We start from the raw sequence: 144,179 nt of genomic DNA, 5'->3' as shown, positions 1-144,179 counted from the left end.
TATCTACGTTTGTGGGAATCCAAGCAGTAAGTGGAAGGACTTAAGCTTCAAATGGGAGAGGTTTTTCAGAAAGAGTTATTGGGGACTTCCTGAGCTCCCTGACCCCCTTCAGTGGTCAGTGCTCTGCTTAGGAGCCCAGGTACCAGCCCTGGTAATTGCAGAGTTTGGGGGAAAAACACCCCCACTCTGCTCCCCAATTCAATACATACGCCTTTAATTTGATGTTTTTGAATTCAGCTCCAAGACTGTCGTCAGCCATTTTTTCTCTTTCCTTTAACACTGTCCACCTTGTTCCCTTTTATACCATGAACAGAGCCAAGCAGTGTGCATTGAAATCCAATGTCCTTTGTGTTGCTTGAGAAATCTGAGGCCGATGTCTCCGGAGCCTTTTTGTTTCCCTCGCCTCCTTCTGCCCGCGACCTGCCAACTCCTTTTGGCTCTCCTGGGCTTTCGTCATGTCCTATATCGATTGCTGCCCCCTTTTCTTTATTCGTGGGATGCTAAGGCTGGACCCTGCAGCACAATGATGCTGGCTTTGGATGATGGTTAGGTCACCTCTGACCCTGGGCACACAGGTCCAGCGACACTTCACCAGACCAGGGTTGGTGTTGGATCCGCTGCTCATAAAGGAACCAACTGATTTTGTTTTGTTTTTCCTCAAACTGCTCTTCTCAACTCCCAAGGTCTTTTCTGGGATTTCAGACTGCTTCTTTAAATGCTCTTTTTCTGCTTCTTTTCCATCACAGTCCTTGTGATCCTCAGGTACCCAGTTTACTAATTACCCCCAACGCTGGCACCTGACAGCAGGTGGCCACAGTTCTGTTAATTATGTCCCCAGGCTTAGAAATTATCTTCTAATGACATCCTATCATCTACCTCTGACTCTTGGGCAGAAAGCAGGTTACAGACATGAATTTCATCCCCTGAGTTCTTAAAATCTATTCTTCTGGCCTCGCACCTTAAGATTCGTGTGCTCTGTATGCCTTCCAGGGATGTGACAAAATTGCCAAGTGTTCAAAGCCTTCTACTGAAACTGGTGGAGTCACAGCCACTGCAGGCTCAAATAAAGGCGATTCGAGAGCAGCCAGCACAGCACTGACTTACCCAAATATGCCAACTTGGGAGGGAGGTAGCATTAAGGCCCTTCTCTCGTCTCCCTCAGCCCCAGAGCTCCCAAGTGAAGTGATCCTTAATCTGAACAGAGATTGCAGCTTTCCCACAGAGTCAAATGAAGAGAGTAAAGGAGCCATGGTTACTGTCTTCATGTTGGGGTGAGTACAGAAGACTATGATATAGGATATGATACCTGGGTGTCCAGAGAAATAGGTGTTAACCAGCTATAATAGTTGAGCAAACAGACCTCTGTTTTTCATTCACAAAGTGAGGAAAATATCCACTTTTTTTTTTTTGGAAGTACATCCAAGAGAATTAATTGTGCAGTATTTCCAGAAGCCTTGCTATTCAGTGAAGAAGAGCAGGAGCTATGTGCATATATAAGTGCACCCACAAAGGTCTGTAGATATACAGATAAGCCCTCACTGACTGCTTCACAACACTGAAAGAGATAAATTATGGGTAAGGAAAATTGTCGAGCAGGGAGTTTGGGTCAATTTGTAGGTACTTTGAAGCAATTGTGATAGATGTGGAAGAGAAATCAATGGCGAAATATCAATAGGGATTTCACTATAAATACAATATGCTAATGGTCTAAGGAGTCATCAAAAATACTGTGTGTTTATGTGGGCAAATTAAAAGGGGAAATAAGATCTTAATACAAATAATAAAAATTAAATAAAAATGCACTTGGTTTCTCAATTGATGCAGTGAATATGGGAAAGGAAGAGAGAGAAAATCAGGTGTGGTCAAGGTCCAAGATCTCTTACCTGGTCTCTAATCACAATCACACTTTTTAATATGTGACTCATTGCAATTGATCCTCATAATGTCCCTGTATGATTGCTAGGGCAGGTTTCCTTTTTATATGAGAGGTGTCTCCAAGATCATACGACGTGCATACAGGAAAAGTTCAGATGTGTCCCATGCCATTCCTCTTGAGCTAGGTCGATTCTTACTCTTCCTATTATCTCCAGGAATTGTTTTCTTTGAGACATCCATTGTGTCTCTAACCTGTCCTCACTCTTCAGAAAATCCTCTTTCTTTTGGTCCTTCTTCAACGACTTGGTAGCTAGTGTAGGCCCACTGAATATCTGTTCTCTGTAAATAAGACCTTCCTCTGGAGTCAGCCAACTCCCCAGGGCCGCCCTGAATGATGATGTATGGCCTGGCCCTGGCATGTCTCCAAACCCTCTCTTCAACTGATTCTACCTGGGCAGCTCCCAGCCTGGAATTTCTTGTCATTGCTCAATCAAAGAGTAGCCTATGGTAGAAGGGTGATAAGAAGGAAGTAATTTGGAATCTGCCGAAACAATTGTACACTAAAATTCCTGGCAGCTGTGTAGTTTCCCCTTCTGAATGCGGCCAGCCCTGGTTAGAAATAATTCAGATTTTCTTGCTGAGCTTCACTGATTGTTTGTCCACCATTCACTCTAGTGCTGATAAAATAACTCTCAAGAGGGATTTTTAATTTGTACTCGGTTTTGCTGGGTCTTCTCTTTCATGCTTTCCCACTCTAATTATTGAACTCTGCACTTTGCTCTCTTTCTCAGGTTGTTTGAAATCTCCTCAATCAATTAATCCCCCTTCTCCTCCTTCTGATACATTTGGGGGCTCTGGCGTTCACACGGGTCAGGGTACCATGTGAAGGACGCCATGAGATTTGCAGGTGGGTAAACAGGCCTACTTCATGACTATGTGTCATTTCTCTATTCTAGTTTTACACCTGGGTTAAAATGATCACCATCTCCGGTCCCTTCCCTCCCCTCCCCCCCACCCTGGCCACAGGGAGACGGAGGGAGGATAGCAGTGGTAAGGATTCATTGCTCTTCCTCAATGTGTGTGAACACACTGCATCGTTCTAATGAGACCCCGGACACATACAGCAGACTCTCCCTGCCGGCTTGGCTGTGTTCTCCGCTCTGCAGACAACAAAAGATGACAGGTTGTAAGTTCCAGCCTCAGAAGAGAGCAACTGGCTTCCGTTGGCAACCTTACTTGTCAACTGGCAGCTCCAAGAAACAAGGCTCCCTGGGTCATCTGAGGACAGGCAGGGGCTGACAAGTTTGAAAGTAGAAGAAAAGAAAGGGTTGACTTCAATTCTGCAGCACTACAATGCCCCCGGGGGCCCCTTTCCCTCTATACTTGCCTCCTTTCCGGAACTCATCCCCGTTTCTCATCCCAGCCCGATACTAGAGTCAGACTTATAAAAAGTTATAACAAGAAGCTTTCCATTTCCTGAATATGCTTCATAGACAGGGCCCCAAACAGTCGCTGTGTCTCTGTCATCTACCTGCTCAGTGAATGTCTGTCTTTGCTCTGCAGACCTAGCCAGCCTGGCATCATCTGATATCAGTAAGGAATAAAGTGTCGCCCATTTGATTTCTTTTCTTCAATGGAAGACTCCCAAGTGTTGATTGGAAATTCAATATTCTAAATCCAATGAAGAGTTTGGTCCTATATTAGAGATCAATTATTTATAATGTATTTTAAATAAACATTTTTGGGGGGAATAATATTAGATTTACAGAAAAGTGGCAAAGATAGTACAGAGAGTTCTTGTATAATCAGTTCCCAGTTTCTAGGCCATGAGTTGTAATACTTGGCTGGTTTTAGACTAATAGGAGGAAATCAGACTTGCAGATTTATTTGACCTGTCTAATTTGCAGCACCGTTTCTTGTCACCAGGGTTCTTAACTCCAAAGCAGTGTCTCAGTTCTTTTTTGGGCTCTGGGTAAGCCTGACTGGTAGATCCAGTGCCATATTCTGCCTTTAGCCATAAGTTTCCCTCATGCATAACCCAGGCAGCTCTTGGGGTTCAAGACTTGAGCCACTGAACACCGAGCATTTATATTGGGAGAGGTTGCCCCCCTTAAGCCTCCGCAAGGACACCTGGCCCAAGAACCATGAGCTTACCTTCTGGGTGAGGGTACCACCCAGACCTTTGATCTTGACTGTGGTTGGTCCTTTCTGTGGGTTCCCAGGGGGCTCTGCTCTGCTCCTGTTGCTTCCCAGGATGCATCTCACATGTTGTCTGTGGATCCAGGTGCTCAGCATTTCTTCCTAGCCTCCATCTCTGGCAGTATCACATCAGACCTCACACAGTCCACACAGCCTACTTGAAATGAGGCCTGTTGGCATCACATTCTCCAGATTTAGTGTCTTGATCCCTTTTCTCCCAAATTAACTAATCTAAGCCCACATCCCGGCCCTTCCCCCACTTCTCCAATCTGCTCACACTGACCACGCTATGCTTGATTATATCAGGCATGATGATAACACTCAACTTCAGTTGGTCACTTTTAAATTTTTTTTTTTAAATTGAGCTATATATGACAGTAGAATGCACTTTGATACAACATATGTAATGTCATTCTTCTGGTTATACACGATATAGAATCCCACCAGTTGTGTAGTTATATATGTATATAAGGTAATAATGTCTGATTCATTCTATTATCTTTCTATCCCCCTAACCCCTCCTCTCTTTCACTCCCTTATACTTAATCTAAAGTAACTCTATTCTTCCCTAGCCCCACCCCCACCTTATTGTGAATTAACATTCACATATCAGAGAAATCATTCAGCTTTTAATTTGGGGGGAATGGCTTATTTCACTTAGCATGATATTCTCCAGCTACATCCACTTACTGGCAAATCATTTTATTCTTCTTTAAGGCTGAGTAATATTCAGCTGTATGTGTGTGTATATGTGTGTGTGTGTGTGTGTGTGTGTGTGTGTGTGTGTATGTTTGAGTGTATATATGAGATAGGAATTTAGAAGTAAATGAGCTGAATTTTTGGCCTTATGGAAATACAGAGGCAAATTGAATTTAAGACCACCCAGAGACCATGGGGAAAAAACAAGAGATCTGGAGGCATGTGGTGGACAACATTGAGTAATACCATCAAATATCCCTCCAACATGGAGCTTGGAAAGTATAGGGAAGAAGAAGATATCGTGTCCTCTCTTCCCACGTCTTCCTGTAGTTTCATCTTCCAGGAAGACAGCAGCTAGATGTTGCTCTTTGCTATTGCTAAAAAAAGAGAAAGAAAGCCAAGTGTGGTGGCCTCAGACTCTATACTTAAAACAAGTCTATGTGATCCATATCCAACAAGAAAAAACTCAAGACAAAAACATGTAATTATAATGATAGTGCCCAGAAATATAAAAAGCTCATTGATGCTTCCAAATTATTCATTGTTTTGAATTAACTGAGTGATGATTAAGATGTTGATTAATGATTAACATTGTTTTAAAGCTCCAAGACATGGAAGAAGTAAGTAGTTTGCACTGTGTATCTTTGTCAGCTCACCGATTTCAAGGCTAATCTACACTATATGGGTTTCCCTGGGAAACTAGAGCAAACAATATGGGCTGCCCTCGTATCCACAAACATTTACTGGAAAACCCTTGAGTCTCCAACAATGTGTCAGGTGTTCTGATAGAACCCTTGAGCCATTTGAACTGTAGAAGGCTCCCAAAGAAGTACTTTTAAGTCACACAAATGAGTAATGGCATCCAGGTATGTAAAGACTTCAGGCAAAGGCCAACCTTGTCCTGTTAATGGAGAAGCCCAGAGCCTTGGTAAGTCACGAGTATCTATATGATTAGATGTCCTAGAATGATTTACCTATAGAGAAAAGAGAGCAACAGAGCAGTCCCTGCTGACAATTGGGCCCACTGGTGCTGCAGATGGTGTGAAAAAGGTTGGAAAGTTGGAAGGAAGCTGGGAACTGTAGTGAGAGTAGCCTCTCTGGAGTACAAGATTTTTTTCCACCAGGCTGGATAGCTTTCACATTACTGGCCCTAGAACAGTTTCTGTAATCCTCTGCCTTAAGAATAAGGAAAGAAGATTATCTCATTTGATCTTTTTTTCCCTTTTTTATTGATGAATTATATTTATATATATTTACGGGGTGCAAATTGATGGAATGATTATTTCAGACAAATTCATATTTGCTTTATAAAGAATAGATTTCAACATTCCACCTTTCAAAATGAAAAGTACAACTTCATTTATTTATTTAACAAATATCTATTAAGTACTAAGTTACCTATAACAACTAATATATGGTACACAGTCTTTGCTCATATACTCATGTCCTATAGGACACCCCCTGATGCTCTTCCTGTGGGAACGAGTGTTTACCTCACTAAGACCAAACTTACATCTATGACTTTCTTTTACCATATCTATGTCACATCTAGGCAAAAGTTTGGAGAACTACTGTGTAGTTTTGTAATTGCTTTTTTTCTCCCTGCCTCAAATATGGAGAATCCCAGGTAGGTGCTGCTTTATCTATCTGCACCCTTCCTGCATGTAGGAGACCTCAGCCTCCCTACAGTTGGTGTAAGTGAGACAAGAATGAGAAATAAACCATTTGTTGCTATAAGCCACTAAGACTTGGGGACTGTTTGTTATTGCAGCATAACTTAGAGAGATCTGATTAGTACAATGGGCATGTTTATGTGATGAGGTAAGAGACCTCAGGTAGGGACCTTTCAGATAATCTTTGGGAGCTTGTCTCAGAAACTGACATTTTTACTGACCTACATGAAGTCATTGTGTGCCCAACATAATTTTCCCCAAACCTATTTGGACCATTTCCCCATAGTTGACTCTGCTCATGAAAGAACTAGATTTTAGAGAACTTCCTAGAGCACATAATGAAAAGATGCAAACTGGATTTCCGTGCAGATTCATGAAAATTCCAAACAGTTTCCTCAAACATTTACATTTGAATTAAGTCCAATGCATGATTTGCCCCAAGGTTTCTGTTTCTTAATTTTAAATCTGTATAGATCTTGGAGAAAATGGATTCCACATGGTTTCATTTATTTACACTTACCTCATCAAAACATAGTTTGAACAAATCACTTGGTGGCTCAAGCTCTTGAAATCACATTTTCATTCCCAAATAGGGAAGCCGCCTATCCTACAATCTGTACCTCGAGAGAAAGAAAATGTTTTTACCCTTTTGGGACATGGTGAGGTCCTCAGCTCAGACTTCTCTCTTGGCCTTAATTAAAAGTCCTCCAAATACGGCCTTCGTTTCCATCATTACATCACAATCTGCCAAATTAATGGCAATGTCCAGCCATCTGGGCAAGATGCTTCTTTCAAGAAAACAAGAGATTCAAAGCCAAAGAGTCTGCGATTTCCTCGAGCATCTACTCTTCTCACTGCCTCTTGGTCTTTCTTTGCCACCAGATCAACTTTAATGTTTCATATCTTATTTCTAGCCAACCAGAAAAGGAACATTTTAAATATTAGAAACACATTAAAAATTTTTTAGCCTATCATAACCAGCCTTTTTTCGCTCACCCTCTCTTATTATTTTAATCTCCCTCCTTCAATACCAAACCGCTGGTAATTCCCCAAGCACAACCTGTTTTTGCTCCTTTGCAAACGCTGTTTTTACTGGCTGCAGACCTTTATGCCCCTAGTCCACAAGGGTCTTTCTGCTGAGGTTTCTCTCCTCTGAGCCCTGTACAGTTATGTGCTTCATCTCCAGTGTCCCTTATGGCCCTACGCATACATCTGTTAACATTTATCTCATGGCATTTTTATTTATATGCCGAGCAATCTACTCTAGGAGATATGGTCCTTTTGCAGGTGAGGAACCGGCCTTCTTTTTTTAAAAAATAAATAAATTTATTTATTTGTTCTAATTTGTTATACATGACAGCAGAATGCATTACAATTCATGGTACACAAATGGAGCATAATTTTTCATTTCTCTGGTTGTGCACAAAGTAGAGTCACACCATTCATGTCTTCATACATGTACCTAGGGTAATGATGTCCATCTCATTCAATCATCTTTCCTAACCCCCTGCCCCCTCCCTTCCCCCTCCCTCCCCTTTGCCCTATCCAGAGTTCCTCCATTCCTCCCATGTGCTCCCCACCACCCCCATTATGCATCAGCTTCTACTTACCAGAGAAAACATTCAGCCTTTGAGGAACCGGCCTTATTTGTCCTTATTTCTGTCTTGTCCCGGGATAAGAGGTCTCCAATCATTGTTGACTGGTTGATTAAATTCGGATATGGCTAAGTGACATTTAGTAATCATTATCATGCCTTTTGTATGTAATATAAATAGAATATTACAAATATATACATATATATATTTCTATATATTTGTCTTTAATGCACACACACATATTCTGGGTTAGGGAAGTAGGGTCAAAATTTCATGAATATTATAAATGTCAGAATTGACACTTTTTTGAAATTAGTTTCAAAAGAAAACAACAGATGCTGCTGCAAAAGTGAAAGCAGGGTGGAGAGACAGCCAATTATCCAAAGAATTCAGACACTGCAGAGACAGGGTGGACAGGGGGGCAGTCAGTCCTCAGCTGCTCCCTAGGTCTTCCGTGTTCCCCATTAACTATGTTTTTATAACTTTTTCAGGGTTGAATATCCCCCCTTACTTCTCTAGGCCTTGTTGCTAACCCAGTTTAAGTCTCTGAAAGTGCTGAATTTTAGAGAGTTGAACTGAAGGTATAGTTCCTAGAGATAGTCAAGGCGGGAAAAGAGCAGTTTTTGAAAAATGTTTTTACATGATATATATCATATATGATGTCATATATGTGGGGATACATGTATGTAATATTATATGTGTGTTTTGTATATATGTGTAACTGTCCATGTTCATTTAACCTTGGATGTGAATCTAATTTCAGGTCAATTCAAATCTAACCTCCTAATTACCACAGTGCCTTAAAGGAAAATCCTAGATTCACATTGTATGGAAGTCAAAAAGAATTTCACAGGTTAAACATCCATTATTACCCTGATAAGAAGCACCATAAAAGCTGAGTGGATTCTGGCCTTTGAGTTTTGAGTAAGAGAAAGAGGAAACTGATGATTTAAAAAAAGGAATGAGAAACTAAGAAAACTCATGTGACTCCTCCTGAAACAAAGACTCAATTAAGAATTCTCTCCCTAACCTCTCCTTGCCTCGAAGCTTTGAAAGCCTCTTGCAGAATTTTGTTTTGTTAAAACTACAGGTTGAAGCACAAACCCAAGGTGGACCCTCTGGATGGGGAATAATAAACTTTTGGGCATTTCAGAGTCAGAAAATTTTGACTCACCTGGAAACTGTGAGCACTGAGCAGGATGAAGCCGTGATTCTTATCTCCTAAAGAGTTTCACAGTCATCAATGCCCAGAGTAAGCTGATGAACTGGGAGTAGGTGACCTTAATAGATATAACTGTGTATGCGCTCATTGTACCATGAAATTAAATTTTAAATCTGAATTGATGAACAAAAATGCTGGTTTGATATTTTTTAACAATAATTTGAATAGTTTTCTAACTCTTTCTCTTCCCTGAGAATTGATCTGAATTTGGGACTGTGCAAGGAAGCTCTCCTTTTCTATTCAGATTTTTTTCTTTTTCTTTCTTTTCTTTTTCTCTTTGGTACAGGGGATTGAACCCAGGAGTGCTCTATCACTGAGCTATATCCCCAGTCCTTTTTATTTTTTTATTTTGAGGTAGGGTCTTACTAAGTTGCTCAGGGCCTCACTAAGTTGCTGAATCTAGCCTTGAACTTGCCATCCTCCTGCCTCAGCTTCCCCAGTTCCTGGGATTACAGGTGTCCACAACTGTGTTTGGCAAAGCTCTCCTTTTCTCAAAGACTGAGCTCTACCACATTGTGTATTGTGCAATGCTTCTGGGGATGATGGGGCTAATTATCCATGGGTTTGAGGGAGTGGTCTCCATGTCTTAATCCCTTTGCTCCTCCTTCTTGCTCTTTCAAAGTGGTAGTGCCCTCTCCTGCCTCTTGGGCTGTGATCCCCTTCCAAGTCTGTAGGACTCTGCTGCATTCCCGCCTTCAGCTCTTTCTCATCCTGGACCCCTTCCCTCCACTCTTCCTCAGGTTAGGTCTCTCTTTCTGGTCCATGTAAATGCCCCATGCTCCTCTTTTCTTTCATAAGAAACATACTTTTTTTAAAGAGTGTCTGATTGGCTTCCTTCACTTTTCTATCACCCATGCACTCGTGTATTGACACCAAGTAACTTCGCTTCCTAGACAATCACTTAACTAGATAGCCCAGTCCAGTGATCTCTTTCCAGCTCTCATCTCCTATCTGCTTCCTCCTGGCATCAGACGTTGTCAATCATTTGTTTCTTCTCCCATCTCTGGCTTCTGGGACAAAGGCTCCTATTTTCTGTTGACCACTTTTCCTATTTGCTGTGCTTCTCCTGGGCTCCCCGAGGCTCCGTCCTTGGTCCTGATCTTACTTTCTTACCTGCTCCTTTTCCCCCTTAGAAGTCTCATGCTTTCTTGTGCTTTAGCCATCACAGCTTCAGATGCATTGCAGAACTGGACCCCTGATTTTGGCCTCTTGTCTGAGCACTAGTTCCATATTCCTATTGGCCTTCATGACATTTCCACATGGATGTCCTCCTACCATCCCGGAGTCAGTATGACTGAAACCCAAATCATAGCCTGTCCCCCCACACCAGCAGCTATTCTGACTTCCCAATAGGGAAAGAAAAAGACAAGTGGAAATAAAATGAAGAAACTTCCAAGTTCTGAGTGGAAGAGCTGGAATAGGCGTTGGGGAATGTGACGGGTTGAACAGTGCCAGTTGGTCCCTCTTCAGGGCTGCTCAGGACTATCTTTTCATTTGTGTCCTCACTCACCTTTCATTCATTCACTACCCGTTTACTCATTCAATCATCATCCATCTATTCATTTTTCTCTTCTACTCCTCACTGATTCACATTGTTATATGAATTTTTCTGTGTCAGAAATACAAACATGAGGAAGACAGCATCCTTGAATTCAAGGAACAAACTACCCAGGTAGGAGATGGTCAATCCTCCTGGGGACAGAGGAGTTCAAGAAATCTTCAGAATACGTGGCACACCACACTTCTATTGGTATTCACCGCATGTCCTAGCTCACAATGTGGCCATGAGAAAAGGCACTGAGGTCTGAAATAGCCTGTGTCCCCATTAAGCAGCAGGTGGAGGAGACTGAGGTAAAACTAGGGAAGAAGATGAAGCTCATTTTCAGAGCTCTTAGGATTGGGAGTTTTATCCTGTCATCCCTGGGTTGATCCTGAGAGCTGGGGATGAGAGATTCCCCACTGGAAAATACATTAATTTCCTAGGACTGCTATAACCAACTATCACAAACCAGATGGCAAATAAATAAATAAATAAGAAATGTAGAAATTTATCTGTCTCACAGTTTGGAGGTTAGGAATCCAAATCAGGGTCGAACACATCCTACAGCACTAGGCAAGGACCCTTCCTGACTCTTCCAGTCTCTGGTAGTGCCGGTGTTCCTTGGCTTGTGACAGCCTACAACTCCATCTCCATCCCCCTCATTCCATGGGATTTTCTTCCTCACTCTAAATTCTCTTCTTCTTTTCTCTCTCACTATCTCTGGGTCTCTTTACTCTCACTAATCATAAGGGATTAGGGCCAATGCTAACGCCTTATCTTAACTTGATTATGTTGGCAAAGGCATTGTTTAGAAATAAGGTCACATTTACAGGTATCAGGGATAAGACTTTAGCATAACTTTCTGGGGGACACAGTTGAACCCATAACAGGGAGATGCCATTTCATCTTCTCTTTGGGCCTCTGCTGCCTCCATATTAGCATTTTCTGTTCTGACTTTAGCTTTGGCTGGGGCAAAGCATAGCTTCCCCTTCTCATCTATTCTTGGAGCATCTGGAATAGTTTTCATTTATTAAACACTAAAGGGGGAAGAAAGGGAAATAATTAAGGGAATGTCATCTGTATAACAATAGTACTGTTTCCTATGTGTAGATATATTTGTCTACCATCCTATATGAAAGAGCAAAGAGCTTTACTTGGTTTCTGAATTCCCCTACTATTTACACCACTGTTAACACTAGTACTATTACGTCTGCCACCACCATGATTATTACTGCTGCTATGAACAGCAGAGATATCACTAATAGCTGACAATATTAAGTATCTTGTGCCAGTCACTACTGTAGTTGCTTTACTTGTCATGTTTCATTTAAATTTCAGCAAAATAAATAAATAAAACTGATGAGGTACTTGTCAACAGCTGCCATGCTCAGCAACCAGGAACCTACATACAAAGAGGCTTCCTGGCCTGACTCACTGTAACTCTAGTTAGACAGGCTCTTGTCTTTTCTGCTCCTGGGCATCTTCTCTACATCTATAATTTTTAGCTCCTTTGTCCAGCTATTAGAATGGGGGCATGGCCTCTCCTATCTGAAGGTGCTTCCCCAGGACCATGACTCTTGCAGTTCTCTTGAACAGAACTTCCTGTGGGAGGGGTGGGATGGAAGAAGTGTCGACATAACACATGTCCCTTGGAATATGATCCAAAGAAAAAATTAATAGATGAGTTTCAAATATATTTTATTCCTTGACAGTCTCCTAGATTAAGAGCTTTGTGGGGCAAGGGAAGGAGTAAAAGATAACTTCATCCTTTTCTCAAATCGTTTTGGAATTCTCCATGCATTATGGAGGTTTTTATTGTGATCATTTTCAATAACTGAACCAATCAAATCAACTTCAGATATAAAAATAATCAATCAATTTCAGATAACATTGCCAATGTAAGAGATCCTCAGAAGTCATATGCTTATTAACTTCACCTATCTCTGCAACTATTCATGCCTACCAACCCTGTTCTGCCACCCATTAGGGAAATTAGCTAGGGCAGAAGACAGTCTCTGTCCTCAGATGATAAATACTGGGATGAGAGCTCATTATAAACCACCATTTATGAAGCAGGATATGTTAGAACATGGACACATTTTCTAATATAACACATACACACACATATACACACACAGCACCCTATAATACAGAAATTATTATCTCCATTTTTCAGATGAATACATTGAAGTTTTTGTACTTGGGAACTTATCCATGTCACACAATGAGTTCAGGGGCAGACTTGAATTTCAAAACTAGCCTGAACTAACTCCCAGGTCTTCCTTAGCTCTGCAAGTTGGTATATGGGGGCTACGTGGCCTTCCTTTCTATTTAAGACCCATGGATGCTGGGTGCCATCAATAAATCTATATCATCTTCCTTTTCCCTCTGTGCTGAGTTCCCACTCTGGACACCATCCAGTGCTTATGGATTTAGACTCTGTTTGTTCCTTCAATGTGATCGAGAATCTCTAAACACAGAATTCAGCTTATTAACAGCACTGCCTTAATGAGGCTTTGATTTTTTCCCCCCATCTCTCTAGTTTAACCCGAAGTCAAAAATGTTGACTCCAGCCTCATGCCCTGCATTCATGGACTCACACAGCCTCTCTCTACATGAAGCCTTATGCTCCAGGAAAGCCTGTTCCATCCACTGGACCCACCATGGAATCATTTCTCATCCTCCTGCCTCATTTATCAGATGCCCCTTTCTGTCTCAGACAAAGAGGCTAATGTGGGGGGCTATGTGGCAATGTTATTGAGAATCAGAAAGCAGTCAGTGTGAGGAGAAGCCACAATGACCAAGAGTTGTCAGCAACTTTGTCCCAGAAGCGGTGACTTCACTTTCAAGGATCACAGCCACTCAAGTCTGAAAGCTTCAGAGTCAGTCTTTCCTGCTCTGTGTGTGCATGCATGTGCATGTGCACGCTAGCCTGTGTGTGCAATCATTTTTTTTTGAACATGGAAATGAAATCTGTAGAGAAACAATTATGGGCAGAACTGACAATTTTCCTCCATTATTCCAATGTCCCATTTCTTCATGGGTGCTCAAGTGCAAAGTTTCCCAAGGAAGACAAAGGATCTTCCCATCTCTTTGCCAAGGGCACAATTACTTACAATTACTCTAAGAGTTTCCCAAAGCACAGGCATAATAATATCTCATTATTATCACTATCATTGTATCATTTTACTTTGCACTTTACAGTATGAGCACAAAATGTTCCCACATCAAATTTACACTTTGATTCTTCTTTAATCCATCTTGTGAGTTTATATGTGAAGATCTGGAAACTCAAAGAGATCAAACCATGAAAGCATGGCGTCTGGGCTAACCCCCAGGCCTCCTGACTCCTAGGCCAGGCTTGTTCCATTACATTCCACTGTATGTGGTCAGAACTGGATGATGCCTTACACAGGCCAGTGATGTGGTTTATAGGTTAGGAAAAATGATTTTGGAAAATGATTCAAATATCTTGAGGTCCAAATCTTTTCTTCAGTGCATGTTAATTGTGTGCAATTAATGAAACAACTTTTTAATGAAGACTCTTTCCTCACCATAAATGGAGTTCAAAGGTCTACTTATGAAATTGAAGAGAAAATTAAATAAAATGATGATAACTATATAATACCTGTAGAGTCTCCAGGGTCAGAACAATGTTTGACATGGTGGGGAATCAATAAGTGGGAGTTTTGGGCTAGGGAGGGAGCTAGGTTGGCAGAGCGCTGGCCTCACATGCACAAAGTTCTGGGTTCAATCCTCATCATCACATATTAAATAAATGTGTTTAAAATGATAAAAAATAAAAGAAACTTCTCCCAAAAATAGTCTGTTGGGCTGGGGATGTGGCTCATGTGGTAGCACACTCTCCTAACTTGCGTGAGGCACTGGGTTCGATTCTCAGCACCACATAAAAATAAAATAAAGATATCGTGTCCACCTAAAACTAAAAAATAAATATTAAAAAAATAGTCTGTAAAAAAATAAGTGAGAGTTCTATGACAAGACAGAAGTGAACTTACTTCTTCAATTCAGACATACGAAAAATTCTAGAGATCAAAACCTTTAAAAGAACATAGGTTACTGCAAAACCCAATCTAAATGAGCCCAAAGAAAACCGTATATTTCTTAAGAGTGATATTGAATTCTATGTGTGCAACTTAGAATGAAAATTCATGCATTCTGATGGAGAACTATTACTGCTTTTGGTGTCATATCCCCCACTAGGTGTGTTACATAATATTCAATATGCATAATATATTACTTTTCCAAAATTCAAAACATTCTGAAACACAACTTTCTATAAAAGTATGGGTTAATGATGGTGGATTTTCACTTACACAGAGATAGTACCAGCATTAGGAAAGAGCCCCCATATCACTAGGAGCCAGGTTCCTTGGACATTTGTTTCCTTTAGCTGCTGAAGCTAGACTGTCCTGTCAGTCAATGCGGAGTTCTGGAGGCCTGGAGCTGGAAGAGGAAGACAGCCTGACACAGGGTGAGCTGTAGGATGGTTAAGCTGGGGGTGGAGGGCAGGGGGAGGGTTGGAGGGGGAAGGCTCACACATTTGAGAAAGCAGGTGTTCTGGTTTGGATAAATGTTTCCTAAAGGCCCATGTGTTAAAGGCTTGGTTTTCAGGGTAGCGTTACTGAGGGGAGGGTGGAACCTGTAAGCAGTAAGGACAAGTCTTTAGGTCACTGGGGACACATCCTCAAAGGGTGCTGTGGAACCACCAGCCTGCTCCCTACTCTCTTCTGTTTTCCTGGCCAGGAGGTGAGAAATTTGGCTTCCCCATGCATCCTGCCATGATGTGCTGCTTTGCCACAGACCCCAAAGCAAAAACAAACCTTATTATAAGCTGATTCTCTCAGATATTTGTTACAGTGAAAGAAAACCAACTAACACAATAGGGAAATGCCCTGAGAACAGGGGCCAGAGAAGTGACTTTGCCGATGTAGGCAAACTCTTCTCTAATAAATATTTAGTATCTAAACTCTTGGAACGGTCATGCTAGTCTGACACCTGTAAAAGGTAGGGGGGAGAAGAGGGCTGGTCAGACAGAAGCTCAGGTGTTAGTGCAGCTCTGAGAAAGTCAAAGCCAGGCTGATGCAGAACCTGGTACTTATTAGAAGATTCTTGCACCAGGCAGGAAGGACCCTGATCTAGTACCTTCCCAGGTCATTCACTGGCTGCAAGCACCATGTAGAGACTGTGACCTCAGCTTCAGATCCAGAGGGCAGCCCCTAAAGGTTGTCAGTCAACCACACGCTTCTTAGTGGTTCTCTTGAAGGAAGGTCTGACCACATATCTCTAAATCTTCCACAAGTTAAATTTTGTCAGAGGAGGTATTCTGAGTCTGGCAGAAATGCTTTAGAATGAGGGTAAATGCAAATCTAATTAAAGTGCATAATATGATCATTTTACAACTTACCTCTCTGGAGAATGACTTTGTGTGTGGGCCAGCTAGCTTCAGTATCAGGGAAGTTTTCTTGATACATTAGAAACTGGCTTCCAGGTCAGCCCATCACCCCCAAAAAAGACAAAAAAAAAATAGTGGGGCACCCATCCAATCCCTGTGGTCATCTAAGACCCTCAACCACACCATAGTGGCTCTTTTCAATCCTTTTCCAGAATGCTGTTCTTGGAGGTCAACACAATGCTCCCCTGCCCCTGAAGATTTCCTGCAGGCACAGGCCGTGGCCTAGCGCTAGGGCTGGAAGTTGTTACCGGAACACAAAGAAACACTGTGTTCACTTCTCTGTGTTGAAATTATTGCTCACTACTCTGTCTGGAAATTGCTTCCCAGGTCTGGTAGCTCCACTCAAAGCTGAAGACCTTCTCTATCCCAATCCCTTGTTTTGGGCTCTCCTGCCATTTCTGGTTTCAACAGAGTACTTATTTTAAGAAATACTTTGGGAATTTATTCCAAGCTGAGGGCTTTGGAACTGATCTTTATCTAGAACAAAGACATTCACTAGAGTTGGCAGACTACAGTACAGTTTAAGGGAATGGAAATGAAAAGTCAATAGGTATTTCCTTCAAAAATCAATACTAATATATTTAGTGCTATTGGAAGTCATTAAATATGTATTGGTTCTTTTTATTCTCAGCTTAAAATCATTCTGAGTGTATTCTGCATGCAAATGAGTATTTAGAGCTGATGAGCAAGTTTAGAGTCAGATTGCATTAATATCTTGTCCCCAAGTATAAAATGTTTGCCCAAGTTCAGACTTCATTCACAGAAGGAAGATGCATTGAGCTTAGCATGAGCCTTGACATACCTCTTGATACTGTCCTGCTAACTGGGTAGCCACCTGTCTAATACCAGTGGAAATTGAGAATGTGCATTGAACAAGACCTGTATTAGGTTTTAGGTAAGAGTAGTCTTTGGACCCTGCCATTTTGAGGCATGCGAGATTGTACAAACTGAAGCCCACCATGCACTTCCATAGGCAACCTTGTTTGGGTCTACTTATAGACCATGTCTGCCCCCTCAATTTGCCTTTCAGGAGAAAAGAGCAGCCCAGCTTGATGTGGATTAAGGAAGAGATGACTTTCTAATTGTATAGGCCAAGTGACCAATGTGCCGATAAACTACGAGCAATGTAGCTCATCATATTTGAAATCTCTTCTAAGGCAAAAATTCCAACGCACTCTTTAATAAAAATTTTCAGAAGATAAGATTGTTCAGGAATTTTTTAAAAACTACCAACTTCTAGTTGTTGAGTCCCACTAGTGTGTATACAGTAGTCTGTGCCACCTTACAGATGTGACCTTTTGAGTTTTGATTGGAAATTTTCTTTCTAGAGTATTTTTTTAGTAATCTTTTTTATACTATGACTACAAGACCTAATCAGAACAATTTTAGGGAAGGTAATATTTATTTGGGAGCTCATAGTTTCAGAGATCTCAGTCCATGGACAGCCGGCTTCATTCCTCAGGGCACGAGGTGAGGCAGGAACAACATGGCAGAAGAGTATGGCAGAGGGAAGCAGCTCACATGGTGATCAGGAAGCAGAGATAGAGAGATCTCCACTTGCCAAATACAAATATATAACCAAAGCCATGTCCCCAAGGCCTCACCTCTTGCATCCTCACTCCACCTGCCCTTAGTTACCACTCAATTAATCACATAAGGTGATTAATTCACTGATTGGGTTAAGCCCTTGAAACCCAATCATTTCTCCTCTGAACCTTCTTGCATTATCTTACATGTGAGATTTTGGGGGACAACTCACATCCAAGCCACAACAAGTATCTAATAGCTCTGTGCCCTAGGAGAAAGGGAACTTAACGCCCACCGGAGCCTAGAAGACTTCATGATAGAACTTGAGATTTGGAATCATCAACCTGGGATCAAATTCTGCCTATCCCACTTCAAAGCTCTCTATCTTTACACATCCATAAAAAAGGCACAATGAATATGGACTTTGCATGAGCAGTTTATGACCTAAATGTGCTAAATTATATGAGTTGCTTGCAAATAAGATGTGATGGAAAGCCAGGCGTGGTGGTGCATGCTGTAATTCCAGCAGCTCGGGAGGCTGAGGCTGAGGATCATGAGTTCAAAACCAGCCTCAACAACTTAGCGAAGCCCCAAACAACTTAGTGAGACCCTGTCTCTAAATAAAATATTAAAAATATAAAAAGTCCTGGGGATATGGCTCAGGGTTAAGCACCGCTGGCTTCAATCCCTGATACCAAAAAAAAAAAAAAAAAAAAGATGTACTAGAATACTCCATTACAAAGACCAGAGTCAGGATGGATTTTGTTGGCTCTATATAATTATTCTTAATTTAGAAGGATGAGTAAAATGGACTTTTGGGTAATAGAAGGAAAAGCATAACAAAGTAGAAAAGAATGCTGTTTTGTAAGTGTGCAATGAAATCCCTAAGGACACATATGCTCAAAGGTGAAAATCGACACCATTCTTCCTAAGAGGGTAGCCAGCTGTATACATAGAAGACAGAGGAACATTCTCCATGTGTATCTGGCAGCTGCACTAACACATGATTCCAGGGACAGATTACACAATCCAGGAGCCTACAGCCAATAGTGAACATCAGCTCTGAGAGATCTGCTGACAAATATTACAGGAAAGTTCAGAACCATTATGTTGTAGCTAGAAGAATGCCCAGAGACCCACATAACAGCACAGGAGTAAAAACACACTGTTTTTAAATTTCATTGTGTTTACAATTTATTTTCTCTGTATCAAATGATTCCAAACCCAGAGATTTAAAGCAATAAATATTTAGTATCTCACAGTTTTTGTAGATCAGAAATCAAGGAACAGTTCAGCTGACTCAGAGTCTGGCTCAGGGTCTCTCATGAGGTTGCAATCAAGCTCTTGGCTGAGGTTGTGATTATCTCCCAACTCTCCTGGGGAAGGGTCTACTGCCTGCTCAGTCACATGGTGAAGCCTTCACGTTGTTCTGTGTTGGCAGCCTGAGGGTGCTCACACCACGGCGACTGGCGGCTCAGGACTTGACAGCTGTTTTCTCTCAGAGCAGGTGATTCAAAAGAGTCAGGAAAAAGTGACCACAGTCTTTTTATAATCTAATATTGAAAGAGACATCCCATCATTTCTACTCTATTTTACCCACGAGAAGTAAGTCACTCAGTGTGGTCTGCATTTAAGAAGAGAGGAATTCAACTCCACACCTTCTGAGAAAAGACCAAAGAAGGTACAGATATATCTTTAAAACCACTGCATGCACCGAAAAGGAGAATCAGTTAAAGGAACAGTGGGCCTGTTGGTAATCATGCTATGAAAAGGAGACAATAAAATCTGAATGGACTCTGTCTTATGTCTTCTAAATAAGAAGTTAGTGAGATATCAAACTGGGTTCATAGAATTCATTTAGTTTCTCTTGTGGACATAGACTATCTTCCAAACTCCTTATAGAAATCTGGTACCATGTGACTGAGTTCTTAGCCAATTGAACATAGGCAGAAGAGATACCAAACCTGACTAGAAAGGCATCATAAAAACGTGTTCTACACCCTCCTTTTTCTCTACTGAATGAAGATACTAATTGGAGAACACTTAAGAATCTATAAAAGAATGGAGCCATAAAGAAAGGAGGCCAGGTATACATCCGAGCAACTGAAAGTTTGATTGAGCAACTCATCTGATTCAAATCAACAAAGCAAAAATGGTCTCTTATTGTTTAAATCATTGGAGGGAGCTTAAGGGATTGTTGTTATAGCAGCTACTGTAACTTAGTTTAACTATTTCACTGTTAAAGGAAGATGGTTAAAATATGTGCTAATCATATTTCCATTACTATAATGATATACTTGAGATAATGAGCTTGTAAGGAAAAAAAAGTTTATTTAGGTTACAGTCCATGGATTGATTGTCTCCATTGCTTTGAGCCTATAATAGGGTAGCAAATCACAGTAGGAGCATGTGGCAATGGTAAGCCTTCACCTAATGGTCAAGAAGCAAAGGCAGGAAGAGAATGGGGCTGGGATTCCACAATTCCTTCTAGGGCCCATTCTTATGATCTCTATAATTTACATGAGGCCCCTTCTCCTACAGATTCCAACACCTCCCATTGGTGCCATTCTGAGGACCAAATCTTTAACACATGGGCCTTTGGTAGAACTTTCAAGACCCAAATTATAACAAAAGATAACCGACTAAATAGTGTTAAGTCTATAGAATGTTCTAAATGTGAATTAATAAGATTATATTCTTCTAAAGACTTTTAAAGAAATTCAAGAATAACCTTATGAGATTGCTATTTAATAACTGTGCTCCGTGCCTGAAGAGTTGCTAGTGTTACACTGAGTCTTGAAAATACTCTGGTAAATAGACCAGCAATTTTTTTCGTACTAATTATGATATGGAATCCATTATAAAGCATAAAATTATTAGCCAATAAAACATATATAATTGGCTTGGCCTTAGAGAAAATTGGCCAGTAAGCTATATAGCATAATGGATAGGAGTTAGTTTGACCTGGGATCCTATCTCTTCTAACACTTGTAACTTTTATAACCTGTTTCCTACTCAATTCTTTGAGTATCAGTTTTCAAAACTATAAATCTATTATTATGATACTAGCAATTATATCATTAACCTGATACTATAATGAGATAATTAATATACATAAAAGAACACAGAAACTACACATAGTGTTTAAAAAATATTAGCCATTACTACTATCATTTTTGCAATACATTTTTTTTGGGGGGGATTCATGTTTTGCTAGTTTTCAATTGATTGTTTTTTTAGAAGAGAAAAATAAGGTTGTAGATTAGATACAGCTAAAGATTGTAATGAATGGAAAAGTAAAAATGACCTTGAAATGGAGTTCATGGCAACAATCATCCACAGGTCTTTAGGAAAGATCTTACCATGAGAGGCAAATTTGGGGGCAAATTCTAAGAAATAACAATCCAAAACATATTTTTCCAGATGAGACAATCTTTTTTTCAGAAAGGATAATCACTCAGAATCTCCAGCCATTTGAATAGACCTCAGGAGACAGCCATCCTGAAGTCTGAAGGTCACTAATGTGTACAGGGAAGGTTGACGGCGGCAATAGCTGGAACCTGGCGAATATTCAGAGGGAGTAGAGAGCTCAGCCCTGGGTTAGGCAGATACAGTCCTAACAGGGAGCAATGACACGGTAAGAAATCAAAGTGATTCTCAGAGCTTTACTGGAGATGTTACCAACATAAGACGCCATTTTGAGAGGCCAGGTCAAAGAGTTGGCTATTAAGACCTAGGGACCCTAACTAGTGTGGTTGGAGGCAGAGTCAGATTTTAAACTAAGGTTAGAAAGAAGAGTGAAGCAGAAATGTCGTCATACTGTCTGAGCCAATAGAGATGGTTGGAGTGGGGAAGCAGGAAGTGGATATCAAGCAATGCTGTACCATGCCAGGAGGCAGGTCAGTTTGGCAAATATTGGTCACAGCTGAGGACCTCATTCACTTCTTTCAGTAGATGAAATTTCCCAGAATTTATAGAAAGGACTTGTCAATCATAGATAGAGCTATCTTTATCTATGAGAAAGATAGGGTAGGGGAAATGGTCATAGAAGAAGTATCCAAAATGCTCTAAACACGTCCCAGTGAGCATGTCAAAATGACAAAACCTACGTTTCACAATGAACAATGCTCATGACTCTCTGTGAACCAGACACCATAGCTTCAAAATTCAAAACCCCCAGAAATACACGAAAATCATCTGTAGAAAGGAATTTACTAGGTCTCTAATAAACAAATAAAAGCAAAGCTCAGATGGAAATCCATGGTTTTGAATACTGCTTATATTAATTAACAGATTAAAAGTAATTGGTTAAGTATAAAGCTCAAGAGTCAAAAAAAAAAGTAACCTGAAAGAATAAAGATTAAGCAGAAAAAAATGAAGAAAATCATATGAATACACCACAGTGAATCTCAACATCATATATATCCATAAGACTGAGATCCTAATTAGAATAAGATACATAAATATAGCAAAACAGATTCTACTGTTATGTATAACTAAAAAGAACAAACAAAAACTTTTAAAAATAAAGAAAATCCAAAACAGTAAAATAAATGGATAGACTCAAAAATCTTCATTTTTAAAAAAAGGTACAAGAGATACATTAGCAAATTATAACATAAATACATTTTAAAACTAAATAATAATATAAAATAACCACAGAGAAGAACCTTTAATAACAATTTTGCTCAACTTTTTGCACATAAACATGAGCACCTAATTGAAATGTGTGGTTTTCTAAGGAATATAAATTTCTAAGAAATATAAATTACTAAAACTAACCGCAGAAGAGATCAGAAGTTTCAAGCAACCAATATCCGTAAAGGAATTCAGAAAAATTTAAAGGAAATTGGCCTAGATATTTTCATAAATAAATTCAATCGAACTTTAAAGACAATTTCAATATTATTAAAGCCTTTTTATTCACAGTGATTGAGGTCCAGCCAATGGTTATCACCTGAAATCTAGTTAGAAATACAGAGTCTAAGGCTTCACTTCAAACCTACTGAAGGGAAAGCTGGTTTTAGCAAGATTCCTAGGAGATTGTATGCCCATTAAAGTGAAAGTTGATTAACACCAGGGCTTAGCAAACTATGATCCGTGGGCCAAATTCAGCCCACTTATTTGTTTTTGTTGGTGGTGTTTTTTTTTTTTCTTAACATGTAGCTTTTAGTTATTTTCTTATTTATTCTTTTTAGTTATACAGGACAGTAGAATGTATGTATATGTCATACATACTTGGACTACACTTCCCATTTTTGTTGTTGTACATGATATGGAGTTACACTGGTCATATACTCATATATAAACATAGGAGTGTTATGAGTTATGTCTGATTAATTCTACTGTCTTTCCCATTCCCATCTTCCCTGCCTTTTCTCTGCCTGCCCCCTGTCCAATCCAGTGAACTTCCAGTCCTTTCTCACCCCCCACCTATTGTGAATCAACATCCCCATACCAGAGAGGACTTTTGGCCTTTGGTGTTTGGGGATTGACTTATTTCACTTAACATGATAGTCTCCAGTTCCATCCATTTACCAGCAAATGCCATAATTTCATTCTTCTTCATAGCTGAGTAATATTTCATTACTTACATGTAACACATTTTCTTTATCTATTCATCTATTGAAGGGCACCTAGATTGTATCTCTAGCTTAGCTATTGCAAATTGAGCTGCTATAAACATTAATGTGGCCATATCACTACAGTATACTGATTTTAAGTCCTTTAGGTATATGCCAAGGAGTGGCATGACTGAATCCAATAATGATTCCATTCCAACTTTTTTAAGGAATCTCCATACTGTTTTCCTGAATGGTTGCACTAATTTGCAGTCCCACCAACAATGTATGAGTGTTCCTTCTTTGCTCACATCCTCACCAACATTTATTGTTGCTTGTATTCTTGATAATTGCCATTCTGACTGGGGTGAGATGAAATCTTAGAGCAGTTTTGGTTTGTATTTCTCTAATTGCCAGAGATGTTGAACATTTTTTCATATATTTGTTGATCGATTGTATTTCTTCTTCTGTGAAGTGCCTGTTCAGTTCCTTAGCCCATTTATTGATTGGGTTATTTGTTTTCTTGATGTTGAGTTTTTATAGTTCTTTATATATCCTGAAGATTAATGCTCTATCTGAGGTGTAGTTGCACCTACTCATTATATAAATAAAATTTTATTAAAGCACAGCCATATTCTTTGCATATTATTTATAGCTGCTTTCTCTCTATGCAAGCAGGGTTAGGTCATTAGGATAGTGACCAAATGGCTCACATAATCTAAAATATATACTATCTGGTCAAAGAATAAGTTTACTTACCTTAATTTATACTGTTCCAGGAACAGAAAAAGTAATCAAAGCTTACATTTGTTTTTATGGCACATGCTTAACATTGATTATAAAAATGACCAAAATCTTCACTAAAAACTTGAGACTTAGCAAAGATTTCACAAGCAATAGCAAATTAAAATACTCTCACTTATGAATATCAATGAAGAAACAGAACTCAATATAATTCAAAAAATTTACAAGATAATATTCTTAAATACTGAAAAGGAATTTAACAAAGTTCAACATCATTATGTTTAAAGGCTGCTAATAAAGCAGGAATAAATGAACATACTGCATGAACATTTTTAAAAAATCAAGAATTTTGCCAGACATGGTGACATATGCCTGTTTATTCCATTGACTCAAGAGACTGAGGCAGGAGGATCACATGTTCAAGCAAGGCTAGTCTCAGACACTTAGTGAGGCCCTAAACAACTTAGCAAGACTGTCTCAAAATTTAAAAAAAAAAATTAAAGGCCTGGGAATGTAGTTCAAGGGTAGAAAACTTCTGGGTTCATTGCCTGGTACCCCACTCCCAAAATAAGAGGAAAAAGGAAAAGAAAAAAAAATCAAAAATTTTAACTCAAGTCTGGCATTGGGCTTGATAGTGAAATAATGAAATTATTTCTGTAAAAATCAGATCCATGGTTATATGTAGATAATATTGCAATCCTAAGAAATAAAAGAAAATCAATTACAAAAAAATATGACAAACAAAATCATTCATTAAGTTATGTATCAGTTATCTATTGCTGCTTAACAAAATATCCCAAAATTTGATATTAGCAGCTGCTACAGATTTTACTCAATAGCATCTACTGTCCCCAAATTTAGCAGTTGCTATAGATTGAATGTTTGTGTTTACCCAGAATTCATACATTGAAACCAAATGCCCAATGTGTTTGGAAGTGAGGCCTCTGGGAGATGAGCAGGTCATGATGGCAGTGGCTTTGTGAATTGGATTCGTGCCCTTGTCAAAGAGCCCTTCAAGAGCTGCCTTGCACCTTCTACCACGTGAGGAAACGGTGGGAAGGCACCATCTGTGCACGAGGAAGCAGGCCCTCCCCAGATGTTGCACCTGCTGGTGCCTTGATCTTGCAACTCGCAGCCTCTAGTCTGTGAGAAATAAACCACTAGTTGTGGTATTATGTCATAGAAAACAGAATGAACCAAGTAGCTTAGAACAACAAACATTTATTATCTTACACAGGAGCAGCTGGGCTGGGTGGTTCTGGCTCAGGGTCTCTTGTGCATTTGCAGCCCAGATGTTGGCCAGGGCCACAGCCATCTGAAGGTTGACAGGGGCACGAAGATTGTCTTCTAAGATGGCACACTCACATGGCTGTTGGCAGGAAGCCTCGGTTTCTCCCAGGCCATGGGCCTCAGTTTCTGTACACATCGGTCTCTCCACAGTGTTGTCTGAGTGTCCTTGCAGGATAGCAGCTGGCCTACCCAGAACAAGTGACTGAAAACGAAAGACAAGCAAGCAGGAAGCCACATGCCTTTTAAGACCTACATTATGAAGAGGTGAACCATCACTTTCACATCAGAAGTGAGGCACAAAGTCTGTCCTACACCAAAGAGAAGGAGAAGTCACCTCCACCTCTTGAAAGGAAAAACACTGAAGAATGTAATACCATCCTAGTACCACTTCCTGTGCCACCATGGTATATGATACATAATTCATATACAGAATCAATACAATAGGGGGCTGGGGTTGTGGCTCAGTGGTAGAGTGCTTGCCTAGCATCAGTGAGGCACTGGGTTCAATTCTCAGCACCGCATATAAATAGATAAAATAAAGGTCCATTGACAACTAAAAGCACATATTTTAAAAAATTAATACAATAGTATACCCATTCAAGGTGCTTTTAAAATATAATGGGATTTTTTAAAAAAAATTTAAAAATGTAAAAATTATTATAAACAAACAATTCATTTTTTTTAACTAAAAGGAAACCTAGAAGGTTAATTTAATGAGCACATGAAGATGCTTGGGCTGGGGGTATGACTCAGTGGCAGAGCACTTTGCCTGGCTCTGTGTTCCATTTTTAGAACTGGGGGGGTGATGGGGGACTCAGATTCTCAAATTCTCTAATAAACAGGGGAATTCAAACTAAACGGGATATTCTTTCACACCCTCTCAGATTGACAAAATGTTAAAGTTTCACAATACCAAGTGAAAGTCAGGATGAGAAGCATAGGAAACTCTTAAACATGGTGCATGGGAGCATGTCATCTTCAAAACAATTTGACTCTAGTTGCTAAATTGCATGGTGAGTTACCGCACAACCCTGCAATTCAATTCCCAGAGAAACTCTCCTATTCAAGGAGATCTGAACAAGAGTTTCCCTAGCACCATTATTTCTAACAGAAAAAAAGAAAAGAGGTGACACCCTAAATGTCCATTTCCAGAAGATATATAAATTAATTGTGAAATACTCATTCTGTATTATGAGTAGACTAGAACTAAATATATAGGTATGGATGGATTTGCACACACACAAAAGCAAGCTACAGAAGACTGAATACATTCTTGTAAAGATTAAAAACATGCAAAACAGTTCCAGGTGTTAAGAACACACATCTGTGTCATAAAAGTACTTTGAGAAATGCTCAGGAATGATGCACACCAAGTGCCGATGCTGGTTATTTCTGGGAGAGAATGAGAAGAATGTGATGAGTTGACAGAAGGGGGTTTTAACTTTATCAGTGAAATTTTATTTAAGGTAAATGACGGACACATATGTGTCTGTTTTATTATTCGGTATGCCTTTTAAAAGTCACTTCATAATGTATTTCATAATACAATTTTAAAAAGGAATATAATGAGAAAAGATATATCATTTAAAATTGCAACAAAGGAAGAAGCTAAAAGATACCTAAGAATTTAAAATAATCCCACAATGGAGAAGTGATGAATTTCACTACATTTTTGGCATGGTAAATTAAATATGAATAAAATTTTAAAGATTAATGAAAACTGGGAGAAATATTTTAATTTTCCAAAGGGCTGATGTCTTTAACACATATAGTGTTCTTTGTTATAAGTCATACGATCAAGAATCCAGAATAATAGCACACTCAAATCATGAACTCACAGCCCACAGAAATATAAATGCTATTTAATATATAAGAGAAATGAAAGGGGAAACCATGAAATTATATGTTTACCAATTAGATTCTCAAAGAAATGAAGGTTGGGGAGGGTACAAGGAAGAAACCACTCTTGTATGGCAGTGTCACCCAGGAGTGTGTGTTGTTGGATTGTCCACAGGGGAATCTGTAATGATCTATGGAAAAGTGAAGAGTGCATATCCTTTGACCTAGAAATTCTCTCTCTAGGAGTCTTCCCTGGTGGTACACTTGCACACGTGTGAAATGATTTATTACATTGTTTATAATTGCAAAAGTTAAAAACAAATTAAATATCCCTTGATAGGGGCTTAGTAAAATAAAATATGATACATCTATTGAATTGAATACTAGGCAGCGGTTTTATAATGAAGTCACCTCTCTGTGTATACTGAGGAATGATCTCCAAGATAAATTGTAGAACAAAAAATGATGTGAGCAATAGTGTGTATGCTGCCATTCGTGCCGGAAAAAAAGAATAGTATACACAGGGGCTTGTTTATATATAGAAATCCCTGAAAGGAGATAAATAAAATGAGTTAAGAGTGCTTTCCTCCAGGAGTATCATGTTGGCATGGGAGAACCATGAATTATGAAAAACAAACAAAAAATTAATAAAAAACCAACTCTAAACTAAGAAGCTAAGAAAACTGATCTAATTCAGCACCTAGGTACAAATTTTAAAATCCACAGTATTAGCCATCTGAAAATAGAGGAATTGCTGATGTGCAACTCTGCCTTTAATTACTTTCTTGCTAGCCTCTAAATATTTCTCATTGAAGGTTCTGCTATACATTTAGTTAGAGAGAGAGAGAGAAATGTGGCTTGTTATCAACACCCTCTTCCCCCCCACCACAAATCCAATCAGCATCCTCGAATTGCTTACCTTGTGCCTTTGAGTCATTTCTAATGAGAGATAATGATAGCAAGTGGCGAGGTCTCAGGTGTGTCTAGAAAGGGTACCAGTGTAGGCCAGGTCAATTTTGATTCATTGCACATTGAACTTTTCACTTTCCGTTCCTTGGCACATTTATAGCCATTAGTGAGGAATCTAGGAGCACTGCAAACCCAAGCCAGTCGGCACAACTGACTATAGATCCTCTGTGGATGTACCTGGGAAGCGGAAGTCTAGCTGAAGGGAAATAATGTCTATCCACAAGGAAATCCTATGAGATAAATGTCTCTGCTCTCAGCAACCTAGAGGACATGCTCCCTGGCTTGGGTGAGGGGAGAACAGAGCAATCCTTACCAACATACACACAAAAAGAATTTGCCCATATGCTGACCGCAGATTGAGAGGAATATGAAGTCAGTAAAACTGGGTGATGTTCATTAGCAAGTGTATCGTGGCTCTGGAAATAGAGGAAAACTAGGTGATTTATTATACAGTTAATAGAAATGTTCTTCATGTAACCATTTAGTCTGAGTGTTTTTTTTTTTTTTTTTTTTTTTTGAGTACCTACAATGGGCTTGGCACTGTTCTGGGTCTTGGGGATGGATCAAAAAAACAAAATGAAGTCCTTTTTTTTCAATTATTTTTAGTTGTCAATGGATCTTTCATTTTATTTATATGTGGTGCTGAGGAATGAACTCAGAGCCTCACACATGCCAGCCAAGTGCTCCACCACTGAGCCACTCCTCCAGCCCCAAAATGAAGTCTTAATCTTCATCTGCCCACATTCTTCAGGGAAGGGAGGGAATGGTAAGGAGATAGATGATTCATGACAAGTAATACGATATAATGCTAGGAAATGATGGATCTGAGTCCATTTTTATGGTTAGGGAAGAAAAAGACAAGGAACTGGGTGAAGACAGTTAGAAGGTCAGGAAATCCTTTCTAAAATCCTTTAACTTCACTTATCAGATACCACCTAATAGGTGAAGTTAAAAACCAAACCATGAAGCTATATGAGGGAAGTGATTGTACAAAAGCCCTGGGGCTGAAATAGCATTTCCCACACACAAACAGATTAAGGGAAAGTGTTCAGAAAATAGTTAAAACACAAAACTGTCTATTCCCTATGTACATGCATAGGGCTACATATCAGTGAGGGGAAAAAAAAAACCTTGAAAAATTACCATCCTTATAGTTCTTCAATTTGGAATGAAGACAGGTCATTCTCAAGAGTGGACAGTGTCTTCTAATTCCTTGTCTGATCCAGTCCTGCCTAGTGTCTGTACAATCTACCTAATATCTGATGACTAAGTGGATGAATCATTGCAATTCTTCTGAAAATGTTTTATTCATCATTTTAAAAAAATGAAGTTGCTACTTCCAAAAATTCAGTTTGTAATAGCACATTGAATACTCTTCAAAACAGTGGGATTTCTCTGAAGGGATCTGACTTTAGCTCAGGGGCTGCCCAAAACATAATTGAGTAGCAAGACAGAAGCAAGGGTTTATTGACTAGCTAACATCTGCTGTGGTCTGGTGCCTGCATCATCCTGGGCAACCCTCAGAGCTGCTCAAAGAGGAAAATGTTGTGCCCATAGGTTAGTTTAGGATAATGAAACTGAGAGAAAATTCAGTGTCTGTCCCACCAACACAAGACCAGCAGATAACAGAGCTGAACAACTGAGCTTCACATTCTAGGTTCACCCTCTGTTGAGCTCCAAGATCCTTAGACTCTTCCCATTGTGGCCAACAGCTTCTGAGTAGCACTTTTCTGTGCCCAGTACTCTCAAGGAGTTTCCCAGACCCTCCCAGCGTGGCAACTCACTGGGAGCTATTCCCTCTGCTTTTTCTTCTCTGCTCTTAGTGTCAAAAATACTGAATCCAAAGCTCACATTCACCCCTTACTGGTGGTGTGATCTGGCAGGATATTTAGTCTTATTGTGCCTCTTCTTTGATATTTTAAAACAGAGGTAACTGTGTGTTGGAGCTGTGGTGCACCGTTAATGAAAGTATGCAGGCAATGTCTCCGGACCAGCCTCTGATACATGTGGCAGGTACTCAACAAACAGGTGAATCTACATGTGGCCAACTTGCATCTGGGTCCTACTGATGATCAGCTGATCTGATAAATGAATCCTGGATTAATTACCAATGATGATAATAGCATAAAATATGGTGTCTCCCCAATAACATCTACAATTCAACATAACTGATGTTAATGGCTAGTGGTGGAAAGGCCTCCCAGGAGCACCCATCCCCATCCCTTGCCTTGCTGTTCACTGGGAAGGCAGTCCATTCATTCAAATTCCATTTGGCCATGACACAGGCTCTGAGTACATCTAACATGGGGGCTGACTCTCCTCAATTGAATAGAAACTGCTACTCAAAGGCAGCGGTCAACATATAGAGCCCCAAAGTTAAAGTGCAGGGGAAAGAAATGAAGTTCTTCAGAACACTCTGGAAATGAGTCAGTCTAGTGAGCCCTGCTTCCTGAAATATAGAATGTATCTTTTTATGTGACTGTTTTGTTTTCTGGATCATCTTGACTGAGGGCAAGAGAATGGGAAAGGTAGGCCGTCCCTGGGGGCTGCCAGGACAAAGTGCCACAAACTCAGTGGCTTCCAACAACAGATTTCTCATCAGCCAGTTCTGGGAGCAAGAAGTCCTAGGTGGAGGAGGCATCAACAGGACCATGCTCCCTCTGACACCTCTGGGGACGACCCTGCCCTGCGTCTCCCTGGCTCCAGTGGGAGGGACGATCTTGGGCATTCCTTACAAGCAGATGCCTCACTCTCATCTCCGTCTGTGTCCTCGAGTGGCTCTCTCCTCCCCGCTGTCCTTTTTAAGGCCATAGTTCAGCCTACTCCAGTACAACATTGTCTTCCCTAATGACATCTGCAATAGTCCTATTTCTAATTGAACTCATATTCTGAGATATTGGGGATTGACGCAGTCCATGAATCTTTGCTTCAGCCCCTAGCAGTGGGCAACTAGCCTTCCCTGGGGCTCAGGAATAGAGGTTTGAGAGTCAGGGCATGGTTTCAGTTGTAGAGGGCCTGTGCCTCATGTCCCAGAGCCTGTGGGGACATCAGAGGCCTAGAGGTCACCTTTCCCTTCCTCACCATGGATGGTATGTTTTTACAAATACCAAAAGTGTCCAAGGGGGCTGCCCCATTCAGGTGACTTAGAGTTATGGAATGTGTAAATTCTGGAGCCAAAGAGTTTCACCCTACTAGGTTTCCATTTTAATAGCAAGAGTCTATTTCTCGTGGCTCTGAGGACTGAATCCAGGGGCACTCCATCATCAGCCTCATCCTCATCCCTTTTTATTTTATTTATTTATTTTTTATTTTCAAACAGGATCTCACTAAGTTGCCCTGGTTGGTTTCAAACTTACTATCCTCTTGCCTCAGTCTTCTGAGTTGCTGGAATAACAGGCATGAGCCACTAAGCTCAGCTTTAAATTTCTATCTTCATCCCATGTGTGAGAAAAACATTTATTTCTTACCGCTGATTATCCTGCTTTCATCAAGTGGAAACATAAAATTTCCATTTTTATAGATAGAAAATGGTCAAATACTGGCAATTTCATGCAGTTTGACCTCTATATTCCATTAGATGCTGTCCTGATGATCTCTATTTGGCTTCAATCCTTCAAATTAGACCTAGGACTTCAAATTTTAGACTAGGTGTAATCCTTCCCCTTATATCCTTGGGGCACCACCAAGAACTTTAGCACTCTGCCATTACATGAATACTCATTCAAGAAAGAAGTGAGAGTTGGGAGATTCTGAAAGGTCTGGGTTCAAATTATCCCTCTATTATTTACTAGGTGCTTGACCTTTGGGAACTACATCCTGACTCTCCATCCTCTACCCCTCTGAGTCCCAGGGAAGGCCAGTTATCCACTGTTATGGATTAAGTTGTACAACAGTCCTCATTTATAAACCCCATAGAATTATTGTAAAGATTAAATTATATACTATATATGATTTAACATATATTACATATTTTACATATATACATTCATATATTTTACCATCTACATTATATACACACACACACACACACACACACACACACACACACACACACACACACCAAATGTGTGTGTATATATCTCTGGGTCAGAGCACCTAGAAGGAATAGAGATAGATAGAATAGAAGGACAAGGCAAATATGCTGGCATATATATATGTATATTTTACCATAATATATATATATATATATATTTTAACCATATACCATATATGGTATGCTTCTGGCATATAGTAGATGTTGAAAGAAGGATGTTTCCCTACATTCTTGACTCCATGACCTCTATTTTTTCCTAATAGTTTCAGTAACTGCTCAGAGATTAACTGAGGTGATGAAAAAAATCTATGAGCTTAATGCAGGTAACTAGAATTAAACAATAATGGCACAAATAAATAGGTTGCATGCAACCTATTCTTTTGGGTCTGAGAGAAAGACACCATCTCAAAAAACATACCCTGGAACTCAGATGCCAGGAGACTACATGCTTATGTAGTCTTTTCTCATCTCACAATAACTAAGCTGAATTTGCATTGCATAAATGATATGCCTGTGTTTACATCAAATGTCTTTTTCCAGCATAGTAGTTCTCAACCTTTTTTCCTTTGGGAATACACGTGACATTAACATAAATTAGCATATCTGACATTCTCTCTGGGGGGCGATTCAGCGACTTCCCTAATTCCTGATAGGCACTTCTTTCTCTCCCACTCTAGAAATCCTACTGGAAAAGAGATGGTGAAGGTGACATTATACAGATAACTTCTCTAATTCTTTTCCAAATAAATTATCTACAAATTTTAGCAAATCATCCACCAATGTTCTGCTCATAACATATCTGAAACTTGGGTGGTAAAATACTCAGTTTAAAAGTTGCTCTCCCAGGGGATGCTGTGGTCATGACAATTCAGAATGGTTACAACACTCTGAGTCCACCAGACCTGGAGATCCAAGTAGACTTTCGCAGTCTCCAACATCTAAGCTAGGTGCTTCTAGGTGCTCTGACCCAGAGTGGAGGCACAAAGTCAGGATGCATTTTCTCTGCGTACTTACACTGAACAAAAAAGTCTATGTTCACGTCAGTGTGTTGGAACTAATGGTTATCTGGCCTCAGTGTCACTGAGGCAAAGCACTGACATATGAACAAAACCACTCCAGGCTTCCTGTCTTCCAACATATTCTATCTATACAGTCTTGCCATCGACTGTCAATTCTGTCTAACCACCAGAAGCTTCCTCCCACATCTTTATGCACTTAAGCATTCTATTCAACAGATCAGATCGACTCTCCCCTCTGGTCAAAGCCATTTATTATCCGTCGTAAGTAATGTGACTATGGGGGATGCTACCTGGGGCCACTGGAAACCTGCCATGGTTTACAGCCTTGGAACAGACTCAGGAATTGTAAGTTAAACCTCTTTAAGCCAAACCCAAACCTTTTATAATTGAAATTACAATAAATCACACCTCCTAAATCTTCCTGGAGCAGACTCAAGAAAGGTCTCCTCTTGGTCTAACTGCCAAAGAGCTTCCTAATAAGGGAGCCAGATCAAGAAGGACAATTTGAACTTTAGCTGTGCCTCTGGCTAATGCAGGGAGTATTAGAGGGTCTGTTCTTATATTATGGAGGCAAGGAATAGAGATAGATAGAATAGAAGGACGAGGCAAAACTGTAGATGTCAATGGCTCCCTCTCTAAGATCAAGTTCACACACCCAAGTGTGATGTATATTGTCCCCAGGATCTGTCCTGCCCTAAAGGAATGTGTCCTTCCAGGATGGCACTTACCTTTGTGCATTGCAATGATTCAAATGCATTTCCCTTTGGGTTATGAGGGCCTCAAGGGCAGACATCATGACTTAGCAAACTGTAATCCTTAGTGACCATCAGAAGCCCAGAGGGTGTGTCATCAATTCTGAAAAATGAGCAAAGTCACTGCAGGAAAGCTGCATATAAGCCATCAGGGCAAATTTGAGAAGAGAACCTCAGATTGTGCATAATCGGAACAATTCGAGGGCATATCCTTTTCTTCTAGAAGGAGTGTAAGTACATTAGGGAAGGCTGTTATAAACTGAACACAAAACATCGAGCTTCAGTTTTCTCCTACAGATACATCAAGATCTGTGATCCCGTCTAAACTCTCACTTAGAATAGTAGTTACATTCCATTTATGTGCCATAAAAGAAAACAGATACAATTTCTTTACAGGTGCACTTGTTTCTAAAATAATGTTCCTCCAACTTGAATGCCCACCATATTTATCAGACATGGCTTCAGGGCAACTTTTAATATCTCCCCCAAACAAATTCACCCTCCAAGGATGAAGATGTGCCCATGTTTGAAGATATTTAAAGAACAATGTCCATACATAATTATAAAGAATGGTTCCCCAAACCATTCCCAATGCTTTGGGGCAACTTTTCAGTGTCTTGGAGATAAGCATATATCTATTAAGAAGATGGCTTTGAGGACAGTGGTGAAGCTTTAGAATTACACATTCTGATGGGCTACAGAAAAATAACCAACTTACTATGAACTGCTTACTATGAACCAAACATTCTGTTAGCCACAGGTACCTGAAAATAACCATACCCACAAGAGTTAGTATTTATAGAGTGCTCACTATCTTTCAGCCATGGTGCTAAGAGTTATTTTATTTTATTCTCCATTTTTTTACAGACAAGAAAACTGAGAAAAAAAAAAAGAAAACTGAGGATGAAAAAAAAACTACATATTTTGCTAAGGTTACAAATCCACAAGAATCAAGATTCACCGGAAAATTAACTGGCTTATTTGTAATTACTATGATTTATATGCTACCTCATGAGCTTCGCTCTTAACCACTGCAATACAGCTTCTAGATTTTTCCTAAAATATTATAGGAACACATGGATTCTAATTTATGCTTCTTTTCAATTAAAACATTGTCTAATTCAGTGCTCAATAACACTATCAGTGGCAGTGGTCCCATCAAGACAAGGAAGGAGGACAAATAAGAACAACAGGCCAAAGTGACAAGAGATGGTTCAGCTCATATACTCCCCCAACAAAAGCCATGCTCATTGGACCCAGCAGCAGAGACAGAGAGAAAGTCCCTAGGTGGCTTCCTGCCAGCGACAGAATGGTTCATTGAGACTTGCTTGCTACTTCATTCCAGGTGAGCCGCAGCAGGATCCTGAGCCTCAGTCGCTCCATCTTGGCATCAGGAATGGGTACATCCATCTCCCTTCTTCAGCCTTCCCCTATGAATATTTATGAAAGGCCTCTAGAATCCTAGTACCCCATAAAAATGCAAAGTACAATGATTATTAATGATACAGTTAGCAAGAAGGACATTTGTTATTTCTACTCAATTGGTTTCCCCCGGGAGCAGAAACAATTTTTTTTTTGACATAGTATTAATGTGCCATCATTGCAACTTTGATCATCTGTCATTTTCTTTTGGGGAAAGTTGGGCCACAATTCGGGTAGCACCCTTCCCTCTCCTCTGCAATATGGGCCCTAGCTGAGCTCTGGTTGCTTCACGGTGTAGATAAAACTATGGATCTTTATTTGATTTCTGGTATCAGGAAACAATTTATTAGGATCCAGGCAGTTAGGCTACTCGACTTCCTTTCTTGCCAAGGTAGTCACCAGTCGCACGGGCAGCCCTGGCTCATAAATCTAGTTTTATTTCCCCATCTATTCACCTGGAACTAAGTGATTTTTTTTTTCCAAAGGCAAAGGGGAGAACGCATTTCCTTATGTAAGCACTCTCCCTCCAGCTCCTAATCACCATTGTTTCTCCGACAAACCAGCGAGCAGCTGAAGCAGGGAGCCATCTCATTTCTCCTGCATTCCACTTGTGTTTTCAGAGTTTACAGAAAAACACTGCAACCAATTTGGGATTTCCCTGTAATGATCCACTTCCTCTAAACAAGCCAGAATTGATTCAAATGTGAATTTCAGAGACTGAAAGGGCTTTCTGAAAATATCCATTTTCATATGCCCTTCAGAACTACCTTGCCTTTCTTTCTCTCCCATCCCCCGCTCCCACCCTCCCTCCAGCCCCCCCACCCCGCCTTCCCCTCCTTCTTAAGACTTTCCCAGGTCCCTCTTGGCTGTGGTTGAACGACGTTGGCTCCTGTCCATGCTGCAACAAAGACCTGGCATTCCAGCTGTCTGCGTCTAATCTCCAGTGTCAGCTCTCGTTAATGTGTGAGCGTGAAATCAGAGGGGGCAGAGCTGCACGGAATATTAAAACCATGATCAGAATTCCGCTGAAACGCTGAGAGTCTGCAAGCACCATTAGAGGAGGCTGTCAAATCACGGCTTCGCATTAAATAAAAGAAAAGATTTCTATCAGAGGAAAGTACAATCAGTGAATCGCTGAGCTAAATTAGCATTTTTTCAATTGGAGATCGAAGTTGATTTATTGTTCTACACGACATTAATGTAACTATGTGCTTGACCTGCTAAGGCAGCTAATTTTTCATTTAAATGGTTTCTTTCCTTCCCGGTGCAAAGGCTGCAATCATATTTCAACTTTGCAGAGTGATCAGAAAAGTCGTGGAATGCTGCAGAGATGTCTTAGGGCGGCCTTCTCTTCCCCTCCCCTCTCCTTCCTTTCCTTTTTCCAGCTCCTGCGCCTTCCTCCTCCCCTCCCCTTCCCCCCTAACCTCATGGCTGGTGGTCAAGGTCACAGAGGAAGAGTAATCTCAAAGCCACCGACTTCAAAGCTTCCATCAAAGAAGCCCCTACGTAGCCATTGAATTAAAAGGGAGTGGGGGGAGGGTGGGGTCTGGGCACTGGCCGTTCGTATCAGCAAAAAAGGACCCTTTAACTGCCCTGCTGGTAGGGCCCAATCTGGGGCGTCCTGGGTCCAGACTCTCCTGCCAGCCTCCCAATGCGTCTCCTCTCATCTTCCCCAGCCCCCTCCCCTCGGCGCACACATCGCCTGAAGATAATATACATTTCCAATTAGCAGAGCACATTCTAGCCATGTTCTCTTTTACTGCCCTAACTATCTTCCTTTTGGTTAAAAGCTGGGCTGTCATTAACGAAATCCTGCCGTTCTGTTAATCCCAGATACAATGCTTCTTTTCTTTCTCAGGCTCTCCGGAACATAAAAACTACAGTTACTCAAGCGCCCCTTTTCTATTTAGATTCCTTGTCATTTGTCTTTCATTACATACCTGATGTAGCACAGTAGCAGTCGAAGTTCCTGGACGTAGAAGGAAAGGACACAATTATATTTGTTTCTCTATATATCCTTGCTTGCACAAGGCAGCGGGCATAATCGGTTTTATTTATTTATTTATTCAAGCACATTGATTTTAATCTCTGGAAATTGATGAGAATGTTTTAGGATGCTTTGAAGAGCACTATGGTGTAGGAAACTTGTTGGATCTAAAGCTAGCTGGGAGTCCTGGGTGAGCCCTGATAAATTAGACTTCAGTATTTATCTGAAATGCTTCTTATGAATTAAATCATTGTATTCCACAGTGAGAAGGCAGGGATTGGAAAGTGGGTGGTGGGCAGTGGGGCTGACATTTGCCACGCTACCAATATAAAAATGTGATTCCCCAAACAAAATAGGCATTGTGTCAATAGCTAGTATTTATAATTTAATGTTGTTTTTTTTTCTAAATCCAACATCTACCTACTTAGTGAAATTACAAATTAGGAAATTTTTCAAAATTTGGGGGAGACAGGAGGGCCTTGTCAATTCCCTTAGAACTGGAAAACAGGAGGAGGTGAGGCTAAGAACAGGTCCAATGGACCACTGCATAGGGGCTGCTTATGGACAGAGACAGCGGAGTTTTGTCCACCCTACCCCCTCTAAAAACACTGAAGTCTCCTCAAGGGTCAGTGAACTGGGGGGGAACTTCCCTCTCACCTCCATCACAATTGGACCTAATTGGCACCCCCTAGTCAGCCAGAAGGCCATGGAGTGATTGGGTCAGGGTGCTGACCTCTGCTCTGATTCAGTGACAGGGCCTCTCTTCAGGCCAAAGGGGAGGTTCTGGGAAAGAGACTGTTTTGTTGGATGCTGGAGCATGTGCCACTTGTCACTTTGTACCTGCTGCCATTTTGTCAAAATTGCTTATCCTTGCTTATCTTTTACTCCATTTATAAAGTAACACCATCTCTCCCCTATGTTGATTTTTGTTCAAATCAACCACTCTAAACAAAGAGGTGTGGATTTCATTCTCCCAAAGGCAAGGAGACTCTGGTCACTAAATACAAAACACGCCTCCCTGCATAACACACTAGCCCTCTGCTTCCTTCCTAGGTGATTTCCACTGTGAGTCGGTACCAACCAACAGTCAGTGTCTATTGACTGAGTTTCCTCTGTCCCCTGACAATCCATTCATTAGCCAAGAGGTGGCGTCACAGCATGTCACTCCCACATTTCCAATCTGCAGGGCAATCCCTACCAAAAGACCCAGACACAAAGCTCAAGAATTTCCTGCACTTACCATTTCCATGCACAATGGTTCCCCAAACATAATGCACCTCTCTTTTATGTCATAATCTATTTCTGAATATATTTTTATCCATGGAACTAAGGACTTTTATATGGTTTTGGTCACTTTTGATGCATAAAATTAAACCTTAACACCTGGGAGAAATGAGGCACACTTAGTCAAACAACCCACAGGGCCTCCATCATGCTAAGAACTCAGCAAGCAACCAGACTCAAAGGTCAGAGGGACCATTCTTTGGGACACAGCAGGTTCTTTGGGGTGGGGAAAAAAAAGGAGGGGGGACAAATCTGGAAGAAGAAGCAGACTTTACACAGTATAGCCAGGCACCATGGTCCAAAGGCATAGTTGAAGAAATTTTTAGCACCCAAAGACAGGTCAGTGGACAATCAGATGGACAATGACAGACCAAAGGATGGGGTCATGAGATCAGTCCACTTCAACACAAAAGCTCAATCCACATGGTTTAACACACAACACACACACACACACACATACACACACACACACAAAGAAACACTCTGATGAGTGAGACAAGCAGCAGAGCCATTACCACCTTGACTTTGGGGACAAGATCCAGTTCTCAAGGACAATGGAATCACTACCAGAATGGATGCATGGAAACACTGAGAGGAGTAGAAAGAAAGCAACAAGCCAGCCTTAGAAGTAGTCCTCATCTTAGAAGAGGATTGTAATAGTACTACCCCATAGGACCATTGCAAGGATTGGGTGGCTTGTACTATCTATAGTTAGATCTCAATGTAAATTTAAAACTATATTTAAATCTGTGTATGGGTGTGTTTATGTGTATGCGCATGTATGCATGTATGCAGTGCATTTATGCACACTTGAGGCACTAAGTTTCTACAGTTAGGCACCATCAAATGCTTGAGGTTCATCCCAGATTATCAAATTTCATATTCTGGCCGTAGTAGTCTTCTCTCATTTTTTAATTTTTTTATTTGTTTTAATTAGTTATACATGATAGTAGAATGCATTTATGCACTTTGATATACATAGATGGGATATAATTTCTCATTTTTTTGAGTGTACATGTTGGAGAATCACATTGGTCATGCAGCCACATATACAGATAAAGTAATAAAAGTCTGTTTCATTCTCCTATCCTTCATATCCCCTCTCTTCACTTTCCTCTACCTAATCTAAGGTAACTCTATTCTTCTCTAGTGCCCCTACCCCTTTATTGTGAATTAGCATCCACATATTAGAGAAAACATTTGGCCTTTGGTTTTTGGGGATTGGCTTATTTCACTTAGCATGATATTCTCCAACTCCATCCATTTACTGGAAAATGCCATAATTTCATTCTTTTTAAAGCTGAGTAATATTCCATTGAATATACTTACCACATTTCTTTATCCAATTCATCCATTGAAGGGCACCTAGATTGGTTCTATAGTTTAGCTATTATGAATTGAGCTGCTGTGAATATTTACATGGCTACATTACTGTAGTATGCTGATTTTAAGTCCTTTGGGTATAAATCGAGAAGTGGAATAGCTAGGTCAAATGGTGGTTTCACTCAAAGTTTTCTGAGGAATCTTCATACTGCTTTCCATAGTGATTGCACCAATTTGCAGTCTCACCAGCAATGTATGAGTGTACCTTTTTCCTCACATCCTCACCAACATTTATTCTTACCCGTATTCTTGATGATTGCCATTCTGACTGGAGTGAGATGAAATCTTTGTGTGGTTTTGATTTGTATTTCTCTAATTACCAGAGATGTTGAACACTTTTTATAAAAGAAGAAAACATTTATTGACATTCACAAGTGATGTTTGACACTTCTATGTTTTATTTACTTGACTCAATCCCACAACACTCATTTGATTGTTATATAGTAACCCTATAAGTAAGGTATCTATGGTTACCTCTTCTTTCTATGTTGAGGAAATGCAAGAGTAAGAAGACTGAGTAACTTCTCCCAGGTAAGGTACCCAATAATGGTAAAAGTATTGAAACTCATGTTTCTAAAGTCTTATGCCAAATGATTCATTCTTCAAAAATACTATGAGGATGTGAAGTATCTATTCCCAGAAGTGGCCTTTTGTAAAATTGAGATTCAAAGCATAATGAATATAAATCTGATCAGAAAGACCCATCAATAGCACAACATCACGTTAAATTGGGGATGAATTAGTTCATTTGGAGAATAATAAACTAATTACTAGCATCTCTTGAACAAATATCAAGTACTATAAAGTATTCCAAATATGTAATATATTAAGACATTTTATTCTCCTGCCACCCTGTTAGGTATCTATTATTATCCTCATTTTAAATATGGGGAAACCTAAGCACAAACAAGTGAAGTAACTTTTCTAAAGTAAAACATTCAGTAAATGGCAAAGCCAGGATTTGAACTCAACCAAATCTGGACTTCAAATTCCACATTCTTTGCCAACATGTTTTGTTATCTTGGATAAGAATGCAGCATGATTCTTCATTCTTATTATAGTTTAGTAAGGAGTTCTGAGGAAGGAAAATTAAAGTCCTGCAGCTATGAGTGAACCAAAGACTCTGAATGCAAAGTTATAACTTAATCACAAGCCCTCTTTTTATGAAGTTTAAGTCATTAATGTACTTCCTACTTCTATTAGAATTCCCCTCAAACCAGGGAAGATCTTGTCCTACACACGTTGGGGAAATGGAATAAATAAATAATATGGTAGTGGGCACTTCTATCAGTTACCAATTGTGCAACTTCGGAATGGAAGCATTGTGCTGTTGGAACACTGGAGAAAGAATGATTCATTCTCACTGTAGGTAAGGGGGAATATGAGAAAGAAATACTCCTGACTGGCCCTTAAGGTGTGGGAAGAATTCCCATAGGCAGAAAGCAGGTGATCTACAACCTAGGCTGAGGGAGATGCATGAGCACAAGCAGAGAAGCAATGAACCCCCAAAAGGTAGTTCACTGTACATTCATGTATCTTATCTCTGCATCCTTCATATTAACATCTTTAGTGCCTGCCTTTCCCTGGATCACAGTAGGGGCATAATAAAAATGTTGAATGAATTGAATAAATAATATGCAATATGTGTGCATGATTGACTGAAATCCAAATGTATGCTATGTCTAAATAATAGCAAGTAATCCAATATCACCTAAGGTGAGCTCCCGAAACACACATGCACATGCCACACTCACATATATGTATTGATCCTGGATACTGGTTTAAACAATGAGCAAGTCTGGTTCCTGGTGGTCTCTGTCTTCAGTCTCTCGCCATGCCACAGCATCATCATGATGTGTGAGAGATTTGTTTGGAGTGGGGGAAGCATATTTTTGTTTGCATTTGCTTAGCACATTGCTGTCGCACATTTTGCTATGAGATGTAAAGTCATCTGCATGCACCGGTTGTGCAGTTAGAGAAAAGTCAAAACAAGCGTCAGGCGGGTTGTCAGCCACATGGCCTAGGCAGATTGTCATACTCCTTTGCCCGTAAGTGGTGCCACCTTCTCTGTTTTCCTCCCCCACTCTCCTCCTTGTCCCTGAATCCCCACACCTACGTGAAGTATATTTCTACATTCCAAGGGTTTGATTTCTAATTGCCTTAATTATGTAGAAGACAACACCTATGCAAAACTCAAATGCAATCCACTGAGATGGCAATGCCTAATCTCATTCGTACCTGGGTCTCATGGAACCAGTTTTGCAAGGGCCTCCACTGCATTAGTTTTGTATCTAAACTCTCAGGAAGCTTTCCCACATGTATCATAACATCTCCCGAAAAATGAATTTAATTGTGTTCAAATGATAACACTTTCTTTCTTTTTATCATCTGTAAATTATGTAAACTGTAGACTCCTGATATTTCAAATTCATTTTCATCCCAAATTGCAAAGGAAATAATCAGACCCAGAGCATCAACATCAGGATTTGTAGTGTTGCAAACAACACTGACTCAAGCTAACAGTGGACACAACTGTGCCACAGAGGAAAATGAGCTGATGATTTAGAGCCAGGAGACTTCCTTTTGAGTGTCCAATCGGTAAACTTTTAGGTATTCCACCTATTTTTTCTGAACTTACCTATAAATCAGTAGTAGGATTGAGGTAGATAACATCTTTACTCTGATTTATTCAATATACCTTTAGGCAATGTCTAGTTTGTGTCAGAAACTATACCAGAATCCAAGATATAGCATACAACAGAGGAGGCTCACTTGACGCTCTCACGGAACTTAAGCTGACAGGGAGAACAAATACTCAACAAGTGTGATGGTTACTATTAAAGAGAAATATCAATGCTTGGAAGAGAGCATTAGCTAAGAGGGAAAAGAGCATGTCACACTTTCTTTTTCTGTATCACCAAAAGTATGGCATTGGGGAACACAGATACTGCACATGAGAGAACTTGGTAAACAAAAAAGAAGTGTGTGAATGCAAAGGTATACATTTTAATAGAGATAATATCTTTTGTGAAGTATCATCTTCAATGTATGCTTCTAGCTGATTGGCAAAGGAGATCTTTAGAAGCAAGAGGAACAATTTCCATTTCTTTTAAAAATCTCATTTTTTAGTCTATCATCTATTTTATCAACATTAGTGACCAGATCCACAGAAGAGTGTGGGACAGGAGCACTCAACCACTTACAGGACTGCTAAACATGCATTCAAATTCCCACAGCCTTCTGGATGCCCTCTGACAATTTTCAGCACACCAGCCCAAGTTCAAGGGTTAGAAAATTTTATTTCACATAGATTTGACTATTGCAACATCAAGGTCATACCATCTTGAACTCATATCTGTCCATCATTTTGCCATTGTTTTGAAACACTGGACCTAATGAGGATGGATTTGCTCACTTACTATGTACAAGAGTGGATCAAAAGCTATGTAACCTTAGTAAGTGGTTCAGAAGTGCCCCTAACCCCAGGATACCCACAATTTGTGAAAGATGAGCATTGTAGGGTTTTGTTCATCTATGGATACCATTAGGAGGGAATCATGCCTGGATAATTATTAAAGGTATTTAGAAAAGTCCCTTCCCACTTCCAGAGCATCAGAGAGCCATGGAAAAGAACTTCAGAGTCTTCGAGTACCCCTCCACAAAATTCAGAAATCTAATCTGCATCAACCCTGACAAATAGTCAGTCTCTTATTAAAGATTTCCAATAATGGGAAGTTTTTAAAGTTTGGGTCTGGAATGTTTCCCAAGAGCTCATGTGTTCCTGGAGTGGTGCTACTGGGAGGTTGTAGAATCTTTGCAAGGTGGAGCCCAGTGGGAAATCTTCGAGTCATTGGGAGATGTACCCTTGGAAGAGATGATGGTATCCCAACACTTTTCCCTTCCTTTCTTTTGCTTTCTGGACATGATGTGAGTGGTTTTATCAGATGCTGTGCTGCTTCATCACAGACCAAAACCAAAGGGGGCCAACTGACCATGGACTGAAGCCTCCAAAACCATGAGCCAAAGATAATCTCTAAGTTGACAGTCTCTGATATTAGGTATAGTGACAGAAAGCTAACACAGATGCTTCCTACCTTGTCAAGCCACCCACTCCACTGCTGAGCTGATCTGTTAGTTTCCCACTAGTGATCCCACTCATTGGTCTTACCTTCCTCTGATAACCCTGGGAATAAATCTACACTTTATTCAACAAGCATTTGTTGACCATCTTCTATGTTCTTGACAAGATTGCTTGCAGAGACTTGTAGGAAAGGGTATCTTCCTCAAAAATATCTGCCATCTAGAGGACTCGGTGTACTCCCAGGATCAGTGTACCAAGGAGTATCATAACAGAGTAACGCAAACTGGATAGTATCCCCTGAGCACTCAGTATTTTCACCTGAAAAACACTGTGTCAGGGACAATCAGACAGAACCAAAGGATCAGCAAAGGTGGTGGCATAAAGTCCCTTGCAAAACCAATACTTCTTGATCAGATGGCTCTGACTGTGTTTTGTCCAATTAACTGCCAGTTGTTGATACCTGACATCTGAACAGCCCTGTATAGTTTGCAAATTGCAATCACAACTATTATTCTTAAAAACCCTATAAGGTTCTTAAGATTTTTCCAGTTTATAGATGAGGAAATAGCAGCTCAACAAGACCAAGTAACACATCTGAAGTCCTATGGTTATGTGGAAGAAAAGGGAAGGTAACGCCCCCCCCCTTCTTCAAACAACACTTTTATTGTTCTTTGAAATGAAAAAAAAAACTGAGGAAGGTATCAGAGAAATATTGGAAGAAAAATCTGCCTAGTAATATTTCTAAAAACAGATAATCAGAAGGGAGATACGAAAGATACAGGATGTAGATAGTCCTTAAACTAAATAATGAAGAAAAAACTGCAAAAGTCTCTTTTATAAAGCTCCCAGTAATTGTAGAACAGACCTATCTCAGTAATAGTTTCAAAATTAAGGAATATCAGTTCCACTATTTTACAGGTAAGGAAACTAAAGCACAAGAAAGAGAGTATCTAGAGATATTTTCCTGATCAGAGGCAAAGCACCATCCTCTCCCTGACAGATATGAGAGCAACTCCATCACCCAGTGGCCAGCATGCCTGCTCATGGTAGACATCTTCTCCCACTCTGAGCTGAGCACTTAGGGAAAGAGAAGGCACTTGTTTAATAGACAGCAGTCATTCTTCATACCATGTCCATTTGACTAGCAAGCAGAAACCAGAGTGAGTATGCCTGCCTCTGGCATCTCAGTCTCAATTCTTTATACCTTATTGCTGAGACCAATGACAACACACAATAGGGGTGACAGTGTAACCTGCCACAGCCTCACCTACCTTATCTTCCTCTTTCTTTTCCACATTTTGTGTTTAGCTAGGATTCTTTCCCAAGAGTGCCCTTGAGCACTTTCTCATTTATCACTTTATTCCACATGCCTAGATAAATCTCCAGATGGTTCATGTTCTCCAAACCCTTCTACTCTGACATATCAAGAGATTTCTACCACAGAACAATTGAGCATTCGCCCAGGAAACTAGTGAACTGAATTGGTTCTACTCTAATAAGATGAAGGAAGAAGCTTAATATACACCAGACCCCTGGGAACTTCACTCACAGGCTATGTATCAGGGAACTTTCCAAAGACTGCCCTGGAGAATGTCTTCTATACTTCTGGACCATCCTTTAATCAATCAACCAATTGATAAGATCTATTCCATGTCTAATGGCTTCTTGTTGTTGATCTGAGTTCATTCTTTCACTCAATTTCTTAGACACCTTCTATGAGACAGATGATTACCAAAAGCCCTGGAACAGATACAGAACTCCTTCTCCTTATTAGAAGGCAGCAGGGAATGAATACCTGGGATGAGTCTGTGTAACTGTCATAGTTTTGTTAGCCCATAATATTTATGGAAAGTTGTTCAGAAATGTCCATAGGAGGTATTACTTTAGGAGTATGGACAGAACATTCTCCAAGGAAAAAAAAGCAAGTGAAAGAAATCCATATGTCCTTTACCTTATATATGGTCAAATCCACTCCAATCCTTTGGACTCACAAGCCCCTGGAATTAGGAAATGGAACTTTCTCAGACAGCCCTTAGAGAGATAAATGGATTGGAACAGTTGTCCCAGAAATATATAATGTTCTCTTACAAAGCCATGGCATTTCTTCAACTTGAATAATGCATAGATGTCTGTTTTAGAGAAAACCAACTCTTCTGGAGCACCATATTGACTTCAATTTTTTAAATGTAGCATTTCTTAAAGATATGTAACCATAAAGCTAAACATAAACTCCTTATGTATACATAGCCCTCATGCAATAGTAAAAATTAATTTGCAAATTAAAACTGAAAAAAAATTAATATTGAAATTGTCACTATTAATTTAATATAGCTCAGGAAAATTTGATAAAAATTGACAATTGATAAAAATGTGAGTATAGATCACAGGACTATTATGTGCACTTGTTTTCTGAATTTAGTCTGCCTCCACTATAATCTGTGTTGTAGTGACTCCATTCCCTCAGTACCTCTCTTTGTGAAAATTCTGAGAAATCATCATTTCTCCACCCTTTGATGTTCTTTGGTCTTCACTGGGGTGCAGATAAATTCTGCATCAGCCCTGTTTTTATTCGTGAGACAATATGGTGCCCAATGGCCCTTCCCTCTACCCCAAAAAGGTGTGCATACTCCTGTTTAACAAAATGACTCCAAAATGATCTTAGTTGCTATCAGAGCCCCAAATAACAAGGATCCTGTACCAACTTCCCAGAAGAGTGGGATATACTTGATATCGTAGAAATGAGAACAGTGATGGAAAAGTCATGGTCAGTCAGACTGAGTGATGACTAGAGTCTTCTAGATGGGAATCAGGCAGAAACCCAGTTCATTTGGAATATTTTTCTCTTGCCACAAATGGCCAAGAGATTATTATGATCTAAACCCGAATAGGAAGCTTTTATGGGATGTTATGAAAGAGAAAATACACACACACTAGCTAGCAAGAGAGCCCGATGACATAATGGCCTATTTCATCTGTAATTTCAGTGATTATATAAATGATGAATAAAATCCAACTGCAAGTGCTTTTTTATTATCTTCTCGCTGGAGCAAGATCTGAAAGGTTGACCCCTGGAACATAAGAGCCTCCTTTAGATGTACCCAAGAGCTAGAATAAAGCTTGGAATCTGTACTTTGACCTGGAGCTCTTAAAGAAAATGCTGCTTATTACTCCTCTGGGGACAGAGACATTTTTACAATGATATCCTCTTACACTAGAGGAATCATGCAGATCACTCTTAAAATCAAAAGAACCCTACCCCAGTGTGGCTTCTGCTGGGGGAAGTTGGGATAGCTGATCGACAGTACCGAGCTATTCACCCAAGGCCTAGGATAGAGAAGGAATGTAGACAAGGAACAGGTGATCCCGTTTCTATATTGAGGTCACTGGATAGGACCAGACATGAGTCATTCTCCCCTAAAGTGTCTGAACTCCAATCAAGTATCTAAAAGCTGGCAAAGCAACTGTTGGGAAAACCACCTAACCAACCACATATCAGATTAGATATCCTCTAGTCAAGGTGAGCAGAATTGGGTGGGGCTGTCTCCAATAGAATGACATTTTGGGGTAATACCCTCAATGGCCTAGCATCTTGGAGAAGTACTTGTTATTCTTAGCTGTAGTTATGTCTGTCGCCTGTCAGAAAATTGGACTTGAAACATGGCTTCTAATGGTAGCTAATTGAAAAAAGCTTCTTCCAGTGACTACTGGCTGCTTCAAAGTATGATCTCGGTATTTCACCAGCCCTCCCAATACTATGTCCTATCTTTAAATTCATTCATCGTACACGAAAGGGAGCAGGCAGATCTACCCAGCACTTCTCAGTAGAAGTGGGCAGCTGAAAGGAAGGGTTTGCAGATCTTTCACACCTCTCATGGTAATGCACAGTATCCATTAGAGAGACACCTAATCATCTGCAGCTGTCAAATCCAAACTGCCCTCCTTTAAGAGCCCATTTGTTTTCTTGCCAGATCAATGCTCTTATCTGTGGTTGTGTGGACCACCAGTGACAGCCCATAACCAGTTAACATGCAATTCAATTTCCAAAGAAAAGAAATGTCTTAATTTAAACATTTATTGTACAACTGTGAAAATGCCCTAAGTGAAATTAATTGAGGCTCAGAGACTATACCTTATAAATCACTTTGCCCAACTGGAGCAAAATGATAGAAGCAAATAATATAGGTTTTGGAACAGAAAAAGGTAACTTTGCTCAGGCTTTCGATTATTAACCCTAGGGCTGCTGTCATTACTATACTGTAGTGATGGTGGTTGTCAGCATGGCTAGATCTTAGCTCATAGCAGGAACAACACTTCAAGTGCTCTAGCAAGTCTTCCCAACAAATAATGCTCCTTTAATTACTCTCTACAGCCTCCTGTTCTCTTCACATGGGTGGTTCCCCCCCCCCCAATGTTTTAGTCAGCTTCAGAACAATTGTAGAGGAGAAAGGTTTATTTTATGGGGGCTCATGATTTCAGAGGTCTCAATCCACAGAAGGGCCAGCTCCATTCCTGGAGCTCCACGTGAAGCAGAACATCATGGCGTCAGAGTATGGCAGGGGGAACCAGCTCCCATGATGATGGAGGTCTCCACTTGACAGGTACAAATATATACCACAAAGCCACGCTCCCAATTCCCACCTTCTCCAGCCCCACCCTACCACTTCAGCTACCACTCAGTTAATCTCTGTCAGGGGATTAATTCACTGATTGGGTTAAGACTCTCACAACCCAATCATTTCTCCTCTGAAACTTCCTGCATTGTCTCACTAGTGAGCTTTTGGGAGACACCTCACATCTAAACTTTAACACCCAAACAGGTGCATCTAGATGTCTATCATTAGAGAATCTGTCATTGAATTATATCCTTAACTTTTCTGAGTGAAAGAAAAATTTCTAGTTATTGAGACACTTTTGTTGTATAAAGATTTTTATAATTAGATGAATCTTATTCTAATGTTCCAATGTATTTGAACATAAAACAAAACACCACTGAAATACTTTAAACAAGTGAAATTTTGCAGTTGAGAAAATGCAGAAGCAGGTGGCAGATCACACTTTCTATCACATTCCTACTCTTGAATGTGTGTGTCCACAGAATGGTTAACTGTTCACCAAGACTGAATACTCTTTTTCCTTGTTACATAGTTAGATGATACTCCCACCTTCTCTTTTGGTTGGAGGTGAGCAGGTGACAGAGCTTTGACCATGGTGTTTGATCATAAAAGATGGGCTTCTCTGTAAAGTCTGGACCAAGAACATATCTCACCTAGCATTCTTCATGTTCCGTCCTCTTCTATAAGCTTGATGCAGATGAATGATGACTATTTTGAAAGCCTAGTGTTGAAGATAGAAAAAATCTGGGCCCTTGAATCACCATTTGGAAGAGAAATTCTTGTAAATCAGGGACATCAATGTTACACTTTACCCAAGATAAAAGAAAACTCCTTTGACGTTTGAATCATGAATGTAACTCTGAGTTCATTTGTTATGGCAGCAAACATTAATGGAAATATGTGTTCAATGAACATAAAGATAACAAAAGTCTAGATCTCAAGATTCCTAACAGTTTTAGAATATTTTTCTGCAAAAATTAGGGTTAAATATATATATATATATATCTCATTTTTATTTTCTATGAGATTCAGGTTCCTTACCTTAAAAAAAAGCAAGAATTATGGACTTAATCTCACGAACCTATACAATGCTACTATATTTTTTAGCTGATATAATTCAAATTTATTTTTTTCAAGAATGAAAATAGAAGTAGTAGGGCTACAGAATGAAAAATCTAAGTAGAATGAAAAAAAAATCATGAGACCAAGTCAATGGAGAAAGTGAAATCAATACAAAATCTATTAGTATCAAATCAATATGCTACTTTACACACATGGCTTTGAAGTTAGCTTTGGATTTGTAGTTCAGAACATATATATCATTTATAATATATATCCTGATTTTTAATACATATCAGACATATATATTATAAATAAATCCAAGAATACACACACATATATACTATATAACAAATCTGTATATTATGAAGGGTGGGAAGAAGGGATGGAGGAAGGCTGTTATAAGCTGTAATTGGATTAGGAAACAAAGCAAATTTTTAGCCTTCATTCCAGGATTCTCCAACTAGTCATCTCTGATAGAACATGACCCATTAATAAGAAGAACTACTCCTTGGTTCATGCATGCTCCAATGTTACTCCTCCAACAAATGTCTCCCGTGTACACAGGCACATAGACCCTCACGCTCGGCACACTCGGGCAACAGCTCCTAATTCTCCTTCAGCATTAATTTCAAGAGCTGCTATACTGTTCAAGCCCATCTTCCAAACAAATTTAACCTTCATGTGTGTATGATTTAGCCTCATAGCTTTTCCTACTAAAGGGAAAATATTTTATAACACATTGCTTTTAATTAATACCCAGTATGAAATGTGACTTTACATGAAATGTTTAAAACATTTCCGGGCACACCTTAATCCTTTTTCTGATTGAAGAGTCTTATACAAATCAGCTGCCATTTATCAATTCAATAGAGCTGAAACCCACAACTCAACACTTCATTGTTTACAGGAGCAGCTCCTGTGGTTGGCATGACATCACAAAAGCACTGTGGAATTCCAAATACCCAACTCTTGGGATGAAAACACAGTAATTCTATGAAGTTTTTTTGTTCTAATTTAAGAGAATGGTTCTGTAATGACTCACACTTCTCTAGATTCATCAGAGTAACAGTTTGCCTAGCATTTTATATACCTATCTTTTTTATTATTCTCCTGAGGAAAGAGCAAATTTAAGGTTGCTTTGTGGACCCTGTCTTGAAATTCTGGTTACTACAATTTAGTTTCAATGACTTAAACATTAAAAAGGTTTAAAAAAATTTTTAAGGAAATAGAAAAGACATTCTTCTTTAGTGTATTAAGCATTAAGCATGTTCTGGGTTCTAAGCAATGTTCCAGGGCCGAGCAGTGGGGATTGAAGAGATTTAGCAGGATTTGTCCATGCATTTTCTGACCCTCAGATGTCACTGCTTCTTACCCTGCACTGACACCTGGATGAGATGGCTGCAGCTACCAACAGTTTGACCCATCACTGGCCCCTGGACATTCTCTGTTGGGCGATGTGAGAGCTTTCTGTGACTTGCCTGTGGCAGGACAACACATTCGAAGCAGGGAGTGAGTGATGAAGCAAAGATGCTCACCCCACGGTGGCCAGGAAGAGAGAGAAAGGGAGGAGCCAAGGTCCCAGTATCCCTTCAGAGGGCAGGTCCCTCCTACATGACCAACTGACTTCCACTAGCCTCTACCTCCTAAGCTTTCTGCCATCTCCCAATAGTGCCACAGGCCTGCAACCACTCCTTGATCACATGGACCTCTGGAGGACCCTTAATGGGCTGGGGATAGAGCTCAGTTGATAAAGCATTTGTCTCCCATGACATGGCCCTGGGTTCAACCCCAGCAATATAGAGAGAAAGAGAGAGAGAGAGAGAGAGAGAGAGAGAGAGAGAGAGAGAGAGAGAGAGAGAGAGAGATTTTCAAACCATAACAAGCTACTGTATCTGTACATGGGAACAAGTTCTACCTGAGAGGGGGAAGGTGACACAACCAGGGCCTACACCAAAGAGAAGTGAGTGCGGAAAACCCCACGACAGAAGATTCACATTTCCTTCCATTTGCCTGTTGTCCCTGCACCATTCCACAAACATGAAAATATATCCCAGTGGGGATGGGGGCGGGGAGTGAGGACTTATTAATAAACTTCAAATTATAAAATAAGAATTTAAAAAGGCAGGATAAAAAAAGCAAAAAAACCTTGCAAATATATTGGCCAGAACATTGATGCCATAACAGAGTCATGTTTGGTCCTGGCAAACCAGGACATAATCAGAAATATCATGTTCTTTACTCATGTTTTTTTTGTCTGAGGTTCTTGAAATTTTAGTGAATAAAGAAAGGTGTAAATATAATTTTAAAATAATTTGTAATCCCATGACAAAAGCATTCATAACTGTAAAAAAAAATCATAACTGTTAAACTTTAGATGTGCTTCTCTGTCTTCCTCCGTCTTCCCCTCCCTGTCTCACTGTGAATAGGTTCTACTGTGTTCTTTCTCCCACGTCATTAACAACTCTGTGCAAACATAATTTGTTCTGGTCTTACATGGACATATCATAATTTTTCTAAACTTCTCATTATTATTGGACATTTTTGATTGCCTATAATATTTTGCTATTATGATAAACCGATGATGAATAACATTATATTTTTTTACTCATTTCTCATAATTTTCTCAAGATATATTCTTATAAGTCAAATTACCAGGCCCAATGCTAGAAATTTCTTTATAGTTTTAACAACTATCATAAAACCATTTTCTAGAAGGTCAGTACCCTTTTCCATTCTTTTTTTATTAATTTTTAAATTAGTATACATGACAGCAGAATGCATTTATGCACTTTGATATAGCATACACAGATGGGATATAATTTCTCATTTTTTCTGAGTGTACATTGCAGAATCATATTGGTCATGCAGTCATATATATATATATATATATATATATATATTAATAATGTCGGTTTCATTCTATTATCTTTCCTATCCCTTCATCCCCTCCCCTCGCCTCTCTTCACTTCCCTACACCTAATCTAATGTAACACTATTTTCTTTCTAGTGGCCCCCGCCTTATTGTGAATTAGAATTTACATATTAGAGAAAACATTTGGCCTTTGGTTTTTTGGAATTGGCTTATTTCACTTAGCATGATATTCTCCAACTCCATCCATTTACTGGCAAATGCCATAATTTCATTCTTCTTTAAAGCTGAGTAAGATTCCACTGTGTTTGTATACCACAGTTTCTTTATCCATTCATCTATTCAAGGATATCTAGATTGGTTCCATAGTTTAGCTATTGTGAATTGAGCTGCTATAAACATTGAAGTGGCTGTATTCATGTAATATGCTGATTTTAAGTCTTTTGGGTATAAACCAAGAAGTGGGATAACTGGGTCAAATGGTGGTTTCATTCCAAGTTTTCTGAGGAATTTCCATACTGCTTTCCATAGTGGTTGTACCAATTTGCAGTCCCACAAGTAATGTATGAGTGTACCTTTTTCCTCACAACTTCACCAACATTTATTGTTGCCTGTATTCTTGATGATTGCCATTCTGATTGGAATGAGATGAAATCTTAGAGTAGTTTTAATTTGCATTTCTCTAATTTCTAGAGATGTTGAACACTTTTTCATTATTTGTTGGTCAATTGTATTTCTTCTTCTGTAAAGTGTCTGCTCAGTTCCTTAGACCATTTATTGATTAGGTTATTTGTGGGGTTTTGTTTGTTTGTTTTTGGTGTTTTTTGAGTTCTTTATATATCTTACAGATTAATGCTTTGTCAGAGGTACATGTGGTAAAGACTTTCTCTGTCTGTAGGCTCTCTCCTCACACTATTGATTGTTTCCTTTGCTGAGAAGAAGCTTTTTAATTTGAATCCATCCCATTTATTGATTCTTGATTTTACTTCTTGCACTTTAGGAGTCTTGTTAAGGAAGTCAGATCCTAGGCTGACATGATGAAAATCTAGGTCTATTTTTTCTTCTATGAGGCAAAGGGTCTCTGTTCTAGGGCCTAAATCTTTGATCCACTTTGAGTTGATTTTTGTGCAGGGTGAGAGACAGAGGTTTAATTTCATTTTGATACATATGGGTTTCTAGTTTTGCCAGCACCATTTGTTGAATAGTTTATCCTTTTTTCAATGAATGTTTTTGGCATCTTTGGCTAGTATGACATAACCATATTTATATAGGTTTGTCTCTGTCTTCTATTTTGTAGCATTGGTCTACAAGTCTATTTTGGTGTCAGTATCATGCCAGTTTTGTTACTGTAGCTCTGTAGTATAGTTTAAGGTCTGGTATAGTGATGCCTCCAGATTCACTGTTCTTGCTAAGGATTGCTTTGGCTATTCTGGGTCTCTTATTTTTCTAAATAAATGTTATGATTGCCTTTTCTATTTCTATTAAGAATGTCATTGGGATTTTAATAGGAATTGCATTAAATCTGTATAATGTTTCTGGCAATAATGCCATTTCAACAATATTAACTCTGCCTGTCCAGGAGCATGGGAGATCTTTCCATCTTCTGAGTTTTTCTTCAATTTCTTTCTTTAGTGTTCTGTATGTTCTGTAGTTTTCATTGTAGAGGTCTTTCACTGCTTTTTCAGATTGATTCCCAGGTTTTTGTTGTTGTTGATTTTGTTGTTGGTTTTTGTTTTTTTTTGAGGCTATTGTAAATGGGGTAGTTTTCCTAATTTCTCTTTCAGTGGATTCATCGCTGATGAATAGGAGTGCATTTGATTTATGGGTTTTGATTTTATATCCTGCTACTTTGCTGAATTCATTTATGAGTTCTAGAAGTTTTCTGTTGAAATGTTTTGGATCTTCTAGATATGGAATCTTGTCATCAGCAAATAGTGATAGTTTGAGTTCTTCTTTACCTATTTGTATCCCTTTAATTTCTTTTTCTTTTTCTTTCTTTCTTTCTTTTCTTTTTTTTTTGTCTAATTGTTCTAGCTAGAGTTTCAAGGATGATGTCATATAATCATCCCAATAGATCAGAAAAGGCATTTGACAAATTACAGCACACCTTCACATTCAAAACACTAGAAAAACCAGGGATAGGAGGAATATACCTCAACATTGTAAAAGCTATATATGCTAAACCCAAGGTCAGCATCATTCTAAATGGAGAAATATTGAAAGCATTCCCTCTAAAAACTGGAACAAAACAAAAATGTCCTCTTTCACCCTTTTCCATTCTGACCGATGATTTGTAAGAGTAATTTTGAATATCCTTTTCAAAATTAAATATGATTATTTTGAAAACTTTCATAAGTTGATAAGTAAAAATAGTGTTTGATTATTTTGACTTTCTTTCCTTTGATTTCTAATGAAATGGATTAAACATTTGATTTCTTCTTTGGAGGATAGTCTATTTATAGGCCTTGCCAATTTGTGATTATTTTTTGAGGCTTTTATATTGACAAGCTTTCCCATTTTTTAATATTGGCTTTCACCTATTTTATTGTAATTATTTATATTATGTTCTTTCTATGTTTTAATACATTATATTTTATGCATTTTATTTATTCATTATATTTTTAAATACAGTAGAAGAGTAATTGAATATCATAAGTGTGCTTAGAAATGCTTAATGCTAATTCATTCTAATTCTAATATTTTTTAGTTCATTGTCTAGTAGACAAAAAAGTATTCTTAAAATTGTAACTATTATAACTATTTAGTTTCCTCCTTTTAAATAATTCAACTGCTTAATTCTGTTTCATATGTCAACATCTTCTCTTCCAAATTGTGCTTCATATTTTCTTGAGCCTGATATTTATAATTGGTTTAAGACATAGACTTTTTCATATTAAGAAAGAATATTATTTGTCCTACTTCACATAATATTCCTTTTCAATATACTAGATATTGAATTTCATCACCTGCTATTGACATGCTCATGGGGCATTTCTTATTTTGTCAAACTGAGAAATACAGTATTTTAATAAAACTGCATTCTCTTTTTCTAGAATATAGTGTTCTATGTCAAAATGGTGGGTCTTTTATTTATTGATATTTGACTTTACTTATTGGTGCTTTATTTAAAATTTTATCCACATTCACAAATGATTTTGCTGAACAGGGATTATGTGTACCATATGTAAGATTTTCATGTCAGTGTTACATTAGTTTAGTAAATAAATTAAGCCATGTTTATATTTTTCTCTTTCAACATTTTACCTCCTACATTACTTTTAAAGAAATTGTCAGTGATATTATCAGTTCCTAAATTTTTCTTTTCTTTTCTTTTCTTTTTTTAATTGTACCACAGATTGAACTCAGGGGCACTCGACCACTGAGCCACATTCCCACTCCTATTTTGCATTTTATTTAGAGACAGGGTCTCACTGAGCTGCTAAGTGCCTGGCTTTTGCTGAGACTGGCTTTGAACTTACTATCCTCCTGTCTCAGCTTCTGGAGACACTGGGATTTCAGGCATGCACCACTGTGCCCAGATGAAATTTTTATCTGATAGAACACTCCCACAAACATTGTCTGGATTTTTTTTTTTTTTTTTTTTTGGTCACATAGTCTCATCAGTTCAAAATTTCTGTTTCTTCCTGAATCAGCCTTGGTAATTGTAAATTCTCTAGAGATTTTCCATTTTATTGTGTTTTTTTTTTTTAAGTAGCAGAGATTTTCACATAGAACTCTTATTAAAATTATTTTAACAACATATATAATTATATTCTTTCCTAATCATTTATTTTAAATAGATACATTTTGCTTTTTCTTTCTAATTAAAATTTCCCATAATTTTGTCTGTCTCAGAGGATTTACTGATTATTTTTGCTTTCATTTTTTTCTACACAAATTTTATTAATTTTTGTTGTCTTTGTTATTTTATTCCTCCTGCATTCCATAGGTTGATATCCTTTTTCTAGCTATTTGACATGAGTGATTATCTATTTTTTCATAACTAAATCATTTTAGGTGATAAATCTATTTATAATTAAAATTTTCTATAAATTTTAGAAAGGATTTTCATTGTCATCATTTGATAAATAGACTGTGATTACAACTGTGATGTTTTTGCTCTTACCTACTCATCCAGGGACAGTCTAGCATGCTTTTGTGGTTCACCTTCCCCTTCACACATATTCATTGTTCACATATGCACCACTTCTTGGTCTTTGTTAATATGATCTGAATTTTAAAAATATTTTTAAGAATATTTCAAAAATAATTTTGATGTCTACCTTCACTTTTATACCAAAGTTTACTGCAAATGTTATTAAACCCTGTATTCTACCAGCTAAAGGTTTAACATGAACAATAGTGGGTTTACTTTAAAAAACATTACTCTACCCATCAAATTTTACAAATTAATAATTCATATAAAACTCTTAGGCCATTTGCTATTTGGTGCTGTGAGCTAAACCATCAGATTTGATAGAGTTAAATTAATCTCTCCAGAAAACAAATTTAAAGTGATATCCTACAAAGATCATCTCTGTGACAGTGACTATGCCATTGGCATCACATTTACAAATACAAACTGATCACCTTTGATATAGTCTCCTTTTTATCAACTCAACACCACTTTTGCATTGAAACTCAGCAAAAATAAATAAATATACAAATCCATAAATAAACTCAGTTGAAGTCCCCCTGGTCCATAAAGCCATTCTTAATTTCCAGTTTTATTTAAATAACTCCCCCCTCAGGATTTCCAAAAGCATCTATGTGCATCTAACTATCCCAATGTTGATTTTATGTGATCACTCTTTTACCAAACAGTTTGAGAACAGCATGTTAGTTTGTAGATGGTGAGTTTATATATCATTTTAGGTGATAAGTCATTATAGGTTAGCTTATACATCAAGCAGGTCTAAATTAGTACAGCTGACACAAGGTTGACCCAATCAATCATCTTGAATGGTTACCAATCCATCCTTCTGCTCTGATTGCCTCTTGAGCTTTGAGGAAGAGTAGAAATGAAACCTCCTATCAAGTGGGACAGACAGCTCCCTTTGGGAAAGTGATGTTCTCATGAAGTCAGAAGGATACCTCCCTATGATGTCAGCGAGGGAAGCTGGATGCAAGGGAATGGCCATCCCCTCTACTAGCAGGTAAGTCACTCTTCACTAGAGGGACCATGGCCATAAGAAAATTGGGAGATTTCTGGGAGCTTTGCAACTTGTTCCTGTCTGTTGCATTGATTTACTCCCCCCGCTCATCTCTTTTTAAAACTATTTCTCCCAGGGGAAATTTTCAGAAACATAAAACAACCTCTTGACACTTTAGTCTTCCCTGACCATTGCAGGCGAGTGATCCCCACATCTCTGAATTGCTTCCCTACATAGTCACATGGCTCTAACACTAACTGAGTTCCACTTGTTTTAGTCAGCTTTTCCATCACTGTGAACAAAATACCTGACAAGAACAATTTTAGAAGAGAAAACGTTAATTTGGTGCTCCCAGTTTCAGAGGTCTCAGTCCACAGATGTCCAAAGTCATTCCTCAGGGCCTGAGGAATGAGCAGGACATCATGGTTGAAGGGTGTGGCAGAGGAAAGCGGCTGGGGACATGGCAATCAGGAAGCAAAGAGAGCGCCACTCACCAAGGACAAAATATAAAATTTAAAGACACACTCCCCCAATACCACACCTTCTCCAGCCACACCTTCCCTGCCTAAAGTTACCACCCAGCTCATGCATGCATGAATATATATGGACATTTATGATTTTGTATTGGCATGTGTATAAAATTACACAATACACAAATACCCACTTCATACCTTTCCTCCTAAAACAAAATCAGAAGACAGATGTGGAGAATTTGTGTAGGGAGAGTGAGGTAATCCCAACTCAAAAACTTTCCAAAACACCTTCAACCTCACTTTCTTCCATTCTGCCCTAATATACAAAAACAATATTCTGAGAACTTTGACTTTGCTCTTTTAGAAAAGAGAAGCACAAACAGTTATTCTGGACTCTTTCTGTGCTTCCTTACATTAAATTTGGAACGTTTCTGATTCCCCATGAAAGTTTAAAACTCTTTTCTACCTGATTTAGTCCAAAATCTTCATCAAGAGGTGAGCATGTCCTCATTCTCTCTCTCTCCCTCTCTCTCATACACACACACACACACACACACACACACACACACACACATCCAATACGCGCAGATCATTGTAAGCATGAAGCCATGTACACACATACACACCCCACCTCGGCCCCACCACATGCACACATTCCTATCACTGGCTTGGAAGGACCTTCCCTGAGAGAGTGAGGAAGGAACTTGAGGGCTCTTGAAGCACAGTTGGTTTCTAATACCAGCTGCCATCGAGCACTGGTCCAGGCAGGCAGAGAGACCATGTGGCTGAATTTCAGGGTAATTAAGAATGTAAAAAGGGAGCCCTGGGTACCACTGGGCACTTAGCAGCATGTGCAAAATTCTCCCAGCAGATACTCAAGTGGGCATGAGGCCAACAATGTTCCCACCCCTGCCTCCTTTGGCAAGTGAGGCTCAACCTGCTCCGGGGAGCCTAACGTAAGGGTAGTGGTGCCCAGGAAGGCTCACATTAGGCAGCCAGCACATTTCCCTGTCCGTGCTCCAGTATCAGTTGCATGCTGTTCGCCTTTTAATCTGTCAACTCTCTTTAGCAGCCTTTTGGGATAGACCCTCCCTACCTAGCCAGATTGTCTGCATAAATAGTTGTTAGGGAGATGTTACCAGCAGCAGCAGCCCCCTGATTTCTCCTTAGCTGCACCACACCTGCTGCTGTGGCAGGCAGCTGTTATTCCAGGGAGGACATTTCCTCCCTGACCATGTTTCCCTTCTATCATTCCCTTGCCTTAAATTCTGGCTGGGCTCCATTATCACATGACTCTTCTCCAGGGTCAGGTAACAGCCAAATTTACCTTCTTTTCAATGTCCCTGCTTCTCATGTTAAAAGAATAACACTCTCAATGAGAATTAATACATGGATCAATGGTAGAATTTTAGGTCTGTTGATAACTGGATAGAAGAACAACTGTTAAAAGAGGATCCCCTGGAAGCTACTTGATTATTTATAGGGATGGACTGTGATATTTTTGCATCTTCTTTCAGTATCACCTCCTTAGAATTGCCTTGATCCTCATTTCCCTCCCGAAAGATGTATTAATGGGTACAATGCTTGCTTCAACATCTGTGTTTATACAGGTGAATAGTTGGCCAACATATTCCCCTCTTCTTGTGTTTCTTCGGAAAGAACATTCTAAGGGAACGGCAGAGAATGGAGATACTGAGCTCAGCAGAAGAGAACTTCTGCTAGCAGACTCCCTTTTAGCTTCAGCCTCCCTACCCATGTCATACCTCAGCTGCGCCAAACTGTGCAATTCACTGGAGGCCAGTCTCTGCCATGCCTTGATGGCTTTCTGCTTGTTACTTCTGTCACCCTGTGGGGCCTTGTCTAGTCTCTTTCTCCTTTAGGTGTCCTCAATTCAGAGCACTCTGAGAACACATTTCTCATAGCCCTGGCCTTTAAGAGCACAAGAAAGACAATCAACCAGCTGTGCAGCATTTTAAGAGTTCTCTTTGGGCAAGACTATCTATTCGTCACTATGACATTGAGTACGAAAAAATTGTTTCATCAAAACAGGGAAGGTCTTGGGAAGTGGCAAGAAATGGGTGGGCTCACACTTAACCATGTTGTCTGATCTGTCAGTTAAGAACAGTGAAAAAAAAAAACATGGTAGTGGCGTCTACAAGGTATTCTATTTCTCTCTCATATGTAAGTCAGCCCAGACAGACAGCCCAGGGCTAATATGGTGGGAGGGATATAGACTAGCCACATCTCCAAGAAGTTTCTAGATGTGGATTCCCACATTTGGACTGCCACATGTGGCAGTCACATGGCCACATCTATAAGGAAGCTAGGAAAAGTGGGATTATTCTGGGAGGCTATATGCTCAGCTAAAATCCTATTACAATGAAAAAAGAGGATGAAGAACATTGGAGGACAGATATCAGTGTTTACTACAATATTGTTCTGATTTTTCACCTCACTAGCAAATTATGCCATGACATCCTACATTACAAACAAACATTAAAAAAAAAAAAACCACACAGATGTCCTCCCTCATCACTCTTATCCAACATCATACTGGAAGTTCCAGCTAGAGCAATACAAAAAGAAAAAGAAATCAAAGATACATAAAACACACATATATTTACCTATATCAGTCAGCAAGTATTTATTGAGAACATTAATTAGTTTTGAGAATTGCAGAAGTCTAAGAGAGAGTCCTTTTATATGTATAATCAAAGCTAATTTTTTGATGCAAACTGTGACCAAGAATCCATAGCTCAGCAAAATTAAATTTAACAAATAGGGTAAGTCCAGCTTTTTAAGGTGTATCTCTTTCGAGGACCTCATACTGGTACATCAGCTTGCCTGGAGAACGCAGCCTCCCCATTTCCCTTGACACTCATGTGCACCTCTGAAAGAACTTCTCATCCTTCACTGATTCAGCTTCTCCTCTAAAGCTCCTTTTCTGCACCTATGACAATGACTGCCATCCATTAGGTTGCCCAAGTCAGCAGACTTCATCCTTGTGGACTTACCTTTAGTAAACTACCAAATTACATTGATTCTTCCTCTTCTCGCCTATTTCCAACGAAACTGTCATTAAGCACTCCAAACAACCTTCTTGTCCAACTTGACTATTGTTGCTGCTCAGGTCTTTTCTAGACACAGTTTTATAAGGAAAAAAAATAGAAATAGATATCTGTTTTATTGGAAATAAAAACAAAGTAAAAAAATAGTGTAGCACAGAAGAGGGAAAAAAATCTAATTTTGAACATAGCTTTGGGAAAATACCTCGAGGAAGAGTAAATATTTTCAGAAATATATCAGCTAGAAGTGGGCAATAAGAAGAAAGAACTATATGAGCGAAAGTGCAGTATGTCTAGACTGAGCAATATACTGTATAGGCTGGGTATTTGTTTGCAAGGCCTAGAAGAATTTTTTAGATTAAATAAATTTCACAAGTTGGGTGGCATAAACCATAGAAATTTAGTCTGAGAACCCCTGGGGTGATTTCTCCTGAGGCTTATAGATGGCCACCTTTTACCTTTGTTTTCACATGGTCTTTCCTTCCTCTGTATACATCTGTGTCTTAATCTCCTTTTTATAAAGATACCTGTTATATAATACATTGAGTTATACCAATGACCTCATTTTAACCTAATTACCTGTTTGAAAACCTATCTCCAATACAGTCACATTCTTAAGTACCAGGACTTAGGATTTCAAAATTTCAAGAAATTAATTTGAGGGATGGGGACAAAATTCAGCCTACAACAGGCCTTTATGCATCAGGGTCCTGGATGAAGTAGTATAGAAAGTTGTAAAGAACTCGAAGGTTGCACTGAGGAGTTAAGACTTTTTCCTGAACTAATGGGCAACACAAAAGGGTTTTAAGTAAGGGTATTCCTTGATCAAATGAAAATCAAAGATAACTAACCATAAGAGGTGGTAGCCCAGACCAAGGAGAGACTGAAGGCATTTGGTTAGTTAAGAGTCTGTTGCAGAGAGGTAAGGGGAAGATGATCAAGTTTAGAGTGACAATATTGTCAATGGAAAGTGGAAAGAGGTCGTAAGTTTGAGAAACACTTTGTGAATAAATTGGAGAAGGCATAGACGAGAAATCTAGAGACTGCAGGTTTCTGGCCAAGACAGATGTTGTCATGAACTAAAATCAAGAGTACATGACAAGTATGAGGTATCATAGAATATTTAGGTGGGGATATTCAGTAGACATGGACCCACAATGCAGGAGAGAGAGAGAGAAGTTGAAAATAAAACACACACATGAAGTGTGATAGGCCAAGGAAAGCCCACATCCCCTGGAGTAACCATGGACAAAAACAACACGTTAAGAGACAGGTAAAAGAGAAGAAAAATCAGTGGGAGAGGAGGACAAGCAGAACAGTATCAGTTAAGTAAGACAGCCTCAAAAAGCCAGGACACAATTAACAACAAAAAATAAATAAAAAAAAAAGCAGAGTAAGAGAATCTAAAAGAACCATTGAAATTGGTTTTCAAAAGATAAGTTTAGTGGAGACTACAGTAGGTTTGAGAAGGAGGGGAATTATGATTCTGGGAAGACAGACTGCAGACCATTTCTAGAAGCTTGGCTTAAGGACAGGAAGGAGCTAGGAGGTGGTTGGAGGGGATGTGTGGGCTGGTATCCCAGTCTGGCCCTCATAGCTAGAGTAAGACATTGCTCTGCCTCTACTATGCATCAGAATGACAATCTATACTTTGCCACACAGTTCTTCTTTATGTCCCCAAAGAGGACTGTTAAATGTTTCCATCTTAAACTCTATATACATTGATCTTGTTCGCAGCCCTCCTCCCTTATTATACCATGAGCCACTCAGGCACAGGAATCATATCTAATTCTTCTTTAAATTCCTTGCCATGTATACTGTATAAATATACAGAGAAAAAAAATAAAGGAGGAATAACATAGTTAATTTCTGTACCACTTGCTTTTTCATGAATTAGTCATACATCAATGCTGTGAGGTAGGTATTATTATTATCTCCATTTTACAGATGAAGCAACTGAGACCCTGTTTTAAGAAGTAAGCTGCTTAAGGCCATATAGTCAGCAAACAGCTGACAGCATCTGAACTCAGGCATTCAGAATCAAATGATCATGTTCTTTAAAAAGTCAACTATAGTGCTATGATAATTAATTTATGTGTCAACTTGCCTGGGCCACAGGATACCCAGATATTTGATCAAGCATTCTAGGTGTGTCTGTGAGAATGTTTCTTCATGAGAATAACACTTTAATTGGTAGAATGAGTCAGGGTCTTGGCCTCCCTAATGTGGGTAGGTCTCATCCAACCAGTTGGAGGCCTAACTAAAACAAAATGCTAACTCTCCCGTGAATAATATGACATGGAACTCCTCCTACCTGGCTGCTCTGTGCTGGGACATCAGTCTCTTCTGGCCTTCAGATTCTAATTGGAATGGCAGATTCTTGGATCTCAAGCCTGTCAGATTTTGGAATGGCACTTACCCCATCGAATTTTGGGGGTCTCAGGCTTTCAGACTCAAACTGGAACCACACCTTGGTCCTCCTGGGTCTCCAGTCTACCGACAGTTTGGGACTCATCAACTAGCTTAATTGTCTGAGCCAATTTCTTAAAATAAACCTCTTTCTACATATACATCCTATTCTCCAGAGACTCCTGACTAATGCAAGTATTTTGAAAATTTGACCTATATGAGGGGGTAGACTGGAAATAGTTTGAAATATTTATCTTATGAAAGAAGTAGAGCAAAAGCCAACAAGAATTGGTGTTTGATCTGCTGGACGGCATTTCAGTTGCCTTACGTGGCACACAAAGAACTTATGATCACCCCATCACTCCAGAGCATCACGTTATGGTCAGCTGTCAGTTTTGTTGATTTCCTAAATCAACCAGTCACAGACCATCACCTGAAATATTTTTCACTGTCAAGTTCCAGAGCATAAAATTAGTCTTTATTGCTTTGACTATTATGATTTCAAAGGCCAAGGAATGATCATGTAGCAAAGGCAGCAGAGCCTGGCCTAGAAGGGTTTTTTAGATGAAATAAATTTTTGCCGATGGCTTTCATTTGAGCACTGACAAGAAGGGATTGTCAGAGCTCAGAGATGTTCCTGTTGGCCTTGGAAGCCTAGAAAAAGAATACTGGTCATGTGGTTTCTTTGTTCCCATAGTGCTTCTTCCCAAGGATGGGGCAGTGTTCCTAGGTTTGAACTCAAGGACAAGGCACACAAGTGAAGTCTCAGAACCATCTGACCATCATTGTTCCATTGGATCTCAGATCCTAAAATCTGGAAGATCTTCAGGATGGGATCAAGGTGTTTTCTGGGAAATCTCCAAATTAATGAATCCTATTAATCACACAAGAAGGAAATAAAGTGAAACTAGAAGCTTCTCCTTCAAATGGAACCTGTTTTTAGTATAGAGACCTTCTGGGACAGATTCATAAAATTACACTGAGATCAATCATGGTTTGACATGTAATAGGTCAGATCATTGCTTTAATTTTTCTCCTTTGAAAGTCATATTCCTCCCTTTGGTTTTGTGTCACTAATTAGTGCTGTCCTTACCACCTGAGTCTAAGAGTTTCTGTATATGTATATGGTGGCTGCAGTGAGTTTAGTGAGAAATCTCAAGGTGAAGGTGTATTTTGGAGAATAGAAGTTGATAATGCAAAGATGAGCTGCTCCTAGTGATGTTTATGGATGTTTTAGAGATTTTTTTTATCAAGTATCATGCCTAACATTTCAAATTTGTTACTTAATGAATCTCCACAATCTCTTTGATGTTGCTACTATTATACTCCTCTACTTTTCAGATAAAGAAACTATAGGAAGGATAACTACTGTTATGGGTCAAATTATGTTCCCCTGAAGGATATGTATAGGACTAGATACCTAGTGCCTATGAATGTGACTTTATTTAGAAATAGGCTGGTTGCAGATATAATTGAGTTCAGATGAGGTCATTTAGGTGGGTATAATTCAACATGACTCTTATTCTCATAAGGGGCAACCCTCATAACATAAAGGGGCATTTGGACATGAACAGGGGAAGATAATGTGGAGACACTCAGGAAGAAGACAACCATCTGACAATGGAGACAGAGTGGAGTGGCGCTTCTACACATCAAGGAGTGCCAGAGACTTCAGGCACACACCAGCAGGTAGCAGACACAAGGAAAGACCATCCACCAGATCCCCCAGAGAGAGCAGGAACCTGAAAACACCTTCTTATCAGACTTCCAACCTCCAGATCTTTGAGATAATGAGTTTTCATCATTTTAAGCCATTCCAGTTTATGGTGCTGGAGACTAATATAACTGCCTTGCCCAAAATCACAGGATTAGTAATCTCACAAATCAAGATTTGAACCCACACCTGTCTGATAGTAAAATCCATAATCATAGCCAAGGGGCTAAAACAGCATTATATAGAAGCCATAGAGTCTACCTTCAGAGATTTTACAGGAAAGTTGCCACTGCAGCCTGCTTCTGAGGAAGATGAGTTCTCTAGGTAAAGAAGGAAGAGGAGAGAAATCCAGATAGAAAGAACAGGACATGCATGAAAGACAGGAAGATGTATGCTTGCTGTGCTTCAGGAATAAATGCCTGCATTTCTTGGGACAGTCCTGGAAGCACACTTGCATAAATAATTCTGTAGAAGAGGAGCATCTAAAATGGTAAGATGGTCACAGTCTATACCTGCATCATGGGACCTCTCATTTACTGTGGGAGCATTCTTGCCAGTGAATCCTTCTGGAATAGTCAACCTCCTTACCCAGGGTGGGCTGGAAGATCCCATTAATCCACAAGATAAGGAACATTTTCTTTCCATGTCATTAAGCACCATCTCTTAATTGTCTTCTTACTCTCCATCAAAAAAGAATACTAAGAAGTCCTTTTCCAGGAAAAAAGCTTATTTCTTCTCTCATCTGCTCTATCCCTGCCCCTGCTTCTCCACTTAGTGATGGACTAGTACAGACAGGTGACTGTGGAATGTCCCCTGTATATCAGCATGCATTCAAGTGTGTGCTCCAGAGGAGGAGCACAGGCCTGAGCACACTGGCAGGTGTGAAAAGCGTGCTCAGAGCTTGAATCACAGATGTAGCCTTGCCACGCTGCATGATCACAGCAGCCGGTCCTTTAATCTCACGTAGAGAGAGGAGGTCACGCGCTTGGTATTAGAGGACAGCACTGTCATGCCTCTAGATCCTAGCTTCTGCCTTATTTCCACCAATAAAAACTCTTCCCTTGAACACTATACATTTTGATCCAATTCATGTTCAGTTAATTAAACTAAGGCAGCAGAGGCTATGCAGGCAGTGGCCACTGGTCCTGAAATATCTTTACATGAATATGAGGGAGAGAGTGAAGTCCTCGGAGCCATATACAGCCTCTCTTCCTTTGTTCTCTGCCTCACAGTGAAATAGGAAATGCTGTGGATTCTTTTTCCTCCTGCCTTTTTCTTTCAATCTGTTTCCAGTACATAGATGACATGCACTTACTCATGCTTAAAGTCGCAGCTCATACTTCACCTCTAAACACTCACTGACCTTACCACCTTCCCTCCCATGCTGTGCTGGCAAAAATCAGGCGTGTCCCTTTCCTGTGCTTCAATTGCACAGTGTCAGCACATCTACTGAGACTTGTCACACTGAACTGAAATTATTTACTTACCTGTCTCTATGGCTGCATAACTAAAACTTAGTGTCTGAAAGCAATAATCTTTATTAATACTGTTTTATCTCCAGGGCCTCCCCACAGCTGCTGTCAGGCTGGGGCTGGGGCTGGAATTATCGCCAAGATGAGCTCACTCACATGCCCTGGAACCCAAGATAGGAGAGCTCAAGCACCTGGCCCAGAGGGCATTTCTCCTGATCCATGTGGTCCCTCCTGAGGGTCTCCCCTTCATGGCAGCTTCAGAGGAGCTGTGTGTCTTACATGGTGACTCAGGGCTCCAAAGGCAAGTGTCCCAAGACATAGTGAAGTAGGCAAAAACTATTGCATTTTTTTTTCACTTAGTACAATCACACAGCACCATATTTGCCACAGACCCAGGTGCACCCAGAATCAACAGAGTGGGAATACGATCCTCTCTCAACCCCACGGAAGAGGGTCAACATCACACTGTAATAAAATCATGCAGGATGGGATATATTCATGAAGCCATCTTTAGAAAATACAACCTGCTGCAGTAACAAAGCCAGTGTTTGGCAAGATGCCTGGCACTTAATGGTCTCTCTATGAACATAAATGGTGCAATGAATGGATGACCCTTATCTCTCTGCCTAAGCCTTATTCTCTTATGTCCAACTATTACAAAGGCTTCTATTCTTGCTTTTTTCCCCTTTAACTTTTCTTATATCCAATTTATCACTTACCCCATTTTCTGAAGATCCATTTTCTAAAACCTCTGCTTTTCTGATGTTTCATTTTCAAAAGCCTTCAACAGTCCTAACTGCTTACAGCAGAACGAAGGTGTTGTACCAGCTCTTGGGGCTGTGCATTTCCTGTGCATGTTCCACAAGTGTACCTGTCCACAGATGTGTCTCAACTCACCTACAGACCAAGAGAAGACTCATCTGGCACATGCATGTGCACTTACATTTCACATGGAAAGCTTCCTTTGTCAAAAGCGGTACTTGAGTGATGGATTAAAATCGGGCAGTTGACTGCTGCCCGATCAACAGAAGACAGAGGGAAAGAACACAAATCCCCAAGAGACTAGAAAGAGATATAACCTCACAAGCCAGTGGAGAGCAATGATGAACTGAGATGGTTTGCTAAACTGAAACTGCTTCATGTCACGGAGCTTCATTCAGATTTGGGAATTGGAAACACCAAATACCTCAGAAATCTGGGGAGAAGATGGAGTTGAAAACTGAGAACACCTTACAAGGCTTCATGAGGAAGAACAGTTACCCTCCCTGACCATGGAAAGGATAGAGGTGTATTCTGGAGAGAAGGAAGAGAGGAGCACTAGACGTGGCTCAGTAGGCAAGCTGTTGGTACGGATGTGTTACCAAAACAGAGGGAATTCAATAAAATTCTGCACATGCCACAATATAGATCTCAGGGCTCCTTTTTCTGTTCAGCTTATGAATGTTAGAGAAGCTTTTCTCCACACTTCCCTTCCCCACATCAGTCAAGAAATTGGTACATTCTTCTTTAGGGAGCAGAGACCCAACTTAACAGTCCTTGGAAAAAAAGACTTAGCGATTTTTAACTATTGGAGTTTCCCACATGTTAACCTACCATGAATCACACTAGTGAACAAAGAGCTGCCCAGAGGAATTTTTTTTCTTTTGACTAGAAAGAGATAGTCAAAGATCACCTTAGACTTGAAAAAGAAATAACCTATCTAAAAATTTAGAAACCCAAACAAATGTGTTAGAAAAAGGAACTCAGAGGAAGTGGAAGTAATTCTAGGAGTAGTAAATTCTAGGACAGGCAGAAGGAGAAAGAAAACTGTAATTAAGACCCTGAGAAGGATTTTAAAAGGTGGCAGAGAAAATATGTTAATATGAGAATTGGAAAATAAAGCTGAGAATATATAGCAGAAAATGTGACCAAAAGATAGAGATGGAAAATATAAAACCTAACAAAACCAGAGGCTTCGTGACCATCTAGTATTTGAACATAGGAGTTCCAGAAAGAGGAAGGAGAAGACAAAGGAGAGAAAGTTAGCAAAGAAATAATCCAAGACATGAGTCCCCTTATAGAAAGGAATTTCCAGAAGGATTTATAGGAAGGCCAGAAACCCATTGTGTGGCAGATCTAGAAAATATGCAGTTCAGCTTAGAGCAGGGACCAACAGGAGCGCAGAAGTCTTCCAGCAAAACATGGGACAGAACCCTAAAGTGTTTGTACAAAAGCCCTGAGAGAATATTCAACCCTCAAGTGAAGTCCGGGGGCAAATTGGTAATAGGTACATCACAAATGAATTTATAATAATGCAATTAATCATTCCAGGGAAAAGAAAATGGAATCTCGCTGTATATTTATAGTTGAGCTATGGAGCTCAAGTATAAATGAAATGTAAATAATTCTAGCTGTATGAAATTTAGAAGTTGAACTTAGAAAAGTGAAAAGAAGAAAGGGAGGGAGAAGGGAGAAAGAGCATGTCAAGAAGAAAAAGGAAAACATTTTTAAAGTGTTGCTTCCATAAAAGTTTTGGGAGTTCCTGCCCACAGGATGAGATCTGAATCCTGTTCTGCATGACATTTCAGTCTTTCACAAGAGCCTTATGTTAATTCACTATTGATCAATGATGTGGGTCACTTTCCCACTTCTCAGCTGTGCTCCTCTCTCCTCTCCAAACTTGGAATTCCCTCTCTCACCTCTCTTCTCCAAGTTTATTCATCTCCTAAATCATTTTTATCCTTACCACTTATATAAAGCCTTTCCTGTCCATCCCCCATACACAGATCTTTCCTTTTTCTAAATTCCCACAGCAATTACTATCTGTACCCAGTTAGCTAATTGGGCTCTTTGCACTTCGGCTTTCAAAGTATTATGGTTTCTGAACGGAGCTTACAAGTTCCTTGAGGACAGATTCTCCCACAGTGGTTCCTGCAGTGCCGCAGAGCTATCGACATGGTAGGAACATTAACATTTTTTGAACAAATTAGCTAATTAATAATTAAGTTACTCCACCTCATGTCTCTCTCATGCCAGGCTTTTGTTGTTTCTTCCACTGAGCAACAGGGGTTTGTTGTAACTTTCCATCGATCTCCTCTGCCTGTGGTTCCAGGCTATGAGGACCCTGCCCCCATCTGTACTCAGAGCTAGGATCTCAGAAGATGAGGAAGAGTTGGATGCAGATGGAGTAGCCATAGTACAATGGCTTATTGGTGTCAATTTTATTTTGGAAGATTTATTCCTACCACAGTCATGGCGGGATTAGCAATGGCAGACGGGGTCTACAATCAAATCAGTTCTTAACTCCACTTAATGGAAAGAAGAAGAAAGGCAATAAGACAAGCAAATTTTTAGAAGTGGGTTTGGAGTTTACCCCCTCCCCCCAATTTTTTTTTTTTAAAAAGTAGTTCTGGAGATGTCATAAAGAAATCACCCAAGGTTTTTGTTTTGTTTTGTTTTTGAGACAGAGAGAATTTTTTAAATATTTATTATTTAGTTTTCGGCGGACACAACATCTTTATTTGTATGTGGTGCTGAGGATCAAACCCAGCGCTGCGCGCATGCCAGGCAAGCACACTACTGCTTGAGCCACATCCCCAGCCCATCACCCAACTTTTTAAAGACCATTTGCTTAGTCTGTTGGGCACCCCATCTAAACACCTTGATCCAGAGACCCCCATCCTCCACCACCTACTCTGCCTGTCAGATTCGGACCCCTAAAAACAAGGAAGGCAATAAAAATGACATCTTCCCTTCACAGAAGAACAAGACTAAAGTACCTTTTGCTGGCCCGAAGATCTCATTTCTGGGTCACAGTTTACTGAGTCCAGGAACTTTGGAGCTGGAAGAGACCTAGAGATCATCTAGCTAGTGTCTCTCTTCCTCGGCTGCTTCTGATGACAAATCCCCCTGGTTTGCCCAATGTGCAGTGCTACCACTTCTTCTGGGATACTACCATGGAGAGAAAAAAACTTCTCTCAATAAATCAATGATGGAGAAATTACATGGCATTGTGCCAGGGATTCTCAGTCGACAGAGGAACAATTGAAGACAGCTGTCCTTGAATTCAATGGCTGGTTATGTTTTACAATCACAAACCTCCCTCTGCTCCACCAAAAGAACATGAAGATGGCTTTAGACTATCTCCTTCATGTCAACAAGAGGCAGGATGAACATCCCTAATACAAAACAAAATCCCAAATTCTCCAAAATCTAAAACTTGTTGGCACTGGCATGACATTACAAGTAGAAAGTTCCACACAATGAAACATTGTTTCATGCACAAAAGTATTTAAAATATTATACATAATTATCTTCAGGCTACCTGCATAAGATGTATATAAAACAAATAAATTTCATGTTTAGACATGGTTTCTATCTCCAAGATATTTCATTATGTACATGAAAATAATCCAAAATCCAAAAAATTCTGACATCTAAAACACTACTAGTCCCAAGCATTTTGGATAATGGATACTCAGCCTATATTTTAAACATAACTTTAATAAGTTCAAAGATTCCTGAATCTCATCATGGACCCCATGCTAAGAATCCATACTTGTATATCATTTTTAAGGAGCAAGCAAACTTTACAGATCTATGGACTAAAACAATAAATTATTTTAACCTTGGAGGAAAAAAACTCAAACCTAAAAGCAGAGTTTTATCTTAAAATTGCAGCATCACACATTGTTCTTAACACCCACCAGGACCAAATGTGTCTCAGGGATACTGAGGAGGTTGAAAACACTGAAAAGAAGTGGGGCAGCTTGCAAGCAATTTTTGTCGGGCTGAATATTTCCTCGAAACGTCATGTGTAGAAACACCACGCTCTTTGCCAGCATGTTGGCAAAGCGCAGGATTCTGAAAGTTAATGATTTTATGTGTCCAGACCTCACACGGGTTGCACCTTTAAAAAATTTTATTTCTCTTTTGTTTGGAGGATTTCCCGATAACTTTTAATTAAGTGTATTCTCTGTTGGCAGCAATGAGACAATAAAGGGAAAGGGCTTGGACACTCTTGTTCACAAAGCCAATCCTACATATTTGTTGTTGATTGATAGGTATAGTGCTGAAGTTGTAGTTGCAAAGTAAAACCCACAGTAAACTGATGCTTATGTACACAAGCTTGGAAAGAGGGCTCCTCAGCATAGAGGTGGTATATTCCATGGTCTGTTTGGACTCTTGAAGGTTTCTAAGGCATTGGGCTCTTGCTCCTGGGAACTGATGCTTCCCAAAGAACTCCACAGACCAGAAGTCAGTCTGCTCAAATGAAACTATGTTGATAGAGAACTGAACCAGATGTTTGGGGAAGATGAGAAGTGTGGGCAAGATGAGAAGCATAGGGCATACATGTGTGACTTCTTACAAGCATTGAAGAGTTTTCTGTTTTGCAAGGTGAGATGTGACAAGAAACAGATCTGGCATCTCAATATCAGCTCCTTGGTCCTAAAGGAACTAATTCATTTTTCTGCCTCCTTGCAACACAACATTAACATACATTCTTTCTTTTTCTTCTTCTTATTCTTCTTTTTGCAGTATTTCCAAAGAAGGGTATTCTAGCCTTTCTTAACCTTGCATTCCAGACTCTCAAAGTGCCCACACTCAGGAAATACTTCCTCAGGTTTAACTAAATCCCTCTCCCTGCAATTTGAGACCATTGCTATCCTCCAAGGACTAGCAGAACAGCTGCCTGGCACCCTGCCAATCACACCATTCCACGTTCCCATTGTTCAGCTAGGGAAAGAGCTCTGGGCTCTTGTGGACTGGCTTCCCACCACCCAGCAGGAACCCCACCCTCCTCTAGGGGTTGCTTTGCTGTGACATCAGGTTCTTATGTGGGGCGCTCTTCTCCCAGGACTCTAAAATCATCATGAGGGACTTATCACCCTCTGAAAACAGAATTATCTGTGAGAGGCTTTGAAAGATGGTGCAAGAGAAGGGTCTACACCTTTATAGTGCTTTACCTAACCTGTGTGTGTGTACACAAGTTCCACTATAGGTATTAAAGCCACCATTTTAAAGATAAGGAAAGGAATCCTGCAAGATTGATTCAACCAAAAATTGCATAGATAAAAGGAGGGAAGCCATGAGATAACCCTCAAATTATAATACTCAAGGTCAGTTCTCTTTCATGACAATAGAGTTGCTGGCTGAGAAGCAAATCAAATCCTAGACCAGTAACCATACATGTCCTATCTTTGCGATTCTTTGTGTAAGAAACAAGAGGCAGACACTGAGGAAATAAGCATAAAGGCTGATTGGAAGCTACTAGCAAATGTAAAGTCTTCAGTCACAAGTACTGTGGAATAGGTCGGAGCAGTTGAATGGGAGGACAGTACAGGTGGCACTGCAGGATGGCCAAGACAAGTATCAGAGGCCGAAAGACCTGACTTCCAGCCCTGGCTCTTACACATGCTGTGTGACACTGGACAAGTTCATGTACCTGTGAGCTTCGGTTTCTTTATGTATGAAATGAGAAGAATAATACTTTTTTCACAGGTTATTTTGAAAAGTAAACGAGATCATTAATATTAAAGTGCTTAGAACAGGGCCTGATAGATAGGAAGAGTTAAATAAACGTTTAAATAGTAATTATTCATATTATGAAATGAATAGAGCAACGAAACTGAATGGAGTTAAATCGGGAAAGGTTTTAAGGATGAAGCAAAATTGCAACATGAATATGAAAGCAAAATGGGAGTCTAGGAAAAAAAGTCAAAACGGGGTGCTGTTTCTTTGCCCTCTTCCTTCCATATTAATTAAAGCCCTGTTGGTCTTTGTATGTAAGTATTCACACTGTCCCCAAGGATTTCAGATTTTTAAATCCATTATGGAATAGTAAAATAGCAGTATGTCTTAGGAGAGGCTGTGGATAGATGGCTTCCAGGATACACAGGGAGATGTGTTAAAGCAAATTCTATCCTAGAATGAAGAATCACTTCTGCATAACTCCATTAAAAATTGAGTGTGCCGTAATGTTGAGCTATTCTGAGTGTGGATAACTTCTTGAAAGGTTAAATCTAATGACTTGGCTTGCTTGCCATAGATCTGCTGCTTCTGATATAGATGGGAGAGATGACCTCTCCCTACACTCTGCAAATTATTGGAAATAAAGATATTGCAATTCTTGGAAGAATCTTATTGATTGATTAAGTAAAACATTTGCCAAATGGAAATATAATTTGAAAGGTATACATTTAATGGAATTAATAAGCGAACTGATAAGGCAAAATGTTAAAAGTAACCAAAAAAGACTCTAATTGATTAGAGACATAAACAGGCCCGAAAGAGAAAGGAGCCCAAGAGGAAAATTGCTGGATGCTCTTAGGGATTGTGGAAACACTGTCTTTGACATTTGTCCAATCCAGTATGGATCTGTGAAGCACAAACCACAATGCCACAACTATTTCCAAAGGCATGTAAATCAGGATGCACCACTTGTTGGTATAGGACAAGCTGTTTAATGTGCCCAGCCTAAAGGACTGTGGAAAGGCCATCCTGAGCTCTGGTGCTGCCCATTCACAATGTGGGTTTCTGTGGCTGGAGAAGGGAAGCCAACAAGTTGCACAGGCTGTCCTACCCTGAAAGTTGATGCTGTTTGGACAGCTGGCAACACCAAAGGGAAGGCTTGGTCTGGGAAACTCAATCCATAACTTGCTTCAGAAAAATGCTCCTCAAAAACAGATGCTTACATTAGTGAGTGAAGGGCCAAATAGAGAAGGAGAGAGAGAATCACAATTATTTAAAATGCACTCTATGCTGGGCACTTTATACAAATTATTTAATCCTCGTGGCAGTTTATAAGATTTACCAAACTCATTTTACAAAGGTCTGGTGACAGAGCTGGGATTCGAATCCAGGTCTTGCAGACTTCAAAGTCTATAAATCTATGGTCTTTCCATGAGCAAGATGACTTTGGGGAATAGGATGCAGACGGATTTCACCTAGACAATGGGGCCTGCGTATGAGACTACGTGAGCTGAGCATAGGCTACAAAGCTGGATCCAGATTATGAAAACCTGAGTATCAGGCTAAGAGATTTAAAGCTTATTTTCAAGGCAATTAGAAGTCAAAGAAAGTTTTCGGACAGGGCTGGTGTGAGAAATTGTTATGGTTTAGATGTGGTGTCCCCCCAAAACTCACCTGTGAGACGACGCAAGAAGGTTTGGAGGATAAATCATTGGGGTACAGCCTAAACCTAATCAGTGAGTTAATCTGGGATGGGATTAACTAAAGGGGTAGGGTGTGGCTGGAGGAGGTGGGAACTGGGGCATAGCCTTGGTGTATATATTTGTATCTGGAGAGTGGAGTCTCTCTCTCTCTCTCTCTCTCTCTCTCTCTCTCTCTCTCTCTCTCTCTCTCTCTCTCTCTCTCCTTCTTGACCACCATGTGAGCTGCTTCCCTGGGCCACACACTCTGCCATGATGTTCTGCCTTTCCTGGAGCCCCCAGGAATGGAGCCCGCCTTCTCTGGACTAAGACCTCTGAAACAGTGAGCCCTCCAATAAACTTTCCTCCCCTACAGTTGTGCTGGTCAGATCCTTTAGTTATAGCAGCAAAAAAAAAGCTGACTAAAACAGGAATAATCAGAATTTTCCTTCCTACATTTATAATAGAACCCAGTGTGGAAGGGAGTAAAGAGAGACCAAATGAGAAAACGAATAAAAAGGAGGAAAAAAAATATATTCCTAGCCACTGGCAAGTTAATAATAAAGGTCTGAACCAGATGGTAATTAAAAGGTCTTAGTGGAATAAAAGGTGTGGCCGATGGCATTTTTATCCAAATGGCCATCACGACATCTCCCGTCCCACCTACTTTTCCGGAAACCTGTCATTCCCCATCACAGTATAGTCTATGCTCCCCTCCCTGCACAGGGCAGGCCTTTGTGACTACTTCAACTAACAAGGGATGGCAGAGGGATGCTCTGAGGCTCTCAAGGCAAGGTCATTAAAAAATGATACAGTTTCCACCCCGTTCACTCTATCTCAAGATGCTACCCATGGAAGCCAGCCATTGCGCCATGAGAAAGACCAGGAGGCCACAGAGAAGCCTGGGGCGGGGGGGGGGTGGGTGGGGGGGGTGGGGGGGGTGGGGGTAGGCTCCCGTCCATCAACCCTGGCCGAGCTCCCTGATGACACAGAGCACTGCTCACTCACTGCTCCAGGAGTCAATCTTAGATCCTTGAGTCCTTCCTCCAGCTGCCCCGGGCAATACCACTGCAACAGAGTAGAGCCTGACAGGCCAAGTCATGCCCAGATTAAAAATTTTTGAGAAAATTTGTGACTTTCGTTACTAAGTTCGGGGGTGACTTTTTTACACAGTGTCTATAACAAGAATAAAAAGGGCCCGATGGGGAGAAAATTCACACGTACATCAACCAACTCACATGCTGACGAATCAAGGTGGATTTTGTTTACTTGATTGTGTCTCCATTATTCTAAGATGTGGAAATTTCAGACCTGGGAAACAACTGGGCATCCATTTATAAACAAATCGTCAAGTTCCTGCTGTTGCATTTCTCTAGTGTCCACTCTAATGGGGAAGGGTGGGGAGGCAGGAGCTCCTCCCTAAGGACCCGGGATCCAACACTGGAAAACCCACATTGAGCGTGTACTATGTTTTAGGCAAGATGTTCGGCATTTCACAATCCTTTTCTCTCCACATTATCAGAAAACTCTATGCAGAGTTCTACTCCCATTTTGCAGGACCAGAAAAACACCTAGAAAAGTAATTTTAAAAAATGAAATCGATGAGTATTAGGGACAAGATTCAAACTCAAGTCTAATTCCAGTGCTAGTCTCTTTCTACTATATCCACCTCCGTGTTTGCCAAAATGGTTTCTCTTTGATTTTGACACATATGCACTATTGAATTTTTTTTAAGTGCTGGGGATTGATCCCAGGGCCTCACACATGCTAGGAAAAAAAGTTACCACTGAGTTACATCCCAGACCTACTATTAACATTTTTGTGTGTTTTGTTTGGAGTAGATTTTCTCTACTTCGGCAGCAATATATTTACCTTTCTTGGCTGCTATTTAAAAAAAAAAAAAAGTTTGCTTTCCTGAAGCATACACAACCCAATGATGTTGGAAGCAGATGGTCCACAGTATGCTGTGAGACATGGAAATCAAAATTAAGAGAAAATTTTGTCACAGTTATGAAGGGCTATGGTGCTACACATAAGTACATAGAATGTATAATGTGTCATTAGCAAAAGTGTCTTTTTCTTCTTAATAAGTTGGCTATCACCCTTACTGAAAGGGTTCTTGCAATGAAAGTTAAGACATTTTACCCCGGTGTATGAATGTCTTATAAGTTGAAGTGCAGAAAGTAAGAGTTAATTGTGCAAAACTTATGGATGTCTACCTGATAAGTCCCTTCAGAATTCTGTCAGGGGCTTGTGATTATTTGAATGGGAAGAGTTCCTTCTCTGATTTCTTTCTTTTTTTTTTTTTTTAAAGAGAGAGTGAGAGAGGAGAGAGAGAGAGAGAGAATTTTTAATATTTATTTTTTAGTTTTTGGCGGACACAACATCTTTGTTGATATGTGGTGCTGAGGATCGAACCCGGGCCGCACGCATGCCAGGTGAGCGCGCTACCGCCTGAGCCACATCCCCAGCCCCCTTCTCTGATTTCTTAGCTTGAAAAGTCATGTGGAGGGCAGGAGGTGCCAGTCTCCCCCTCTGATTGTCACTGAGTTCAGTGACAGGGGGACGAGGGCATCCGAGCTCCTCCATTTTGTCCTGGCACAGCCTCTGCACACTGAGACCTTGCTCTAGTTATTAACCCCTAGTCTTTACTCACTGGTTCCTAGGGGACAACAAAACTGTGCCAGCCCTACTGATTGTAAGTCATTACTTTAGAAAAAGTCATCAGTTCTTGTGCAAATCCAAAGGCCCTTTTAATGAACAGCCCTTTTCCCCTCAACAGTAATGCATTTCTTTCCTCAGCATGCCATTTTCAAAACCTTTGACATTTCACCACACCTCATCATTGCCTTCATCATGGATCATGCCAATTTGTCAGTTTTAATCTGTCTAAAAACTTGCATCTGCCAGCATAAACCTTTTTGTTTCTTATATGTTGATACAAAGATTTCACACATTGATTTTTGTGTAGCTCTGATTTCATGCAAGCTAAGCAAACAGTGACAGGTTGGTACTTGGGGTAATGAATGCTCCATCAGATTAATACAAATCAATGGCATTGGCAAGTTTTGGATGAGGCACAGGGGGTGGGGTCTGGACAGCACATGCTGCCAGAACAAGACAGATGGTCAGAAGCTGACTCTCTTACCTCTTTATCTTGATGGGCTCATTAGCAGATTTCTCTCCTTTGGGTCTCATTTGAGTTTCTTGGTTTTAAATGGCACCCCATAGATTGCCTACTCTCCTGGAAAACTACTGACAAAGCCTTCTCATGATCTGGCGCAGAGATTATTCTCGTGCTGGGGATCTATTTAACAGCCTGAAGAACCAGACCATAGGTAAAATGGTGCTGGGTCTACTATTTATCCAGGAGGATCCTTGGAGTCAAAAGAGTTAACACTTCCCTGTTAAGAATCTGCTTTTCTAAATACAACGATTTGTTGAAGGTCAAGCTCTGTAGGCACATTATTTTATTCATTCTGCATAAAAGCTCTAAGAGGTAGTTTTCATGATTGTTGCTGCACCTATTATTGTTATTTCGTAGATGAGGAACTGAGGATTCATTCATCTGTGCAAGAGCGTGCAGTTGGTAAGTGGAGAAGGCAGAATCATCTCCGGATCTGTTGGGCTATGGAGCCCTGTGGTAGGTCACTGGGGTGGCCCTACATTGCCACTCATCTCACTTGACATTGTCACTTGTCTCATAGGCAAAGGCAGATGGTTAATCCTTTTGAATGTTCTGGGTGCTGAATTAGCTCCTTATACAGCCTTCCTTCCTTCTTGTAGACCTCAGAGAACTTCAGCCATCTCTCCCCTCTTATTTTTAAAGCATGTGTCTATCTCCTTGGCTTCCCTCTCTCCTACCTTTGTTCCAAATGAGCTTCAGTACAGGAAAAAGACAGTAGATAGTCAAAAGTTTTCAGAGACCCTGTGGGATAGAAAATTCATTGATCTAGCAAGTAGAGATCCTGACCTCCTATTTTAATATTTTTTTCATTATTGTTTTTAGTGATTTCCTTTCTCAACCTCTCTCTTAATTAACCTGACTGCTTCCACTATTGTTGGAAGAATTCAGCTTGAAAGAGTTGTTGAGTGAGATTGCAAGGCCTGACCCACAACTGTTTCACAATCTTCACCCCAAGTCTAAGTTACTTTTGCATGTCTGCATCCCTTTGTTCCTGGGAAGCTTCTCTGATTGAAAATGTTTCCACACAGCTTTAAACCGGACCTTTGCAGATGCCTCTCCATACTCACAGTGATCTCCTAAACCCAACTGTGCCTCTCCCTGTGTCCTTCGGATGTGCCAGTAGAATGTGGACCAGCCAGGCCCAGCAACGCGCCTACCTTCACCAGCACCACGCTGTATGGTCTAAGGAGCCTCCTCTACAACACGCACAGCTGCTGCTCTGCCACACCATTTCACAGCTATGCTTCTCTACCCAGGATTCTTTGATGCTAATCTCCTTGTTTTCCAAACTCCATGGTTTCTTCTGTTTTTCTATCACTGCTCAAGGTGTCAATCCCATTGCTCAGCCTTGCCTTCTATTTTTCAGACTTTACATTAACTGTGCTCCAGGCTTGTGGTTTTAATTCCCATTGCAGTAATGATTCACAAGTCTCCATACCGAGGCACACTCTCTGCTTTCCTCTTAATTCCAAATAGCATCCAATGGGGAATTTTCAGGCAAAGATTCTACCACTATCTGTATCAGACCATGCCTTAACTTCCAATTACTGTCTTTTTCATTCTTCCAAGCTCATTGAAGACAGCTTGAAAATCTGTCTCTCCTAAAAGTCATTCCTTTATCCATTTATTCACTCACTTATTCATTAACTTATTCAATAAATATTTACCAAGTGCCTATTCTGAGTCAAGTTCTAGGGGAGGCATTGAGGATACAAAAGCAAATAAATATCCTGAATCTAATATGGAAGATCCTCCACCCATCAATATAATCCGATATGCAACCTTTTCTCTCATGATTTCCAACACCTTTAAGTGCTTTAGCCAAACTGGTCTCCTATCCCTTACCCTAACACATTATTTCTTATCTCCAGGTCTTTGTTCTTGCTCTTCCTGCTGGAATAACTTCCATCAATCTTTCTGACATCTAAAATCAACATTGAGGGCTGGGGTTGTGGCTCAAGCAGTAGCGCACTCGCCTGGCATGCGTGCGGCCCAGGTTTGATCCTCAGCACCACATACAAACAAAGATGTTGTGTCCACCGAAAATTGAAAAATAAATATTAAAATTCATTCTCTCTCTCTCTCTCTCTCTCTCTCTCTCTCTCTCTCTCTCAAAAAAATAAAATAAAATAAAATAAAAAATAAAATAAAATCAACATTGCTTGCAAATCCCATGTATTTTGAAAGTATTGACATCGTGCTTTTGCTGTTTTCTCAATTCCTGTAGAATTTTGTGATTCCATGGTTAGGAAGTAGGAAGGTGTGGCAAAGAATGTTCTGGTGGCAGAATCTGTAAGTGAAGTTGTCATATTTTCTGAGCAAGGGCAAGATTAGTTAATTTCTTTATTCACCCATTTTTTCCATTCATTTTTGATTTTGGCAAAAGACATAGGTTCTCAGAGGGCTTAAGGCCAGCAATAGGATGGCTGTCCATGATGCTGGTCCCCATAGGCCCTGCTGCTCCATAGCCTGGTGGCACTTGCTGACAAGGATCAAACCATGTTGATGGAGGAGTTATTGGGATATCAAACATCTGTTCAGAGTAAAAGAACTGCATTGTGAAAGGCTCATCCTGATCTCCACCCAACTTCATGATGGACCTCTCCCAACAGGGTGACAATAACCCCAGTACACAATATGTACACACAGTAGGCTTTGAGATTTTTAAGGAGAAGGAACATGTCAACCAGAAACAGATTTTCTTCAAATCTCCTCAGTGCACAATCACAAGAAAGTCCTGAGAGTTTTCTGTGTTAAAACTTTAGCATCTGCATAAAACAATATCCAAGACCAGAACTACTTAGATCCTTCCATCTATTCTCTCCTTTTTCTTATTCAATGTTCATACTATGTCTGGGTCTCCTGAGACAGGCCCTCAAAAGAAAGCCCAGATCTGAGCTTGATCTAGGCATATAGATCTCAGAGGAGACTAGTGGTCCTCCCTAGACTTCTAACTCTAACTTCTAAATCTTCTTTCTCTTCTACCCTGATCCTTACCCCAAGCCCTAGAATAGGAATGATGTTAACAGTCTTTGTTTAACTCCCTGAATGGCCAGTGCCCAAGCCAACCATTCCTACCTCACAGCAAACTATATCAGGGAGTACAGCACCGACTTTGGTCCAACCTGAGATATTTTCAAAATTGAGTGCTAGGGAAGGAAATAGGGAGGCAGAAAATAAATACAACTATTCACCCAGCTTTGAAAAATCTATTCATAGCCATTTAGAAAATGAATGACTGCAGAAGTCTCAACCCAATGTTTTTTTATTTGAGGCATACAGAGTGCTAACTATATGCATTTCACTCTGCTAGGTCCTCGGGATACAATGGAAAGTAATAACTGGAGAAAAATACAACAAAATCCCATTTTACAGCTATATGTACTGCTCCCTCCATGTGGCTTGGGCTGAGTATGGAAGGAGAAGGCTGGTTTGACGGTTGCCATTCTCCTCTCTTGACATTCCTACTTGAGTTTCAGAGCTCTAGCTGAGTCATAACTACAGCTCTATGTTTCCATGAAGCTTCCTAAATTACCAAGAGGTAGTGGTAGATGATCCATTGTGGAGGTGTATCATAGTTTAGATCTAAGTGAAGCAAACTTAAGAAATGACTGACTCCTGCTACCAAATCTATAAGCAGGACATCAACAAGTAACCATTTCTTTGAGACCTCTAAATGATTCAAATCTGTAAATCTGCAGGGAACTTGCTGAACAATGATTATCTACCCATCTGCCCTTCACAGACAAAGCAATGGAATCACCTTTTAAACAAAAAGGTAGACTACTAGAAAAACTATATGAATAGCTTTTCTCTACCTTTCAGTTTACTATGTCCTAAGGGTTACAGTTGGAGTAGTCATACCCATCCAACACTCTTTTATCAAATGCTCTACAGAAGAGAAAAATGGGATGACCTTGGGACAGAGGAAGCCCCAACCAACATCCTAATGTGCAACTTGACATCCTTCTACTCTTCACAGTCTTATCCCCCCACCATTCTGCAAGCACCTTGAAATCAGGGATCGTATCTTTGCTTCCACTTGTAGGAGTTTGTAGGACAGTGCTGCTCATGATAAATAATTACTAACAGTGCTCACCAATATTCCTCTGTCACCAAAATCATTCCACTATTTGTTTACATTGTACAATTATCCACCAATCAGGATAAAAAAAAAAAAGAATCATTGGCTTTCAATTGGCTAAATAGAATTGTTAATATAGTGAATAATTATTCACTAGTAGATGAGTCAGCCTATTTCACTTAAGTGAAGGTCATAGATGCAACATCTTATAACCATTATTTTAAAATATTGACATAAATAATTAAGTCCTTTAGGTATAGACCAAGGAGACGGATACCTGGGTCAAATGGTGGGCCCATTCCCAATTTTCCAAGAAATCTTCATACTGCTTTCCATATTGGCAGCACCAATTTTCAGTCCCATCAGCAATGATGAGTGTACCTTTTCCCCCACATCCTCACCAACACTTAATGTTATTTGTCTTCATAATAGCTGCCATTCTGACTGGAGTGAGATGAAATCTTAGAGTGGTTACAGGGACACAGCCACATCAATGTTCATAGCATCTCAATTTACCATAGCTAAACTATGGAACCAGCCTAGATGCCCTTCAATAGGTGAATGGACAAAAAAATAAAAATGTGGCATATATACACAATGGAATATTACTCAGCAATAAAAGAGAATAAAATCATGGCATTTGCAGGTAAACGGATAGAGTTAAAGAAGATAATGCTAAGTGAAGTTAGCCAATCCCAAAATACCAAATGCTGGATGTTTTATCTAATATAAGGAGGCTAATTCATAGTGGGATAGGGAGGGGGAGATGGGAGGAATAGATGAACTGTAGATAGGGCAAAGGAGTTGGAGGGAAAGGGAGGGGGCATGGGGTTATTAATGATGGTGGAATGTGATGTTCATTATTATCCAAAGTACAGGTATGAAGACATGAATTGGTGTGAATATTCTGTCTATACAACCAGAGATAGGAAAAATTTTGCTCTAGCTGTGTAAAAGTAAAAATTATCATGCATTCCACTGTCATATAAAGATAAAAAAAGAAATATTTTAAAAACCCAATAAAGTCAAGCAAAGGCCATGAATTCAACACCAATGAAGAGCACATTAATTTATATGCACCCAATCCATCCAACATGGCACCAACTGCCAAAGGGACAATGAAAGTAGCATTGCCCTGTCCTCTAAGAGCTTTGAATCAGATTGAGGACAGCAGACATTCCTGGCAATTAGGAAATAAGGAAGATGCTGTAGATTCAGAACAGAAAGATATGGAAGAAGCCAACCTTTTAAGGTAGAAGAATGTGACTTAAAATGAGAGATTTTTATTTGGTTATATTACCACGTGTAATAAAACAAATTAAATTAGGAGAAATATATAATCAAAAATTAAACATAAACATTATAAATTATTCAATTACTCATAAATAAGGACTATAATCATTTTGGTATGTGTTACATCAGAATAACTCTTATACAAAAATAGAGATTTTAAATAAAATAAAATTACATTATAATATTGTTTTTAATTTATTACTTATACTCAACAACGTATTTCAAACAAAACTGAAAATATGCTCACAAAATTGTAAGTGACACAATGCTAGGGAGGAAAGCCAGTGATGAGAGTCGCAATCTGGAACAATCTAGAAAGATCTTGGCAAAACAGTACAAAAGCCAAAGTAACACAAACAAGTTTTAACAGAGAAATCATTTGACTTTCTAAATGCAAGAGGAATCTAGACTGTATCAACAGAAGCATGATGTGCAACAATAGGGAGAGGAAAGTCTTTTAGGCTGCTGCTGACCTGGCTTATCCTGAGCTGTATGCTCAATTTTATGACCTGCGCGGGTCAAGAGGATAATGAGCAAGATGGAAACTATGCCATGTGAGACATAATTGTAAGAACTAGAGGTGCTTAGCTGGAAAAGGGGAGACTTTGAGAGTATGTTTGTGTGTGCAGGAATTCTTAGCATATGTACATACAAAGAGCTATCCTGTGAAAGGATTTGATGTGTACTGTGTAACCTCAGAGGGCGAAAACAGTTGCACAATTTTGAGATAATCCTCCTGTTACCCGAGGAGGAATAATTATATAAACATCTAAGCTGTCCAACAATGGAACAGATTGCCTTTGTGGTAAGGAGTTGCCTGTTCCCTGAAAATTTAAGCACAGGTAGCATAAGGCATATCATAGACGGATCCCGGCCACCAAATGTGGAGAGTCCTGTGGTCCCTTCCAATTCTAAAGATGATGAGATAAAGTGAAGGGAACGTCATCAAACAAAATAAATAAGATTAGTTCTTGATTTGTGGGTTTGTGCCCGTGCATATATATATATATATATATATATATATATATATATATATATATATATATATATATGAGTTTATGGGTGTATAAAATTATCTATATCTAAAAATATTTATATCTTGGAAATATATCTTGAGCTTACAAATATATCTTGAGCTTAAATTAAAAAAAAAAAGAATTGCCTACTTATTTCTACAAGATGTAAAGGAGAAAGACAGACTGAGTTTGAATTCCAGTTGCATTTCATAATCACAGTATGACCTTGGGAATAAGGTTAAACCCACTGAGTCTTGGTATCCTTGTTTCCAAAATAAAGAAACAATACACAGTCAAAGGAGCATTTTAAAGATTAAAGGACTTACTGCTGTCATCCTGCCTAGCACATATTAAGTACTGAATACATAGAACATTATTATTATTATTATTATTATTATTATTATTATTATTATTATTATTCTCTCCCATCCCTCCCAGTAGTCACTCCCTTTCTCTTCTTTCTCTCCAAGTACCTCTGCTCACTCTCTCACTCTGTCTTTCAAGGTGCTCCCAGCTTATCTCTGTGTCAAAGCCCATCTGTCTCATCTCTCCTTTGATGCTGTAAGTGGTGTTTAAGGAAGAAGAGACGCAGGGTGTGCAGGATATAGAGTGTAAACAGGAAGGTGCAAGGGAGAAAAGGGAACAGGAGAGCACAGGAGAACCACAACAGGCTTTCCCACCTCCAGCGCCATAACCTGTATAAAGAGGAACAAATACAGGAAGGAAGAACCATGAAGGATTGATATTGTCAAAAGAATAAGAGTGGAAATCTTCCATCAAAGCAGGATCTCACACTGGAAAGGGTCAAAAGGAAGTGAGAAGCAAAAGAGAAGCCACCAGGACCAATGCAAGAACAATGAAAAAGATAGATGGCCTTAAAAAGGATAACAAATGCGTCTTCGGTAACTTTAATTTTCTGGGCTTTGGTGAGCTTTGCCTAAGCTTCAACTAAATGGAAATATAAATAGCTGAGAAAGAAGCCAGTGGATGGGAACTGACATAATGGACTCTATTGACTCTCTGAGAGATATAAGGGACCTTCTTAAAAGCATAATATTTTACATGATCATTTGTCAGGCTTCCTCTGGGTGAATGATCTCCTTTGGGGGAGGTAAGTGGATTGGCTAATCTCAGTGTTTTGTTTAAAGTGCACCCTGTATTGTGCTAGAAATCAGATAGCTTGACTGAGCAGATGGGAGGGGGGAGAACACAAGTGCCCACACCTCGTTTCCTTTTTCCTGAGGGGCTCTCCTTAGCTGACTGCCCAACCCAAGGCCAACGCCCACTTTTCTCTGCACTCCGTGTGCCTCTAACTCATCACCTCTCCGTCAGGGCTGCTATTTGAAGGAAACAAGCCATTCTTGGTCTTCCTGCTCTCACAGGATGGAACTAATCCACAGGCCCTGCAGATATTTCCCCAGTGGACACCACCACCTGTTAAAATCACTCATCTTACCCTGTTGATCCTCAGTGATAAACTCTCAGCTCCATGAACTTGCCTCTTCCACCTCTGCACTGGTTGCCGGGAGCTTCCCTTACTGTCCCAGTCCTTTGGTTCTCATTCTTTGCTTTACCACAGTTCTGCAGTTGACTTGGAGCTTCTTAAAAGACCCAGATACAAAGGCTGAATGAAACTCAGAATTTCCAGGAGTAGGCTCTGAGGATCTGTACTTCCACAAGTTCCTGGCTCATTCTGATGCACAACATAACTTGGGAACTAACCACCGACTCTGAATGATTTGTTTAGAACTATAAATAGACACATTTCGAATGCTAATTTTTCACAAGTTGAAGCTAGTCTTCAAAAGTAAGCCATGATCTTCTCCTAGATTAAGACCACAATAGAATCTTCTCAATATTTCCCATCCATGGCACAGTGAGAGGTGCTGTAGATGAGGCTATAATTTGGGTTGTGTTAGCTTTAGAGAATGGCAAGTTGAGGATGTACTTGTTTTACAGGACTCCATCTTTCTGAAGTTACAAAGCCTATCCATTTAGGCCTTGAAGATTTGCCCTAAGGATTAGGCAAATCTTAGAAAACTTCCTTGAGAACTTTTCATCCAGCTTTCCCTCCAGCTTTTCCAAACTTCCCACATCTAATGCAGTAAAATTAGTGGTATCTCACTCCCAAGAGCAACTTACTCCTATACTTCTACTACTTCAGTGAAACAACTTCTTGAGTTCAAAATTATCCCATCACAAAAGCCAAAGTCCTCCAATCTCTCCTGTTCCTTCATCTCCTAAGAGAAGAGAAATCTAGAGCAAAAGAAGACAACATGATCCTTGGATCCATATTAAAGTTCCAGAGGCAAATAAAAAGTTGACATTGACTGGAATTTGAAATGATTAATTTTATGCTGACTTGACTGGGCTAAGGGATGCCCAGATAGTTGATAAAGCATTACTTGTGGGTATAGCTGTGAGGGTGTTCCCAGAAAAGATTAGCATTGGAGTCAATAGACAGGGTAAAGGTCACCCTCACTAATGTGGGCAGACATCATTTAATCCATTGAGATCCCAAATGAAACAGAAAGACAAAGGACAAAACCTTCTCACAGATCATGAACTAGGACGTCAGTCTTCTCCTGCCCTCGGATATTAGAGTTTCTATTTCTTTAGCTTTTGGAGGATTCCATGACTTATACCATAAGCTTTCCTGGTTCTCCTGCTTATAGCCAGCATGTCGTGGGTATACTCAGCTTCCTCAATTATGTGAACCAATTTGCATAATATATCTCAGGAAAGAAGTAGACATCTTGTATTGAAAAGTTAGTAGTTCTGAGGTGATCTCCACAACCATAATTCCTTTCACGGATGGGGATTGAATGACTTCAAGGGAATCCAGCACGTAGCATAGCAGCCTCAAAGTCTGAGCCGACAGTGTTAAACATGTTTTTCAGTAAGAACATCAGGTGATTGATTGTGTAGAAAGTGTTTTTCTCTCTCACTCACACTTCCACTCAGACTGCGGTTCCACTGTAAATAAGAGCAATTCCATGCCTGTCGATCCGCACCCACGAGAGCTCAGAGACAGAAATGCTGTTGGCTATTCACAATTAGTACAGTTTCATTATACAAATTCTCACCAGTTGACATAAGAGCTCCCTCTAACCCTGATGAACTGCCTGCCACCCATGAAAACATACATCTAAATCCTATTCATCCTGAGATTCATTTCAAGTTTTCCTCCCCTGTCAAGACTGAGTCCAATGCCAACCTTGACAAATATGAATGCACTGTCCATTTTTGTAGTTATAAACCCTAAGAAAAAGGGTGCCAGTTTTCTTGCTCTTTTCTGCACCCAATTTGCAGCTTCTATTTCAAATTCTGTGACAATCTGTTTCCCACCTCTGCCCCCTTTAAAATCTACCTATACTTCAAAGCCTGACTCTGGTAATACCTTTTTTACAGGGCATTCTCTAACAACTTATCCTCAAATTGATCACACCACCCTCTTTTAAACACCACAGCTTCAAATCAACTACACAGGTGGACCGTCTGGTTTTCATTTTTAGGTGTTTGTGTTTTGTATCCTCCGATAGATTGCAGATGGACCTGGATCTTAATGTCAGACAGACACATCTTTCCCTCAAAATGGCTTTGGGACTTTGAACAGTTGCTTCTGTATGCCTCAGTTTCCTCTCTATAAAATGAGGGTAACATACCACCTTATACAGTTATAGTGAAGTTTGATTAAAGTCATTGCTCATTAGGGGTAGAAATTATTCTTAAACTGTGCCTAAAATATGGAAGGCTAGCCCAATGTCACAGCACAATGGCCTCACAGTACATGACTAAGCCACTAACCCTGATGGCCATTTCTCCAGCATCTGATATAGTTTGTAAATTTTCTGTAAAGTTCTCAAAACTCATGGTGGAATAAAGCCTTTCCACATACACATAACACACACACACACACACATACACACACACACTCACAATCTGATGTGTCTATTATATACATCAAGTTCTCCAACAAGAAGAAACTGGCTCCTGAGACACATGGGCATGTCCCTTTGGTAATCCCCCATACCTCCAGAAAATGCCATTTGGGCATCTTCTAGAGTTACACTACTGGAAATTCTACTACTCTACTAACCCACCCTATGAGACTCAGGAGCAAATTCTTTAGCTGTTCAGATCTAGCTATGAGACATGAAAGAAGGAGTAGACCCCTTTGTCCCAAATACTCCTCAATGCTTGTGCAGATGCCTTATCTTGTTGCTAGCCTGCACATCCCTTCAGTAGAGAGGAGACATCCACGGCCCTGCTGTGGGCTAAGCTGTGTCCTTTCAAACCTCATACGTTTAAACCTTAACCTCCAATGTGACTATAGTTGGGAGACATAGCCTTTAAGGAGATACTTAAGGTTAAAAGTCACAAAGTGGAGCCCTAACTACTATGGCTCACATGCAAGGGCCCAGCAAGAAGGCAGCTGTTCACAGGCAAGGAGAGAGGCCCCAGGAGGAACCATCTTGACCCTGCCAGTATCTTGATCATGGACTTCCAGTGTCCAACACTGGGAGAAGATTGATTCCAGTTGTTGAAGCCACTCAGTCTAAAACCTTACAAAATGACTTCTTCTCTGTATTAACAAAAATGTCCTCAAATAGACCAATAGGTGAGATGCCTGCAGCCACAATGGAGAACCTCCAGGGCCAGCACTGAAAATCCTATCAGGACAGTTGAGCAGGAAGAAGGGACACTGACAGTAGATTAGAGAACATTTCAGCATCGAGTGTTGTGAAGGAAAGCAGGGCACAGGTGCTTGGTGGGTAGCCCTGAGCCAGTCATTTGGAGTTTGGAGTGAGGGGATCAGAGGCAGCAGGCTCCAACACCCACTGAGCTTGCAGCTTACCTTGGCCATGGCAATGTAGGACCAGGGGAATGGAACCCACTGGCCTGCCTCCCCCTCCCGGTGCTCTTGCCTCCCGAAGCTCTCATTATCAAGGTTTCCAGGAACTGGTCCTGATCTGATTCATGGGCTGCACTTAAGCTGCATATTTGAAGTAATTAACTACTGTGACCGGAAGTGCTGTGTCAGAGCGTCTTTGCAGCATGCTGTCTCAGCACTCTGCCAGCCTTGCTCTCTGTAGAGAAAAATAAAGCAAGTGATCATTCTGAAGATGGTAGGATTAGGGCTTAAAGGGGACCAGGACTCACAGAATGTGGAGACTTCATGAATTTTGAGCTATTGCCACTCCATCCTTGATTTTCCCAACTACATCTAAACATCACTCAAGTACTTTGCCCATAGAATGATCCTGCTATGGGATTCCAGAAACCTGAGTTCGAGACCGATCTTTGCAAATGACTTCTAAGTTGATCCCTTTCTAACTACAACACTCTAAGTTAATCAGTTTTGCAAGTCGGTTTTTTTGTTGTTGTTGTTTTTTGTTTTTCAGAAAGAGTGAGGATTTTAGGTGGTGGAATGTCCAAAGAACATCAGGATACCCAAGTCAGAATTTGTATTTTACTCTCTGTGCTCCCTGACTAGAACTGTAGCCTTTGGCATCCAGGCCTTTTTCCTGTCTAGGTCTCAGTTTCCATGTCTATAAATGATGGGAATAACTTTTATCATCTATAAAGTTCCTGTCAATTTCACAATTTGAGTATGCTACTTTAAAAAAAACCTTGAGGGCAAAAAACAGAGTGTGTGTTTGTGTGTGTGTGTGTGTGTGTTGTGTGTATACATCCTGTTAACTCTGCAAGAAATAAATGGGCGGTGCAGGATGTTCACTAACATGCCACAATCATTCTTGCTTTGATTTTTTTGACTGTAGGCAGCACACATTGCTACAGTGCCCCTACCACACACTAAACAATACAACCAGCAAAATGTGTGAGGCTCCTTTAACAGTGAAAATACGCATGCAGAATGGAGAAAAGCCCTCTCAGGGAGGCTACCTGCAAGAGGCAGGCCCTATACTGCATATGCCAGAAAAGAAAGGAGGAAAGAAATCCACCTCACTTGCCCTTCTGGCTGCCCTGAAATGCCAGAGCCCAGCACGGTCATCCAGAGAACCCAGAGCACACGATGTGTTGCATTCATTGCTTCAGAGCCTTCCATTGTCCTCCCTGCTTTGGCATGAAGACACGGTGTGCATGCCAATCCCTGAGCTCCTGTCAACCTGAAACAGCATCCCCTGACGATTAAATACAAATTTACCAGGTAAAACCCAAAAGCGGTAAAATTTCCAATGAGAGGATTTGGAAAAGTATATTAAGATGAAAAGAAAAAAAAAAGAAGAAGAAAGAAAAAAAAGACAGACCTGGTCAAAACAAGGCAGCCTTTGAAATTTACCAAGTGGCTTCTTTAATTAAGGACAGTCTCCTTAAATTACATTCATTTCTCTTACCCTTTTCAGGCTAGTCCAGGGTGAATAATGTGTTTCTTTCTGGCTGAAGAGATGCCAAGTTGAAGGCAGTTTGGGGTTGATAAAATGTCCCTGTACCCTCAGCCAGAAATCGTGTCTACTTTGAGAAACCAAGAAAAACTAGTTTAAACTTGATCGCGAAAAATGAAAGCACCTACTATTCCAAAGCCCTTTTCATTTCAAAGCACATTCAGGCACCTCATAAGTAAAGGTTAATGACACTTGGGCCTACTTTTCTGTTCCTTGAGCCTTCTTCTGCCTCACTTAACAGAGATTTAATCTCATGACTCATATTTATGCCCAAGGTAGCCTGTACACGGCCACCACACAAATCATTCTAGAACCTCCCTGAATTATTTCTCTCCCATGCTCAAGAACAGCAATGGTTTCCCATCATGTATCAGGGGAAAAAAAAATCCTCATTCTTGATTCTGCTGGTTAAGAGCCATCATTGGTTGCTTTCTGTGCCCATCCTTGCTGTCCCTCTACTAAGCTAAACTTCCGAGATCCCAGACTTTCCTGCTGTTGTGGCTGTGGTCCTGCTGGTTTCTTTCTAGTTGATTTGTCCAAATCACTGCTCTCCTCAATCCTAGCAGAGAATCAGGCATGTGGAAGACACATAGTAAGTGCATGCTGAAGTAACAATGAAGCAGGAGTGGGCAGTGCTTCAAAATATTCCACAGCTCCCACCGGTCTCTATCCTAATTATTCCGGAAGGCCACTTCAAGTGCCATTTCCTCCTTGAATCCTTTACCCCTACTCCCCTAACACCACTCCTGTCCCTTAAAGTAGTAAGGACCTTGTTGGTCCTCAGAGGATAAATTGGACTGCTACTTGCTTTTCTCACAGTGCCTACCCTAGAGTTAGTCCTCAATGGATGCCCCCAATGTTCTATGGGAAGAAAGAGATGGAAATTGGTCTTTAGATGGCCTGCATGCTATATTTAGCTTTCAGTGAAGGCCTGAAACTGAAGGACTTAATTAAATGAACTTTCTTCTTCTTTTCCTGATCTGTGTGATGTGGTCCCCATCCATTCTCCATTTGCCATGTCTGCATGTTCATGCTGTATTCGGAGGATGGGTCTGGAGCTGGATTGCCTTGACTCTTGAAACACATGTGAATCTCCTGGCTGTGAGACCCTGGGCTAGTTCTTTAACTTCCCTGCAATCTCATCATAGACTCATGGTGAAAGTTAAATCAATAAAGTGCTTTGAACATGACCAGGTACATAAAATGCCAAGTTAATATTGCTGATTACCATGTTCCAGCCACACTGGTCTTCTGGTTTATGAAACACACCCACTCTTTTCTGTCTCAGAACTTTCACACATGTGAATATTCTAACCTGAATCTTGTAAGGTGCAAGATAAAGTAGATTAGGTCAGTCACCTGGAGACCAAACAGCAAATGGGTAGTCAAGGAGATGGGGACACACCTGGACCAGGCTCAGTGGAGTAGCCTTTCGTATAAGCTTTGCAAAACAGGGATGCAAAAATCTCAGCAGTGTGTTCAATAACAAGTATTTTTGCCACATGTAATAAGTCATCATGGAACACGTCTTGAAAGCTTTCCTCTCCAAAGGGAGTCAAGGATCCAGTTGCCTGGGATCCAGTAACGACTCCTTTGGCACAGACCTGAAGGACAACAGTTCTCCCCTGTTGCTGCTTTTTTCACTTATTTAGCTGAAGGGGAGGGGTTGGGCGGGAGGTGGGAGCAAGTAGGTTAGCAGCACTTGCCAAAAAGAAACAGAGACTCATTCCACCATCTTTCCTATCCCCCATGTTCCCTCCCCTTCCCTCCTTCTTTGGCCCAAAGTTCCTCCATTCTCCCCCCACATACCTCTATTATGGATCAGCATCCACTTATCAGAGAAATGCATTTTGCTGTCGTATATAACTAATTCGAACAAATAATTTTTTTAAACAAACAGGAGACAAAATCCATTTTACCATAGACAAATGACCCCTCCCCCACCTACCTCTGGATAGAAAGTAGAGCAGCATGAAATATTTAAAAAGTGAATTTGCTCAGTGCTACATTCACCCCCAGCACAGTTTTTAAAACACACTTGCAGATTTCTAAGACTCCTAATTAATCAGAGGAAGTTGGACCCTCATGGCTTTGTAGACAGCTCTAACAAGCTTGTTTTAAAGGAGTTAAAGCCATGTGTTGATTGGAGCAAGTCAGGAGCATGGACGATAAAGACAATGTGTCACAAATGAGGGGAGGCAGTTCTGCAGCAGCGGAGAGGGAGAGGGAAGGTGGGGATGGAGACGTGGGCCCACGAGGAGATGCACGCCTTCCTCCAGAACTACAGCCTCCAAACTTGCTTGTCACACTGTTTTTACAGCCTCTTGTTTGGACAGAATGGAAGGTTCCCACGCACACACTTTAGTTTTGGGTCTCCAGAATCTGCAGGTGGAACAGGTACAGAGGAGCAGAGAGTGGCAGAGATGGGAGCACGGGAAGAAAGGAGCATCCGACGCCAGCCTTCAGAACCACGCAGAGAGGAGAAAAACTATCCTGCTCATTTCTGCACAGTGGGAAAGAGGAACTAAAAAGCCTCGAATTAATTCATCATGACAACCTTTGTGAGGAACCTCTGCGTTTGATCTTGAAAAGATTTCATGATTCTTTTGATAGCATTGAGAGGAGAATGGGTAAAAAGTTAACTTCCTTTTGATTTTCTTATCAATAGTAAATAAAGTTCAACTTTGCACGTTCTCTGTTTAGCCAGCCCCTCTTCCTGGGACCCAAAGATCAAGTCTTCGATTGAGATTCAAAGAACATGGGGAAATGGGACCCTTTGGGACCCAACGTGCTCCTCTCCAAAGGGAAACTGACTCTCCCCTGACACAAGCAGAAGCCTTGGCTACAGAAGACTTCTTTCCTTTACAGACAGGTGCCGGGTCACCAGGTGAGGCTGTCCTGAGCGCAGGATGCAATCTGCTTCTCTTGCAAAAGAATCGAGTTGGGCTAGAAGACACAAAGATAAAGCCTTGGAGGCATGGGTAGAGTTGGTTTAGCTGGCTTTCCAAACTCGGTTCCTCCACTGTCCTTCTCCGTGACCTTGTCCACATAATTCTCTCTTTCTAGACCCTGGATCCCCTTCTTCTACAATGGGGATAGCATTTGCTGATTCAACACCAAGACAGTGACATTTCATCTGTCATCAAGCTGCACCAGTGTTGTGAGGGGGTCTGGCCTTTATTTGAGATTTTATAATATCGGACAAGCTCATGAGGATTTCCACTCAGAGCTTTGTTTTAAAATAAAATAAACTTTTTATCCAAATCACCAACAGCCTTGAAAAATACAAAGTAGGCATTTCCAACAAAAGTTTTTAAACATCTTTGAAATCTTATACTTTGTGTATGTATTTCCTACTCAAATATAATTATTTATATTTTTAAATCTGGGCAATAATTTGGAGTTTCTCCATTAATTATTAATGTATTCTCTTACATCAAGGCTCAAATTTATGCATCTGTTTAGACTAGGCTGATGTTTGGTAATTGATCAGTGTTCGCTTACTTTAAAATCAATAATCTTCCCCAAGATAACACAACTCAGGGGCTTCTACTGCCCCAGATGGTGAGATGTCCCTTCCATTTCAGCCGGGGGTCTTTACCATGAGTGATCTCAGAACATATGAAATATCCTTTAGGGACTTGTTTAAAAACCTTTTGTGTACATAAATTCAGAGCAAATAATAGCCTACTCCATAAAAGTCATGAGGCCTTAGAGATTATCTCATCCAATTATGGATGAGATAACTAAAGCTCAGAGAGGTTAAGTAAATTGCCCAAATGTATATAACTAATTGGTGTCCAAACCAAGTTTAGAATTGAAGTTTCTGGAAACCCATTAGAATGCATTTTCCAATGTATTATATTTCTATTCAAATTAGGTCAATGAATATTTACTGACTGCCTAGAAGGCAAAAGGCAGCATGCTAGGTGTGGTGAAGAATACAGAAATGAGTAGGATACACTGCACACCCTCCAGGGACTCACGGCATAGAAGAAAGACACATAGTGCTGTAATTCCAGGTGGCTTTAGAAACACTGCCTTTTTCCAGGTTAACTCCAAATGGTTGGGAGAGATCAAAAAGAGAATAACTCTAACTTGAGATTTAGGAAACTCAGTAAGAAAGGTTTGTTTTGAGCTGAGCTTTGAAGGATAACTAGAATTTTGATAGGAGATTGTTATAATAAAGAACATTCTAGAAGCCCAGGGCACAGCTACAAAGGCAGGCGGTTTCTGAGCTTGCCACTGATTTTAATAGTTAACTTGAGGAGACGCATCTGCATCTCTGGTGACTGGGTGGACAGCTCAACACTCTGACCGGACTTGGAAGTCTAGATCATTTGGGTTCATAGCCTATCCCCATCATTGATGAGCATGTGATTTTGCACAAGCTATTGAACTCCTCTTCCTCAGTTTCCTCACCTGCAAAGTGGGGTTTATAACAATATCTAACTCATAATATTATTAAGATAATTAAATTAGTTAATATAGGTAAAACACTTAAAACTATGAATGCTAGGTAAGTGCTAAAGCAATCCCACCTGACTGAGGGCAGTAGTTCTTTGGAATCAAATATCCTCTGGAGAGGCAAGGAATATTTATGAAAGGTTCCCATTCTGTTACTCAGAAATAACTTGGTATGCAATTCTGTGATGATTCCTGGAAAAGATGCTTGGTTAGATTGCACAAGTGCTCTGAATCACCTCTGCTAGAAAATCCCAGCACCTTGATGTGACCCCGGAATGCTCCTCACCCTGAGATGATGGGTTTGGCCCTACCGGAACTGTAGCCTGCCCCTGATAATGCACTGAAGTCACAAGGAGCTTGATTCTCCACAGCTCAGAATAGACTCTGACCTCGTTGCGGGCTCCCGTGTGCTAATGGTTTCATGTATCCCAGATTGCATTACTACCAGGAATCGATTTTTTAGCTCTTTAAAAACAGTCTATTTTGGACATCTTTCCCCCACTCTTAGAGATGTATTTATTTCCCAGAATGTGTAGCAACTCTTAGACAAAATAAATTCTGATTACTGAAATGGAAGCAATCTGTCGTCCAGTTGTCAAGAAAGCTGGGAGGTTTTCCTTAGGAAATTCTTTAATAGGTCAAAGCAAAGGAAATCTGCTTCTCTCCTGCATTAGGTCCAAAGTGAAACAATGTTAATATCCAACTGAGATTTGAGAACTTCAGTACAAGCAACCATGTGCACAGAGCTCGCAGTGCACACAGAAGCACCATTCAGTATGGTAGCCACGAGCCACAGATGGCTGTTAAGCACTTGAAATGTGGCTGGTGTGATAGAGGAACTGAATTTCTAATTTTATTGAATTTTAATTAATTTGAGGTAGGGAGTGCAGCTCAGTAGTAGAAAACTTGCATAGAATGTGTGAGCCTAGGAGTTCAATAGCTAGCTCTGAAAAAAAAGAATTAAAAAAAATAAGAAATTTAAATATAAGTTATTTTACTTTATATTTTTGTAGTGCTGGGGGTTGAACCCAGGGCTTTGCATATATTAGGTAAGTGCTCTATCACCAGGTTATTCCCCTGCCTAAATTCCTGGAAAAACTTTTATTTGGAAAAATTTTTGAGATGTGAATCTACTTAATCAACTATAACTGGTATGTAATTTAAATGCATATCAAATATTTCCAATTAGAATTTAGCATCCAAGTTGAGATGTATTATAAATATAAAACACATCAGATTTCATAAACAGTATAAAAATGTACAACATCTCCTTTATATTCAAAATGACAATATTTTCATTATGTTGGGGTAAATAAAATACGTCATTAAAATTAAGTACATTGATTTTTTCCCTTTTATTTAATGTGATTTAGAAGAATTTAAATTTCACATTTTATATATTTCTATTGAACATTGTTTGAGCAAATTGAATGTATCAATCCATTTGTTCTTTACAACAACCCTGTGAGATGGTCAAAACTGGCGTTATTATCTCTGTTTTTGTTGTTGTAGCATTGTGTGCTGTTGTAGTGCTAGAGATGGAACCCAGGTCCTCACACATGCTAGGCAGCTGTTCTACACTGAGCTACACCCCAGCCCATTACCCCTGTTTTAAAGCAAGGGAAACACAAACTCAGGCAACTGTGGCTCATGAAACCCTGGAATGAGAGCCTGAGCTAACCCCCATGGCTTCTGATTGAAATGAAGGGACCCACCTGTGCACTGAGTTGTTTAAAACTGTAGATGAAACTTTGGAAATCCTCTTGAACTCTCAATCTGAACTTTTAGCTCCTTACATAAGCAGGTAAAGAAAGCCTAACAAGTCTACAGGAGCACTATCACATATGGAAAGGTCACATGACCATGTGCTCAGTCACCCTCAAAAGCACACCACATTTATTTGTCTTTCCTATTTGGAGATTAAGCTACTATGGGTAAGTTTCTCAGGAAAACCAGTTCATAGATGCACAAGAAGACACACACTAGAATGTTTCCCTCAGCATTGTGTGCGTGTGCGTGTGTGTGTGTGTGTGTGTGTGTGTGTGTGTGAATGTGAGCATTAGGTAGTAAATAGAAAAAATCTGAAACAGAAGCAATTGATAAAAGACACATTTAGCTGTTTGGATAAACAGTGTTGAAAAAACAAACTAAAAAGGAAATAGAATGAGATTTATTGCACAATTCAAGTAGATTTGCCCAATGATTTCAAGACCAACAGTAAATTTCTAACCCAAGAAAGTAAAATATGGGCTCATCATAGCAAGAAAACAAAAACTATAAATAAACAAATAATAAAACAAACAAATGTTCAATTCATCAATGAGAAAAGCCCATAAAACTTTGCAGATGATAAAAGTAGAACTTAAAAACTGAAGGACAATATGTTCATGAATGGGTACATGAGTTATTGTAAATAACTCCAACAACCAAATTATAGCAGGGAACAGGTTAAACTACCACATAGGGCTGCAATCAGCAGAAGTCAAACTATGAGAACATCCAGGACAAACAGTACGAGCACACAAGAGTCTCCTAAAACAATACATTTTAAGAGAAAACAAAAGAAATGGAAAGTTAGCATGGAAATTAAGAGGCACTCAAAGACAGATCAACAATTACAATTTGAGAGTCTTGGTCAAATTCTGGATTTTTCTTTTCCTGTGGTACTGGGGATCCAACTCCGGTCTTGTGCATACTTACTACATAAGTGCTCTACCACTGAGCTGCATCCCCAGTCCTGAATCCCAACATTTAGAAAACTGTAAAAATATTAAGACATCATTGAATATGGAATATTTATATTTGATGATATCAAGAAATTATTTAATTTTTCACCTATCGTAATAGAAAGTGTAGTTATTTTTTTTTTAAAAAAAGAGTCCTTATCCTTTAAAGTTACACAGTAAAATATATATAGATAAAAAATATTTGCGATTTGCTTCAAAATACTATAAAACAAGTTTAAAGTCTGGCACCATCCTAAAGTAAAAATAATTGAGGACAATGAATAATATATGCCAGTGGTCTAACTACACAATCAATTCTCTCCTAAAAAGCTTACTATTAGAGATTTCTACTTTAGTCCATGATGGAGTACATGGCAAGAGATTAACTTTCTCACTTTAAATTACCAGAAAAGTCATCAAAAAATATAGGAAACTATTGTGGTGTCTGTGATCTCCAGATAATAGGTAGAATAAGATAAGCCAAACAATTGGCTTTGCTTTCCAACTGAAGGCACATTGAAGGACATAAAACTGAGCAGTGGGTTTCTTAGAAGAAAAAAAAGATTCTTACTGAGCTGAAAAGACAGATATCCAAGTTTTGGGAGCCTGGACGGTTGGATATGCAGGCTGGGGTACTTAGCATGTCCTGGAGTCTGAAGGGAGGGAAGGAGAGCTGGAAAGAAGCTCCATAAATCTGGAAAAGGAATCACCTTGAGTTTTGTATAGATACTAAGCCATAAATGCATAGGGGGAGACCACAGAAGTTTGTATAAAGATGATTAGCTCAATTAACAGAAAACTGTAAACTGAACAGCCATCAGGTCTCACACATAACTGAGAGACATTCAAATTCCATCCGGACAAGTAGTGAATTTCATTAAACCCCTGGACAATTATACAGAGACCACAAAAAGATCTTAGTAGTGCAGCTATTATCTCCCTATCGTAAAGTCTCTTGAACCACCCTAACAAAACTTATAAACTAGTCCCAGAAGATCAAGCTGTTTGGGAAGTAAATAAGCTATCTGCCAGAATAAAGCCCCCAATTTTTTACATAAAGATAGCAAAATCTAAGCACTCAACAAAAAGCTTTCTAAATGTCTCACATCCAATCAAGAATTACTAGATGTGGAAAAGCAGGAAAATGGAACCCATGTCCATCCAATACAAAAATTAGGCATTAGAAACAGATTCATAAATGACATATAGTTTAAATTAGCAGAAAACACTTTAAAATATGTAGAATAAATATGTTCAAAATTTTAAAGGAAAACATGAACATAATGGAAACTTCATGTTGCTTTTGATAACAAGTCTGAAAAAGACAAATCTAATCTACAATGACATAAGGCAAATCACTGGTTGTGTAGGGTAGGTGACAAGAGATTGATCAGAACAGAGCTCTAGAGATCATTTTGGAGTGATGTAAATGTTCTATAATGTGAATGAATTGGTGATTATACTCAAAATTCATCAAAATGTACACATCAAATGGTACATTAGTCCATTTTCTACTGCTATAACAAACTAACACACACTGAGTAATTTGTAAAGAAAGGAGGTTTATTTTGGTTCATGTTTCTGGAGGAACAAGAACATGGCAATGACATCTGCTTCACTTCCAAAGAGGGCCTCCTGCTACACCAACTCACAGCAGAAAAGAGAGAGGAGAGTGTTGTATATGGGAGAGCATTTGTACAAGAAGGTCTGAGAGGAGGGTCAGCCTTGCTTTTTAACAACCTGCTCTCACAGTAACATGTACACGAATTTCTAGAACACACTAAACCAATCTGCAGTAACATAAAGCAGAGCAATGGCTTCCTGTGACAAGGGGCAGACCACTGACTTCTAAGGATATGAGAGAACCTTTTGAAGAGATGGACATATTCAATGTCACAGTTGTGTCCCACAAGATCCAGCTCACTCACAAGAAACCTAGTCCAGTCTTGAGAGAACCTAACCCAGTCTCTTGAGAAAGGCTTCCTATTCCTTCATGGACGTGGAGTCTGTAAGACCTAATCACCTGTGCAAGATCCCACCCTCCAACACCACACTGGGAATCAGTTTCAACATGGGTTTTGGTGAAGACAAACACATCCAAATCATGTGCATTTTATTAGATGTGCAAATTATATCTCAAAAAATGGTTAAAAATGCCCAATAAATAAATAAAAACAAGGGGGAAAGTATTTATGTTTTAAATGGGCCTATATTAACTATAGATTAATAATTTACAGCTACATGATGACTTCCCACTTTATTCAATATATTTTTTAATCTTTAAAATTGCTTATAATTTTTTTAAAGAGAAGACAAATTAGGCTACTGTTCTATTGGAGGGAATATAAAATCGCACACTTATTTGCTTGCCTCCCTATAGCTTTTCTCCTTTCAAAAACTTACTTATTTTCTCTTTAATTTAAACTTACTTATTTTCTCTTTTATTTTCTTTCTTACTGTCCCTTCATAGACACCTACACTAAATGGGCAACATCTCTTTGAAAAATATTAATTATTTTTTGTTTGTGTGTATACATATAATGTACTGTGCATTAAATCTCACTCAATTCTTTTATTTTTCTTCAATATTGTTTAAACTACCCACAAAGGTATATATCTCTCTTTAATTTCTTCTGCTTCAAGAGTTTTACATATTCATTCATGGAGCGATGAATGCCTCAACTACACTCTAATATTCATGTTTACACACACAAACACACACACACACACACTGAAAGAAATGTTCCTGTGGATGTCCTCTTGTGCATCTCTGTACTGGTTTCTCTGTGAAATTTAGCCAGTAGTGGACTCACTGTGTGCTAGGACATATGCATACCTGGTTTTATAAGAACTCCTTTCACAGAATTTTCTGGTGGCTTTCCATCCTATTCAGAGTGGAATCCAAAGTCATCAAAGCATCTACAGGTCCTACCCTGTCTCCCTCCATTTACCTCTCTTACTTCATTTCCTCTATTCTCATCTTCATTTTCTCAAATAAAGTCAGACTAACCTTAAATATATTAGGCATGCTCTCAACTCAGGCCTCTGTGCTCCTTCTCAGTGAGGACATGGCTAACCACCAAATTTAAAATGGTAACTCTTCCCTTCTCCTTTGATCACCCCTTACCCCCATCCATCTTTATTTTCTCTACAGCACTTATCAACCATCACCTAACGTACCTTAAGTTTGCTTTTTAATTGTATTCACTGTCTTCTGTTTCCACTAGACTGCAAGCTTAAAGAAGGCAAACATTTTTATATATTTTGTTCACCCACTGCTGATTTCTCCCCACTTGGAATAGTTTCTGGCCCATGATTAGCGCTCAAGTATTTGTTGATTGAAATATTGCCAGATCATGTTTAGAGTGATTATGCCAGTCTTTATTGCTATGAGCAACATGGAGACTTTCATTTCGCTCATATTAATTTAACATTTGCTATTTTATGACTTTATAGTCTTTATGACACATAAAAGCAGTATATTTCTATTGTTGATGAGCAATGTTTTCTGATAATTTGAATATTCTAGATGTTAATCTCATTTGTTTTTGACACTGGAGTATCTTCTCTCAATTTACCATCAATAAGACCCAATACTACTATTCAGCTTTTTAACAGTGTCCTTGATGAAGCAATAATTACACATTTTTTGTTTTATAACTCTTTCTTTACAAAATCGACTTCAATAAGCTATCATTTACATACAGCAAAATACACTTTTAAAGTATAGAGTTCAATGATTTTTAACAAATAAATCACCCACGTAACCACTACACGACTGTGACATTGAACGTGTGAATCTCTTCAAAAGGTTCCCTCATACCTTTAAAAGTCAATGGTCGGCCCCTTGTCGCAGGAAGCCATTGCTCTGCTTTATGTTACTGCAGATTGGTTTAGTGTGTTCTAGAAATTCGTGTACATGGGATCATATGGTATGTGCTCTTTGGCACTGCTTATCTCACTCAGCATATGGACTTTGAGCTATGTCCATGTTGTGTGCATCAATGTTTTATTCATTCTTCTGCTGGTGGACATTTGGGTTGTTTCCAGCTTGGGGGTTTACAAATAAGGCATCGAGAACACCAATGGACAAGTCTTTGTGTGGACATATGTTTTAATTTACGTGGGGTAAATACCTAGGAGTGGATTTTTCTAGGTCATATGGTAGTCTCATGTTTAACTTTGTAAAAAACTGCCAAAGAAGTCTCCAACTGGTTTCATTTAAGTCAACCAGTTTTCCACCAATTTTTTTCTGTGCATTTATGGTATTGTTTAAGAAGTCTTTCCTCCCCAGGGTCAAAAAAAAGATAGTCTGTGGAGTTTTGTTTCCATAGTTTCATCTATTACATTTAGGTCTTTAATTTATCTGCCATTCCCTTTTGTAAATGACAGGAGGAAAAAAAATAGGACTTTACTCTTCTGTATGAAGTTTACCTCATCATCCATTTTATAATCAATCCTTTCTCCCCTGATTTTTCTGGTATCTTCATACTATATCATTTCTCTATATTTAATATATAAATGCATAAAATTCTATATATTTAAGCAATAGACCATGTTCCATTTGCCTATTTCTCTAGCAGTATTGCACTTTTGTTTTGAAATTCCATACCTCAAAGTATGCCTTAATAGCAAATAATTCATATTGTAGCTGTATTTCTTCACTCTTTTTAAAATAAAATTTACTTAGTCATTGGATCATTTATTCATGAACTTCTAATATTAAATATTAACTTTGGTTCATCTTGTTGATTTTTTTTCAAAAGAATTTTAATGTAAATTTAATTGATATTTTAATTTTACTAAATATAGATACATTTTATAGGGAAACCATAGTTAATATATGAATTGTTATAGTATCGAAAGAAATTATATATTTACAATAATAACTCATTCTATAAGCAAACATAGTATAAATCTTCATTTACATCATTTAAAAGTTTTAGATTTGCCACATGAAGCCTGGGAGTTCCACTAATCCTTAGATACTTTATAGGCTTTCATGTTATTTTGTGTAGCATTTTATTGTTTTTTTTTAATGAATGTAGAATAACACTACCATTTTATAGAACTTTCTAATTATTCCTAATACCTGAATTTATTATATTTTCTGTGTAAATAATCTTATCTTCTGTGAATAATAGGAATTTTATCTCTTCCTAACTTTACATATTTTTGTCATTTTTTCATTATTATATATTAGAAAGAATTTTCAATACTTTGTTGAACTGTAACAAAGATAGGCAAACTTGTTTTATTCTTGATAGTATAGAAAAATAAACCCAAAACAAGCAGAAGAAAAGAAATAATAAAGGTAAGTTCAGAAATCCATACAATTTAAAACAGATCAATAAAGAAATGATAACAAGACAGAAAATTCATCAAATCTAAAGCAGATACACTGAAAAAGTCAGTGAAATTGATAAGCCTCCTGAAAAACTAACAAATTACAAAATAGAAAAGTCACATAAAACCAGTATTGGAGACTAAAAGAGGAGATATCACTACAGTCCCTACAGTCATTGAAAGAATAATAAGAAAAAAACACTAAAATAAGTCTGCACATGTATATTTGACAATTTAGATGAACAGTACACTAACAAAAATAACCCAAGATGAAATAGTCTGTGCTATTGCAATATTAGAGATATTAAATTTATAATTAAAAAAGAATGTAAATTTCAGGCTAATATCCCTCTTGAACAGAGATACAAAAAAATCCTCATCAGAATTTAACACTTCATATCCAAAAATGTGTAAAGAATGCTTCCACCTGAAAAATAAGCTTAAGGCAAGGATGTCTGCTCTTACCCTGACTTTCATAGTACCTGAAGCCTAAGCCAGTCAATAATGCAGGAAAAGAAAACAATAGGCATATAGTTCAGAAAGGAAGAAGTAATATGATCCATACTTTTAGATGATGCAATTTTTCTACAAAGAAAACCCCATTGATCTGCCAAACTCTCATAGAACCAATAAGTAATTTAACAAAGGATAAAAAGCCAACACACAAAATTCAGCCATGTTTCTGTATGCTAGCAATGAAATACTAGAAAACAAAAATCACATCATACCAATCACCCCCAAAATGAAACAGTCATAAATCCAACAAATCCTGTATGAAATCTACAGACCCAAAACTGCAAAATGCTGTTGAAAAAAATCAAAGTCCTACCTAAATAAGTAGGTAAATAAGTGTAGAGGTATATTGTGATCCAGGTTCAGGAGATTCAACATAGTTACCAGGGTAACGTAGTTACCAGGGTTCAGATGTGATTTTTCTCCTTGGTATATATGTGTTGGAGGTTTAGTCCCAGTGTGGTAATGTTGAGCGGTAGGATCTTTAAGAAGTGGGGACTGGTAGTATGTCCCTGGTGGCCAACTTTCAGAAGGGATTAAAGTAGTTTCTCATGCAAACCCCTAGTTCTAATGAGAGAGTTTGTTATAAAAGTTGAAGTTGACTCCCTCTCAGGTCTCTGGCTTCCTATATCAATATAGGATTGATTACTACCACATGTCCTTCCACCTCAGGCAGGTGCATTGCCTTGCAACTCCAAAACTGTAAGCTAAATAAACATCTTTTCTTTATAAAATTAGCTACCTTGGGTCCTTAATTATATTAATGAAAAGAAGACTAATACAACAGTAATGGTACCAATCTTCCCTAAATTCATCTATTAGTTTTAAGCAATAACTATCAAAATATAAGAAGGATTCTTTGTAAAAATAGACAAGTTAATGCTAAATGTTATATAAAAAAGGAGCCAGTGCAGTGGTTTGCAACTGTAATCCCATTGACTTGAGAGGCTGAGACAGGAGGATCACAAGTTCAAAGCCAGTCTCAGCAAATTACTGAGGCCCTAAGCAACTTAGTGAGACCCTGCCTCAAAATTTAATAATAATAATAATAATAATAATAATAATAATAATAATATTTTTTTAAAGCGGGGAGTCTGGGGATGTGGCTCAGTGGTTAAAGCACTCCTAGTACCAAAAAACAAAAAGCAAAAAAAGGTAATATCCAAAACAATTTTAACAAGAGGAGTGAAGGTAGAGAAACAGCATAACCTGGCTTTGAGTTATTATATAGAAATATAATCACGACAGTGAGGTATTAATAAAAGGACATAGATCCTAGGCCGATGTGGTAAAGATTTGGGCCTATTTTTTCTTCTATTAGGCGCAGGGTCACTATTCTAGTGCCTAAGTCTTTGATTCACTTTGAGTTGGTTTTTGATGAGATACAGAGATTTAATTTCATTTTGCTACATTTGGATTTCCAGTTTTGCCAGCACCATTTATTGAATAGACTATCTTTTCTCCAGTGAATGTTTTTGGCACCTTTGTCAAGTATAACATAACCATATTAATGTGGGTTAGTCTCTGTGTCCTCTATTCTGTACCATTGGTCTAGATGTCTATTTTGATGCCAATCCCATGCTGATTTTGTTACTGTAGTTCTGTAGTATAGTTTAAGGTCTGATATTGTGATGCCTCCCACTTCACTTTTCTTGCTAAGGATTGCTTTAGCTATTCTGGGTCTCTTATTTTCCAAATACATTTCATGACTGCTTTTTCTAATTCTATGAAGAATGTCATTGGGATTTTAATAGGAATTGCATTAAATCTGTATAATGCTCTTAGTAGTATGGCCATTTTGACAATATTAATTCTGTCTATTCAGGAGCATGGCAGATATTTCCATTTTCTGAGGTTTTCTTCAATTTCTTTCTTTAGTGTTCTGCAGTTTTCATTTTCCTTAATAAGACTTCTAAAGCTCAAGAAATAAAATCAAGAATTAATAAATGGGATGAATTCAAATTAAAAAGCTTTTTCTCAGCAAAGGAAACAATAAAGTGAGGAGAGAGCCTACAGATTGGGAGAAAATCTTTACCATTATCCACCTCCGATAAAGCATAATTCTCTAGGATATATAAAGAACTCAAAAAACCTAACACCAAAAAAACAAATCACCCAATCAATAAAGGGGCTAAGAAACTGAACAGATACTTCACAGAAGAAGAAATACAACTGATCAACAAATATATGAAAAAGTGTTGAGCATCTCTAGCAATTAGAGAAATGCAAATCAAAACTACTCTAAGATTTCATCTCATTCTTATCAAAATGGCAATCATCAAGAATACAGGCAACAATAAATGTTGGCGAGGATGTGGGGGAAAAGGTACGCTCATACATTGCTGGTGGGACTGCAAATTGGTGCAATCACTATGGAAAGCAGTATGGAAATTACTCAGAAAATTGGGCATGGAACAACCATTTGACCCAACTTCTTAGTTTATACCCAAAGGACTTAAAATCAGCATATTATAAAGATGCAGCCACATCAATGTCTATAGCAGCTCAATTCACAATAACTAGACTATGGAACCAACCTAGGTGTCCCTCTATAGATGAATGGATAAAGAAAATGTGGTATATACACTCAATGGATTGTTACTCAGCTTTAAAGAAGAGTGAAATTATGGAATTTGCCAGTAAATGGTTGGAATTGGAGAATATCATGCTAAGTGAAATAATCCAATTCCAAAAAACCAAAGGCCAAATGTTTTCTCTAATATTTGGATGCTAATTCACAATAAGGCAGTGGGAGTGGGGGCACTGGGGAAGAATAGCAGTACCTTAGATTAGGTAGAGGGAAGTGATGGGCGGGCAGGGAAGGGATGTGGGGATAGGAAAGATAGTAGAATGAAACAGACATTATTACTGTATGTATATATGTGATTGCATGACCAATATGATTCTGCAACATTTACACTCAGAAAAATGAGAAATTATATCCCATCTATGTATAATATATCAAAGTGCAAAATGCATTCTACTGTCATGTATAACTAATTAAAACAAATAAAATTTTTTTAAAAAAGGACATAGATCAATATAGATCAGTGAGGCACCAAAAATGCCTTGAAACAGACCTACAAAAATATGGCCAACTATTTTTTGACAAGACACAAAGTTATGTCAATGGAGTAGGATAGTTTTTGTTTATTCAACAAATGCTATTGTAACAATTAAAGACACACAGATTAAAAAATGAACTTCAATCTATACATCATGTGTAAAAAACATAAAACTATAAAATTTTCAAAAGAAAACATTGAAGGTCACTCTTGAGGTGAGGGGAAGGTAGAGGACAGTGTAAAAACCAAAAAAACTGGATATAGGCAAACAGCTAAGAGGCTACTGGATCAACCCAGGTAGAATATGAAAGGGGCCTGAGCCGTGTGATAGTTGTAGGAAGTAAATGGAGAAGATTGGGTGGACCCCAAAGCTGCAGACATGAACTGGCAAATAGGCCCTCAAGAAAGGTACATGAGAGACAACTGTGCCAGCTGCTGTTTCTGGTTTAAGATGTGGTTTTTACTTAAATGAAAACTACAATAGAATCATACATATGATTATTTCATCTGCCAATGGTGACTTTTATGAGACCTTTCCTGATACTCTCAGCTGTGATTGATATTCTCTTCTCTGTCCTTCAACACTCCTACCTAAAATAGCAAATTCTACTAATTGGGAAGCTATAATTAGGCTGTATGTCAGATCTTACAACTCATGATATTATTTAACTCCTATAGTAACCATGTATGATTGCTATCATCGTCCCATTTTAATGATAAGAAGACTGAGGTTTGAGTAACTAATTTCTTTGATATCAGAGAGCTGGTAAATGGCACAACTGGGGTTCAACTCAGGACTATCTATGGCACAGACTATCCTCTTCTTTCTCAGTAATGTAACTTCCAATACCAACTTCATTTCCCAGCCTCCTTTGCAGTAAGATGTGGTCATGTGACAAATTTCTATCCAATCAGGTATTGGTATTCTACTGGGAATTGCTTTTAATGAAAGGAATTGTCTCTTCTCCCTTCTCCTCCTTCCTGGTGGCCAGATGTGCATGTGATGGCTGGAGCATAAGCAGATATTTTTGGTCATGAAATAGAAGCCAGAAGTATGAAAGGGCATAGAGGGAGCCCAGCTTCCCATTGACTCATGAAGCTATACTACTAGCCTTTTCATACATTTATTTTTGGTGAAGAAAAGAAGGAGTGTAACTTTTTTAAGCTATTTGGGTGGTGGGGTTTTTTTTTGAGTTTTTATTAGTCATTGAGTCGAATCTATTTCTTAACACTATAGACTCGACTTATATTTATGTATTCTTTCAAACAAAATGATAGTGCACTGTCGTACAGGTCGCAGAATACCCTTTCTGTGGCCTCAAATTAACTATAAGCAATTGGAGGTCAGGGAACAATTCAAATTTACAATTATCCTCATTCCCTTGCATAGTTTTTTTTTGCAGAGCAGAAATTCACCCAATGCTGTAGATTAATTCATAAATAAGAAAATGAATATTTTAAATAATCTGGAATCAACATGTACCTCTATGCTGGCCTCTTGTGGGACCCATCATTCTCTTCAGCATTTAGGTGTCAACACTGAAGCTGTGCAAATTGACATGATATTGACCACAGGAAAGCACAATAGGAAGATGAATTTGCCTACAACACAAAATATTTGAACTCATTCCTTTTGGATTGCTGATCTTCCTTCCCAAACCCAGCTCTACAAGGATTCTACTGAAGAGTTAATTCAAACTTCCCTGCCTTGTTGTGGTCCTGGCATGAACCCCTGAGACATTCCACAGAGCACGCAAAGGCTCATGAGCCGTGCCGTGCTGATGTCTGGGACGGAAATAGAAGAGGCTTCTGCCCCCAACCCCTCATCACACTGAAGAGTAAATCACACCTACTACTTACATATACCTGTAAGGAAAGGAGGAAGAATAGAATAATCCACCACGAATCATCAAGAGGAAGGACTACCTAAAAAAGAATCCTTGGATTTTGGTGCTGCAAGTCAAGTGATTCAGTAGAAATGCTCCACATTTAAGAAAAAGAAGAGGGTTAAGTAAGATCTAGGGCTCAGAGCTGGAGCTCATGATGTTCCGAGGGAGGACTCTCTTCTGTGTGGGTTCTTAAAAATATCAGATAATAGATTTTTTTATAAAAAAAAAATAAAAGGCAGATGTGGATATACACCCACATCTGGAAAGAAAAGGCACAGGGCTCTCCCTGATGCGAGGAATTAAGCTGGAATTTGTATTTGTATTATGGCGATTGGTTTTCCCTTCTCATTTTGCATAATCTCTTTTTCAATGGTGAGGAGTGTAATTTCCCTTCAGTTCATAGAATGGTACTTGGAGAGGACAGAGAGGAAGTCTCTGCATTTTGTGAAAGAGAAAATTACCGGCATCCCTTTTGTTCCTTTAGGCAGGATTTGGATGGATTACTCATACTTTAAAAGGAAGGCGGCTTTTAACCTTAAAAAAAGAGAGAGAGAAAGAAAGAAAAAGAAAAGAAAAAAGAGAAAGAAAACTCCTTGCATTAACACAGTGCATTGACATGTTACTAAATCTAAGGAATTTTGAAGGATAAATTCCCAGACTTTATCCAAAACATGAAACAAATTCTTCAAACACAAGCTGCCAAGCTCATCAACTTGTTCAGATCCCTGCAACTTTGGTCTCACCAAACTGCTCGCTTAGCTCCTTGATTGACTGCTTAACCCTCCCAGGCTGATTGAGATGGTGGGCAGGGGGAGACCAGAGGGGGCTGCTCAACAAGCTCAGAGCGTTGGCCCCTCTCTGAAGATCAGACTTCTGGAATCGATTTGAGTCCAGAATTGCATTACCCATGGAATGCGGAGTATGCACAGGCCTGATGGCTTGTGAACCACACTTCCTGGAGCTGGCCAGGAGCCAGAGCTAGGCCATCAGCATCTTAAAAATGAATTCTTTATGAGACAAAGAACAATCCACCCAATTTCTGAAATCACTGAAGTGGAAAGCTTGTCTGTAAGTAACCTAAAACTTGGTTGACATTTAAACTCCTTTGTATTTTGAGCACATAGGGGGATCAAATGTCGCCCCAAAATGTCTTTTACTTTTCACGGGCAGGCACTATAAGACATTGAGTACCCTGGGATTATATCTTACTAAACTCAATTGCTCTGGTCAGAAGTCTGTTATTTTGTCAAAAATATTGCCTACTAACTTCTCCAAAGGTAGGACAAATAAGACTAAATGTGGTAAATAAAGACAAAGAGAGGCACTAGTTCTGCTTCTCCAAGAGCTTAAAGTCCAAAGGACAACACAAGATGAATATCCATGAAGGATGCCTACCAGTCCAAATAAGACAAGTGTTTGCAGTGGTATCCTGCAGGAGTTTTGTAGGAAATGGTGGGATGAGTAGTTGTTACTAGAAACAAAGAGAACATTCTATGGAGAAAAGATGGGAATGCAGGCTGAGAGGCAGGAGTCTGTGGAGCAACCCCAGCAAGAGAGGAGGAGGAGATAAGCACAGGGTCAGGGGAGGGATGGAAGGAAATGGAAGAGGGATGAAAGAGAGAATAGGGACTCAATTTTGTTTTATTTTGCAAGTAAATAATTATCTTATGGCTATATTCTAATGCTCTACTTTGGCAAGGAGTAACTTGCACCTGATTTCTTTCAGATTACCTTATTTCATTTCCATCTCTTATTTGGATGTTTGCTTCAAAGTCAATGTTATTGCTCCTAAAAAGGAGTGGCTGGCTCACTTCTGCCTCTCTAAATCTGTAATACAGCATAGGTCACCATGCTAAATAGCTTTCCTTTTTGCAAGGAGAAAAGTAGTTACTTTGGATTTGATGGTGCCTACAGAAGTGAGGGCCAGATTTGTGTTCAAATAATTGAGTAACTGATTATGTAGCACTCCACGGGCAGGTCCCAACATCTCCATTCCCCTCTCCTGAACCACAGCACCTGAGATGTTGATGAAAATGACCTTTCCTAACTGAATTCCCTTTTCTGTTTATGGAGAAGCCCAAGAAAAATCCACCTGAAAAGTAAGTACTTTATTTTTTCTTAGGGTCAAAATCACACACCTGTTGAGTCAACTTCTCATGATATTATTAATCCAAGTAACATTCTTAAAGTGTATTAATTGAGATTCTGGTGAGGTCAATGTTTACAAATAGAACCCTACTGCTGATCACAGTAAGCTGAATCCAACAGTATCATGGGAACCTAGAGCAAGCCCAACTGAGAATCACCCCCAAGCTGGATGAATCTTTTGTAAGATTTATTATTGTTGTTTAAATTTCTGCTTTCTAAAATAATACAAGGAAGTGAAGCACAGCTTCAAAAGTTATACTGGAAAATCCAGACAAAAATTGACTTAGTTTCTAACCAGACTTTAATTCATAAAAATGAAGTTGGCTCAAGTGAAAATTCTTTGAAGATATAGATAATGCCTCCCATAGTTCTTTGGTGAAAACTTGAGTGAATGAATGGCTTTTTAAAAGAAGCTCTTGTTTATTAGGGATGGGTCAATCAATATGAGAGGTCTGGAGATGGTAGTAAATAAAACTGATTAATTCCTAAGGTGGAATTAGCAAGAATGCAGAAGAAAAACATCAATCCATTTGGTAAAAAAAAAAAAAAAAAAATCAAGGTCATTGGAATTGTTATCACCATGAACTACTGCAAACTGATTCAACTAATTTTCCGCTGAGTGGGACATTCCAGAGCTTTTGAAAGGCCCCAACATTTCACAGCATGTCTCCCCAGCAGGAAGGGCCCCTTAAAGATAATTTGATCAAGTCCATGTGTTTAGAAAAAAAAAAAAAAAAAAGACAAAGGCCCAAAGAGGTGCTCTAACATGCCTGAAGTCACACAGACAGACCCACCCACACAATGCTCCTGTAGTACCAGGGCTCCCTTAGGAAGGAAGAACAGTCACACAAGGGAACCGATGGGCCCAGGGTGCTGGAGCCAGGAAGCCTGTTAGGAAAGGCTGAGCTGGCTGCAAGTATTGAGGAGCAATTGAGCAAATACCAAGGAATGTTAAACTTCTGTGCAGTCAGCCACAAGACTCTGTCCAGGGAGGCAAAATGCAGGACAAGGAGAAAGCAAGGCTTTGTTGGTAAAAGCCTAGAGAAGGAACATGGCTAATGATCTAGTCCATGAGCTCAAGTGCTGCAAATCCGTCCAAATTCGGGAATGTCTCAAGCCTCTAAATTTCTTTTGCAGTTGGCTGGGAGAAGTATAAAGTGGCCTGTGAGATTTTCTTACGAAGTGAGATGCTATCATTTCCAGTGATGCCAGAATAAAAATAAAACCAAGGACCACAAAGAAATGACAGGATGCTCAGATCCAAGCAGAACAAAAGGGCTGAGAATTTCCAGGAGTTGTTTTAAAAGAAAATATTTTCCCCCTAATGTCAAGGATAGAAACATCACAAAGAGGAACTGTGTTAATATTTGTCTTTACCTGGTACTGAGGCCGAAAAGGCAATATAGCAAAAGAGGGGAGTGTAGAAGAGAATTAAAGTGGAATTGAGAGGAACAGGAGGGAAAGGTTTAAATCTTTGGCCAGGGTTTAAAAGATAGAATGTCAGAATACCCCACTGAGAGGAAGGTCAGAGCTTCACAGCATTCCAAGGGTTGGGCTCAGCAGAAAGCCAGAACAAGACCGACGGCTTGTCTCTCATGTCACCCAAAGTCCTGGATGAAAACATTAAAATTCAGATCATGTCTAAAAACACAGCAGCAGAACATACCCAAAGGAGAGAAATGAGGCTTCCTCAGAATGAACTCAATCAGGCATGTGGGCCCTCCTGCTCTGACCGCACAGTGCTGGAACTGGCAAAGGTCAAAACTCACAGTCGTCTGGAACCAGGGCTGACTGGTTTGGCTGAAAGGGCTCCGTGGTGGTTTGGTTGGTGTGTGTGTAAATGAGGCTTTGGTTAATTATCTAGATGTTTAGGCTACATAAGGTCAAATATGTGGAGAATTAGAAAAATCCAAAAAATGTACCAGATTATTTTTTCTTTGAATTTTTTGTCCAAATGCATTCCTACCATTGATGAATAAAGTATGAAGAATATAAAAATACAGTTAAAAGGCAATTTTACATCTCTCTCTCTCTCTCTCTCTCTCTCTCTCTGTGTGTGTGTGTGTGTGTGTGTGTGTGTGTGTGTGTTTAACTCAGTGCCGTGAGCCACAGTTATGACTATCTGTGCGCAGGTAAGGGAAGTGCAACATTTGAGTCATTGGATAAGAAATCACCTCAGGTGCCTTAAGGCAATCTCATCTGAATTCATCAAGAACAGGCATATTTAGGCAAATGAACATATACATGCTCCAGAAGGGATAATTCAGGCTTTGTTCTTTGTGTAGAAAGTTGTTCAGAACAAAGAATTTGAAGTCAAATTGATCTAGTTTCAGATCATGGTGCTGTTGTATGTTCCAAGGCAAATTGCTTAACTTTTCTGAATCTTAATGTGCATATCTTTCAAAATGGGTTGCAAAAAGTGGAATTTTATAAGGTCATTGTGAGTATTAACTAAGATCACACATATAGAGCATATAATATAATCCCTAGAACAAAGTAGGTGGTCAGAAATTATTAGCTGTGATATAAACAAGGTCGAACTGAATTGAGGGGATGGGACCTTAGACATCTGGATGGAGGGTTTTTATTTGTTTTTGCTTTACCTTGGAGTCTTATGCAGAATATGTTTCCATCTTGTATGGCATTGAGGTACATAACCTCTAAGGGTCACTCCAATTTTAAGGTTGCAAGTGTTTCTTATTTCATAATTAGTATCTCAAGTGGTCACTCCCCTTTTTTACTATTTGTCCAATCATCATTAATTTCTTATAAGGGTACAATCAAATTATGTTGAACCAAGTAAGAGATCATTACAAGCATAACAGTAAAGGACAGGGGCCAAAAAAGAGTGGTTGCTGTGTACAGGTCAACAAATGCAGAAAGCCATCAAAAGGTCCTAAATCACTGTATGGCGCATGCACACGAAATAGCGTCTGCCATACTGAATAGGATGATGAATGCCATGCTGCACTTGGCACTTGGCACACACAATCTCACTTAATCTCATTGTCTCCATTTCCCAGAAAGGAAATCTAGGCGTAGAGAGATTTAGAATCTTAGTTGAGGTCATAGAGCTAGCAAGTCGCATAAACCATCTTGTCAAAGCCCATGTTTAAACACTCCACTACCTGTCTATCACACCTCTCTCTCGGCCTTTTAAGAGAGTAAATGCCACACTACTTTTTTACTTTAATCTATGCCATGTTATGAACTGCCTCTGTGAAGTGGAAAATCAGCAAAGACTATGAATGAGGTAATGGACTGGAAAACTAGGTTCTGATCATAACTGGAGCACTTCGTACTGAGTAAGTCATTTAAAATCTTTGACCCTGCTTGTCCTCTATGTTAAAATAAAGTTTTAATGGTTTACCTCCAAAATCCATTTCATCCCCGCAAATTGACTCAGACGGAGAGTTAGTTTCATGAATTAAAAGTAAGCATTTTCCTGACCATCACAAAACATCTAGAGGATCGTTCCTTGGTTTTGACCTGGAAGATCCGGTAAGATAGGGCAATATTTCATTTAGATCTCTAAGGTCTGGTGCTTACCTCCGTAATACCTTTGCTCCTGGGATTTCACTTTCCACTGTTCAGAGCTGCAATGTCTCTTCTCCTAAATCTTCATCATCTTCACCCAGAGTCACTTTGTAACCAGAGCAATTTGCATGGAGCAATTCCATAACAAAATTCATCTGCTGTGTTTATCCATGGACAAAGATTCTCTTCAAGACAAAGGACATTATTAATTATTTGTTCCCTACCAAAGGATACCAAGCCTTGGTCTTCCTGAGAAACCATGGCATAATGCTACCCATGGTAGCCAAATCATTTAACATGATTAAATAATCTCATTTGCAGTGTTGGACATGGGAGGAGTGTCGATAGATGAAGTTCTCTTAGCCATGCATTGATATTCTCTGCCAACAAAAATATATTTTTCCCAGATCTTTACAAAGTATTATCTTCCAGTTCTTAAGAATGGAACAAGGGTATACCAAGTGATATCAACCTATCATCATTATTTTTGTTCTCTCAGAACCAACAGGTAGATTCTTGGCTAAGAATCAGTAATAGTTTTCAAATTCCTTCAGTAGGAAATTCTTTGAGCTTGGCTTTTGAGTTTATATTACTGTTGACAAGTTGAAAGGCCTGGCCTTGTTGTTATGTTAAAACTGAAGCCCAGGCCCACCTGTTCCACTGCCATCTGAAAGACTCATACAATCTTAGTAGGCAAAACAGACTTTTTGACTCTGGTAAGTGACTACAAGAAAAGCTAAAAGACATCAAAAATTTCCCCCAAATTTTGATAGTGCAAAATCACCTCCCCAAGAAGTATGGAAGAGAAGAAAACTAGAGATGCTAGAAATACTACACAGAATTAAATTTGGAGGTGGGAATTTCAACTATTGACACCTCAGAGGAGTTTACACACTTACAAAAAAAAGCTTTATGGTCATTTACTTCATACTCTCTATCCCTTTTTTATCTTTTGTGACATGATTTTTTTTGTTTGTTTGTTTTTAAATGCTCTTCTTGTCTCGCGGAGTTCAAGTTTACTGAAGGAGACAGTGAAGTAAACGGATAATTCTAATTTAGAGCTGAGGACTGTCCCTCCATATCCCCACACACTCCCAACATATCTGCACAGGTTCTAAGCAGGAATCAGCTCACATCAGTCCTTAAAAACAGTGGGACCCACAACTGGAAACCACAAAAAGCAGCCATGTGTCACGGCCACTCGGGCCCTACCACACCCACAGAGGAAGGTAGGGGCCGAGTTGGAGACCCTGCCACCCCCACTGCTGGCTCCCTGTGCGTCATCAGCCTCACCATCACACCTCCGCAGCCCTGGGGTGGCTCCCCATCCCCACACTTCGCACTCACAGCCCGTCAGATTCCAAAACTCACGTCTGTATTGCTGGCATGTCATTCTCCTCTCGCTGGTTTGCTGCTTCTTTCCCGAAGCATCCCTCAGTGTGGAGCCCCGGGGTGGTGGAAGGTAAGATGGCAGGTAACCCTTAACTTCATGGAGACCATCCACTGGAGTTGAGCAGCTCCTGGCTTCCTGTTGCCAGCCCTGCCTGCTCCTGCATTGGAAGCCTCCACACCCTTTGCCCTGATGAAGGGAAGCCTCGGGAAGCTGGCTTTGCTGTCCTCTTCTTGCTGTTCTGCTTCCTGTGACCCTCATGATTTCCTCAAAAGAATCAACCCACGTCCATAAGAAGCTTCTCCCGACACCCACCGATGGATAAGCTAATGTTATGTTCTTTTAATTCTATCATTTTTTTAAAACAAAAAACTCACTACAAATCAATATTATTATTGTTTTATACAAATAAACGTAATTTACATTTAGCCCATATTTACTGCTTTCTTGACTCCTTCCCCCTCCCTCTCTTAGGCCTTAGGCCTTCTATCTATAGTAAAATTTCCTTCTGCATGAAGAATATATTTTAGAATTTTCTTTAAAGTGCAATGGTAAAAAACACAGTTTTTGATTATTTGAAAAATATTTATTTTTATCTTGAAAGAAAGTTTTGTATGAAATTCTGTACTAGAAGTTATTACATAAAACTGAGCATACTCTTCCACTACCTTCTGGGCATCTACAGTTACTATTGGAAAGCCAACTTCAGACTCACTACATAGATGTCTTTTTTTCTCTGGCTGCTTTTAATATTTTTCTTTTTGTTTCTGGTGCTGTACAGTTTTACTGGGATATATCTACCTGTAGTGATCTTTTAATTTATTCTGTTGGGATTCATTGTGTCCTTTACAACTGCTACTTGCATTCTTTCAAGTGTTCTGGAAAGTTCATTTCTCCTCTTATTTGGAGACACTCTGCCTTCTGTAGGCCTTACCTCCTCCCCGCCCCCATGGTTTTCAATGTTCTCATTCTTATTGTCAGATGACACTGTATGCTATATCACTTCTTCTGGCCGGCCTTCCACTTTAATGGTTACTTCTTCACTATTGTTAATTCACGGATAACCACTGAGATTTTTATTTTGTTATGGCATTGTCATTCCTAGCCATTTTCAGTTTGTTTTTTTTTCATCAAATTTGTGATAGCATTTTTAAAAATTTTTATATAACAGCAGAATGCATTACAATTCTTATCACATATATAGAGCATGATTTTTCATATCTCTGATTGTATACACAGTATATTTACACCAGTTCGTGTCTTCATGCATGTACTTTGGATAATAATAATCATCACATTCCACCATCATTAATAACCCATGTCCCCTCCCTTTCCCTCCCACCCCTCTGCCCTATCTAGAGTTCCTCTATTCCGCCCATGCTCCCCCTCCCTATCCCACTATGAATCAGCCTCCTTATATCAGAGAAAACATTTGGCTAGCATTTGGGTTTTTGGGATTAGCTAACTTCACTTAGCATTATCTTCTCTAACTCCATCCATTTACCTGCCAATGCCAAGATTTTATTCTCTTTTATTTCTGAGTAATATTCCATTGAAACTAGACACCAAAAAAACAAATACCCCAATCAATAAATGGGCCAAGTACCTGAAGAGACACTTCTCAGAAGATGATGTACAATCAATCAACAAACACATGTAAAAATGTTCATCATCACTAGCAATTAGAGAAATTCAAATCAAAACTACTCTAAGATATCATCTCACTCCAGTCAGAATGGCAACTATTATGCATACAAAAAACAATAAGTGTTGGCAAGGATGTGGGGGAAAAGCACACTCATACACTGCTGGTGGGACTGCAAATTGGTGCAGCCCATATGGAAAGCAGTATGGAGATTTCTTGGACAATTGGGAATGGAACCACCATTTGACACAGCTATCCCCCTTGTCTTTCTATACCCAAAAGACTTAAACACAGCATACTACAGGAACACAGCCACATCAATGTTTATAGCAGCACAATTCACAATAGCTAAATTGTGGAACCAACCTAGATGCCCTTCAATAGATGAATGGATTAAAAAATGTGATATCATTTTTACAGTATCTTATTACTTTAAGTCACTTTCAAACTTGTACTCTATATCATTGGGCATATTCAACATGCTTTTTGAAAGGCTATGTCTGATATTCCAGCATCTGAAGTCTTTTCAAGACTTTTTCCACTTCAGGAATTTGTTGCTTGTTTTTGTGGGTTTTAATGTACGTCAACTTCTCTACTTGAAGGATTGGTTACCTTTAGCAGTGTGCTGATCTTTGTACTTGAAAAAAAAATTAGGAAGGAACTCAGACCTTCTCCATAGAATACTTAAACTTTCTTCTGTTGGTTGGTCAGGATAATCACCAACCCAGACCCACCTATAGTTCTCCTAATGGTCTCCTTACCTTGTTAGGCCCTAGATTCTTATTTCTATACTCCAGAACTCATATTAAACAATAGTTGATTCAGGCATGGTGGCACATGCCTGTAATCCCAGCAACTTGGGAGGCTGAGGCAGGAGGATGGAGAGTTCAAAGCCAGCCTCAGCAAAAGTGAGATGCTAAGCAACTCAGTGAGACCCTGTCTCTAAATTAAATACAAAATAAGGCTGGGGAATGTGACTCAGTGGTCGAATGCCCCTGAGTTCAATCCACGGTACTCAAAACAAAATGAAAAACAATAGTTTAAATGTGCAAGGATACCTCAGGACAAAAGAAAATTCCATGTTCAGCTTCCATTCAAGATTTCTGGTCTCTCTTGTCTGATCTTTGATGTTTTAAAATTTTGCCATGGGTTGATCAGTATTACCCAGAAACAAAGAAATTCAATGGTAAAGGGATTTTACATTACTCAAAATTCTTAGAAGCATACAACTCTGTCTATATTTTAAAATACAACAAATTAAATTTCATTTTTTTCACATGGCTTTCACAGACCTCCAGCTCCCAATTATGAGGACTTTCTTCAGATTGGATTCAACATGATTAACAGAATAGAAGACGTGAAAGCTTTTGTAGTTGTGTATAGCCAAGGACTTCATGTGAAATATGTATATATATATTTCATAAGTCATTTTGTCTTGTAAATTTGACTCAATTCTTTATCTCATTACATAACTAAATTATACTTGCTTGATTACATATCTACCATCAAACATTTTATTTTCCGATTTTCTAGTTTTTCACTATAATAATGAACACGGTTTTAAGTCCATCAGTCCCTAAGTCTCTGAGAGAATCTCTAATATTTGTAGTGAAACTAGCTGATCAAAGAGTATACGGACATAAATCTTGGTTAAGTATTGCCAAATCATCCTCTGGTGAGGTGCCTCCAATTTGCCCTCTCCAGCAACAAGATGTGAGTCTTTGTTTTAACAATACTCAGTAACATTGATTATTATCACTAAAAATATATATGTACTTGCTTTTAAGTTAAATAAAACTAAAAATACTTTTATTGTTTGAATTTAATTTCTTTCATTATCATGACCTTAAACTTCTTGTCTTATTGGACATTAAAAACTTCTCCCACAAGTTATCTGTTTGTATTCTATGCTATTTCTAAATAGGAATGTATACCATGTTCCTATTTAACTTATTACAAAAGTGAACTTTGTAAATTAGGCATATTGACCTTTCACAAAATCTGCAAATATTTTTAGACTCTGTCCTTTAGATTGATATATAATACTTTATCACATACAGAAATTTACACTCAAATATCCTTTTTCCTTTATGGTTTCAATAATGATGATTGGTTGCCAGAACATTCATTTTTATAATTTATTACATCAATAATTTTTGGAGACACAGAATAGCCAAAACAATCTTGAAAAAGAAAAACAAGATTATAAGGCTTCAACTTCTCTATTTCAAAGGGTACTACAAAGCTACAGTAATCAAAACAGTGTGGTGCTGGCATAACACATAGGCTGAGCATGTCCATCAATGGAATAGGATTAACAACCATAAATAATCCCATGCAGTTATGTCAAAGTGTCAAAAACAACTTAGTGGGGAAAACAATAGTCCAATAGTCTTTCTAACAAATGGTACTGGGAAAAATCAATATCTACATGAAAATGGATGAAGTTGCACCCCAGTCTCATGTAAACCACAAAATTATTTTAAAATATTTCAAAGGTATGAACTAAGAACTGTTTAAAACTCTTAAAATATAGGAGTATGCCTTCATAACTTTGAACGTTTTTAGACATAATACTGAAATCATAAGCATCAAAAGAAAAATGAATAAATAGGACTCTATCAAAATTATAAATATTTTTGCTGTAAATATTACCATTAAGAAAGTGAAAAGACAACCCATGGAATGAAAGATCATACTTACAAAATCATTTGTCTGATAAAGGACTTATAAGTATCTAGAATATGAAAAGAACTCATAACTCAACAATAAAAGATATACTTCAATTTTTAAGTGGGTAAAATATCTAAATAGAAATTTCTCTAGAGTAGATACACAAATAACTAATAAGTTTCTGAAAAGATGTTCAATATTATTAGTCATTTCAAAATGTAAGTCAAAACCATATAACTGCATACCAGCTAGGATATCTATAATTAAAAAGGCAAATAAGGATGTGAATAAAACTGGAATTTTCATCCAGTGCTGATGAGACTTTTAAATGGGGCAAATTCTTTTGGTCTGGAAATCCCTCAATGTGTTAAACGTAGAGTTAGTTACCCTATGACTTAGCAATTTTACTTCTAGGTATATATAAAAGGAAATAAAACCTCCACACTGTGATATACACATGAATGTTTATAGCAGCATAACCAAAAGCATGAATGTTTATAATAGCATAACCAAAACAACCCAAATATCCATCAACTGGAAAATAGATAAACAAAATGTGTTATATCCATACAATTAAATGCTATTTAAAAATAAAAGGAAACCAAATATTGATACATGTTGCTACATGTTGAAAACATTATGCTAAGTGAAAAAGCCTGACACGAAAATGTTACATATGACATGCACAGAATAGAAAAATAGATGAAACAAACAAACAAAAAAAGAACTACTGGTATCTAGGAAATAGGCAGAGGTAGAAATGGGGAGTATGGTATTTCTTTGGGAAGTATGAATAAGTTTTAAATTAGATTGTGATAATGTTTGTATAAGTCTTTAAATATAATAAAACAAATAAACATTGAATCCTATACTTTCAGTGAGTAAATATATATATATATGTGTGTGTGTGTATATATATAAATATTCATATACAAATAAATTATATCTCAACAATGCTAGGAAGCAATTTTGTAAAATTGTAAATATATTCATGATAGAAATATTTTTGTGAAATGGAACATAATTTTTTAACATGATAGATAATATCAAACCAAGATTATATTTTACCATATTTAGTAATGAAATACTGGAGGCACTTCCATTAAGTGGATAAAAAAGCGTTTTGATATTTAACATATTTCTGGAATCTAGAACCAATGCAATAAAGCAAGAAAAATAAATGAAATATATATTTTCAATACTCACAAATAATATTATAATGTGTCTATAAAGTTTAATACCTTAAAAAGAGATAATACAAACTCTGCACAAATTCATCCAAAAAAAACTAAAAATGATGGGAATACTCAGTGATGACAGACTTTGTTAAAAGTCCTATAGTCTCACAAATTGTTTGCAAGCCGAGCATAAAACTACCTATCTAATGACTTTTCTAAAAACACAATATTATATATTTGTGAGTGACTTCTACCTGCTTAAAATATCATGAACCTTAGAACCATAATTCTTGTTTGTCACTATGTAGTACTTGTAGATAGTAAGAAAGTGACAAATGTGTAAATTGGGTTTGTTTGATGCACAATATGTTGGTCTGTGCTGAGAAATTTATACTTGTTTATTCTCAGATAGGGTTAATGGAATTAATTTGAAGTATGCATGGGACAGAATTCTGTAGACTATCTGAATAATCTAGAACCAAAAACTATGTGAAACTAAGATACTCTTGACCTTACCAATACCAATGGATAGAAAAAGAAAATAAATAAATAAAAGTCATTGCCACTAAAGCATGTGTCCAAGAAAATTAAGTTGGGTTTTGCTTACTAGGTTAGACTTGAGACTGAAGACAAATGAAAGAAGTAAACACCCTATTTTTTTTATTCAGATAATTATCAAAAGGGATCATCTGCCATTATCCAGGCTGAAAAGTGCTAATTCAGAAGACCAGCCCAACAATAAACTAAATGCCTTCATTCAGCCCTGTCAATATGAGTGAAAGAAGTTGTTTGATACTTTACAGGAGTTTGTGAGGAGAGCTATTCCTTGCTTCATCTAGGAAACTTTGTGGTCCCCTCCCTGAGAATCATTTTGTACTATTTGAGGATGTCAGCAAGGTGGGAAAGCTGATGTTTCATTCCATTACTAGACATGAAAGGAGGAGATCAGAAGCCACAATCTCCCTGGGATTGACACAGCAGGATAAGAGGGGCACATAGGGGCACAAGAGGATGAGATGCCACTCCAAGGAGTCAGCAGGAAAAGGTACCCTATTTCTGCAAGACACCACTAAGAAAGCTACTCTGGGAAGTTCCTCCCTGAGTAAGCATGTCAAAGCAACTATCCATGCTGTTAAGAGTTCATGCACAATGAGCAAAAATGATCAAGAAGGACCATCATGGCCAACAAAGGTCAAAACTGCTACATTGCCTGGTCATGGAGAATGTTTCCCTTTCATTTTCTATTTCCCTTTTTTTCCTGCCCTAACACCTAAGAAACATCAGCCAGAAGGTTAACAGGGGAGGGGTATCTGAAGGCCAAGTCAAACAACCCTCATCTTCACTCCAAACAATAAAACCTCATCACTGAAGAAGAGAAAAGAAAGAACCACTTTCAATATAATATGGGATTGAAGCTTGAAGATGAAACAATTGGATCTGGAGAAATGGATATAAAACCATTTAAGTAACAATCATCAAACAAAGTCATAGAACCAACAGAAGATATCATTAAAAGAGTCGCCGTTACAGAGGAAGATAAAGATTGAACACAACAGTGACACTTATAGAAAAAGTAAACCCCTTCAAATTTATATTTTCTAATAAAATACAGTCAAATTGGCTACATATATTAGTGTATTATATACATAAATGCTGCCAAAAAAATTCCAGGTTTTAAACTTAAACCTAGTCTTTCTCCACCTGCCTAGTTTATAAACTAAAATTGACCAAAGAAAAAATTAGGTCTCTAGAAATCTTGCATTGGCCATAGCCTCAGCCCTGACTAATCTCATATAGAACTTCCATCCTGCTCCCAATCATGAGAATTGTGTGCCTTTGACTCATCTTTCCATTTACAACTTTAGACCCCAAAATTGGCAAAACTTCCCTGGATATGAACTTTTGATTCTCTCTTCAAATATGATTCATAAATTCCCTCCAGCCCCTGAATATTCAATCATCCTGCATCATCATCTCACTGATTTGTCCTGACACCTGGGCTTGCAGGCTTCTGTGCTACCCAAGCCACCAAAGCTCCCGTTAGTTTTGATCTACACCATGTTTGGGGAATGACAGCATGCCAGAACATGAAGAGGGCTGTTTCACTGAGTGACAGTTTTGCGTTTGTCAGTTTGTTTGTTTGTTTTGTTCTTGGACCTTAAGTTACTAAGTTTGATGCTCTCTCAGTCAAACCAGTACCTGGATATTCCTGTATCTAACAAGTCTTGTGTTGGAAGGTGTCTGAGTTAACCTCATTAGTACCAAGCTTCATCCAAAATGGAGAGTTAACCAGAAACATGTTACAGAAATCTTCCTTGTCATAGTTAATTTTAGAAGTCACTTAAAATAAGGATGTGTGGATGGGGACTTTCCAAAAAAAGTACTACGAGTTTTAATTTTAATGAAAACAAATAGAAACGTAAATTTGTTTACCATTTGATAATAGACCCATAACTTTTTTCTTTGAGTATGAATCTTCTAATCAGAGTGCTGCTTAGTTTTTACTACACAAATACTACACTTGTAAGTATCATCCACAATCTCCAATTTTTATCTCTATAAAATGAAATCAAACTTTAAAGCCATTTATTAAACAAGTAAAGCATAGAATTTTAGACTTTGATTTTTGATCAAACTTTTTATAGTTGTCTCATAACTATAAAATCAATAGCAGCTTTTTAAAGTAATCCATCTTTAGTGAGGCAAAACGATTTTAACTGTTTCAAATAAAAAGAAAACACCTTTTCACATTCATATTCTACTTCTTTATGTAAAATCAAATTAAAATTTCTAATTATAATTCCACGTATGGCTGAAATGAACAGTTTTGGGAATAAACTCAGGTAGCTCTTGGTAAGCATACCATTTTTTTTTTCTGAGCCAACTTGTATGAGTTTACTAGAAAGTGTCTTTGCTATGCTAAGGACATTTGTAAGAATGTCTTACGGTGGGAATGAAGAACATTCATTAATCCAGCAAGTCAATTAAGTAGAGGTATGTTTAAAGAACTCCAGCTTTATACAGTAATATGCCTAATGATCATTTATCAGATGTTTTATAGCCTACAAAGTGTAATTTTGTATGTTGCAGGCATACTCCACACCATATTCTTTAGAAATGCTTTTTTTTCCCCAAATGTTTACTAAGTGCAACAAACTATAATCAAAACAAGTCATGAATGGTTGCTTTTATAGTTATTTCTCATTCTTTTCACTTTAATTTTATAAGAATTGAGACATCTTTTTCCTTTGATCTTTTCCAAACAATTTCTTGGAAATCTTTCTCATTTCCAAAACTGAGAAAGATGATTTAAAGTTTCTAGTAAGGAGGTAAAACTGAAATGAATAGATTAATTAATCAGATAATTAACTTAGCGTGACAGCATTTAAGAATTAAGATACATTATGGAACCATGTATTTGATCCCTGAAAAATCAGAAAAGCTTCATGAAAGATGAACTCTCTATATTAAGCTTTGATTGAAATAATGAACAGTCATTTGAGTCAGACTTTTAAGAATGGATGTGAACTCTACAGCAATGTACAACCACAAGAATGGGATCCTAATTAGGATATATTCCATGTATGTATAACATGTCAAAATACAATCTAGTCATGTGCATCTAAAAAGAACAAATTAAAAAAAAAAAGAATGGATATGATTTCAATTACTAGCCAGAAGTTGGGAGGGAAAGGCATTTCCTCCAAAGTGGATGGCATGAATGGAATATTGGAAGCTATAGAGTGCATTTAAATGTGCGTGTGTGCAAGGGCCAAGGAGAGGAAGCAGAGTGGTGGTTGAGAGTCCTGCTGCCGAGAAAGATTCCAACACTCTAGGAGGGAATGAGTAAGAGCCCAGAAGGCCCATTCCTGAGAGACAGATGAGTAACTCTCTCCAGAAGCCACCAACGTGGATTTTATTGGGTTTAGATTTTCTGAAGCAAACTGAGAGAGATTTATCTTTTCTGGGTCTGGCGGTTTTAAGTTTTTGAAACCATAGCCTCAAAGACAGGAAAACAGAATCGTCAGTCAGATGGGGCCACCCATGCAAAAGCGTGAAGTCTCCAGCCAGGCCATTTATTCCGGTCATGTCTTTGGGCACAAGACAATTGTTTGGGATAAAAAACTTGGGCTTCCACAGCAAGTGTAATACAATATAGTCATGATTGTGAAGGGAAGTTTGCTTTTATAGTGATCAAGCTTTCCAGTAATCAAACGGGTGACATGACCAAGCGGTATTTTGGGGGGTTCCTTCTGGCATAATCTCTCAGTGAACTATGGGAATATATATAAATGTCCTTCTCTTCATAGGACGTTTTAGAATTTAGTTTACCATAAAATATGAACTCTAAAGTTAATAAACAGGGTGGCATTTGGTGCCAAGGATTAAATATTTACTGGCAAAATATACAGTGATGAAAAGGGTTTTCAAACAGGCCATAAATCACAGGGTCTGAACTCTCTATTAAATATTATTTTTACCAGGGAAAAATAAAGCATAGCTCAAGAAAAAAAAATTAACTCATTGTTGTGGCTCCCTTAGACTGCAGCTATGAAGAATCATCAAACATTCCTTTGTAAAACCGGGTAAATAGCAGAGATCTTATTTGATGTTTAAATCGATTCACTCTTTAATGATATAAATACTAACACCCCAGACTTCATGCAGCCACTGTTGAATATTTCTTTCACAGCCCTCTCCCATCCAGTCTTTCCTACTAAAACCATCTTGTCTGCTAACTGTGCAATTGTTAGGAGGACCTGCCATGCAGTCAATCTGCTGAGGTTCAAATTTTTGCTCATCCGGTTCCTAGGTGTGTTACTTAATCACTCTGTTCTTCAACTTACTCATCAACAAAACAGATATATTAATAGTACTACAATATAGGTTTCTAAATGGCTTAAATGAGTTAATATGTGTCTAAAGCACTAAGAACAGTCTAGAAAATAGTTAATTTTCCATATTACTGCCCTTTAGCCTCCACTTTACTTATCCAATTAGCCATCTTTCAAACTCTAGCTTAATTCTTTAATGAGCTTCCTTTGATCAATGCAGTTCTTTCCTAAATATGCATGACTTCTTAGGCCCACACCTATCTTTTTTGATATCTAACTGCATATTGTGTGCTACTCCAAATTGGTTCATGATTTTCCTAATCAATCAATCAATCTCCTAGAAAGAAAGACAAGGACTACTTTTTTAAAAACCTCATTTATCTGGATGTGCCTCTCAAAAAGCATGATATTGATAGTGACCAGAAATTTGGCATTAATAGAGAGCCTACTGTGTGCATGCAGCTCATAGCTAAGTATATCTCTCTACCCTCCAACTTGCATAGTGAGAGGCATGGATACAAGGCATAAATCATGCCCTCTGTGTTACTTCTAACATTTTGTCTGAATGTACATTTGATAAACCATTTTTAAGGTGATTTAAGATGTATGGTGGGTGGATGGATGAATAGATGGATTAATGGATTAGGTGGGTGGGTGGATGAATGGTTGGATTGATGTAGGACTGAGGGGTAAAGTCCTGCAGAACTAAAGAAAGGAGTTTGCCTCTGGAAATAATTTACTAGACAAAGCAGAAATAAATTTTAGAAGATAACTGTTTCCCATTATCTGTAAGATACAGGAAAAGAATATGAAGGAAGAATGAGTTTGAGATGAAAGCCCAGTGGGCAAGGTGTCAGTTAAGAGGATAGAGTCTAGACAATCATTGTGGTTGAAAGTGGAGAATAATGAATAAGAGAGGAAGAGAGAAAGAGAGAGGGAAAGAGGGAGGAAAAAAGGGAGGGAGGAACTGATAATGTGATACTGCTCTGTGTTGTAATTCCATTTCCTTTAAATTTAGCATTCATGGAGAGCAGCTAAGTGGCTTTCTGTAGTCTGAAACTTGTGTTCCTAATTAGACTCATTTATGCCACAACATCAAGAACATGAAATTACTGGAGGCAGTTGAAGGAGGGGTGTAGTTGAAGGTCAGTGTTTTTCTTGGATTAATAGGAATCACAAGAATGGCTGAATGCTATGTTCTCTGTTTTCCTTATCATTGTGAAGACAAATTTAAAAATTAAAAAAAAAAACTTGTTCAACTGAACCTTGGGACCATAGGTCATGATCAAGATTATTATAGACATATCCCTGCTTCAGTCTAAGAAGCCCTTCTTTTAAATTATATCAAAAACTTTCCTCAGAGACCTCTAGAGAGGAAGATTCTAATGTTATAAAAAGGTTTTGCAAATGAAACTATCTGTCAGTCAAATTTTTATCTGAAATCCTATATTCTGCAAAGGGATTTTTCCCAATGAATGAAAGCAAGTCACAGACTACTGTGAAGATTTTCTGCAAAATTCAATAGATAGAAAGACATAGGACCTGAATTTTAGTTCCAAATTTCTTTGTTAATTTCTTCAGCAAGTTTGTCGAAATCACCAAATTTGAGTCTTTGGTTTCTAAAAGAAAAAAATATTAATTCTTATCTCTCATAATAAATGTGGGATCCAGAAACAACTCTTCAGGACTTTATAAGGCAGCAAGCACTTTTGACATCTTCTAAAGATGATATATTTGAATAGTAAACACTCAAAATGTAAGTTTCAAAATTATCTGTGGAAGTTCAAAGGAAGATACAAAGTATGCAAATATGCTAGTTTTGCTAGTTTGCTTCCCTATTCAGTCCCTATTCCACAGCCCCAACCAAAGCCTCTTATAAATTAAACTCTAACACAATAACTTGATTTCAGTATTTCCTGATTTCTTTTATGCATCCTGCATATATATATATATATATATATATATATATATATATATATATATATATGTTTCTGTTGACCATATGAGTATACATTCCAAATGATTTTCCCCAGAGAACATAACTCCATGGTCCCCCAATGACTATAGGAATCTATAGGCCTGTGGCTGAAAATGATGACTATAATAAGGATGTTTAACACCATGTTGAAAATGCTACCACAGAGTGAGGGAGCCCTATCATGAATCCAATGGAAGGTAGCTCTAAAGCTGCCTTTGTGACTTGAGTTTTCAAATCTTCCATGAGGTTCCACTTAAATACACAACAGATGCACACAAAGCCTCAGCAATTGGCAAATTATATTATTGTAACTAGCAAACCAAATCTGAAAGCCTTGGGCAAAAGTTTTCACAAAGTGCATTGGGGAAAATGCCAGCTCAGAAGATGGTAGAGGTTCTGATTAGGGGTTTGCCCACATCTTAAATAAATAAATAGCAAACCCTCCTTACCACCCAGAATGTTTTTTTTCTTGAATGGAATTATTACTCAGTGGAAAGATAAACACTGAAATTTGAAGCAGAAGTTTTCTGTGCATTGATATTAAACTATAAGAAATGAACTCACAAGACAAAGAGGCAAAAGGAGAAACAGCTTCTTATGGTCCCTGCTTCTTCTCCATCCTGGTACCCATAATTGCTTCCTGACTCTTTCCCTCCTTCTTCCCTCACCTATGGGGGGATCTTCTCATTATGGTGCCTCCTGATAAATTCCCCCACTGACCTTCCATATCCCCTTCTCTAAGAAGCCTATTCCTGCTCTCTGTCTGGTCCATGAGATACTTCATCTCAGGAGTAAAGCCTCCAAAGAGTCAGGACCCCAGGCTTCCAAACAAGGCTTCACTTACTTGAGCAGGTAGCTTAACCCACAGGCTTCATCTGTAAAATCAGAATAATAATAGGACTGCCTCATCAGGCTGTAGTGAAGAACAAAGAGACAGTATACATCCAGAGCTTTGTGCAGTGTGTGAGAAAAAATAATCAAGCTATAAGTTGTTTGCTATCACTCCATCACTTATATTCAAGCATATTTCATTCATCTTTGTATCCCCAGCACCTAACAGGGTACCTAGCACAGCACAGGCTTTAAGATTTTTTTTTTCATTTAGCAAATGAATAAATATGTACCATCCTTCACACTTTAAAAAGAAATTTCACATATGTGGTCTCACTGGCTCCTTATTCTAACACTCAGAGGGAGGAAAGGCAAGCCTAGCACTCCTTCCTTGGAAGAAACGCCTTGCTCTGTCTGCAGGTACATCTGCTAGGCTGCCAATCATGGGGCACCATCCTCTTGAGTACAGGGAAGACCACGGAACAAGATTGAGCCAAATAAATTATTTCTGGCAATGTTGTACTTTGAAGAAAGAAGCAATGGACAGAAAACTGCTGGGGCTATTTTAGTCAAAAATGTAGCATTCCTGGAAAAAAATTGCCAACCCCTGGAACTGAAATTCCAGAAGCTGTCCTTATCCAGCCCTTCCTGCAGTCTGGTTGTTGAGTGCCTTTTTTGAATTTGAAAGTGACACTGGATCCTTCCACCAAATGTCTTTCTTTATAAGCCCAAGACTAGTTTCTGTTGCTTAGAAGCAAAGAATTCAAACAAATAAAATTAATATCTCCAATTTATACATAAGAAAACCAAACTTCTATATAAAACTGAAATCATTCATGTGCATTCAAAACATATAGAATTTGGTAATGTGTCGTCAAGGCACACATACATAGGCATTAAATTATGATAAGAAGAAAGGAGTAAACAAATGCAACATTTATTAGAGTGTTTATACTTGGGAATAGGGAAAATGGAAAATGATCAGAAGAATCGGATTGTAAAAGTCACCAAACACACACACACACACACACACACACACACACACACACACACACACACTCATCAAAGGCACTGGGAATGTTCTCTTTAGCTGGGGAATGAGGTAGAATGGCATGTGCTGTATTAATCTTTCATACATCCATGTGCTTATGTGTGTGTGTGTGTGTGTGTGTGTGTGTGTATGGTCTGTATGGAATATTTCATAATAAAATGACTTTTTTTCATAAGTAAAAAGAAATCTAAGGTCCAAATACATTAAATGATTTGTAAAAATAAATTAAGTGGTAAATCATAACTAGAACCTAGACTTTGGGGTTCTTTTCCAGTGCTCTCTCCATTTAGTCACAAAAAAATGGAAAATGGGACCTCTTCAACTGAATTTGGGACAAAAAGTTGATGAGGATTAATTAGCTGACCCATAGTATTAGAAAGATGTAAGGCTTACTTTTCATATCCTGAATCAATCAGAGAATGGGGTTTGGGAGGTGGACGTGAGGCTCAGAAATCACCTGGCCAGATTCCAGGGAACATCTTCTTCCACATTGAAGGTGGGTCACAGCTGGGTGGCATCTTCATGGGCATTATCTCCTGCAGCTGCTCCACTGATCACAAGTCACTTTCAGACTTAGTCCTGCCCATTCGTACAATCAAGGGCAATCAGTGTGGTTAGACCACTAGTTTTCTCCCCGTACCCCATGTCCAAGTGCCTGGACAGGAATAGGAATTTAAGTGACTTTAAAGAATATCATCTTATTCCCTTTTGGGGGGAATCAAGACTGGACCTTCTATCAATTGCTGCTCTGACTTCCCCGGTGGAAACAAAAACCCAAACCCCAAACTGTAGCCCCAGTCTGAGGTCACCATGACCCCAGATGCTTTTCTCCCAGTTCCTTCCTGAGTTGGGATTGTCTTCCTATCTTCTTGGCATTCTTTCAAATTTCTAACTCAAAAGCTAGAATTCTCACTGGCCCCTTATTCTAACACCCAGAGGGAGGCAAGGCTCACCCTCCCCTCCTCCGTGGGAGGAATAACTTGCAGGAGAGAAGAGGTCCAGGAGCCTTGAAATACTCCCCGGTCAGATCCACCAGAAGTGTGACATGCTCCTCCAACCTCTGACTTGTGACTTTGGGCCTGGACTTGTGCCTCACCCACTTGGAAGGGGCCCCTCTCTCCTCAGAGGTTCCCAATTTCCACTCAGTGCTCATTGAGTTTTCGGTCCCTGGTTCAACAAGTACAAGGACAACAAATTCTATCATCTGGCCCACATTCCTTGACAAAGATCTGAGAATGCTTTCAATAGTCTCTCAAATTCCAGATTTACGTTGTCTAATAACAATCTTCCTAATCTTCCAGTCAAATGATGTCATGCTTTTAACTATAATATCACAAGCAGCTAACATCTGCATTATTTGCTCCTAGTGAACCCACCCTTGCTCCCTGAGCCAGGCACCTTTTTCTGATGGTTTGAAAATTACATATTTAATACTCTGCTTTAAAACATCCTGAACGCACCTCTCAGTTTGTTTGCACCGTGAATTCAGTTCCTCAGACATGAACTTTTGGAGACACATTCATACCATGCTATACCCCAGGCATGGTTCTCCCTACAACCTTTCAAATAGGAATCAAACACTCCTACTGAAAGAAATTTTTTTAAAGAAAATCCAATAAAAATTGTGCAGTATGGAAAGTGGGAAAAGACATAATCCTTTAATAAAAGACAAATTCAGGTAAAACTATGACACTTGTCAAATGGGTGGCTTTCCAAAAGTATTTGGACCCTTGTCATCATGTTCATATTTCTTTTTCAAAATCATTTACCTAAAGGTGGTGATAGTAATGTCACCCAAACACACCCCAGAAAACTATTTTGCATAGAATTGACAGCACCTTCCAAGACCCTTATCCAGATATATTCATTTGGTCCATCACCCCCAACATTGCCCTTATCATGTTCTCTAATAAAGTCTGTGTCATCAGGGATTGCCTCTTCTATGGAGAAGGTTGTAATAGGATCTAACTACCAATTTACAAGAAGATCATAATAAATGATACCACCAGGATGCCATTATGGAAAATAGGAGATTCTTATAGGATAAATGGCCTCATTTTTTCAATGAATAAACAACAAGGGCAGGAGGAGGAGGGAAGGGGAACTATTACAGATGAAAAGAGACTTCAAAGCCATATCATCCATGTATAGAATTTGTTTGGATCCTCCTGTGGGCAAATCAAGTATAATTACTTTCATTTGAACACTGACTGAATATTTGGCAATAGTAAGGAATTAATGCTAATTTTTAGAGATTTAAAGATACTATATAGATGTTTTTAAAATATAAATGAAAAGATCTAAGCGTCAACGTCAAATGGACTGTCTGTAGTTTACAGACCATTCTCCTTCACAAAAATGGGATAACATTGCCGAATGCTAATATTTCTCTAAGACTTATTAATTCCTTAATATGTTTTCACCCTTCAGATCATTGTTTTCAGCTGTAATTTTCCCTGGTACTTTAGGATGTAATGTGTCTGAATTGGGGCACTGTGAACAGCTAGGGGCTGACTTACCAATCCCTCACTCATCTTGTGTTACAGTTCTTTCTAAACACGGCTATTGAGTTTTATGATACAACTGACAGATATCATACTGAGCAGCACCATGAGTTCTAGGTCTACCTTTGCCATTAGTCACTATGGTCAACAATCTTAATCTCTTGTTCTGAATTTCAGCTTCTATTAAGTAGAAACAATATTTCCCATTCTGCATATCTTTTGGGGTCGTTGAAAGGTTCAAACGCAATGATTTATGCAAGAGGGTTTTTTGTAAACTACAAAGCATTATCCAAATAAAAAGCAAGAGTATTCCCACTTTCCAGGCAGTAGGTCATTTCCATTCGTAATATAGAAATTGGGTTGGACTCAGCCACTTCAACATGGCCAATGCCTAATAAGAATAGGCTTGTTCTTGCTCTTGCCAGGCTCTGATGTCCTGACCTCTTAGAGTGTCACCCAGCTCACACAATCTGCTTCCTAAACTGCTGCTGCTGGTCTCCCTTAGCCCTAGACAAAGTTCTTATCTATAGTCTGAGATTGTTCCTCTATAGTTGTCGCTGCATATTAATTCCAGCACAGCCACCTTTGAATGACGAGAGTGGAAGGAACTTGGGCTTTTCTGGGTAATAACGGTAAGCTACGGACCCATGGCACAGGCCAGGGTACAGGGCAAATGAGGAGCTTCTCTTGCAGTCACCTTTGTTCTTCTTGCTCAAGTCACGTTTTTTTTAAAGGTGCTTTTAGTACCCAACCTGCCATCTCAATGACAAACCCCAAAGTAAATCCTGGGGAAGATCCCTGCTGCAAAGCGCGATTAGCTTTCTCTAGCTGTGTTACTTTTTATATTTATGATGAGGGAATTCCCACAAAGCCAAAGCACTGGAAAATGCTTTCAGAGCCCAAGATGTTATTTTTTCTCTAGGAAAAACGAATGGAAACAAGCGAGTATGATTCCCTTCTGATGCTTGGGGCAAATATTCTCCTGGTAGTTAGGCATGGGGTGCTCCCTTCCCTCCCTGCCACTCTCAGAACCTTCTTTGGCTTCAAAGAATTTTGCTCCATTCCCACTGGAGCTCTTAAAAGGCATCTCCATGGTCTCCTCAAACAATCTGCAAGCCAGAGGGAGCCCAGGAGGATCACAGGAGGATAAAATTCCTAATGCCACAAATGGAAGTCAAAGTGGAATGTGAATGTATGTGCGCACGTGTGTGGAGGGGGATGGAGGTATAAACACAAATTATAAAAAGAGAGGGCAAGGACTGTGCAAAACCTGCTCTGGTTCTTGAGTAATTTGGTTCTGAAAGCCTTATTCATTAGTGGTCTCCATCACCTCCATGAGAAAGCAAGGGAAGCCCAGGATAAGCAAGCTCCGAAGCAGAACCTTCTGCTGACAAGCCCTCGCACATGAGGCCTCAGGGCCCGTGCAAAGGAATTCACTTCTCCAAGGATCTCCTTACAGTACCAGCCCCCAGCTGTCTGCAGCTGTGTGCCTTCCAGCTCCTCACAGCTGGCTTTTCAAATAGAAATGGCCTCTAAGACAGCTTACCAGAAGAGACTATTTCAATCACACAGTACATTGAAACAGGATTCTAAAGGCAGTGATTAAACTAAATGAATTCCAATATTAACTATAAAGGTGTGCCTGGTCCTCTCCATCACACATAGCAGTAAGGGCTTACTCAGTGACTGGCAGGTTTTTCTTTCATTTCTTCATGCAGTATTGCAGAAGGGTGGAATAGTGTAAAAACATTCCCCCTGAGGAGCTCGAGACATTTCCTCCGATATGCTCATTTATGCTTGTGTGTTGTATACATGTGCGGGTTCATGAGTCTGCAGAGGAAGCTACCCAGGGGGTACAAATGCATCTGCAGTTGTACGTGGGCATACATAAAGCTTGCCTCCAAGTATTTTCCCAGTACCAATCATATGTATTCTAAATGTGTAGTTCAAGGCCATGTAAGAGAAGAAAGGGTTTTAAGGGCTTTTCCTCATGAAAACAGCTTGGGAGTTGAGTTTCATGTTTTTATGAGGTGGATTGGACTGGGTTCAAGATAATAACTGAATTAGAAGTCATGGTGTGAACAATAGTTCACGCTGTATCCTATTTTCATTTAAATCAGAGGTTGTTGCTTTCATCTGTTCTTATTGACATATAGCTCAACTATTGACTTCTCCTTGCTTTGAGTCTGAAGCTCATATTCCCTCGGGAATCTCCCTGCCTAAACAAGGGGGTTGTTGCTGTTGTTTAAAAACAAAAATGTTTTCAGTGCTATAAGCTTCCAACCTGTCTTTTTTTGAAAGTCAGGTTCATGTCTATGTTAGATGGTTTGTTTGGAGATCAATAATTCTAACAGACAGTGGTGGACAATGTGAAAAACAGATCTATAGTAGGAGTTCTTCTTCTTCATTTTCCCATATACTTATTTTCCTGGGACCTCACACTGTGGATCTTCACCCTTTCTTTCTCATGTCTTTCCTTTCCTCCTTCCACTTCTTTGTTCCTTGATTCCTTCACCCCCTACCCCCTTAACTTCCTGCCTCTTTCTTATTGTGTTTTTCTTTCCTTATTTCCTGAGCACTGGTTTTTATCTCATGACACAACTTCCCTTTGCCAGATTACATAAATATAGGCCGCTTCTTCTCTGTTCCTTTGTGAAACGTTTTCTTCCCAACTGTGTTTTCCCTCAAATGTACCTCTTCTAATGTATGGGGGCTCAGGGAGACCTAAGCAAGGGAAGAGAAGAACAAAAGATCTTGTTTTGCAAAGTTACAGGTCTCCCAACAATGGATCTCACACACAAAAGCCTTTCCAAATCTGGACTTATTTTCTTGTAGCTGAAGAAAGCGGTGTCCTTGAGTTATTCCAACTTGGCTGGTCTCCCTTCTCACCTCCCTCCTACCTGTCTTCCTCGTGGAGTACAGAAGCCGAGCACAGCAAATTAAAAGAAGAAAACAGAGAAGGCAAATAGATTATGCAGGAAAGGAGTTGAAAATCTAAGGGAAATTGATTAAATATTTGAAACTTGGGGGCGGGGCAGGAACAGAACCCAGAAACAAAGAGGTAAGTATCTTCCCTGCCTTGGGAACCCTTTGTCTTTCTAAGCCACTGGGGCTGGCCTGTTGCTGCACAGGCTGTGAACTGTGCTGTCCCTGGTGGAGCCCCTGCCTCAGCTGTTTCCACCTACATTCCTTTACTGCCCAGTTGCAGGGAGGGGAGCCTCAGGGGACTCTGGAGAGGGGGAGGAAGGGCAGACCCCGGGGATTTTCCGACATACAACACTCACTGCTCTGCAACACAACTAGGGTTTTAGCCTTTTTTTTTTTTTTTTTTTGAAGTTCAACCAAAGTTGCAGAGTTGAATGCCTGAATTTAATACTACTTCCCCTGACTATGCTCTCAGCCAAATGTCCTTGTCTTTTCAATAGTTCTAAACTTTTGGCACTATTGAGTCTTGGTGTTTTGCTTTCTCTTTTCTCAGATTTTTTTTTAACCCTCAGCTTTTCCTCTTCTGGATTATATTTATGTCACTCAAATTCTTTACTGCCTGGGAAGAGGTTCCTCCGTCCCTCCTACTACTCCTTCTTTCCTTCCTTCCTTCCTTCCTCCCTCTCATCTATCATTTTTGCTGTCTTTATTTCATTTTTTTTCAGGAGGGGGACAAGAAGGCAATTGGGGATTCCCTGAAGCCTGCCCAGGGGCATGGTGTCACAGGGATGGAGCCAACATGGGGAGGTGGGCTATGGGGAGGCAGTGTAGGTTTAGCTGCTCTGTCCAGAGAACAGAATTTTCTCCCTAGTTTCTCTTTCTTTCTTTTTCTCTTTGTTGAAGTATCTTCAGAAAACTAAAATGGAATTCTTGTCCCTTGATTGTCCCCGTCTTTGGCAATGAACACAAATCTCCATTGCCCTTGAGTAGCAAAAAGGGCTTATTGTCCAGTTGTCCCCTTGTGCCCTTATGAATGTCCCTCTGGAGACCTTCTACTGACTGTGTCTACCATGGCCAACTTCCTTAGTTGACTGCCAGCTAGGACTATTGTTATTTTTTTTTTAAAGTTTTCGTGCTTTTCATACTTTCCCTCTACTTTTTTTTTAACCATTTTGGTTTTACCTCTATAAGAAAATCCAGTGGACTTGCCAAAATTCACAATTTTGGTGAAGAGCAGTGCAGCAGAAAACACTTGCACAAGCAACCCACCTGCTTCCATACGCACACACGTGCACGTACACACACACACATGCATGCACACACACGGGCTGATTATTATGAATGAACCAGCAAGTGTGATTTTACATATGTAAATATTTTTCACAAAACTGACCAGTTGTAAAATCATCTGTTGGTTTCCTGGGATTTTTTTCTTTGTTTATCTGGACAGAGAAAATCTAAACTGATCTTTCTGAATTACATGGGCTCTTTAGTAAAAAGATATTTCATGGAATTTGTCTGCAACTCGCTTGGTACATACATTTCATTCTTTCTGTTTACCCTTGTTAATGATATGACTGTACCTGTTGGGCACTTGCTATGTATGGAGTACTATGCATAGGGCTTTGCACATGGTATCTTATCTAATCATCCCAATAATTCTATGATGTGAATACTATAAAAATTAATTTTACAGATGAGGAAACCGAGGCCCAGATAGGTTATGACACTTGCCTAATGTCACCGATTAAGAAAAGAAAACATTCTATTCCCTACCTTTCTGTCTACTACATGGCATGTATCATCAGCTCTGCACATATCAGAAAGTATACTGATACCAGAAAATATCTACTTCCCAAGAGGAAAACTTTAAACAAAAGACTAAGAGATATTCAAGGCAGGTTTTAATACATTTCCTTCTAAATTTGCTGTCTGTTGTGCCCCACAGATTTGATCACAGCCTAGACAGAGATGGCGCTTCTTCAAAAAGTTTGCAGTGAACTTGATGGTGACTCCCTTCAGATCTCAGTGCCACAGCTGGAGACTGTGGACCCACAGCTATGAAAATACAAACACATTCCCCACATTCATCATCTTCTGTTGGCTTAAAGTGTTGACTTTCTTGGGATCAAATCATGAAACTTTCCATTATATGTGAGAAAGGAGGTGCATGGATGGGTGTGGTATGTTTGCATCATTGACCAAGTTGAGTATATGCTGGCTTTTCTTTTCTTCAAAGGTCTATCATACTGGTTCCATGCAGGGTTATACCCAGAAACTCAGATTTTGCTAACATTAAGTCTATCTGTATCCTTGAAGTTGTTCTCCTCCAACTTGCATGTCATTGATCAGAACAACAGGACCAAGGAAAACACAGGGTGACCCATTCTTCAGTGCTTCAGAGTTGAGTGGTGATCTTGCTATTGTGGTCTCTATGTTGAACCAGTTTACACAAAGTTGTTAGGGTTTGCAAATGAAAGCTCAAATTTCTGTCTCTGGCTCCATTTCTAGCTCTGGCACAGAAGCAACTCCACATCTAGTTCTCTACATCAGATGAGAACACTTGTCACAACCCATCTTGAATAATTTGGTCTCACCTCTAAATGTAGAGTTTGCTCATCCCCCACTAAATACATCTATTTCCATCTCTTGACAATCTATTGATTACCAGAGCTGAATGCTAAGAACCAGAAAGGGCAGAGGAAAGAGGAAAGGTCTCTCTGAGAACATTCAGTTATTCCAAGGAAAACTCTTCTAAGCAGAGATCAATAGAGACAGTGCCTATCACTGGAGCAAGAGCAGAAAGAGACAGAAGAAAGAGCAGATAAAGTGGAGGTGCTAATACACACCAGGAAAGAGAGCCATGAGGTGAGAGGCACCATCATAAGAAGGCATAGGAATACGCAAATGTGATTTTTAAATAATCAAACTATATGCATACATTGTCTCTTCTTTGTCTGTTTAAGATGAAGTCAGATCATGAGCTAAAGGACAGAACCAGCGAGTTGGATGGACCAAGCAGATAACTTCATCACATTGGTGTACCTTTCTGGGCATTTTAATTTGAACAACCCATATGAATTTCTATAAGGGAAGAAAATAAAATATCGTCCATGAAGACCTAAGAATATCATTCCCGCTGTTTTCCTCCATAGCATTTTCCTAATCAGGTCACAATATTACAATGCTGCATTCTATGACTTCACCTGTCCATTTCCAGAGCTCTTTCTTCATATTCACTCAGAATCTCTTTGCTATCTTTCCCTCTGGCTGCCATTTTGTCTGGTCCTCTGTGCTCCAGAGAGCCCACATTTGGGATGCAAAATGATCCAGACTCACCTGATGCCTCTTCCAAACCCAATTAGAAGCATGAGATCTACCCCAACTCTCTTTCTGACATGCTTCCCTCCTTACCCAATCAACCAATGGAGACATCCAAAGCAGGTCCCAAAATGGAATCTCAAGGAGGAGCTGCAACAGCCTCAAAGAAGGCCATACAAACGTGAAAGCTAGCGGAATATCAACTCTAGCAAAAATCTAGCAAAAAAAAAAAAAAAAAACAAAGTAAAAGAAAAGGCTGGGAGGCCTGGGCAAAGAGAAACTAAAAACTCTAAGGTAGAGAATTGGAGGACAGAATAAATGTTCCTACTCCAACAATGAATGACAGCTGATTTTACTTCACTCAAGCACAAAGAAGACTTTTGAAAAGATCAGAACTGAAACAGGAAGAATCCTGGTTGGGAGCTCAGGCTTTTGATGCAGGCAGAGATAATTCTGATGTCCAGCTCCATTTCTCACCAGCTAAGTGCCCTCAAGCAGGTTGCAGAGGAGGAACCATATCCACCACACAGGAGTGTGTTTGGGGTTTGGATGAGGTCATGACATTAGCACCTACCTAGTCCCTATTCTATAGCAGGCATTGCTCACTGATCATTTTTTCTTACGGAGGACAAAAAAAAAAATCTTTTTGTCAATAAAGATTGGGAGAGGGGGAAGAGAGGGTCTGGAATGCAGTACTTGGAACTCTGAATGCCAGGAAAAGTTTTCTAGGAGCGTTTTGAAAGGACCCACCAAGGAGATGAGTTCTTTTCTCTGAAGATGTGTCTGGCTCACCTGCGTGTTCTTGGATTAGCACGATCCTCTATTGTTTTATGAGACTAACCCAGAGCTCTGAATCTCAATGTAGAGTTACAGATTATCCTCACCCTCTCGTTTTATAAACCAGCCCATTGAAACTCTGATTTATAGTATTTTACTACAGACGCTTTGTAAATGAGTAATGAGTGACACCTGAACTAAAGTCTCTTGATGTCCAGATAATGCTGTCTCCTAAATCTATAGAAGTTGCATATAGTTGGATTCTCTTGATTTCAAGATCCCTTTTCCATTGTCTGCGTAAGTGCAGTCCTATTGGCTTTAAATGAGTGGTTTAATTATTGATTTGAAAAATATACCATGATGATTCATCACATGGAAGACAGAGCATTCTCCACTTCTAATAGCCTGGGGTGCAGTGGTTGGAGGTGGTTTAAATCACACTGTCCCCTGATGACCTACCACAATCTTCTCGTCTTCCATGGTCCTGAGGTTTGAGGACCTGTTTGCTAATGCTGAGACCCAAAAGCTCACACTGAATTAGGTTGTTAAAATGCTCCAGAGGGGACCTGAGACATTGCAATCAGGGACCTTCTTCTGCTCCCCCCCAAAATATCCTTTGCCTTTAAGGGCTCTTTTAAAAGCAAGTTGAGTTTTCTCTGATCCTCCTTAATAAAGTGCCCCGGCAGCAGGAGCAGGCGAGCTCCCCTTCCTTATTTGAGATCTGTGCAGTCTCATTAAATTTGATGTGTCACAGAGGGCTCGGGCATGTGAAAGGCAGGCTGTGGGGGCAGGACTGGAGGCTGCAGCTCCACTAAGGAAGCGTAATTCATTACGGCTTTTCAAAATGGACGCCCCTCCGGCTTCCTGCTCCATTGATTTCCCCCCCTCTGCAAGTAACAAGTGAAGGGCCAGCTCGGCCTGCAGATTTAACCCTTATTAACAGCTGTTTAAATTAGAGATGCGGTTTGATGGAGAGACAGGAGCCTTCTTATATCCCCACTCAAAGGAAACCAAAAGGAGACGATTAAAGATGAAGCCGCACCAGCGTCTGGTGCTAGGCTGGCGAGACCGCATCTACCCCGTCCGAGGAGGGGCCCGGCTGCTATTCAGGAGTTTATCCAAATAATGGGATCCTACTTTGCCCTGATTAAATATTCAAGACCAAACCTTTCCTCACCCGCAGGAAGCAGGATTGCTGTGCCTGGGTGAGATGCACACAATTGCAGACTCTGGGGTGTTGGCTCCCCGAGGTTGAGCTCCGCCTCCTCCTCCTCGAGAGTCTGAGCAGAACTCCTTGGACCGCCTGCCTGGCTGGGGTGTCCTTGCATCTTGGAGTAAACTTGTGGGTTGAATTGGTGTTCCTGATTGGAAGCACCTGTTGGGGGAACAGAACCTGCAGAGAGAAGGTAACACCCTGCAATTGCCAGCTTGGCCTCTGTCTGTGAGACCATTGCATGTATGGCCCCACAAATTAATCAAAGGCAGTGCTGGGTAAAGGAGGATGCTTGTAGTCCAGGACGAGGCTGCCCATCCCAGCCTTGGTTCCCAACAGTTTCCTAATACTTGATTCCTGAGGACTCTACCCCTGTAGGCAGGACAGGTGGTGGTCTCTAAATTCTTTCCTGGAGAAAAGAACTTGGGGCATTGCACTGGTCATTGCAGACATGACAAAATGTAACTTTGGGGAAAATTCAGCAGGCAAAAGAGCATACAGAGAAGGAATGGAGGTGGCATGCCTCCCTCAAACATCCCTCCTGCTTTGTTCAGATTTTGACACACCCCCACCCACTTCCTCTACCAAGCCCCATCTTCCATCAAAACATAAAATTGTTCCCAGAACCAGGGTTATATCCTGTGAAAAATGCACGCACATGTACTGCTGTAAGAAGGCAATTCCCTCATTCCCATACTATATAAATTTATTTTCCTGACCTGCAGTATCTGACTCAAGGAGTCTAAAAAAGAAATATTCTCTGACAGAAACAAAATAAGACAGTTCTCAGTAAATCATACACTGACAGCAGAGGCATTTACATATTAAGTGAAAGAGGATGTCAGCTCGCTGGCTTCTAATGTTATTTTCAACTGAAGTATATACATACAAGGTTTTGTCTGGAGTCTAAATTTTATTGTAACAATTCATAGTGCAAAACCTTACTATACCTTCCACAAGGAGTTTTTACTCCATAAAAAGTCACTCTTCCTCCTCAGAGTCCTGAAATAGGAGAGAAATACACAAAAGCATGGATCAGTCTCTCTATACCTCCTCAGTTCATTTTCATAGGTTTTACTCAAGTTTTTCTAGAAGACTCAGATTATATTCAGAGTTTGTTATAAATAGGCTTTTCTTCAAACTGTTTTGAAACAAAGTTTTAAAGAATTCATACTGTCAAGAAAGTTATTGCCAGATTGTACTCACCAAGAAGTGACAAACTTTGGAAATAAAGGTCTTCTACTTGGTTATTTCTTTTTTACTAATGACACCATAGGAAAAATCACAGAGATGAAGCACTGGAAAAATAAACTATAAACTTTCATGTACATCCTGTCAAAGAGCAGATGAAGGGAGGTGTGTACTGTAAGAGCTGCCAAGAACTTTCAGGTTCAGAACAAGTGTCCAAGCACGATGGAGACTTGGTAAAACTTTTTCCTCTTAATTTCAAACTTGCACATATGTATGGAGAAACATAATTCCTATTTTTTCTGAAAAGCTTTCCCTTTCTAGAACATTCAAGTCCTGCTACAGAAGCACGTAGAGCAAGAAGAAGGAGCTACTTATATGGAGGAAGGAAGTTACTGCCCCTCAGGGAGAAGCTCTGTGTTGAGAGGGGACACTCCAGGAGGGACATGGCTCATCTACACACTGTCTCCACACAGTGAGATAGTTATGGAGAGGTAAAGGTAAGGATGGAGGCTGGGAAAGAAAGAAAAACAACTTACTGATATTACTGAATACTTCATGTGTCCCCAGGAATGTCCTGAGAACTTTATACATCTTGTCTCATTCAGTCTTCATAACAATCCTATGAGATCAATTATCTCCCACCCCATTTATTATCTTTTTCATTTATAGATGGGTTGGGTAACCTCTTTAAAGCCTGAGGGGCTGAACTGGGATGAGGATGGCAATCTATATAATTTGAAAGCCACTTTCTTTCCACGATAAAATACCATCTCCAGTCTCAAGGGTCTTTGGAAGTCACACAACCAAACACTACCAAAATCACAAAAGGAGTAGAAATAAGAACCTTGATTCTTACTTCAGCCAACTTTCTACAATAGCAGAGTGGCAAATGTTGTGTCCACTTCAAAATGGTTTTTCTACCCATTCGATTTCCTAAATGTGTCTTGCATATTCTCTTGTTACAGTTCTTAATACTATGCCACACATAATCAGAAACACGCCATACTATGCCATAATGACCATAAAGGGGATCTGTTATGTCCATCAATTGTTTCAACAAATATTCACTTGTGCCTCTTACACTACAGAGCCCTTGGGTTAATAAAAGAAATCCATCAGGCACAGCCTTAGCCTGACGTCTTGTCCTCACCCTTAACCCCTTTTGACTGCCTTAGACTTAATCCCACTATGATTATCAGAAGCTAGAAAGACTGTGCAAGCAAAGCAAATCTAGACAGGCATCCATGCAACACCACAGAGGGGTGGTTCCAATTCCCACAATGAAAGTAGAAGGTCTAACCAGGGGCTTCTCTGATGACTAACACAGGTCTCAATCTTGTCCTGGCCTCAAACACAATCTTTCTTCCATCCTGGCATCCATTCCTCCAGCCTAAGCACAGACCTGCTTACCTTGGCTCCTTCCCCTTTCTCTCCCATTCACTCAGTCCCACTTGCATCTGAACTAGTTTCCCGTCTACCCTTCACATTCCACACCACCTTCCCTACTAGCCCTGTCTTTAGTGTGCTGTGAAATCCTGCTCTGTTTAATGAATAAAAATGCATATAGCCACAAGCCCTTACACAGCATTCTTCCCACCTCACCATCTAAACAGAAACATGGTCTTCTCTTAATTATACAATAGTTCTTAAACCCCTTTCCAAAAAAAAACCAAAAATAAATAAAAATTGATTACCCTTTTTCTCTGCCTCCTATGCAGAGCATTGTGCCACAGTCATTGCATGCCATGAGAGCCCTTCTTTGCAATTCTCCTTCCTCACTCCTTGATGTGATCTTCTGACCCTGGACCCTTTTACTTCATCAGCCCATTAAGCTTGTACTGATGATTGATGACCTTGGCC

General features: G+C 39.3%; 2 long non-coding RNA genes across 2 annotated transcripts; one reads left to right on the top strand and one right to left on the bottom strand.

The window, feature by feature from the left end:
• Positions 1 to 25,316: 25,316 nt before the first annotated feature.
• LOC144377211 (uncharacterized) lies at positions 25,317 to 113,090 on the bottom strand. Its single transcript, XR_013437957.1, has 3 exons — positions 112,937 to 113,090; positions 89,568 to 89,799; positions 25,317 to 25,603 (listed from the first exon to the last, which is right to left on the bottom strand). It is a non-coding gene; the product is annotated as an uncharacterized LOC144377211 (long non-coding RNA).
• Positions 77,601 to 80,403, top strand: LOC144376865 (uncharacterized). The gene is made up of 2 exons (XR_013437237.1): positions 77,601 to 78,718; positions 79,345 to 80,403. It is a non-coding gene; the product is annotated as an uncharacterized LOC144376865 (long non-coding RNA).
• Positions 113,091 to 144,179: the final 31,089 nt, after the last annotated feature.

Source organism: Ictidomys tridecemlineatus, chromosome 4, assembly GCF_052094955.1.
Source record: "Ictidomys tridecemlineatus isolate mIctTri1 chromosome 4, mIctTri1.hap1, whole genome shotgun sequence".
Classification (NCBI taxonomy): domain Eukaryota; kingdom Metazoa; phylum Chordata; class Mammalia; order Rodentia; family Sciuridae; genus Ictidomys; species Ictidomys tridecemlineatus.
Note: the sequence above shows the minus strand (reverse complement) of the source record. Positions and strands in the feature narration are given on the sequence as shown.